This window comes from Camellia sinensis, chromosome 1 (genome assembly GCF_055761805.1).
Source record: "Camellia sinensis isolate YWXY chromosome 1, ASM5576180v1, whole genome shotgun sequence".
Taxonomy (NCBI): domain Eukaryota; kingdom Viridiplantae; phylum Streptophyta; class Magnoliopsida; order Ericales; family Theaceae; genus Camellia; species Camellia sinensis.
This window is the reverse complement of record NC_138961.1, coordinates 5,932,969-6,077,147: the sequence shown is the minus strand read 5'-3', so window position 1 is coordinate 6,077,147 and position 144,179 is coordinate 5,932,969. Positions and strand designations below refer to the sequence as shown.

General features: G+C 34.3%; 8 protein-coding genes and 1 pseudogene across 14 annotated transcripts; 4 read left to right on the top strand and 5 right to left on the bottom strand.

Annotated features, from left to right (window-relative positions):
* The first annotated feature begins 9,159 nt into the window (after window positions 1–9,159).
* Window positions 9,160–16,903, top strand: LOC114294421 (serine/threonine-protein phosphatase PP1). 3 transcript variants are annotated; one of them, XM_082871650.1, is made up of 6 exons: window positions 9,176–9,740; window positions 12,222–12,283; window positions 12,406–12,467; window positions 13,569–14,128; window positions 14,835–15,083; window positions 16,536–16,903. In XM_082871650.1, the coding sequence occupies exons 3-6, from the start codon at window positions 12,452–12,454 to the stop codon at window positions 16,557–16,559; spliced, it is 849 nt and encodes a 282-aa protein (XP_082727776.1). In that variant the 5' UTR covers window positions 9,176–9,740; window positions 12,222–12,283; window positions 12,406–12,451; the 3' UTR covers window positions 16,560–16,903. The 3 variants fall into 3 exon arrangements, with proteins under 3 accessions (XP_082727771.1, XP_082727776.1, XP_082727780.1); XM_082871654.1 differs by having other exon boundaries at window positions 9,180–9,740; window positions 12,437–12,467; XM_082871645.1 differs by lacking the exons at window positions 12,222–12,283; window positions 12,406–12,467 and having other exon boundaries at window positions 9,160–9,740.
* A 1,681-nt stretch (window positions 16,904–18,584) lies between these two features.
* Window positions 18,585–20,797, bottom strand: LOC114294397 (phosphoenolpyruvate carboxylase kinase 1). Its single transcript, XM_028238528.2, has 2 exons — window positions 19,644–20,797; window positions 18,585–19,072 (listed from the first exon to the last, which is right to left on the bottom strand). Exons 1-2 carry the CDS (start codon window positions 20,440–20,442, stop codon window positions 19,017–19,019), a joined length of 855 nt encoding a protein of 284 aa, XP_028094329.2. The 5' UTR covers window positions 20,443–20,797; the 3' UTR covers window positions 18,585–19,016.
* Window positions 20,798–25,201: 4,404 nt separating this feature from the next.
* Window positions 25,202–25,937, top strand: LOC145789418 (RGG repeats nuclear RNA binding protein A pseudogene; annotated as a pseudogene).
* A 14,963-nt stretch (window positions 25,938–40,900) lies between these two features.
* LOC114315394 (inositol phosphorylceramide glucuronosyltransferase 1) lies at window positions 40,901–59,874 on the bottom strand. 2 transcript variants are annotated; one of them, XM_082871639.1, is made up of 10 exons: window positions 59,376–59,874; window positions 58,011–58,131; window positions 48,847–49,032; window positions 44,847–45,010; window positions 43,920–44,027; window positions 43,605–43,742; window positions 43,408–43,515; window positions 42,868–43,153; window positions 42,651–42,774; window positions 40,901–41,283 (listed from the first exon to the last, which is right to left on the bottom strand). In XM_082871639.1, the coding sequence occupies exons 1-10, from the start codon at window positions 59,604–59,606 to the stop codon at window positions 41,142–41,144; spliced, it is 1,608 nt and encodes a 535-aa protein (XP_082727765.1). In that variant the 5' UTR covers window positions 59,607–59,874; the 3' UTR covers window positions 40,901–41,141. The 2 variants fall into 2 exon arrangements, with proteins under 2 accessions (XP_082727765.1, XP_082727762.1); XM_082871636.1 differs by having other exon boundaries at window positions 42,868–43,156; window positions 59,376–59,838.
* Window positions 59,875–75,148: 15,274 nt separating this feature from the next.
* Window positions 75,149–80,489, bottom strand: LOC114294390 (uncharacterized). Of its 4 annotated transcripts, none has more exons than XM_082871468.1 (3): window positions 80,347–80,489; window positions 79,022–79,861; window positions 75,149–75,535 (listed from the first exon to the last, which is right to left on the bottom strand). In XM_082871468.1, exons 1-3 carry the CDS (start codon window positions 80,396–80,398, stop codon window positions 75,387–75,389), a joined length of 1,041 nt encoding a protein of 346 aa, XP_082727594.1. In that variant the 5' UTR covers window positions 80,399–80,489; the 3' UTR covers window positions 75,149–75,386. The 4 variants fall into 4 exon arrangements, with proteins under 4 accessions (XP_082727594.1, XP_082727589.1, XP_082727597.1 ...); XM_082871463.1 differs by having other exon boundaries at window positions 75,228–75,541; XM_082871471.1 differs by having other exon boundaries at window positions 75,228–75,535; window positions 80,032–80,467.
* An 8,763-nt stretch (window positions 80,490–89,252) lies between these two features.
* Window positions 89,253–102,344, top strand: LOC114294389 (cell division cycle 5-like protein). Its single transcript, XM_028238515.2, has 4 exons — window positions 89,253–89,654; window positions 96,876–98,594; window positions 99,976–100,257; window positions 100,923–102,344. Exons 1-4 carry the CDS (start codon window positions 89,478–89,480, stop codon window positions 101,739–101,741), a joined length of 2,997 nt encoding a protein of 998 aa, XP_028094316.2. The 5' UTR covers window positions 89,253–89,477; the 3' UTR covers window positions 101,742–102,344.
* Window positions 102,345–103,924: 1,580 nt separating this feature from the next.
* Window positions 103,925–114,790, top strand: LOC114294387 (putative low-specificity L-threonine aldolase 2). The gene is made up of 12 exons (XM_028238512.2): window positions 103,925–104,234; window positions 108,348–108,510; window positions 109,279–109,332; window positions 110,676–111,134; window positions 111,478–111,589; window positions 112,515–112,565; window positions 112,758–112,829; window positions 112,951–113,083; window positions 113,193–113,251; window positions 113,795–113,895; window positions 114,096–114,162; window positions 114,511–114,790. Exons 4-12 carry the CDS (start codon window positions 110,692–110,694, stop codon window positions 114,550–114,552), a joined length of 1,080 nt encoding a protein of 359 aa, XP_028094313.2. The 5' UTR covers window positions 103,925–104,234; window positions 108,348–108,510; window positions 109,279–109,332; window positions 110,676–110,691; the 3' UTR covers window positions 114,553–114,790.
* Window positions 114,791–129,180: 14,390 nt separating this feature from the next.
* On the bottom strand, window positions 129,181–130,001 carry LOC114294413 (protein LIGHT-DEPENDENT SHORT HYPOCOTYLS 1). Its single transcript, XM_028238543.2, has one exon. The coding sequence runs from the start codon at window positions 129,999–130,001 to the stop codon at window positions 129,408–129,410; it is 594 nt and encodes a 197-aa protein (XP_028094344.1). The 3' UTR covers window positions 129,181–129,407.
* On the bottom strand, window positions 129,181–135,567 carry LOC114294408 (putative arabinose 5-phosphate isomerase). Its single transcript, XM_028238540.2, has 4 exons — window positions 134,740–135,567; window positions 132,742–132,965; window positions 130,442–132,430; window positions 129,181–130,153 (listed from the first exon to the last, which is right to left on the bottom strand). Exons 1-3 carry the CDS (start codon window positions 135,388–135,390, stop codon window positions 132,274–132,276), a joined length of 1,032 nt encoding a protein of 343 aa, XP_028094341.2. The 5' UTR covers window positions 135,391–135,567; the 3' UTR covers window positions 129,181–130,153; window positions 130,442–132,273.
* Between the last annotated feature and the right edge of the window lie 8,612 nt (window positions 135,568–144,179).

Genomic DNA, 144,179 nt, shown 5'->3' with positions numbered 1-144,179 from the left:
TTTATACAAGATTTAGTTATAACTAAAATTTCATAACACTTTTTCTTTTTATATCACGCATCCTCATATAGCAATACTATTGGTATTTTGTTATAAAAAAAAAAATGAATTACAGAATTTACACCATTGAAACAATATTGCTAAAAGAAAGCAAAAACTAAACATTTAGCTAATTAACTATTAGGGATACTATATGGCTGTGTTTGGAATATGAATTTAAATAAGGATTTGGAAATAAAAAGGTGAAAATATGAGTGAAATATGAGTTAATTTTTATTTATTTATTTTCAAATTCCTATCCAAATTTACGATCCAAATGTTAGCAGGTATTTTAATATTATAATGTGTTATTTGTTGGTTTTTCTTTTCTTTTCCTCTAAGTCTCCTGTCTTATCCAAGTCTTGGTCGTGGTCCACCAAGACTTATCCTTTTCAAGTCCACCATGCTTATCCATCCAAAGCCTTACAAGATAAGGCCTTGCAAAACTTATCCATTAAGTCTTCCTAGTTTTGGTCTTTGTCTCCTCTTGCTTATCCATTCCAAGACTTCCAGGTAAGTCACCAAGTCTTGGTCAAGTCCTTCTTTTCTTATCCACCAAGATAGACTCTCCTATATATTGAGCTTAGGTCCTATCTAGAGGGACACGAGAGGTGAAGAAGTTTTGGGTTGCTTTGTTATGTCTAATGTGAGATTATCAGGCAAATAAAAAGGGTGTGTGTTAAAGCTTTGGGTTTAACCAATTGTGCAGTATTGGTGAACCATACGACTTAGTCGGGCTGTTGTATCCTGGGGGGGACAAGTCAAGGTTTTTCTGCTGCACCGGTGTGAGGCTTTGCCTAACCGCAGAGGGCTTGAATCTCCTTAAAGAGAGCGAGTTTCCCGCGCCTCAGCCTTGATAATAAGTTATTGTAATTTTATTATTTGTATTTTCTGGTGTGTTATTTGTAATTATCACCAATAATTTTAAGGAGATTCAAATAGCAAAAGTTCATGGAGCCAGTACTGGAGAAGCCCAACGCGAATACCGGCGATCTCAACAAGCCCTTCCGGTTCAAGGGAGCTCATTTCAAGAGATGGAAAGGCAATGTGCTTTTCTACCTCAGTCTCCTCAAGATGGCTTATATCCTGACCGAGAAAAATCCGAACAAAGTCCCCATTGAAGAGATGACCGACGAGGAGTATGCTGCTCATCTTGAAAACACCGAGAAATACAACACAGATGAGTATAAATGTCGATACTATCTTTTGAATTGTCTTTCAGATCAATTTTATAATTATTATGATACTACTTACACCACTGCCAAGAAAATTTGGAAAGCCTTGCAGAACAAATATGACACTGAAGAGGCAAGCGCTAAAAAATATGCTACAAGTCATTTTTTCCGCTATTAGATGATAGATGGAAAATCAGTGGTGGAACAAGTTCAAGATTTTCAAATGTTAGTAGTTGAAGTTAGATCTGAAGGCATCAAAATTGGAGACAATCTTGTTGTAGCAAGTATTGTTGACAAACTTCCATCATCTTGGAGGGAGTTCCAGAAGTCGATGCGTCACAAGCAAAAAGAGACGTCCTTGGAGACTCTAATCACACGGATTCGAGTGGAGGAGGAAGCACGAGGACAAGATGCGCTTATGACACAAGAGCATTCCACTGCTAAGGTAAATTTAACTTCTGGAAATACTTCACCTAAAGGTCGATTTCATAAAAATAGTCACTTGAAGCCAGTTAAAAAAATTTGGAAAAATACTGGAAGGCCACAAAATAAGAATTACTCGAGGCAAAAGAAATGGAACCAAGAACCCCCTTTACAAGATCTGACAAATGTGACATGTTTTGTGTGTGGTAAAAGTGGGCATATTGCTCGAACTTGCAAATTTCGGAAACAACAGTCTCGACCACAGGCTAATGTTACCGAGGAACCATTTGTGGCTATGATCACAGATATTTTTATGGTTCAATCTGTAGAAGGGTGGTGGGCAGACTCTGGTGCCAATAGGCATGTCTGCTATGATAAAGATTGGTTCAAAGATTTCACTCCTTTTAATGAGGAGAGAATTGTTATGCTTGGTAACTCCAGTTTAACCAAGGTGCTCGGGTGTGGGGATGTTGAGCTGAATTTTACCTCTGGACGTGTGCTGGTTTTAAAAGATGTGTTGTACACACCATCCATGAGAAAAAATTTGATGTCAAGTTATTTGCTCAACAAAGTCGGTTTCAAACAGACTATTGAATCTGACCAATACGTAATCACTAAAAAAGGCATATTTGTGGGGAAAAGATATGCCTGTGATGGAATGTTTAAATTAAATGTTGAGAATAAGAAAGCACATGTTTCTGTTTACATGCTGTCTTCTATGAATTTTTGGCATGCTCGTCTATGTCATATTAATAGCCGATATGTGGGAGTCATGAGTAGTTTAGGATTAATTCCCAGACTAACAAATAAGTTTGAGAAATGTGAAATTTGCAGTCAAGCAAAAATAACTAAAAGGCCTCATAAAAATGTGGTGAGGAATACTGAATTGTTAGAATTAATTCACACTGATTTATGTGAATTTGAAGGAATTTTAACACGTGGTGGAAATAGATATTTTATCACTTTTATTGATGATTTTTTAAAATACACTTATGTATACTTGTTGAAAAATAAAAGTGATGCTTTTGAAAATTTTAAAGAATTCCTTCTTGAAGTTGAAAATCAATTTGGTAAAAAGATTAAAAGATATAGAAGTGATAGAGGCCGGGAGTATGAATCTTTTGGATTCAACTTGTTTGCTCAGTCTTTGGGAATAATCCATGAAACTACTCCACCATATTCACCTGCATCTAATGGTGTAGCAGAAAGGAAAAATAGAACTTTAACTGATTTAACAAATGCTATGCTAATTGAAGCAGGTGCTCCCTCAAATTTATGGGGAGAAGCAATTTTAACTGCATGTTATGTTATGAATAGAGTGCCACATAAAAAAACAAAAGTTACACCTTTTGAGTTGTGGAAAGGGCATAAGCCAAATTTGAGATATTTGAAGGTCTGGGGTTGCCTAGCTTTTGTTAGACTTGTGGACCCTAAAAGATCTAAATTAGGTGTGAAAGTTGCCACTTGTGCTTTTCTTGGATATGCAACAAATAGTACAGCCTATAGATTTTTTGATATTGAAAACAAAATAATTTTTGAATCAGGTGATGCAATTTTTCATGAAGAAAAATTTCCTTTTAAATCTAAAAATAGTGGGGGTCAAAATTATCAAGAAAATATTTTATCTGAAACCGGCTCCTCTACTCCTCTTTTACAAAACCAAGATACTGTAGTTTTTGAACCAAGAATGAGTAAAAGAGCCAGATTAGAAAAAGATTTTGGCCTTGACTATCATGTTTTTAATGTGGAGGAAACTCCATTAACTTTACAAGAAGCTTTGGCATCTCCTAACTTTGTTTTTTGAAACAAGGCTGTAAATGATGAGATGGAATCATTATTATCCAATAAAACTTGGGTATTAGTAGATTTACCACCAGGTTGTAAAACTATTAGTTGTAAATGGGTTTTGAGAAAAAAACTTAAGTCGGATAGAACTATTGATAAATATAAAGCAAGGCTTGTTGCAAAAGGTTTTAAACAACAAGCAAATCTTGACTTTTTTGATACATTTTCTCCGGTCACTAGAGTTACATCCATTAGATTATTAAGTGCAGTGGCTGCAATTCATGATCTAAAAATTCATCAAATGGATGTTAAGACAACTTTTTTAAATGGAGACCTGGGTGAAGAAATCTATATGGATCAACCTGAGGGTTTTGTGGAACTCGGTCAAGAAAGCAAAGTGTGCAAGCTAGTTAAATCCCTATATGGCTTAAAACAGGCCCCTAAACAGTGGCATGAAAAATTTGATTCCTGCATGATTGAGAATGACTATAAAACGAATGAATGTGATAAATGCATTTACTATAAATCTAAAAAGAATTCACATGTCATTATTAGCCTCTATGTGGATGATTTACTTATATTTGGCTCTAATTTTCATATCATCGTGGAAACTAAAAATATGCTTAGTAACCATTTTGATATGAAAGATCTTGGTGAGGCTAATTATATTTTGGGAATGAAAATTACCAAAACCTGTGATGGTATATTTCTTGATCAGTCGCATTATGTTGAGAAAATTTTGAAAAAATATAATTTTTATAACTGCAAGCATGTTCTTACTCCTTTTGATCCTCATGTGCATTTATTTCCTATTGAAAATGATGAGGATGTAATTAATCAAAAGGAATATGCTAGTATGATTGGTAGCTTGCGTTATGCAACTGACTGTACTAGACCTGACATTGCATATGCAGTTGGAGTACTTAGCAGATTTACTAGCAAGCCTGGCAGTGATCACTGGCTAGCCATTGAGCGTATTATGAAATATTTATCTGGTACCATAAAATATGACTTGTTTTATAATAAGTATCCTGCAGTACTTGAATGTTACAGTGATGCCGATTGGAATACCTTGTCAGTGATTCATTATCAACCACTGGTTACTTATTTACATTGGGCGGTGGTGCTATAAGTTGGAAATCGAAAAAACAAACCATTATTGTTAATTCAACAATGGAGGCTGAGCTTATTGCTTTAGCTACAGCTAGTGAAGAAGCAAATTGGTTAAGAGATTTGTTAAATGAAATCTCTTGTTGGGAAAAACCGATTCCACCTATATTGATTCATTGTGATAGCACCGCAGCAATTGGTCGAGTTAATAACCGTTATTATAACGGTAAATCCAGACCTATCAGAAGAAAACACAGTACTGTGAGATCTTATATGAATAATGGCATTATAAATGTGGCTTATATTAAATCTGGTGATAATCTTGCAGATCCATTAACTAAGGCCTTAGCAAGAGATAGAGTCTGGAATACATCGAGGGGGATAGGGTTGAAGCCCATTGAATATAGCAGGAGCCATGTATGAAGATACTCAACCCAGGGACCAGAGACCCTGTAACTGGGTTCAATGAGAAAAACGATCATATGATGGCCGTGAGAAATGCACCAAATTACTTTTTACCCATCCCTATGATGTAAGTGCATTTATCCTGTAACGTTGTAGAGGTTGAGTTATTAAAAAACTCTTAATGAATTTATGTAGCTCTTATTGAGTGGGGTGTCATAGTTACAGGAGCACCCTTGACAGAATTCACCTATGTGAGTGTGGTAGTGGGGCCGCTACCTATGAGATTTGGGCTAATTCTCAAACACACTCATGAATCCTGAGATCGCAGAAGGCCGTAATGTGCTAGCTTTTAAAGCTTTTGTGAACACCTGGAATATTATGTGTGTGCAATAATTATTTATTTCCCTTAAGTAGTCATAGTTCAATGCTGAGTATACTATTGGCTCTGGAGTAGATATTATTGCTTCACTAATGGAGATTCAATGCAGAGCACACCTACCGTGATGCATAATATCCTTATTTGCCTAATAATCTCAGTTTTTGTTACCTATAATATTAAAATAGGTAGGGGAATGTTAGCAGGTATTTTAATATTATAATGTGTTATTTGTTGGTTTTTCTTTTCTTTTCCTCTAAGTCTCCTGTCTTATCTAAGTTTTGGTCTTGGTCCACCAAGACTTATCCTTTTCAAGTCCACCATGCTTATCCATCCAAAGCCTTACAAGATAAGGCCTTGCAAAACTTATCCATTAAGTCTTCCTAGTCTTGGTCTTTGTCTCCTCTTGCTTATCCATTCCAAGACTTCCAGGTAAGTCACCAAGTCTTGGTCAAGTCCTTCTTTTCTTATCCACCAAGATAGACTCTCCTATATATTGAGCTTAGGTCCTATCTAGAGGGACACGAGAGGTGAAGAAGTTTTGGGTTGCTTTGTTATGTCTAATGTGAGATTATTAGGCAAATAAAAAGGGTGTGTGTGATAAAACTTTGGTTTAACCAATTGTGCAGTATTGGTGAACCATACGACTTAGTCGGGCTGTTGTATCCTGGGGCAGACAAGTCAAGGTTTTTCTGCTGCACCGGTGTGAGGCTTTGCCTAACCGTAGAGGACTTAAATCTCCTTAAAGAGAGCGAGTTTCCCGCGCCTCAGCCCTGATAATAAGTTATTGTAATTTTATTATTTGTATTTTCTAGTGTGTTATTTGTAATTATCACCAACACCAAACATAATGTAAAAATTGACTAAAAAAAGAAAAAGGACAAAGGCTATGGAGTGATTGGAATTGAGGTGGATATATGCGGAGTTTCCTCTATATAATAAACTGGGGATGTACAAAAAAAAATTACTGGAACAAGTAAATTGGTTCAGTCCAAACCAAATCATATAATATAGTTCATTTTAATTTTTTAAATGATTAAAAATCATTGGATATGATTTGATTAACGAATTAAGACTTAAAAAATCATAGTGAACTGACCGAACCGTTCCTCGTTTTTTTTCTTTTTAATTTTAATTTTAGTAAAAAGTATTGAAAAGGATAAATCAAATATTAAATTTTCAACTAAACCTACACAATTTGTGATTATGTCACACTACTAAATTTATATAAGTAATATTTCTTTATAGACACACATAAATATTGTCTTAAATTTGTTTATTTATTTTTGATAAGTAATATTATTCTAAATTCATAAAATCATTATTTACTTCTATATGTTATGCTGCAAGTAATTCAATTTCTATTGATAATTGAAAAAACACTATAATATAATTGTCCAATTGTAAAATCAAATTACGGTTCCTCCTTTGGACGATTACCACTTATAACAAGCTTTGATAAGCCTTGTAGCTCGTATATCAGTCACACTTCTTTTAAATCCAAAATGATTAAGAGACTGGAAAAAAAAATAAAAAAAATAAAGATATCTTACATTATAGATAGATCGAAAAATAAAAGTAAGAACTTTGAAAATGTTGAATTGTGTTCGCATTGGGATAAGTTGTTTTACAATGGAACCATTAAATTCTACCATAAAAATGTCAAGTAAAAAATATGCTCTTTCAGAGGATGAATCAGCTCCATAAACAAAACCCATAAATTATCACACAATTTTGAGGAAAATCGACGACTATGAAGCCCTCTTAACAACATGTTACACAATAATGAGTTGACGAAATACATTAGCAAAGCAAATGATAGTAATGACCTTGTCGACAAGTAATGTGTTTGGTTTGAATTTTTTGAATTAAATTTTTTGAAATTGAGTTTTTTAGTTTTCGTTTTTTTTTTTGTTTTTAGTGAATATTTTTAAAATTTTAAACATTTTTTTTTACTTTTTTAGATGCACCTTACTTAGATGTATCTAAAAAGTAAAAAAATTGTGAAAAAATATTTTTAAAAATTAATAAATACATAAAAATACAAAAAATATACTGAATTCTTGTATTTTTTGTATTTTTGGTATTTTGTGAGTTTTTAAAAGGTTTTTTTCATTTTTTTTTATTTTTTAGGTATATTTTTGTTAGGTATGTCTAAAAATTAAAAAAAATTGCTCAAAATATTAAAAAAATTCAATAAAAATAAAAAAAACATGAAAAATAAGAAAGTAGAATTTTTTGAAAAATATTTTTGAAAAATGATAACCAAACATGCTATGCCATTCTATTTTAAATAAAATCACTGGTTGTGTAGATCTGGTTTAGACTCGTTCAGGTTTGGGTCGCACAAGCTTGGACTGGTTGGTCTTCTTTGAGATTGGGCTTTATGTTACTGTTAAGTGTGAGCTGGGTCTTTATTTGCAACAAAAAATGGCTGGACTCAATTAATTAGTGTCCAGCTAGGGTAAATTATGAGGGCCAGACTGTTGTGGCTGTGGATGTTGTTTGGGCCCTTCTTTCGAAAATTGGGCTGGATTAGTTTTGTTTAGATGGGTTTAGATGAGCCTTTGTTTCTCCATAGAAGTAGTCTCAAACTTGTTTTATAGTCTTCCATATTAGAGCCCAAAATAGGTGATATAAAATGATGAAAAAAATAGGACAAATTACCAACACCTCTCGAGATTTGACTAAAATACAAATTTCTTCCTGAGGTTTGAGAAATTACATCCCGTCTCCTGAGATTTATATTTTCATAACAAATTGTTTCCTGTGATTTATATTTGCATAACAAATTCCCTCCTAATTTGTTATGCAAATATAACATTCAGGGGCAATTTGTAATTTCTCAAACCTCAAGGGGGAATATGAATTTTAGTCAAATCTTGAGAGGGTGTTGGTAATTTGCCCAAAAAAAAAAGTAATATATAACAGTTCTTAAAGAAGTATTATAAAGCAACAAATACAAACTAATAAAACATAAATAAAAACATCAAAATTCTTAAATAAAATTTATAATCTTAAATTTATCTTTGTCTAATATCTTCCAATCCCTACCAAATGTACATTCAATTATTTCAAATTTTAGAGTTATTTTGGTATATTAACACAGGGAACAAAATTTGTTTCTGCTGATGCTGAAGCTGTGTCTGGTTGATGGTTACTTTTGTTCATTTACCTTTTTATGTGTTTGGCTGTTTTGCTTCTGCTTTATGGCAGTCTCCTATTTGAAAAAAAAAAAAAAAGCAAAAACATAGGGAACAAATTTTGTCCAATCCAAAATGTTATTTGGGTCTTGAGCCTGCCACTATAAGTTCTATTTTAATGATCTAATTTACTCTTAGGCCTATATTGAGAAGTTATTTTTTTATTATTATTAGGCTTTTTTTTTTTGAAAAAACGCACAAAAAAAGTAAAAAAAATAATGTAATCTAAATAAGTCAATAAGTTAATAAACTAATTTTTTTTATAGGCCTAAATTCAATTTTTTTTTTTTAGATATTTCCTAAACTTTTACAAAATTATTATACTAACCGATGTACCACTTATCATATTAATCAATTGAGCCTTGCTAACAAGTGTTCATAGAATACAAATAAAAGACAAAATATATGTAAGACATAATATATTTTTTACTAATATAAATACATTTTTATTGAAATCAATAAATTTTTTAATATTTTTATATATTTTCAAGAAACTTTTTACATAGTTTTCAACATTAAATAATACATAAGAAATACTTGTTAGCATTTATCTAATTAATTTTATATTATATTTTGAATTTCTAAACTTTATAATTACACATGATATTAATTAATTAGTATAAAAAAAAAAAAGTTTGTAAAAGTTTCAATCCATTCTCCAATTTCATATTTTGAACTTCCAAAATTCAAAATCCACGAACCCCTCATTCAAAATGCGCCACCGGAGCCACCACCAGCCCTAATATGCGCACTGCGCACCCCCCCCACCCTCTCTCTCTCTCTCTACTAGGTCAGCTTCTCTCTCTCTTTCCTCCATCTTTCTCCAAAATCGGCCTCTGTGCTCGAAATCAATTTCCACTTTTTTGGGTTTTGAATCACCCGATCTCCAAGTAATGTTTCGAATTCTCTTCAATCCTCAAACCTCACCACCCATATCCACCACCACGCTTCTCTCTACTCTCTTCCCAATCATGCAATAATTAAAATCCCCTTTCTTTCTCTTTCTCACTCCTTAACCCTAATCCTTTTTCTTCAAGATTTTCCAAGAAATGGACCCATCTCTTCTCGATGACATAATCAATCGGCTTCTTGAAGTTAGAGGGAAACCCGGAAAGCAGGTGCAGCTATCGGAGTCGGAGATCAAGCAGTTGTGTGTAGTTTCTAGGGATATTTTCTTGCAACAGCCTAATCTATTGGAACTTGAAGCACCCATCAAAATTTGTGGTATTTTGCATCACACCCACTTGGTTCTTGCTGTGTTTTTGAGTTTTGAGTTTTGAGTTTTGTGTTTTGTGTTTTGGTTTAATTGCTTTAATTATTTGTACTTGGTTTTGTTTTTTTGTTGAATTTGTGCTCTTTTTAGGGACTAAATTGATGGCTTTTAGTTAATGGTTTGTGCCCTATCTGTTTTTTTTATTGGGTTTGTTATGTATGTGTGAGTTAGTTGGAAAGCTTTGTGTAGGGCATGGATTGAATTGCATATCTTTATTGAATTGTTTTTCAGTTTTGGAATTAGTTGAGAGAGTTTACCCTTTTGCAATCAACCAATATCTACGTATTGAATAACAAAAATCTATACCCATTATGTATGTGTGTAGGGCATGGATTGAATTGCATATCTTTATTGAATTGTTTTTCAGTTTTGGAATTAGTTGAGAGAGTTTACCCTTTTGCAATCAACCAATATCTATGTATTGAATAACAAAAATCTATACCCATTATGTATGTGTGAGTTAGTTTTCCAATTTGGAATACAATGAGTTCGTTTTCTTGAGTTAGTTGGAAAGTTTTGTGTAGGGCATGCATTGAAGTGCATATCTTTATTGAATTTTTTGGAATTAGTTGAGAGAGTTTACGCTTACCCTTTTGCAATATGTCTGTATTGAAGTAACAAAAATCTATACCTAGTGTTAGTGTCGGTCTTCTGGTATGTTCTAGACATTGTTCACAGTAATGAGTTGTGTTGGGTTCTTATTTTGGACATTTTGACTTTAGAATAGAAATGCACCAGCTGCTCTAACTAATTTGTCACCCCTTTCCAAGTGTGATTTCTATGTTATTTAGGGCTGTGCCTAAGGACATATCGGTTGAAGTAGCTTCTTCTTTTTGATCAATCAAAACACTTCCCATACTGTATAAGCTTCTTCCAAAGCATATGGCTTTTTGGATGAAGATGAGGGTATCTGTACTGATGGGACCTGTTCAGTTTACATAATTTTACTATTGTGAATGTTTATGTATATATGGAAGAGACTGTAAATATTTTAGATAATGTGTGAGGTGGGAGTGCTACAGTTATTTTATACTCATTCTGCTGTGCACGCAGAATCTTTATAGATTGATTATTATAATTGCTGATTATGCTCTCTCCCTTCCCTTCTCCCTTGTTCTCTCTCCTTTTTCTATTTAGGGTATTCATAGGGAAAGTGCTATTGCAAGATGTGTAGGTGTGCATGAAACTATAAATGCAATGGAATGGTCCAGACTTGTCTTTTGATACTTCCTAACTGGTTGTTTTGTTTGATCATAGAGTAGTTTTTTTTCCCAGGTTTTTTATGCACCCAATACTCCACTGTTGTGGAGCTTTATGTAGGTTATGTGTAGGATGTTGTTTATGACAATGACAAGGAAAATACACTTACCTGTGTGGCCATGTACGAAACTGGGGCTTGAACACTGAATATCCCTCTTTTAGCTGTGCAGCTGATAAATAAAAAAATAAAATCCTTCTTTTAATTGTGGCAGGGGATGCTGGTATCTGTTCATGACATTATTAAGAATAAATCTTTTGATTTCCCCCTCCTTTTTGCTTTTTCCTTTTGTCTTTTTGTACTTTTCCTTCTTCGTCTTTTTTTTTCTTTCTTTCTTTTCTCCCACATTTCTTTTCTACTAACTTCAGCTAGATGGGCTGCCTTGTCAACTAGGAAGTAGATGCCTTTATTTCAAAATATGCATCCGATATTTTTTATAGTTCATCAGTCTCTGGTGTGTGGAAGTGACCATAGCTTAAGTAATGCATCCAAAATCACTATAGTCTGCTACTATCAATATGGGTGAAGAGATGATTTTTCAAGTGTCATCCATTTGGAAAACATGCGGATATATTTCAAATATCAGAACTAACATATAATGAGTGAGATTAATTAGAGATAAATGTTGATTTTTTGTGGCTGATGTATGTTTCAAATTTCAGAACTAGCATATGTTGATGTGACCTTTATAGAGATATATAAATTTGTTTTGGCTCGTAGCCTTTTGTATATGCGGTAATTAGGTGATGTGAATGATTTTTTTGTTACTTTTGAAATCTTCATGGGATTAACTAAGTATTGTGGTTTTAAATGAATGCGAGGAATTTAACTGTTTGTCAGACTTAAGTTGATGTTTTGGAGGTGATTTTATTATATGCATGGTTGGAAGTTGACACCGCCAGCCTTGATTTTTGTGACTCATATGATATACCTGCTGTTGTTTTGGTGATTAAAATATTAATTGGAAAGGATGCCAATGAAATTTCTTTGTTCTTGGTCACTATATGGCTGTTGTCCTCCTATTGACTGCGTTAGAAAGTGTTAAGAGGTTGTGACTCATGTATGATGCATCTTTTGTCTTCTTGATTTGTGTCTTCTTTAAGTTGCCATTGTTGTTTCTAATTTCAATTATGTGGACTTTTCATGTTTTGAAATATTGAAATGCCCCTGCCAGTTGAACATAATTTTGCATTGTGAGGATAATTTGTATGGGTGTATGTGCTGGGCCAGTGGTTGGTGAGTTTTTTGTTCCTATACCTTTCCTAAAAGATATAGGAAAGATTTATCCAAAAAAATAAAAATAAAAAATAAAATTTCGAAAAGATTTCAGTTTCTTGCTTTCAATATCATTTTTGTAGCAACTGAATCTATGCTGGTGAATGATGCTAGTGCGGGGGAGACCATATGAAGCTTACGCGAGGTATCATGTTCTACCTGCGGCAAATTTTTGTTTTGGATGTTTGGTTGGTTTGGTTTGTAGTTGGCATGGTCAATTTTTTCATATTCTACAGAGGGATAAAGTTAAAAATACGTGATTAGTCACTTCTCTATGTGGTTTTTTTTCCTTGCTAGGTTAGGCGATGTGATGTTAAAAGACTCACTGTTAGATTCTGCAGGAAGGGAAAAAAAAGTTCCCAGTGTGTGCGCATGTTTTGTAGTCACTATGTTACTATAACATTGGTTTTATAAATACTACAATTAACATACAGTGAACTTGTCTTTTGCCTATGCGTTATATAATTTACTAGAGGGGTGTCTCGAGCAATGTGTATAGGCTCCTATTTTTCAAATTAGGTTATCTCACTATTTCTTGCAGTTATGTAGTGCAATTATCTTCCTTGCCACATCAGGCGTTGTGTCATAGTTTCTGCTTAGGTAATATCTGCTCAAATACCAAAAGCCTGCTGCCACAACTTTATAACTGGATAGATTTTGGAAGATGGAGTGTTTTTTTTTTAGTCTGCCGGAAACTGCTGTATTGCTTATCCATTCAATGCAATTCTTTCCATGTTTTCCTGTCTAACATGGTTTGACACAAGTCGTTTTCTTAAAATTGTGATAGGTTTTCTTCTTCTTTATTTTTTTTCCCCAGACCTTGTATTGTATGTTCTTTGCATTAAGTAAATGTAAATGTATACATTACATATGATAATATGTAACTTTTTTCCCCTCCTTATTTGCCGTTGTTCTCTTATGTAAGCTGCAGAATACATTATGTGGTTAGGTCTGTAGATCCATGATAGTTATCTATTTTTCTGGAATTTTTTTTCAGAAGAGTTGTATATGCATATTGGTTTCGTAACCATTTCTCATGTCTCGCCCGTGATTCATAGCTGGATATTAACTCTGATATCCTTGTGGTTTTTTTCTTTTTGCTATGCCTCTGCTGCTGATGAATGATGACTTACAAAATTAACATATGAAGTATCATTTTTATTACAATTTATTTGAAGCTTGTGTTCCCTAAAAAAAGAAGGTTCTTTGAATTTTTTTCTGACAGTGTACTCTGTTTATCACACAGGTGACATTCATGGTCAATATTCTGATCTTCTTAGGCTTTTTGAGTATGGCGGATTACCTCCTCAGGCCAATTACTTATTTTTGGGGGACTACGTTGATCGTGGCAAGCAAAGCCTAGAGACAATTTGCCTTCTTCTTGCATATAAGATAAAATATCCAGAAAACTTTTTCCTACTGAGGGGCAACCATGAGTGTGCTTCTATAAATCGTATATATGGATTTTATGATGAATGTAAGAGAAGATTTAATGTTAGGTTATGGAAAATATTCACAGATTGCTTTAACTGCTTACCCGTGGCAGCCCTAATTGATGAAAAGATTCTATGCATGCATGGGGGCCTTTCTCCTGATCTGCACCACTTGGATGAAATTAGAAATTTACACCGCCCAACTGATGTACCCGATTCTGGTTTGCTTTGTGATCTTCTCTGGTCTGATCCCAGTAGAGATGCTCAAGGTTGGGGAATGAATGACCGGGGAGTTTCTTATACTTTTGGCGCTGACAAGGTGACAGAGTTCCTACAAAAGCATGATTTGGATCTTGTTTGCCGTGCTCACCAGGTTTCTCTTGATACTTATGCTTATTTGGTTCATTAGAATGAAGTGGAATGGAATGATTTTTCCATCAAAATTTTCATTCTCACTTTTGGTTCACTACAAAATTAATTAAAAATACATTGCAAATGGATTCATTATTCACCATTGTAAGGGAATGATCATTCCAGTGAACCAAACACTACCTTGGTTTATTGGTATTTCTCTTTGTTTGTTCTTGAATTTATGTCTTCACTACTAATTACACGGTGGGGAATTAAACCAATGGGAGGCAATTGCATACTTTAAAAAAAAAAAAAAACATACATCGAGCCACAAGTTTAACATAATTATTGTGAACTTCCTTAAGATTTTACTTCACATGGCACTTAGTTCCCCTTTTTATCAAAAATTTGTTATTCGTATAGATGAAAAAATGTTATCTCTTTTACATTATAATATATTACTCTTCTTTAACCCTCTGTTTACATTCCATTTGCATTCGTTTTGATCATTTTAGCTTTACCAAAAGGGGAATTTATGTAATTATGCCAAACCCGTCAGTGTAATTTATCCTTCTATATATAAGTTTATATGGACATTTTGGCACCTGTCTGTCTGTTCGAGACAATCTTTGGAGTAGACCATGGAGAATATGAGTTCTAATCAATTTTAGAAAACCAAAAGTAAGATTTTTAGTTTTGTAATTTATTTTAATTTTACTAAATTGCAGGTTGTAGAGGATGGTTATGAGTTCTTTGCTAACCGACAACTTGTAACCATATTCTCGGCACCCAATTATTGTGGGGAGTTTGACAATGCTGGTGCCATGATGAGTGTCGATGAGACACTTATGTGCTCTTTCCAAATACTAAAACCTGCAGAAAAGAAATCAAAGTTCAATTTTGGAAACACTCCAGGTGTCAATTTCTTTGGCAGCACTACAACAGCTAAACCGGGAAACACTCCAACTGGTGTCAAGGTAAGCGGAGCCTTTTTCACGTCAAAAACATGAATTGATTGTTATTGTTGAACCAGTGTCAAATGATGAGCTGCTCAAGTTGTTTGTGCTGTATGCTGTCTTTTTGTTCCATTTTCAAGGTGGCATAAATTTTGAGTTCTTACATATGTAGTATTATCAGTTTACTCAAATTTTACCCTAAAATATTATTCAAAAATTCATTCCGTATTTTAGGAATCACTTTTTATCTACTTCTCTCAACAAACTCCCTATTCTTTCTCTATTCTATTAAAATAATCTTTTTAATTACTTTTAGATTTGAATATTTTTGTAATAATAAAATAATGAAAACACATCTAAATCAAACACTAGCCAGCGGCAGCAAAGCAGGGCGGTCGACCGGTTAGGCCAATTTTGGGCATTTTTCTTCTTCAGCTACGGGCATTCACAGGACATCCGGGGGGACATCTGGCCGGACAACCCTCCAGTTTTCCTGCACGCCTTCAACAAATATAATAACAATTTATCAAATATGATAGGGAGTCACTGTAGCAACACTTATATTTGGGGGGTTGGATAGGGGGGTTGGATAGGGGAACTGCTGGGGGTGTGTATTGACAAAAAAACTCCTTATTTTGGCTAAGGAGGTAATATAAGGGAAGAGATGGGGATGCTCTAATAACATTACATTACAAAAGCTTATGTATCAGTGAATTAAAAATAAGTTGTAGAGAATAATGCATAGGTTGGAGCTTGGAAGTGCTTGAAAGTTAAAGTGAGTTGGGTATGTGGAATGGATCCAAAGATATGTGAGTGGATCATATATAATCTCGACACTAATGAAGCACTAATGTTTTACGACACCCTTAATATTTGATGAAAACTTTCATCAAACATATATCTAGAGACTAGAACCAATAATAAGTAATTTAATCTATCATTTTTGTGTTTAATAACATATTTTTTATGAAATGTGTGTGCTAGATTTTGTAACTCAACTACACAATTTGGATTTTTTTTACATCAACTCTTTTTCATATAAAAATCTGTGTCTTTGTTGGTAGGTTGGGCTTGTGCCCAATTACACACTAGTCTTATACTGCATGAAAGGCTTTAGGCCTAAAATTAGGATACACTCGGGCAAATAAAAACTTCCATCAAAGAGACGCAAATGAAAGGCTTTCATAAAAATTCTCGTAGAATCAACAGTATGCAACATGGTACATGGTATAGATTACTAGTAATTTAACAATTTGATTTTGAGTATCTTTTCAAACTTTAGCTTTGCTGGTATTAGTATTGAAGTATTTCCCTTTCCAGACAATTGTTCCTATCTCACATTCAGCAGACTATAACACGTTTTTTTACATAAAATGCATGATTACCACATGTACAATTGCATCGCTTTATAGATGCATGTCTCTATTTATAATCGCTTTTGTTAACTATTGAAGTTCTTCCTCTGGCATGCAGTCATTCCTCGGTGCAAAAGTATGAGACCTTTGACTTTGGTGAAGTTGCTGCAGTCCAGTTGGGTCATTGAAGGAAGGGAGAAATTCAAGGTCCATTTAAATTTCACTATGCTCTGATGGAAATTGTGAAAATAAAAAGAAAGAATCATTAGTAACAAATGCAAATATTATTTTTGCTCTTTTTAAAGTTAGTTTGAAAAAAGAAGGGTGAACTCTCCTTCCTCTTCTTCCAACTTTGTACACTAATACCAGCTACAGATGCTGCTCTGAATCATTAGTGTGGGTTCACTATCTCCATCATATTTTTATGATATGAACAATGTCAAGACTGCATGTGCCATGTATTTCAATGTTAGATTTGCGGAGCAATTTGTGAAGAGTAAAAGAAACAACAATAGAAAGAAGAGGGTCATATTTCATGGGATCAAAAAATTTATACTCGTGACTTTTCATGAAAAGAAACAACAATAGAAAGAAGAGTGTCATATTTCATCGAATCACAAAAATTCAACTCCTACTTGACATTTCATGTGGCATGATGAGTGTCATTTTTATTTACGATGGTGATCCTACCTATCCATATAGATTATGATTGATTGTGGTATTAATTAGAGGGTTGGAGATTAGAAAACATGTTGGCCCACTTTAATTTTCAATGCGTTGGTGATGTATCCTATCATTATTCTTTTGTCATTTGTGAACTGAATTGCACTTGTTAACAGCTTTAGTGAAAAGACGAAGATACTCTTGTAGATAAGTATCCTTCTTATGCAAATCAGGGATATTTTTATCATTTTAGGGATATGGAATTCATTTTAACTCCTTTTGTTTTGTTCCATGTATGATTTATCTTCCTATTATTTAGAAATAAGCATATAATCCCTTATATTTTGGATTGTATTTCATACTTGTAAACTTTGACAAAATGATTGATAAAGAAATTATGTGGTTATTTTAAATGATAAGGAGGTAATTTGCATATGGGTCAAACCATAAGATGGTTAAGTGAAATTTACCATTCAATCATGCATTCCATTGATACATATAAGAGTGATATAAATTCAATGATAAATAACATTTTATAAATAGAAAAGTGAAAATTTTCAATTTCAATTTTATTTATTTTTCCTTTTTCATAAATTTACGTGAATGTGGTTCCTTTTTGAGCTTTTATTTTTTTGGTTGAGAAAAGCTATAAATAAATAATAAAAAAAAACACAAATAAAATCACCTCATCACTGATGCAACTATCAAACAAATAGGGTTGTTTGATGCATTTTATTTAACCTGTATATAATTTGTTTTTTTGTTTTTTGTTTTTTTTTTTAAATTTTAGGTGTATCAAATTATTTGGTACGATTTTTCCTTTTGTTAAAATTAAAATTTTTATTTTAAGCATATCCATTGAGTGGGCTCACACCCCTAATTTATTTATATTCAAGCAGAATTACAGATTTTTAATATTTTTTTTATATCTAATTATATTATATATACATATATATTATTTGTTTATATATATTTTTAATCATATCGAGTCGAGTTTAGATTAGAAAATTGATACTGACCCCGCCTCACTCTCCTTGTGAATAACTAAAATATAATTCACTCTCACCTCACATAAGTGTCAAATAAAATAAAATTTGCTCCATTCAAACAAATATGAACAGACTCTTACAAATCGGATTCAAATGACCATTCCTCTACTCGTTGAGAAATAGTAAAGATGTTTAGATGGTATGGTGATGATGTAGTGAGTGACAAAGTGTGGTGAATGTTCACCAAAATTTCATGTTTGTCGATTACAACAGCATGCATGCGTAGAGAGATCTTTGGGCCAAAAGTAAAAGAATAGTGATGTAGTCAGTGACATCATAGACTACTCTATGAAGAAGAAAACTCAAGGACGACACACACTATACACAACAGAAAGAGAATCCCCAAACCAAATGCAAGTAATGTGCCTCCATCTCCTTCAAAATCTAAATTTGCTTTTTCTTCAAGATTCCAAAAATCAAAACCCCACATCAAAATTCCCTACTAATTCCAAATATCCATCAAGATTCTTCTCTTTTGAGATATTATTCAATGCTTGTAAAATTACAAGTAGTGCTCCAAACACTATTACCAAAAATAAAACATCATTCATAATCTCTCTACTTCACCATCAACTTTCTCATACAAAAAAACACAAAGGATTTGATTTTCTCTCTCTCTCTCTCTCATATACATAGTTACCTTTATTCACCATAAAGCACAAACATGTATATTTACATATATACTCCCTCCTCAAGATTCTCTCCAAAACATGGTGAAAAAGAGGACACCTCAACTCTCCCACGGTGCAGAGTTTCATTGGACTTTCTCTTTCTTTTTGGCTCTAAATTTTCCAGGAAAAGCCATGGGATTTGTGAACCATCCATTCAAATTCGCCGGAGGTGTATGTACATCAAAGGTCGGACCAATTAGTTTTTGAAGCAAATTTTCATGTGAGATCAATCATTGATTGGGTCTGTCCTCCATTGATAATCCATGGATGTCCTGCATTCAATAAAGACGGAATAAAATGAGAATATAATTCGGACGAAACCACAAAGAAAACTATGTTCAAATATAAACGTTCTCTGTTTGGTAGCAGAGAAAGTCAACGAAAATCAGCAGAATGATGCCAAATCCTTGCTAAAACCCTTCATTTTTTAATATCTAAGTTAGACTCACTTGTACTAAATTATAGACTTACTCGAGAACAACTATAACACTAACATTTTTGTCCTATGCTATTTTTCTTCAATTTCTCAGCACCCAAACACTAAATTGGAGTTTGTCTAGCAAAATTAGAGGTAAATTGGAAATTTCAATATATAGACTAGGGTGGTTAAGCAAATCATGCTACTCGAGTCAAGCCCATTCGACATAGACTCATTATGTAAATAAATTAAATTTAAACAATTTACTACTTAGGTCGATAAGCTTTCATACACTATAAAAAATCAAACTACTCAACCTTAATACTCTATTCTCCACTCTTTCCCTTCATTTTCTCAGCAACTAAACAGACAATTACAGAGCATGCATGGATGTAAATACAGGAAATTGAAGTAGAATTACTTACTCAGAACTTGTTCTGCCGATAACCGCCTAGAAACATCCTTACATATCATCTTTCTCAACAAATCCTTCGCCTCCGACGACACCGACCTAAAAACCCTAGCCGGAAACCTCAAATTCCCCCTCATCACCGCCTCAAAAGTCTCCACCGCAGTCTCACCGTAAAACGGCGGAACACCGGCGATCATAATATACAAAATAACGCCGGCGCTCCACACATCCACCTTCTCATTATACTCCCTCCCATACAAAACCTCCGGCGCCACATAGTACGGCGTCCCAACCACCCCTCTCATCGTCCGCCTCTCACCGCCGCCGCCGCCACCAAACCACTCTGCCGATCCGAAATCCGCGAGCTTCAATTTGTTCCGCGAATCGAAAATAATGTTGTCCGGCTTTATATCTCGATGAGAAACCCCCATGCGGTGACAGTACGATATAGCGGAGATGAGAGGTTTGAAAATTGAGGCCGCTTCGGGTTCGGAGAAGGTGGTTGTGGTAGTGGTGATGCGGTGGAAGAGGTCGCCGGAGTCGCAGAGGTCGGTGATGATGTGGAGGGAGGTTTCGTCTTCGTAGATTTTGTGAAGTTGGAGAATGTTGGGATGGCCGGACAAGAGGTGGAGGATTTTGGGCTCTTTTTCGAGGCATTCAAGGTCGGTGGAGTCGGAGAGGAGGCGTTTTTCGATTGATTTGCAGGCGAAGGAGTCGCCGGAGATGGTGGAGATGCAGCGGTAGACGACGCCGAAGCGGCCACGGCCGATCTCTTCGCACAATTGGTAATCACGCTTCAATCCTTCAGACATAGCTTGCTATTTTTGTTTGAATGTGAAGAAGACAGGTTGGGTTGTTGTGTGTTTATTCTTTTTTGTTTGTTTGGTTGGTTTAAGAAGAGGAGGGAGGGGCTTAGGGAGGTTTTATAAGAGGGAAGGAAAAGGAATATTCCTAGGTGGCTATTATTTGAAAATCATAGGATACTAGTATCATAGTAAACCACGGGGTGGTGGTGCCGTGAAGAATTGTTGGTCTTCCACACATGTATATGAGCACAGCTCAATTTTTGAGAGTATCATTTATTTACTGAAATTGATTCTGCTTTATTTTATTTGTGATTTTGTCTTTTATGTTGGCTTGGTGCATTTTCCGCTGATTTCGGTGGTGCGTTTTTTCCTTGTAAATTTATAAAGCCTTGGGAATAACACATATAAAATGTGTATAAAACGCACATTATATAGGTTTCATAATAAATTTCATATTCAGATATTTAATAAAAAATTTAATAATTTTTTTAAAATTTTTAATATTACTGAGATTGAGATTGTAATGATACCTCCAAGAAATACTTTTTATTTATTTAACATAAATAAATAAGGAAAATGTTTGAGAGCCACAATTTTTGTGGCTCAAATGGTTCAAAATTGTCAAAATGACGTCGTTTTGACAATTTTGAAGTTGTTTTGTACTCAAAACAACATCGTTTTAGTAATTTCGAGTCATTTGAATCACAAAAATTATGACACTCAATCATTACTGAATAAATAAATAGTATCACAGTAAAAGCATGTTGGATGAGTGTTCTATATGGGCGGGCAACCTAAATCAACAGTCAGCTTATTGTTTTGGATGGCTTTGTTAACTTCGTTTGGAGACAAAGTGGGCCTATTCTAAAGTGACACTTATTAATCCCACTTTTGGTGAACAAATTGGGATAGTTGACTACTAATTTCATCTTAGAAAATGCATCAAACCCCCACTGGAGCGACCCCCAGGATTTCCAGTGGGGTCTGATTGGTCCAAAAAAAAATTTTTTTTTTTTTTTTTTCAAGTCTTGCGCAGCTTCCACGTGGGACTGGGGTGCTAGGGGTCTCCAGCACGGCTGTTTCATGTATTGTGAGGAAGTTATTGAAGCCTATACAAAATGTTACCCGCTCCATTTTAAAATAATAGTTTTTTAAAAAAAAAAATTAGTTTTTTATAGTGTAATTATTACATTTTAAAAATATTAATTTTCATTTTTTGAAAATATCAATTATCATAATTGTATTTTTTGTGTTATTAATGAATTTAAAAGAAGGGCAAAATAGTAAGTTTATATTATTTTATTTCTTGATTTTTGAAAAGTAAATAATATTTTAAATATTTCTTGATTTTTGAGATAATAAAAAATGGAACAAATGACTAACATTTTAGAACGAATGGAGTATTTAATGTATTTAAAATATAAGGTAAATTATATTTTTATTATGAGTTATTTATTATCATTGAATAAAAAATAATTTTATTATATTATTTATAAGGCAAATGTTGTTTTTGATCACCATGGAGCCCTTGTATTATATTCTCAAGCTCCTAGTTTTGTATAACTTTTTTTTGTTAACAATGATATTAGTGAGATGGGTAATCCACGATGTGTAACCAACTAATGTCATAAATAATATTTGCCTCTTTATCAAAAAATAAAAATAACTAAAGAATAATTTTGTATCCAACGGTGTCATATACAAATTCTTAAGATCAAACATAGAATATGTGGAGACTACATTTTATATAGAGTTAAATGGAAAAATTTCTCTTTATATCTTGTAATCAAACAAAATCTTAGAGTATTATTTCAAATCAAGCAATCGTTATTTGTTATTTTTATATTATTCCTTTCGAATAATGTTACATACGAGATGGATCCCACTATATATATATATAGTATACAATTATTTGATTAAAGTGGAATAAATAATGACATAAAATTTGAAAAATTATTTTTGAAAACAAACGAAAAATCTTTGTTCAAAAAAAAAAAAGAAAACAAACGAAAAATTATTTGGTGGTCCAAGGACATCACTCGTTAATGTCACTTATCAATCATCAAACACCATGTCTCTTATTGTTTTCTTATATAATCTAATATAAAATTGTAAACTCTACCCTTCTATCAATAATAATACTTTTAAGGCACTACATGACCATACTTGAAGATTACTAAAACAACTCAAAACAAAGACGCCCTAAGTAAGTGTAATCCCATTCGGGGAGTTGTACATAATACATTGTACAGAGGCGTGCCAAAAGTGGAAATTCATCTGATATATTAAAGTCAAGTTTGGGAAGATTAAATAAGTGTACTTTTTGACTTTTTTTATATTATGTGTAGAAAAAGTAGAGGTGATATGTTAATTGATGTGACTCAAAAAAAATAAAAAAATAAAATAAGTGTGCTTTTTTAGGTTAGGCAAACTTGACCTAAAAGTGAGAAGCGTTTCCAAATTGTACAGCTTTTCTAATGTTTGACAATTTCGATTTTTCCTCCCTTTTTGTAAGAATTTATGTATTATTGATTGATATTGATTGATTTATTACAAGATTAATTGATTAATTACAATTCCTATACAATCTATATATAGAAGAAAATGTGGTAGTAGGTGTAGTGGAGGTGATAGTGGGTTAGGTGAAGTGGAGTGTGTGGTGAAGTGGAGGTAGGTGAAGTGGAGTGTGTAGTGGAGTAGGTGAAGGTAAAGATGGGAAATTCTAACAGCCCCTCGCAAACTCAAGGAGGAGAGAAACTAACCAACTTGAGTTTGGAGAGAGTAACAAAACAAGAAAATACAGAAAAATAAAAAAGGATAGGAGACACTGTATGGTCGTGTCAGACCGTTGGTGAAGACACTGTATGGGGTGTCATAACGTTGTAGAGGACACTGTATGGTGGTGTCAGACCGATGTAGAAGACAGTTTATGGGGTCATGTCGGACCGTTGTACAAACTAACCGGAATCTATGTCGGGACAGTTTACAGAGTCTTGTCGGACCCATAAAGGAGCTAACCGGAATCAATGTCGGGACAGTTTACAGAGTCTTGTCGGACCCATAAAGGAGCTAACCGGAATCAATGTCGGGACAGTTTACAGAGTCTTGTCGGACCCATAAAGGAGCTAACCGGTATCAAATGTCGGGACAGTTTATAGAGTCTTGTCGGACCCTTGGAAAAGTGGCATCCTCAAAAGGTGTGCCCAATTGTGTCAAAAGGCGTGCCATCAAAAGGCGTGCCCAATTCATCAAAAGGTGTGCCGGACATGATGGCGAGGCACGTGGGCGCCTTGGCTTGCGTGCCCGTTTGTCGGCTGGTGGCAAGAGGCGCGCGATGCGCGTGGCTGCCTCGGCTATAAGACAGAGGCTGAGGCTAAGGCAGAGAAAAGCTGTGAAAAACCTCTGAAAAAACAAAAAACGCTTCTTCGTTTTGCTGAGAGAGATAGTTCGTAACACTCTGTTGTCTGAGAGAGAGTTCTGAGAGAGATACTCTGTAATACTCTGTGGCCCAGAAAATGGCTTCATCTTCCCGGAGTCTGCTCACTCTCTTTCCCGACCTCAATGAGTCAACAAGAGAGACAACTGGTGTGGTTGCACTGGAAACGCAACCAAGCGCCTCGGAGTTTGCTCCGTTGAACTTTCCGATGCGGTCGGTGGAGCAAAGAATGGCAGTGCAGTCGGATGTGGAGGCCAATCAGTATACTCTGAAGGCATGTGTGGAAAGCATGACGGCGGTCACAAACTTGTCGAACCGGCTGCAGAGTAGGACAAATGAGGTGCAGCATTTAAACTCCCAGCTGGCTCTGCTCCAACGCATGTATAAGGATGCGCGAGCAGAGATAAGCGTGCTAAGGGCAGAAAACAAGGAGCTGAAGCGGAAGGCCACCGTGATGTTCCGATTTGGAGGTCCGCCATATGCTGCAGTGGAGGAGTATGGGGGAGTGAACGTGCTCGGTGGACAAGGAAACACGGAGGCAACACCGTCAAGGGCTGCTCAGGACGGAGGCAAGAAGAAGAGACCGGCAGCAGAGTAGAGAAGAAAAATTCCACTTGTGGATGTGGTTTTTTTTTTTTTTTTTTTTTTTTTTTGATGTAAAATGGTGATCGGGGTGAGCCCCGACATGAATAAAAGATGGGCTGTCGTGTTTTTGATTGATTTATGTTGTTTTGTTTTTGTTTTTGATTTTGTTTTTATATATATATATATATATATAGTTTTTTTTTTTTTTTTTTTTTTTTTTTTTGTTAATAAAAATAATAATAAGAAGAATAATATGGCACATTGAACAGCATGATGGCTTAGCTTTGGTGGGTGGAGTCTGTGGGGGAAGTGCAGAAGTGGACGGTGGATGCAAAGTGAGGAGAGAGAGTGGGTGTAAAGTGATGTAAAGAAAAAATAAAATAATAAAAGAAGAAAAGTAAAACAAAAAGGGTGGTGATTTTGAAAGTGGAAAATAAAAAAAAAAAAGAAAAGAAAAGGAATCATGTAGTGGAAGAAAAAAAGAGCTGTGTATTCTGAATTGTTGCCTCAGACCCACATGGGTTGTCAAAAATAGAATAAAAAAACAAAATGCACATGGGTTGGAAAGTGAAAAAGAGAATAAAAAAAAAATGAAAAGAAATAGATAAAGTGGAGAGTGAGCTGGGTGTTCAGTTTTGTAAAAGGTCTGTTTGGCTCTTCGGAGATGGCGTTGCATTGATTGAGAGCGTCGAGAGCGAACTCGAATGGGGTAAAAGCTACGAGCTTCACGACTTTGCCGAATCGATGGAGGTCAGTCACGGAGTTCCGAACTGCCTCTGTGTTCTGACCGATTTCATCAAGACCATGGGCCAAAAACAGAGCATACCCAGAAGCAGACTCGTAGAGAAGATATAGCGCCAGTGTTGACTGCATTCAAGAGACTCAGCGGCTTCAGTGTCCTCTCTCCTCTGTTCTCTTCTCTTCTCTCTCTCGATGTATATGTGTGTATGTTTGCTTGCTTTCTCTGTCTAAGATTATCGGCGCAGCCTCCCCCGCCGAGTCGGTACGAGTCATAAAAGCGACGCGACTGGAACACGTTCTTACAGTACCTGTACAAGTTCGGGAAGACGAAGGTGGGTTTAATCGAGATCTGGCCAATAATGAAAGTACCTTCAGCAGTAACAATGGTTTCTCTGGAGGGTACAAGCCCGCAGAAGATGGAGATGCAGGGAAGCCCTTTGAAAGACGTGGATACAATGGACCACCTCGTGAGGCTCGCGGTGGTTTCCGTGGTGGTCGTCGTGGTGGTTTCAACAATAGAGAAGAAGTAGAAGGTGAACGTACTCAGAGAGTATTTGAGCGCCGTAGTGGCACCGGACGTGGGAATGAAGTCAAACGTGATGGTGGTGGTAGCAGGAATTGGGGAACTCTCACTGATGAAATTACTCCGGAGAGGGAAGAACCTTCCAAAGAAAATGAGAAGAATGTGGATGCTGAAAAACAATGGGGACAGGAAGATACTGCAGATGCCGAGGTTTGAATTGGTTGAGATCCGGCGGGCGGTCAAGGCAAGGTTGCCGCCCGCCGGAAGGCGAAAAACACCAAGATCTTTAACCTATGGCTCTGATACCATGTAAGAATTTATGTATTATTGATTGATATTGATTGATTTATTACAAGATTAATTGATTAATTACAATTCCTATACAATCTATATATAGAAGAAAATGTGGTAGTAGGTGTAGTGGAGGTGATAGTGGGTTAGGTGAAGTGGAGTGTGTGGTGAAGTGGAGTGTGTAGTGGAGTAGGTGAAGGTAAAGATGGGAAATTCTAACACTTTTTTTGGGCGGAATGAAGGGGGAGGATTCTACTATTGTTGGTGTTATTCGAACAGCTTGCCTAGTAGAAATTAAGGATTAATTATGATTTACTCCTTTCAACTACAAACAATATAGTACAAAGACTTCCTTTCAAGAGGGGTAAGAACAAACAACTTCAATAATTGATGAGTTAAAAAATATAATGATAATTGAGGAAGAAAAGTGAAATTAGTTAACTCTAAAACTAAGCCTTCGTTTGAGATATGAGTTAATTTTTTAGTTTTATGGTCATTTTAGTTTGGAGCTAAAAAGTTTGGTTCGGGATGAATTTTTTGACTTTTTTAACTTTTGTAAGAGAAAAAATGAAATAATTATAGTTTTAATATGACATTTTGTCTTATTGATTTTTTAACTCATTTTATATTTTTGTGACTATTTTAGCCCAAACCATTTATGCCAAACATAGCCTAAAAGTTACACATCGTACTAAAATATGTAATTTTTAAAAATATTATACAAAAGTAATGTAACACTTCAAGTCCTGTGACAACGCTGCACACCCATCTAACTGAGCATGTAAGGCTAAGAGTCCAATCAAATAAACTATCAGTATAAATACTCAAAATAAATCTTTAATTATCATAATGCCAAAATCTATAAATAATAAATAATCCTTATCGTATAAAATTGTCCACCAAGTCCATTAATATAATCCATTATCAAAATAATAATCCAAAGTAATTTAAAATCAAATTCCTATCTCGGCACTCCCACAAGTAAAATCTCTGCACAACTCTACTCCTCAGAATTTGAAAAAAATAGAAGGGTAAGCTAGGCAGCCTAGTAAATAATGAACTATCAATACTAGTTGGATCAAGTATACAAAAAAAATAGTTGAAAACCAATAAATGCATTTTTGCTACAATTCAATAAATGAACAATTATTTTGTAAAATGGTTTTATAATTGAAAATAAACAGTGTAGCAATACAGCTGATAAGACAATAAGATAATTCAAAATAATTTTGTTGTTCAAATCGATAGTTCAATATTCAAATGATTCAATTATTCGATTCACAAAACCCAAGTCTTCGTGATTACGGTCACTCAAACCTGTGACAAGGCCCGGGACCACACATTGGTCGGTGGTAAAGCCTCAAAAGAAACTAGTTTATGTGTCAATAAATAACTCACATTAGCTATGGTCCAAATCATAGTTAGACTAGAGTGATGTTTAAAATTCAAACAATAAACTCTTTTTAAATAAAATGTTCGATATTTTTAGAATAAATATTTGGTACAAACTTTCAAAATAGTTTCACAAAATATTCAAATAATTTTCAAAATAATATTTGATACTATTTTATACTTGATTCATATTTTATTTTAAAAGAACAAAAGGGCTATAAATGAATAATTATAATTTCAAGAGATTCGATAGGAATAAAAATGTACCAATAATGATAGAGAATTACTTACCTCAATAGCTAAATAATATTCTAAAATTAACTCCAAATACTCAACTCCACCATTTCAATTATATGAACCTAATCCGTTCAAAAAAAATTATATGAACCTAATAAATATAACTTTAAATAAATTAATATTTTTATATATTTTCTTCATACACGAGATGACCTAAATAAGTGTACTTTTTGTCTTTTTACGAAAAGATGTACAAAAAAATAAAAAAGTGATGTGATGAAAAAAAGATTAAAAAATAAAAAAATAAATTATTTTAATATTGCTAAACTTAGCCTAAATATATATACCGTGCTTTAATATCCAAGAGATACTAACCAATTTCCCTAATTTAGGCTCCGTTTGGCAAGAGCTAAACGGGGCTTTTTTGGCTATTTTAGCCACAAAAGACAAAATAGGCTATTTTAGTCACAAAAAATAAAACATCACATCCAACCCATAATCATTACATTCTTCTCTCACAAAAAAAGTCAAAAAAGCCAAAAAGCCAAAAAACCCTTCCCAAACCAAACTTTTTAGCCCAGGCTAAAATAGCCAAAAAGCCAACCCACTTCCCAAACGGAGTCTTAACCAAAACTCTTTACCCAATATACCAAACTTTATTGTCAAATCACACCCACACACGCTGCTCCACTAGTATTCGCACAGACTGCACACTACACGTTGCACAATCCACCAAAATCACAAAAACTAGGTAACGCACATACGGATGTTCTAAAATCATCGAGTGTTTTATTTGTCAATAAAAAATTTAGGCCTGGTCGGGGAGAGATTTTTTTAGTAATTTTTAAAATTTTTTTTGATTAAAATATGATATAAAAAAATTAATATATTTAAGATAATTTTTTAAATTTTTATAAAAAGATAGGCAAAACATAAGAAAAAAAAGAAAAATTTTAACTTTTTAATATAAGTTATTAACTTTTAAATTTTTTTAATAATTTTTTAATTTTTTAACTAAAAAAATTACTTACCAAATAAGAGTAACTGATGATACATCTCAATAAAAATAAGGGTCTTATGTCAATCAATGGACGTATTAGAATATCCCCAACGTGTTGAGCTCTCAATTCCTACCACAGCCTCTCTCTTGCATCGTCTGTAAAATTGTGATTATAAAATAATATGAATCCCTTTTTTTTTTTTTTTTTTTAATTTATTTATCTGCGCAGTCTCATTGCCGCAATATGTAATAACCTAATTCTCCAAAATTAAAATGTTAGTCATCTAAGTTACAAAAATTATAAAATCACCTATAACTAATTTCTTATTATTTTAATTATTATATAACTAAAACAGGGATTTCACATGCAAGAAATTATTTATTTATTTATTTATTTTTAAATATTAGTAACATGTAACAAAATTGGATAAATTAAACTTTGTCTCCCTAAAGTTTCACCTATTTCCTACTTTGGCCTATTAAGTTTGATTTTTTTTTCACTTTGATCCTTTATGTTTATAATCCTTCCCTCTTTAACCCTTCATGTTTGATTTTTCCCACTTTGATCTTTCATGTTTGTAATGCTTCTCACTTTACTCCTAGATTAACTTCCATCTAAAAAAGTAACAAAATTTGTTACATCACTAACACATCAGCTTCATATGTGATGTAAAAAATGCACTAAAGATGCAAAAAATAAAAAATAAAAAACAAAAAAAATTGAATTTTTTTTTAGTCTTTAGTGATTTTTTTTTTCAAATTTATTCATAAATATTATTATATTATAGATGCATCTAAATTAGATGCAGCTAAAAAATAAAAACAAATTTAACTAAAAAGAAAAAAAGTTTACTAAAGAAGAAAAAAAACAATTGTAAATTTTTCATTTCAGAATTGACAATACAGATATTTGAGTCAGTATATTTTCATTTTTTTACGTCTTTAGTAAACTTTTTATTTTTTTAGCTGTATCTACTCTAGATGCATCTATAATGTAATAATGTTTATGAATAAATTTGAAAAAAAAAAATCACTAAAGACTAAAAAAATTTTAATTTTTTGTTATCTATTTTTTATTTTTTGCATCTTTAATGAATTTGTTACATTACACGTGAAGCTGATGTGTTAGTGATGTGTCAAATTCTATTCAGTGTGTTTGGTTTGAGTTTTCTGGATTAAGTTTTTTGAAAACTAACATTTTTGCTTTTCGTATTTTTTTGTTTTTAGTGAATATTTTTTAAATTTTAAACATTTTTTTATTTTTTTAAATACACCTTACTTAGATGTATCTAAAAAGTAAAAAAATTATGAAAAAATATTTTAAAAAATTAATAAATACATACAAATACAAAAAATGTATTGAATTCTTGTATTTTTTTTGTATTTTTGATATTTAGTGAATATTTAAAAAAAAATTTACAATTTTTTTACTTTTTAAATGTATTTATGTTAGGTGTGTCTAAAAAGTAAAAAAATTGCTTAAAATATTTAAAAAATTCAGTAAAAATAAAAAAACACGAAAAATAAGGGGACTTTTCCCAAAATAAGTCAAAATATCAAGTTATTTTCCAAACTAGGTCTAGTTTAGACGGAATTCCCAAACTAAGCTAAAACACTATTACAAACCATACTTTCACTGTTTCTAGGCTCCTCCCGCGAAAAATTTGTGAAATAGTAAAAGCGTGATTACAAACAACGTTTTTAAGTAAAATTTGTTTTTTTTCAAAAAAACGTGATTTCTAATCACATTTTTACTGTTCATCAAAGAGTGGCTGATAATCACGTTTTGAAACAAAATGTGAAAACGTGGACCAAAACACATAGGGCTGAGCAAGGAATCTGTAAAATCCGTAATCCGATCCAGTCCAGTCCAATCCGATAGGTTTGGATTGGTTTTTTAAATCCGCGGTTCGGTTCCGGATTGAAGAATTAAAAATCCGTAGTACACGGATTGGTTCTGGATTGAACCCCACGGTTCTGGATTGGAACCGATCCGGACCGTATACAAATAGTATATATTTTTATTATACATCCTCCCCCATAGTATCTTCTCTTATTTTATATAAAATCTAAACTCAAACCTAAAACTGTATAATATTTTCTTTTATTACTTTTGTTTGTTAGTTTTTAGTTTTAATTTGTAATGGTTTAAATACTTATGGTGAAACCAGCTTTCTTATGGTTGTTTAAATTCTAGAACAATATGTTGCTATTATAGAAATAGATGTTGCTATTGTGGAACTAATATAGCGCTATGTTTATATTTTTATGAAATTAAAGTGTTATATATATATATATATATTTTTTTGTTATTTAATTATGTGAATCCGTGGTCCTAAACCGATCCAATCCATATTTAAATGGATTGGTTTGGATTAGTTCCATGATTGAAACGGATTGGATTGGTTCCAATTTTTCAAGAACCGTAGATAACGGATTGGTCTTGGTTTTACCCCAATCCGGTCCAATCCGGACCATGCTCACCCCTAAAAACACAAACCCAGCATCTTCTTTCTCTCACACACACTCTCTCTCTATCTCTCTCTCTCTCTCTCTCTCTCTCTCACATCCATATATAATTTTTAATATATATAAATTTTATTTTATAAAATTGAGACCAATATTAAATATATATAATAATAATTTATAATAGTAAATAATAATCAACTATATAATTTTTATATAATTTTAAAAAAAATAACTTTTATTGAAAAAATAATTTTTTTTTTCAATTAATTTTTTTTTTCAAATAAAAAAAATTGAAAAAAAAATTGTTAGTAAAATTTTTAAATTTTTGTTTAAAAACCAACGTAAACTTATTTTTGGGCTATGTATGGTTTGATTTTTAAACCAGCATAAGAAATGACTTATCAAAAGATTTTTAGGCTATGTATGGTTTGAAAAAAAATTAATTAAAAAAAAAATTTAGGGATAAAAAATTTAATTGGAAAAAAATGTAATTGAAAAAAAAATAATTGAAAAAATTATATATTTGAAAAAAAAATTAATTGAAAAAAATTAATTTGAAAAAAAATGAAAAAAAAATTAATTAAAAAAAATTGAAAAAAAAATTATCCCTAAACACTAAAATAAAAAAAAATTATCCCTAAACACTAAAAAAAAATTTATCCCTTAACACTAAAATTATCTGAAAAAATTTTAGGGATAAAAAAAATTTAGGGATAGTTAAATTTTTTTCCAATTAAAGTTTTTATCCCTAAATTTTGTTTTTAATTAATTTTTTTTCAAACTATACATAGCCTAAAAATCTTTTGATAAGTCATATCTTACGTTGGTTTAAAAATCAAACCATACATAGCTCAACAAATGAGTTTACATTGGTTTTTAAACAAAAATTTAAAAATTTTACTAACAAATTTTTTTTCAATTTTTTTTATTTGAAAAAAAAAATTAATTGAAAAAAAAGTTATTTTTTCAATAAAAGTTATTTTTTTTCAAAATTATATAAAAATTATATAGTTGATTATTATTTACTACTATAAATTATTATTACATATATTTAATATTGGTCTCAATTTTATAAAATAAAATTTATATATATTAAAAATTATATATGAATGTGAGTGTGTGAGCGTGAGAGAGAAAGAGAGAGAGAGAGTGAGAGTGGGAGTGAGTGTAAGTGAGTGTGTGTGTGAGAGAGAGAAAGAAGATGCTGGGTTTGTGTTTTGGTTGAAAACGTGGTTTGTAACCACGTTTTTATATTTTGTTTAAAAACGTGATTATTAGCCACTCTTTGATGAACAGTAAAAGCGTGATTCGAAGTAACGTTTTCTAAAAAAAAAAAATTTTACTTAAAAGCGTGGTTTGTAACCACGCTTTCTTAATTAAAAATATGGTTTGTAACCACGCTTTTACTATTTTACAAATTTTTCGTGGGAGGGGCCTAGAAACAGTGAAAGCGCGGTTTGTAATAACGCTTTAGCTTAATTTGTGAATTCCGTCCAAACTAGGCCTAGTTTGAAAAATAACTTGATATTTTAGCTTATTTTGGGTAAAGTCCCGAAAATAAGAAAGTAGAATTTTTTAAAAAGTATTTTTTGAAAAGTGGAAACAAGCAAGGTGATTAGTTTTTTGGATGAAATTTAGTCTAGGAATGAAGTGGGAATGATTGTAAATATGAAGGGCCAAAATAAAATAGATTACAAATATAAAGAGTCAAAATAAAAAAAAATTAAATTTAAAAGGTCAAAATGAGAAATAGATGAAACTTTAAGAGGTAGAGTGTAATTTGTCTAACAAAATATGAATGCTACGCGCCCACACTGAAATACAAGTGTCAGTCTATAGTGTACTTCACTCAATGTAGTGTCCATATGCAAACAACCTACGTGAAGGTGGAGGGTTAGGTGTCCCATTCAATTCATTGTTTTGTAGGCATCATTCATTCATTCTAAAGATAATGATAAAGTCTCTTTCAATTGCTTTCAAATATTTATATGCCTAATTAAAATTCAGCAATGATTGAGGGTTATAATTTTTGTGGTTCAAATGATTCGAATTGTTAAAATGACGTTGTTTTGAGTACAAAATTATTTCAAAATTGTCAAAACGACGTCGTTTTGACAATTTTAAGTCATTTAAGTCACAAAAATTGTGACCCTCAAACATTTTCTATTAAAATTATGCAGTTTGCTCTCCATTTTGTCTCTATTAAAGAAAAATGAATTGTCTGCCAAGTTGACAGCATTAAACTTGCTTCACGCATTAAACTCCATTTGTCCCATCTCATGTCATAGTAGTTTGTAAGAAATTAGAACTATGGATTTAACTATGGATTTTGTTCGAGTCTCTTTACTTATGTACAAACTTACTTTCCTTACATTTATTTGAGATACTTTCAACATTTTTTTTCATAATTTGATTTTAAATATCTTGTTTGAATTAATGTAATATTCATAGTATTTGAATTTATCTCATTTCAATTGACCAAAAAAAAAAAAAAAAAAAAAAAGAATAGCAATGCATTAGGCATTCATGCCAATGACGCGTAAGACCATCTTTAGTTATGTTATTTTGGATACTAAAATTAAAATTTAGGCTAAGTTTGGGGACTTAAAAAAAAGTCAAAAAGTCAAAAAGTTACTCAAAAAGTTAAAAAGTTAACACTATTCATCAAAAGTCAACAATTACAGCTGCACAATTCCCAATTCAAATTTTTCCCTACAAATTAATTTTTACAATTTTTTATTACACATTTTTCAATAAAAAGTCAAAAAGTTAACCCAAACATCTATATTTTTAACCTCAATTTTTTAGTCCAAAAAGACAAAAAATACACTTTTTTAATCTTCCCAAACTTGGCCTTAGTAATAGCTCTATCAAAATTATGTTTAATGACAAACAACAATTTACTTGTCAGTGACGAAGGAGGGCCGTGAATTTGTGCATAGTTACAATTTTTGAATTAATTTAAATTTTTTGTAAATAATAATCACAAAAAATATTTTTAAAAAAGACACTATTTATAGCGTTAAAATGAAATTTATGATGAGTTCTTAATAATAATCATGCTGTCAAGTCCACTATAGACCAGTGACAAGTTTGGTCCAATGAAAAATATTCTTAATTATTTCCCAACGGCTCATGCTTATGTCAATTTGTTTCATTTTTTAAATTTATGGATAATATATATATTACAAAAAAATTGTATTAATTAATGCAATATAATTATGTCATTCCTTACGTTTGTTTAATAGCTTGTGCCACGTGCAGGCTTGACATGCTAGGCTTACATAATATGATTAGTTTAGCAAAAATTATTTATAGCTTATTTTATTTAAAATTTAAAATTCTATCATTTAGTAGTTGTTTATTATTTTTATTTTTATTTTGGCTTAAAAAAACTAAGTTTGAGAATTTTTTCTTTTTAAGATATCATTTTCTAAACTATAAATAAGTTTTATGAGACGAGCCATCGTAGATAGTTAGATTTATATATAATGATGTTCTATTTTTACAGGGAATTTTTTTATAGTTAAACCCACATTTTATGTTCGATTGTTCAGACTTTTATCATAAGCAAGCCTAATATGACTATACGCTTAACAATAATATATATATATATATATATTTTTTTTTTAAGGTTTCGCCCAACTAATTTCCAAGTACATATAGTCTTTTTGTACCGTATATATTAATTATCAAGCCTAAAGCATGGAGGTAATCTCTAGTAGAAAACGAAAATTTTAACTAGTGATCAATGCTTTTTGAAATTTAAATCTACAATTATCAGATAATTATCCAATATAAACTTGAAGATAACAATTGATCGACACTTGAAAATTCAAATTCATGACAACTAGATAACAGAGTTGCTTGGTACATAAGTGGTCTGGCCCATACTAGCCTTGGACCACCACATGCTGCATCATACATAGTAGATGTTTCTTAATTTTTTAAGTTTTTATAAGTTAAAATAGCTCAATTGCAATGGGTGTCCATCCATGTCCTAAAATATCCAGTATTATATAGTTAAAATATCAATTCGTTAAAATAGTTTAAGATTGGAAGAGGGTAAACAAAAAAAAAAAAACAATTAAAATAGGCAATACACACAATCAATGATTGTCTTAGTGGTTAGTCCATCAACATGCCACATGTTCTTTGAGAGAGAGAGAGAGAGAGAGAGTGAGAGCTTTGTCCTTTATTTCCTTCAACTTCTATGTGTTATCATGGGGATTCAGTATAATCTCTACGATTAACATATAAATTAATGGCTAATCCGAGGTTTCAAATTATAAAATATGAACTAGGTTCAATAAGATGTATGTTGATAAGATTACTTATATTATAAAATGTATGTTGATAAGATTCTTTCTAGTGTAAGCTTTAATTATCACCTAAGAGAAGCTAAGAAACTGAAGTACTTGATTAATTCTATCAAGAACTCTAAAATAAGGAGATTATTATGTGATAAACACTAATAAACAAAGTACAAATATGAAATTATACAAAACATAATTGTATCCATTCTTTTCAAACCAAAAGGCCTAATAGCTCTTATTACTTAAAAATACTATTACTCCGTTTTAGCATGTTTTTTTGTATAAAAGTTTCATTTGCAAATCATTTTTCTTTTAATTTTAACATCCATGCACTTGAGAAATTCACAAACACAGCCAAAAGATTCCATGAAAATTCAAAAATCATATTGTACTTAATAGACTTTATTATCCCCAGTGGAAGAAAAAAAAAATTGCAACAAATTATTGTGTAGAAATTGAAAACAGACAAATCAACATGTAGAGGCTCAGCACGTATGCGCAATTCAAATATAGAGATTAGATTACAGATATCAAAAGAAATTTAAGAGTCGTATACAGATTAATTTAAAATAATACGGCTAAAATAGTTATCTAAAGTTTAAAAGATGTCTACTTAAATCCTCCCTCCAAGTATTTCTGTCCAACCAACACTAAAAATTCTTCCATCTAAAATTCATTCATCCAAGCATGGGTCCTTAGATAAATTCTTCAGTACAAAGCACACAAATAAAAAAGACGAGCTCATCATCCCTAATCTATGACCCCTTTTGGATTCATCCTCAATGTCTATCACAGGTATGCAGAGTCTCAATTTACAGAATACTATAATTATTTCAGTTTGACATCAACTTAGAAAGCAATATGGCAATTTGCAAGAATATACTTTTTTGACAAAAAAGATCCACAACATTATAGTTGCATAAATACATTATTCAAGTGGAGCCAATTCAATATTGATGGCAGAAACTGACCTTAAGAGAGTGGCAATAATAGACTTGTGTGCAATAATAGAGGCTCATGCTTCTTCATCACTTAGACAAGACTCTGTTTTTACTTCATTTGATTCCCAAACTAATGGATGAATATTGAAGACAAATTCAACTCCTACAATAATTATAGTTGAGATTGAAATGACATTTTATACAGTTTTTGAACCGGACATTTTATACAGTTACTAGAAGTTTTTTTCACATATAGAACCTCTATGTTAAGTTCAAAGAGACTGAGTACAAAATTAATCTCTACATGCATTAAAAGAAGAGAGAGCCCAAGTCTAGTATGAAATAGCCAAATAACCCCGAAACACAAAAAGATAAATAAACAAAAATAACATTGCATGAAGAGTTAATGATTAACCGATGAATGTACACAATGAAAGGAAATGAAAGAAAAGAAAATAAATATTATCTTAATAAAGGCATAACCAATATTGTGAAATCTACAAGTAAGAGATAGTAATTCAACTCAGCCGACTAGTTCAAAGCAATAATTAGATGGGTTTCTCAGTTACATAAAGAACAAATTTCACTGTTTGGTTGTCGAGAAACCCAAGGGAAGACGTTCAGAATTAAAGAAAGAAAGGTTCCAATAAACTAAAACAAATCATGATCATTCTCACAGGACTTAATATGGGTCTGCTTCAAATTTCATCAATATTTATGGTGGTTAAAGTTCTTGAGGCATAATTTGCTTTTGCATTTAAAATTGCCACAATGTGGCAATAGAAAATCTCAAAACATGGAACAATGAAGCTGACATTTTGCATTTTGAGGCCGATAAGTATATAAAAATGCACATGCACGAACACATGCACACTCACTTGGAGGGCAAAATATTCATGTGATATGTTGGCTAGTTTGAACTATGGATAAAGTTAAAAGCATTTATGATTCTGGGATAAACGATAACCTGATAACCTCCTCATCACCCACAACAAGCTGAGTGAAACACAAAAGACATTGAGAAATGAAATTCTACGGAGAGCGGCAATTACCCCAAGCAACCACACAAGAATTCCACTCCTTATCCTAGATCCCATATTCATAACAGCATGCCAAAAATAATTGCTTTCAAGAGAGAACCTCTATAACCATTTGTCAAGAAAACACAATATTATTATTTTCTACAATATAGACCCTCCCTTGTTCTTATGAAAAGAAGCAACGTCGCAATTCACCAAAATACAGTGTTTAAAAAATAAATAAATTAAAAATTAAAAATTAAAAAAGATATGGAATCGTGAAAATGTGAGGAAAGACAATATCTAGAACAAAAAACACATACATTAGTGTAAACAGGGGCGGAGGCAGCATAGGCCAAGGGGGGTCACGTGCCCCCTCAATTTTGCATTTTTTTTTTTTTTGTCATGGATAAAATGTATTCTGTTTTTTTTTTCTTAATATGTTCTTTAGCTGATGATTTATTATATTATTCACAATAAGTAATTATTTGATACTTTGATAACACTATGTAATATTATTTATGTAATAGTTTAAATCAATAGTGTAATGAATAATATTATAGATTGGATATAGTGAACTCATTATTTTCAAGTAGTTGACATACCACTTAGTGTGATTTGTGATTTTCTATGCTTTGAGCATCACGTAGGTAACGTCATATGGTACTCTAAGACTGTTTAATAATTTTCATTCAAAACACATCATTTATAAACAATGTCATCTCTTTAATATTTTTTTGTTAAATAAAAATTAAATAGATTCTCTAATAATTTGTGCGGTAAATGATGTGTTTTTATTTTTTAAAATTAAGAATTTTGATCCATAATTTTTGTGCTAAAATTGCAAAATTACATCATCATCTCACACTGAGCTATTCCACACTATTATAGAATTTTGATTTGTTCTTATTAATAATGAATATGTAATTTTTTATGTTTAAATTTATCTCATAAAATGATTATTATCTTAATGTTGCTCATGAATTTTTTTTTAAATAAAAAATTATAATTAATAAGTGTCTCTCTAATTTAATTTTCTGGCTCCGGCCACTAAGTCTAAACAATATTTTCTTTTTCCTCGTTGATTTCCAATAGTATCCAAACAAAGGGGGAAAAAAACAAATAGTGAGAAGGCAAAACTACTGTACAAGATATACTCCAAAAAATTAAGATTAGATCTCTAAATGACAAGTCAAAAGCAGAGATTATAACATAAAGCCCTCTATGATACCATCAACTGGAGCTAAAAATCTCCAACAGGGTGGGCAAGAATTGCATCAATTAGACGTTGTGCCAGAACTCTATGTTCACTGAGATGCTGGGGTAGGAGAGAATTCTAATTTAGAAAATTAGAGAAAGAATCTGCCCAATTGGGAGATCATAGTTATAGTTTAGGAAGGATATAATTTGAACAAATAAAAAAAAAAATGAAAATAAACAAAAGAGGGAGTTTTTGTCCAGAGAAACTGTAAAACAATTAAGTGAAGAGTGTTGTTATTAGTACCCCATAAATTATTTTGGACCCCCAATTTTTGGATAATTCTATTTCCACACACCAAAATATTTCACTCCACATCCTCTCTCAATACACACACCAACTAATTTTGAATGTTGTAATTTACTCAATGCATAACCGTTTTTGCCAAAAATATCCTTCTCTTTAACATTGAAACCCTAAACCAACATCCATTCTCTAGTTAGTGAAGAGCAGTTCTTCAAGCATTCTGGCAATGGCCCGGTGAAAAAAAATCTTCTTGCTGCAAAAATGAAACATGTGTATAAATTGGGACACACAAGCAAACAAATAATACATCAGCATAAAGATATTAACAAATCAATCCAAAAATTCACTCACTATGAAAAAAAAAAAAAATTTTGAATTGAAAGAATATTTACCACTAGATCCTTTGTTTTTGGATGTTTTCTCGTTGTGAATAGAATTCCTTATAGTAATGAAAATGTGCATGTATGAGATAGTCACACAAGAAACAAAATAAATAAATAAATAAATAAAGAAGAAGAAGTGAAACAGTAAAAATAGCATATTGTGAATAGCCTTTTCAACAGTGAAAACAAAACTGTAATAAAAAACTCTTGAAAACAATAGTAAAAAGCTCTTGAAAACAAATATATAAACAATGTATTAGGAAAATTCTCACTCAACTGGTTAGTGTTGAGATCAAGAGATCGCAATGAACTCAGATTTCCAAAACTGTAATAGCGACGGCAATAGCGGTGGGCGGTAGCTAGGGTTAGGGTTAAGAAATTAGAGTTTTGGTGGAGAAGAAAAGATAGTTTAGTAATTTTATTTTAGGACAAAATTGTAATAAAAAAATAAATCATTAAGTGTGTGCACAAAGATAAGTAGGTGTGGAAATAAAATTTCTCCCAATTTTTAGCATTTTTTTTATTACAATAATAACCTCAAATAAAATTACTACAAAAGACATCATTAATTTTAGGACATCCATCCCATAATTAAACCTACACACCTACTACATCATGAATTAGGCTTTATAAGAGCACCCACTTCCATTACCATCCATCCATTTTTCCCAAATTCCACCTTCAAAACCTACCCACCCTCAAAACTTTGAAAACCTTTTAACGACAATATTCCGGTAGTAATGGTGACAACTATTTGATTGCCTACATTGAACGGTCAAAACATGGAAATTTCTTAACACATTGAACGGTCAAAATTGTTAATGGTTTCAGAAGTTGTCATTTTTTCAAGTTCGGGAATACAGGTCTGGACATTACTTATTTGTTCGTGAAGATGTTCCGGAACAAATAATTAATGTTCAGGAATGCAAGCCCGAACTTGGAAATTTCTTAACACATTGAACGGTCAAAATTGTTAACGTTTGCAGAAGTTTTCATTTTTTCAAGTTCGGGAATATAGGCCCGAACATTACTTATTTGTTCGTAAACACATTCCCGAACATAGATTATTTGTTCGGGAATGCAGGCCCGAATATGGAAATTTGTTAACAGTTTAAACGGTTAAAATTCTTAACACTCGTCGAAATTTTATTTTTTCAAGTTCGATAGTTCAGTTTTGAAGAAGCAATATGGGACAGAGAGAGATAGAGAGCATACCAACTGTGACAATGATTACACCTTCTTCTTCGTGAGTTTTAAAAAGGATAGGGCTCCTTCTTCTTCGTAGGTTTTGTTAGGTTTTTTGGAAGGGAGGTTTTTTTGGAGGTGTGAGAAGTGTGTATTCAATGGGTAGAATATTTAAGAGTTATTTTGGTATTATTTGGAGGGAAAGAAATTTTAAGAGTTTCAAAATTTATAAGTGAGGATCTAAAAAAATGAAAAGTCTAAAATAATTTATGAGGAGCTAATAACACCACTCTTAAGTGAATTAGTACTTTTAGAGATTATAGAAATAAATTTTACAAATAATTTCCCATTTAGTTTGGATCAAGAAATAGCCAGAATGACATTTAAAATCATACCAGAAATGTTAATAAACAATTAATTCAGAAATAACAAATAAAATAAATTGTGGAACGTATTCTTTTCCATTAAAAGAAGAGACAATTTTGTATACAACATATCAAAGTTATCAATTGGTACTGGGAAAAGTTACAGCAGACGAAAAAGAATCAGATGTCTAAACTAACAAAATCCCCCACAATATATTACAAGTCAATCATGGGGTTACATATGTTAAGAAAATCACACATTAAAAAAATAAAAGGGAGAGGTGCCGGCTCTTCATAACTTGAGATTTAAGCCTCCAATCAGCATAAGAAACACATGCTCCTTGTCCGTGGTATGTTCTTTTCTTCGAGACCTCTCAGAAATGATCTAATCCCAAGATGTTCTGAAGCATACGTCATGAAACACGCCAAAACTAGGCCTCCCACAAACATCAAGCCTAACCTGCAAGGAAGGACAATAAAGGGAGAAAAAACGCCATCATTGACTTAATCACAAACAAAAGTTGCACAACATGGATTTTTTTAATTGCTTGCCCATCCGCGCAGGACTAAAATGTCGTACACAACACACAGGACCCGGCAGCCATACCCAAACCAACAAAGAAGAAGAAAGGAAGAAGTACAAGTAAACGAAAACTGGATATAGCATACTCCAGCCCCCAAAGCAGAAAACAAAACACACTGTGACCCCCAGAGAATTCATACAAATTTGACGCAAAATCTATGAAGAAAGATTGGTTGCTGAAAGTTGAAAACCTAAGTATCCCACTACATGCACTTAACAATGCGCAATTAGCAGCCCCTTAAAATATAGTAACACTTTAAAAAAGTCTGAAATCTCCTCAAGATAACTGAACAAGCAGAAGAATGTAGTTCTGACATTCAACTAGTACAAGCAAATTATCCCCGAACATTATTATTCCAGTCACTTAAAAAGGACAGTCATGTAGTGCTCTACTAAATTTAGCAAAGTTACAGGTTCGAATTTATAGATTTTGTGAAACAAATGAAACAGCCTCATAAGCAGAATGCACGAGAAGTAACCAACAGAAGTTCTTCGAGGTCAATAAATACAAGCTAATATAAGCAGGTTTGCTTAACAAGGGCAGAACCTGAAAGCATATAGATTTTCAAAGCATCATAAAATTCAACCTGCTCATCCCCAACACCCACACCCAAAGTGGAGGGGGCAGAGAATTTGGTTGTGTTTCCATTTTTGTTTGTTGTGTTTCCAGAAACCAAAAAATAAAAAATGAAGGGTTTTAAGAAGCCCATCATTTTCATTTTTGTGCAAAAACAGTTTCTGATACTTCAAACATATATTTTTGGTGTTTCTTAAAAAGTAGATTGTTTTTAGAAAATTTTCCCAAAGTAGTTTTCAGAAACAGTTCATTTTATTGTTTTCATTATGTTTCATATTACAAAAAAGAGAAATCCGAAAAGATGCAGGGAAATAGTATTAAAATCTTATGCTAACTGTAAGCCCAAATGAAAAATAATAGGATATAACCATATACAACTAATAAGACCAGTTAAAATGCAGATTATTAAAAGTTCTGAGATGCATGTTACAAAGATTGTATTCAAGTAAATATGAAGTTCCATAATTTTAACCAAGACCACGAAAACCTAAATGAAACCCATTGTTTTGAGTCTTTTGACTGCAACTGAAGCCACACCCACAAACACAAGTAGCAATAAAGTAAATAATGCTCCAAATCGCAACCTATAAAGAATTTCTCTTATTCAAATCAGTGACCACTTAATGCATAACAGTGATGCCACTACAAAACTAGTCATGCAAGTTACCTCAAGAACAGGGCAGTGATCCCCAGAAAACAAGGCAATGAAGGGGCAGCAACAGCCAGGAATGCCATTCCTAACCCATAATAGCATGTAGCAATGTCGCAAGAAGATACCTGCCGCTGATGGCCTAAAACACATCACCATAGAAAAGTTGAAATAATTGGCATCAATTAAGGATGACCATGTACACTAAACTTAGTCATGTGTAAACTCAACCAACCTTTCCCAGAATCATAATCAACAGATTCAAGGCGAGAAGAAACAGATCCCACTTGATATGCCTTCATCTTTCCCCACTGATAAATTAAGTGTAGATAACTTCTAAACAATAGGAAGAAGATCATGAATGTCCACTCATACATCAGAAGCATACCAGTCCATGGCATTACTTGCCGAGGGACAATCAGTAGTGCAAGTGCGAGGGATATAAAGGCAGCCACAAAACAGACAAAAACAGAAAGTCCACCCAAAAACATAGGCACCTTGGACTGCAATCCGTTTGGGAACTGCTTATGATCATAACAAAGAACTTTTAACAAACATCAAAAAAAAAATATTATGTACAAATGATTTATAAGTTTTACATAGCAATCTAGGGAGGGTTAACACCCATTTGCACCCCAAAGAAAGCATCACGATTCATAAGTAATGGCTACTCTATGAGACAGCAAATATATCTCCATATAAATTTTATTAAAAAGAAATGGAGACAAAAACATAGATAACTATCATACACTTTTCCTAGAAGTTGGAGACTAACCTGTTGATCAGAATTAACTGTAGACGAAGAAACAGCAGAATATGCAAGAATACCCCTAGACCTGAACTTGTAGTAAAGTTGCCTAACGTGATCGCAAAATGAATGGATCTGCATGAAAATCAAATGATTTCACCTCCAAAAACGCAATTATATATCTGCCAAGTGTTAAAGAATGAGATTATAAGGAAATTGCTGACCTGAAGAAAAGATCGATAGTAACAGAAAAGTAAAGTAAATAACGGGAGCAGAAAAAGAAGTTTCACTAGAATTTCATCTTTAGGATTTTTGCCACCACCAGTTCCAGGAAGGGTTTCTTCAAGATGTTCCCTAGCATTCTGCAGCATCAGCAAACAACAAATTTATATCATTAGGGGGTGGATTTGCTGCATGAATCCTCTTCAACTGCATAAAAGAATGCCAGAAGTAAAGGATTGAGTGCAGAAATTGTGTAATTGGTTGGAAAGAAAAGAAACTGCATATGAATAACTGTTATGGAGTAAAATAAAAAGTACCTGCCAGACATCAACAGGTTTTAAAAGCCAAGATGTCCACCAATCCCATGGCTTAAGAGGGCCAAGTGTATAGTGAATAACACGAAGTTCTTTCTCATCCACCATCCACTGCATGTTAATGTATAGGAACATTAGAAAGTTCAATTAACAAATTTGATGCAAATCAAAGGACACAGTCAGAGTCTCATTTTAATGACGCTATGTCATCAATCTTATATTGACTGCAGCAATTATTTTCAGACTTATGGGAACCATTTTTAGATAACAATTAGAAATACACCCATCATGATAATCAAAATATTTGAGGGTTGAAGCTCTATATTCAAACATGAACAGAAGTCAGATTTTAGCATAAGCATTCAAGATGAAGTCTTGATTGAATATCACATTGGATGATTTTTTGAAAGAAATAAAATAACATAAAATAAGACCTAAAAAAATCCAAATATATTTAATCAAACAACTTCAAAGGGAATGTCAAATTCATCCTTCACTGTTAAAGGTAAATCAGTATTACTATTATTACAAAACATAAGAAAGTTCATAAACACTATTGTCATAAAAGCAACAATGAAAGGCATCCTCTACCAGAGCTATCTCAGACAACTTCATAACTGGATTTTAATACAACCAGTGATCAAGATGAAGAAACAAAAGGTAGGTCCAGCAAATGAACCAAACTTCGATTTGATTCATGGTGTAATGGTATGGCTGCAAACCACATTGGTAGCAGTTGCGAACAACATTCAGATTTAAAAGTATAAATTTATTCAGGCAACTTTACCAAATAGTAAAGAAAGCTAATGGTAACGTTAAAGGAAAACAAAAATGCACGGTATTCAACTTTACTGAAATTACAAATATATTAGTCTAGCCGTGGTAATCAAGTACAAATAGCAGGTACTGTTTGAAGTTAAGGAATCATACCTTGTTTGCAAGCATGTAAAGGCCAACATCTGCATTATATAGAGTTGAGAGTCTCTCCATCTCAGGAACTGATCTAGAATCTAATACTTTCTGTGGCAAGTCTGGCTCAAAAACATGTGCATTAGCAAACCCTGCGTAGTAGGAGTTAAGAAACCCCTGATCTCCTGTGACATAAAAAGGATGTCAGGTTTTATTTTAAGCCACACATCTACTATGCAAAACCTCAAAACCCCATGCTCCCTACATCCTTGGTATAGAAGTAATTTTTGAATATGTTGTAATTTGTAATGACCAATTTAATTATTTAATAATAGGGTGTTAGAATTTACCTACACCTACCACCACCTACTACACCTACCACCAATTTACCCTCACCTACTCCTCACCTACTACCCAAACCCTCTCCTATATAATGAGCTACTCTGATTTGTAATATAACACAATCAATATCAATCAATCAATAATACATGAGTTTTAACATGGTATCAGAGCAAGGTTAACAACCTAATCATTCTGCTTCACTGGCGGGCGGCAGTCTCGCCTTGGCCGCCCGCCGGACCCCTACACACCGTCACGTCCGCACCATCACGTCTGCCGTTAGACCGGAAGGAAACCCCAACCCGGACAATTGACCCGACCCGACAGGAGACGGGTCAGCCTGCTCCCAGAACCCATCCCTCTCAGTCACGGGCGGTTTCCAGGACCCGGTTTCATTTCCAAACAACTCATAGGACACAATCATGCTTACCCACCTCCTGGACTCGTCCTCCGCCCACCGACGCCGCCGTGGTGGACGACCTGAGGCTCCGCTTGGCCGACGCGGAGGCGCGTCTGGAGCGAGCCAGGGCCCGAGAGGCCGATCTCAGCCGCCGTCTCGCCGAGATGAAGCGCTTCGTCTCTGTCATGGAGATCCTCGAGACCTACCTCAAGCGACGCTTTCTCCGCCGCTGACATCTCTCTCTGCTGGTACAACAATGGAGTCGTCATCATCATCATCGTCTAGAACCAAATCAAACAGACCAGCCCTTCACTGCAGCTTTCAGAGATCAACCTCTCCTTCAGGACGATTCTGCTCTTCTTCAATCTCTTCTTCCTCATCGGCTTTCAATTCCTCAATCTCTGGTTTCTCTTCTCAATCTTCCTCGTTTTTCACCCGATCCTCATCGCCAACTCGGGTCAATCTTCCCGGATCTGCTTCATCTACGCCGTCCGTGTGGTTCTCGATCGACAACCGTTCGATCTCCGTCAACCAGAAGCAGAGAAACAAGCAGTTTTCTACCCAGAAGAAGACGTGTATGTGTTCTCCTACGACGCATCCCGGCTCCTAAAAGAAAAAGCAGAACGCAGCCTAAAAGCATATTCCATTTCTATGGAATCCTCAATTTTATTATGAATTTTCCACTCAGCACTCACTTCCCTCTTTTATTTTTTTTTTTATTTAAACCACTTTTTCATAACCAGCACTCCCTTCCCTCTTTTCTTTCTTTATTTACAACCCTTTTCCACGGCAAGTGAGCCAGCTCTTTTCACATCATTTTTCATTATTATTATTTTTTTTTATTATAAGACCACATAAAAAACTAAAAAACAAAAAAAAAAAAAAAAAAAAAAAAAAAATCCCAAACCCATTGCAGGTTTTACCAAAACCGTGGTTCCATCTTTTTTTTTAATATTTCAACTCCACTTGCCATAATGATGCTGTCCATGCCTTGGATCATCTTCTTATTAACCAAGTTCCATATTTGCACAACACACCATATTTTATTCATATTGGGGATCAACCCCGATCACCATTTTACAACATCAAAAAAAAAAAAAAAAAAAAAAAAAAAAACCACACCCACAGTGGGATTTTTCTTCTCTACTCTGCTGCAGGTCTCTTCTTCTTGCCTCCGTCCTGGCCGACCCTTGACGGTGTTGCCTCCGTGCTTCCCACGCCACCGAGCACATTTAGTCCCTGCTCCTCCACTGCAGCATATGGCGGCCCTCCAAATCGGAACATCACGGTGGCCTTCCGCTTCAGCTCCTTGTTTTCTGCCCTTAGCACGCTTATCTCTGCTCGCGCATCCTTATACATGCGTTGGAGCAGAGCCAGCTGGGAGTTTAAATGCTGCACCTCATTTGTCCTACTCTGCAGCCGGTTCGACAAATTTGTGACCGCCGTCATGCTTTCCACACATGCCTTCAAAGTATACTGATTGGCCTCCACATCCGACTGCACTGCCATTCTTTGCTCCACAGACCGCATCGGAAAGTTCAACGGAGCAAACTCCGAGGCGCTTGGTTGAGGTTCCAGTGCCACCGCACCCGTTATCTCTCTTGTTGACTCATTGAGGTCGGGAAAGAGAGTGAGTAGACCTCGGGATGAGGATGCCGTATTCTGGGTAGCTGAACGGGAAGAAGAGGCCATTGTTCAGATGTTTCAGAGAAGGGTTGGATACAAAGTCTTTACCGAGTGTTTCAGAATGACAATGTTCAGAGGTTTCTCTCAGTTTTTTCTGTCTCAGCTTCTGCCTCAGCCTCAGCCTCAGCCTCCGTCTTATAGCCGAGGCAGCCACGCGCATCGCGCGCCTCTTACCACCAGCCGACAAACGGGCGCGCCAACCAAGGCACACACGTGCCTCGCCATCATGTCCGGCACATCTTTTTATGACTTGGGCTCGCCTTTTGATGGCACGCCTTTTATGGATTGGGCACGCCTTTTTATGGCACGCCTTTTTGACAAAATTGGGCACACCTTTTGAGGATGCACCATTTTCAAGGGTCCGACAAGACTCTGTAAACTGTCCCGACATTGATTCCGGTTAGCTCCTTTATGGGTCCGACAAGACTCTGTAAACTGTCCCGACATAGATTCCGGTTAGTTTCTACAAGGGTCCGACCAGACTCCGTAAACTGTCTTCTACAACGGTCCGACATGACCCCATAAACTGTCTTCTACAACGGTCCGACATGACCCCATAAACTGTCTTCTACAACGGTCCGACATGACCCCATAAACTGTCTTCTACAACGGTCCGACATGACCCCATAAACTGTCTTCTACACCGTTATGACACCCCCATACAGTGTCCTCTACAACGTTATGACACCACCATACAGTGTCCTCTACAACGTTATGACACCACCATTCAGTGTCTTCACCAATGGTCTGACACGACCATACAGTGTCTCCTATCCTTTTTTTTTATTTTTATGTATTTTCTTGTTTTGTTCCTCTCTTCAAACTCAAGTTGGTTAGTTTCTATCCTCCTTGAGTTTGCGGGGGGCTGTTAGAATTTACCTACACCTACCACCACCTACTACACCTACCACCAATTTACCCTCACCTACTCCTCACCTACTACCCAAACCCTCTCCTATATAATGAGCTACTCTGATTTGTAATATAACACAATCAATATCAATCAATCAATAATACATGAGTTTTAACATAGGATTAGCCTAATATTCTCTATGTTATGTCCAAGCGTCAGACCTTCATATACCTAAGTCTTAATATGTACCCAAGAGTTGGATATAGGTATGGGGATGCCTCATGGACACTTGTATATATATTGCATATTGTAATATTGTATAATATTATTAGATAAGATTTTGCAAATTATATAGAAATGTAATCAAAATTAAATAGGATTAAGGGAAATTAATGAATTTTTATCTTTCATCCATGTGAGAGGATAGAAATGTTGTTTTACTAGCAAATATGAGTTTCAGCTTCTTCAAACATTGTAAAAAAATTGAGGATCCAAGTGTCTAATTGGGTACTAGTGTCGGACACATGTCCCACACCTTTACCCTTGTCATATCCGGGGAATAGGGGTACTTTGGGGAAAATATAAGAGTCCATGTAACACAAAATCTACTTGACATTGTAAACATTCAGAAAGATAATACTCTTACAAATAATAGAATGCAACACTTTTACAATTAATTAATAAACAATAAATATCATATAAAAAGTGGCAGGCAACAAATATACATGAAGCAAATCTCATACCTCCAGTATAAGAAGGCAAAGTGTTTACTTTGGTCATCATGTCGTTAAAAACTGTTTGAGATGGTTCCACAACCAGGACTCCTGAATTAAGCCTCTCTGAGTGCTTTAAGTTAGCACAGAATTTCCCACATTTAAACAAATCTTCAACACTCCTTACAACTATTGTATCAGCATCAAGATACACCACTGCAACAACCAAAGAACAAAGAGAGAATAAAAGATCAACACCATTTAGAATATCATAATGACGCAAAAAAATAAAAATAAAAAAAAAATTCCTTAATTGCTACTTCAAAGAAAATTTTGCTAAGAAAATATAGGGGTGCTAAGCGCTGCTCTGGGGTGAATCAGGAGTTTGCTTTGAATTAACTGCACATTTTTCATTTTCTTTCAGATGACAACTGAACCACTAATTCATAATTTTGGAAACTCAGTTGACTGGCTCCTTCATTGTTGTAAAGGAAAAGAGAAGGAAGAGTCTTGGTTGGAAGGAACAGTGTTTTAAAAAGCTCTAGGTGCATTGAGGCGCCAAGGTCACCTGGAGGCACGTGCCTCACCAAAGCGAGGCGCAAGTTATAGAAGTTTAGCAAAATATTAATATAGCACAATTTTCAACATAAGCAAATATTTAATATATATATTATTAATTTTTTTAATAAGAAGAGAAGAGAAGAATAAAAAAAAATAATAATATATATTATTTTATTTATTTATTATATTTTTAAATAATGTGTTTCAATTAATTTTTTTATTTTATTTTACATACATGTGTTTTTTTTTTATTACTATGTATAAATATATATTATGTTTTATATATTATCTATAAGTATATTATATATTATATAATAGGTATTCTAGGTATTATATAATATTATATATATATATATATGAATCAATTATATTTTATATATTAGCTATAAGCATATTATATAATAGGTATTATATAATATTATATATATATGTAAGAAATAATGTATAGAGAAAGAGAGAGAGAATAAATTGTATGTATTATTGATTGATATATAGATATGTTACAATGATTCCTATATATAGAAGAGTAGGTGGTAGTAGGTGGTAGGTGGAGTAGGTGAAGTGGAGGTGGTAGTGGTATAGTGGGTTAGGTTTAGTGGAGTAGGTGAAGTGGAGGTGATAGTGGTGTAGTGGGTTAGGTTTAGTGGAGTAGGTGAGGTGGTAGTGGTGTAGTGGGTGGATTTTAACAGCCCCCCGCAAACTCAAGGAGGATAGGAACTAACCAACTTGAGTTTGGAGAGAGTAACAAAACAAGAAAATACATAAAAATAAAAGAGGATAAGAGACACTGTATGGTCGTGTCAGACCATTGGTGAAGACACTGGATGGTGGTGTCATAACGTTGTAGAGGACACTGTATGGGGGTGTCATAACCATGTAGAGGACACTGTATGGTGGTGTCATAACGTTGTAGAGGACACTGTATGGGGGTGTCATAACCATGTAGAGGACACTGTATGGTGGTGTCATAACGGTGTAGAGGACACTGGATGGCGGTGTCAGACCGATGTAGAAGACAGTTTATGGGGTCATGTCGGACCGTTGTAGCAGACAATGTTGTGACAGTTGTGGTGACAGTTTACGGAGTCTTGCTGGACCCTTGTAGAAACTAACCGGAATCAATGTCGGGACAGTTTACAGAGTCTTGTCGGACCCATGAAGGAGCTAACCGGAATCAATGTCGGGACAGTTTACAGAGTCTTGTCGGACCCTTGTAGAAATTAACCGGAAACAATGTCGGGACAATTTACAGAGTCTTGTCGGACCCTTGTAGAAACTAACCGGAATCTATGTCGGGACAGTTTACAGAGTCTTGTCGGACCCTTGTAGAAACTAACCGGAATCTATGTCGGGACAGTTTACAGAGTCTTGTCGGACCCTTAAAGGAGCTAACCGGAATCAATGTCGGGACAGTTTACAGAGTCTTGTCGGACCCTTAAAAAGTCGCACCCTTAAAAGGTGTGCCCAATCTTTCAAAAGGCGTGCCATCAAAAGGCGTGCCCAATCCATAAAAAGGCGTGCCATCAAAAGGCGTGCCCAATCCATAAAAAGACGTGCCATCAAAAGGCGTGCCCAATCCATAAAAAGACGTGCCATCAAAAGGCGTGCCCAATCCATAAAAAGACGTGCCATCAAAAGGCGCGCCAGACACACGGCGATGCACGTGATCGACAGTGCGCGTGTCGGCCTCTTCGTCATGTGCTATATAAATGAAGGCGGAGGCTGAGAGAACATGTGGAAATCAAACCAGTCTGAAACCTCTGAAAAACTCTTCGTGGGCTGAGAGAGATACACTGGTAACACTCTGTAAACACTCTGTAACCAACCCATCTCTGAAACACTCAGCAACCATAACATGGCCTCTTATTCCCGTCCAGCTACCCAGAACATGGCCTCCTCTTCCCGTGGTCTGCTTACGCTCTTTCCAGAACTGAACGAGTCCACAAGAGAAATAACTGGTGCGGTGGCCAGTGAACCCCAACCAAACACTTCTGGGTTTGCTCCTTTGAACTTTCCGATGCGGTCGGTGGAGCAAAAAATGGCGGTGCAAACTGATATTGAGGCCAATCAGTATACTCTGAAGTCATGTGTGGAAACCATGACGGCGGTCACAAACTTGTCGCACCGGCTGCAGAGCAGGACAAATGAAGTGCAACAGTTAAACTCCCAGCTGGCTCTGCTCCAACGCATGTATAAGGATGCGCGAGCAGAGATAAGCGTGCTAAAGACGGAAAACAAGGAGCTGAAGCGGAAGGCCACCGTGATGTTCCGTTTTGGAGGTCCACCATATGCTGCAGTGGAGGAGTATGGGGGAGTGAACGTGCTCGGTGGACAAGGAAACACGGAGGCAACACCGGCAAGGGCCGTCCAAGACGGAGGCAAGAAGAAGAGACCAGCGGAATAGGCGAGAAGAAAAATCCCACTGTTCCGATTTGTGTTGGTTGTGTTTTGTTTTGTTTTGTGTTTTTTTATTTTATTTTATTTTTTTATGGTGTAAAATGCTGATCGGGGTTGATCCCCGGCATGAAGAAATGACAAGTTTGTAAAATGTTGTTTTTTTTTTTTTGTTTTTTTTTGTTTTTTTTTTTTTTTGTTTTTGTTTTGGGAGTGTTTTGTTGAAAAAATAAAAATAAAATGAAAGAAAACAAGGGAGAAAGAAAATAGATAAAAAATATTTATAGATGGATTATATGAAAAACATCAGTGCGATTGTTTCAAAATAAAGTGGGGTATTTAAAAAAGAGGAAAAGTGATTTGGAAAAAATAAATAAAAATAAGTGATTTTTGAAATCAAATGGAGGAGAGAGAGGGACAAACCCATGTGATAAAATGGAGAGAGAGTCGGTGAGTGGGGTGCAAAAGGTGAAGGAGAAATGATGGATTGAAAATGGTTTGGGTCAAAAGTGGACACTGTTAGTGGGGAACATGAGTGCATTGATTATTTGATATAATAATAATAATAATAAAAATAAAAAGTTAGAACAGTTGGAGAGAATGAGTGGAGTATGGTAAGGGTTTCATCCAAAGCCAAAATTCCTGCAGCGAATCACTTCGCAAATCCTAGCATGAGCTTTTTCTCTTTCCAGGCTTATTCATGAATTTCCTGGTGATTTCAAGAGCCTCTGGTGGCATTGTGGCAGAGAACACCCCAACCTGGATTTTGGGTGGCAGCAACTGAGAACACCCCAACCTGGATTTTGGGTGGCAGCAACTGGAAAATATCATAGATCTGATTTTTAAAAACCTCGTGACAGCATTTCATCAGCTTCATCCAAGACAAACATTTTGATGCAAACAGGGCGAAGTGATTGTCTCCGCAACATGTCAAACACACGACCAGGAGTACCAACAACAACATGAACCCCACTGGAGAGAATGCGCTGATCTTCGCGCACACTAGTCCCTCCAACACAAGCATGAACCTTCACACTTTGCTGGGCAAGTTCAAGAGTGGGTGGAAGAACCAAAGCTTGGCACTCAACCAAGCTATAATCTAGCTGCTGCAGAATTCCAGAGCAGAATGTTGCAGTGTTTCCAGTTCCAGACTGTCTCGTCATATGAGGTGAAGAATTCTTCTCCATCAGCCTCACACATGACTACAGTTGCACAAATCTTTGTTGATTTTATTAGCGGAATAGGTTGAGGTCCGGCGGGCGGCTAAGGTGAGGTTGCCGCCCGCCGGGGAAGCGAAAATACTAGGTTTTAAACCAGCTCTGATACCATGTAAGAAATAATGTATAGAGAAAGAGAGAGAGAATAAATTGTATGTATTATTGATTGATATATAGATATGTTACAATGATTCCTATATATAGAAGAGTAGGTGGTAGTAGGTGGTAGGTGGAGTAGGTGAAGTGGAGGTGGTAGTGGTATAGTGGGTTAGGTTTAGTGGAGTAGGTGAAGTGGAGGTGATAGTGGTGTAGTGGGTTAGGTTTAGTGGAGTAGGTGAGGTGGTAGTGGTGTAGTGGGTGGATTTTAACAATATATATATGAATCAAGCAGATAAAGAGAGAGAGATAGAAGCGAGAGAGAGAGAGAGCGATCGTGAGTGAGACAGAAGCGAGAGAGAAGACAACGAGAGTTTTTTTCCACTAGAGAGAGAAGAGGAAGAGTTGTACCAGAGGAGATGAGAACAGAAGTCGAACCTTCATGTTAGAATTTACCATCACCTACCACCAATTTACCATCACCTACCACCACCTACACCTCACCTACTCCACTAAACCTAACCCACTACACCACTATCACCTCCACTTCACCTACTCCACTAAACCTAACCCACTACACCACTACCACCTCACCTACTCCACTAAACCTAACCCACTACACCACTACCACCTCCACTTCACCTACTCCACCTACCACCTACTACCACCTACTCTTCTATATATAGGAATCATTGTAACATATCAAGAAATCAATATCAATAAACATCAATCAATAATACATAAATTTTTACATGGTATCAGAGCAAGGTTAAGACCTTAGTATTTCTCGCTTCACCGGCGGGCGGCAACCTCGCCTTGGCCGCCCGCCGGACCTCAACCTATTCCGTTTATTTTCTACACATACCTTGACTTCTTCAACATTTTCTTACACCCCTCCTCCGCTATGTCGGCGGCGGCACCCGCATCATCGTCTAGCCTCTATCGCCGTTCACCTCGCCTCTCACATATCCGTGGTTGTACTCTTACTCGTCGTTGGCGTTTCTGGCGCTGCTTTTCTGCTCGTCACTGCTGTTTTTTTCCCGATTTGCTCTCTCTCTCTTAGCCATGGATTTGGGTGTGGGGTGTAGAGCTGTGGCTCTGTTGTTGGTAGCCATGTTTGCTGGCTTGAAGGTTTCAATGGCAGCAGTGTACAAGGTTGGGGACTCCGCTGGTTGAACCATCATTGGGAATATTGATTACAAGGCCTGGGCTGCTTCCAAGACGTTTCATGTTGAAGATGTCATCATTTTCGAATACAATTTTCAATGTCACGTGTTGCAAGTGCCCCACAAAGAATACCAAGCCTGCAGAAGTGTAAGACAGTAACATGCATCTTCACATACAGCTTGGGTAATGTGTAACTGTCAAAAGCACAAGCTTCTTGGACATCCCTCTCTCTCTCTCTCTCCATGGACCCAACATCATCATCAACCGCCCACTCCATGATACCAATATCAAAAAAAACAAAAAAAAAATTTCATTCCAGTTAATTTTTCTGCATTACCACACCTACCATTCGAGTTTGCCAAACACACTTGCTTTATTCATATCGGGACTCACCCCGATCACCATTTTACATCCCAAAAAAAAAAAAAAAAAAAAAACAACAAACAAACCAACAAACCAACAAAAAACAAAACACCCACACCCCCAGTGGGATTTTTCTTCTCTACTCTACTGCGGGTCTCTTCTTCTTGCTTTTCTCTTGATTGTCCCGTGACTGCCCAGCCTCCATGCTTCCTAGACCACCAATCAAGTTGCCTCCCCCCTGCTCCTCCACTGCAGCATATGGCGGACCTCCAAATCGCCACATCACGGTGGCCTTCCGCTTTAGCTCCTTATTTTCTGCTTTCAGCACACTTATCTCTGCTCGCGCATCCTTATACATGCGTTGGAGCAGAGCCAGCTGGGAGGTTAACTGCTGCACCTCATTTGTCCTACTCTGCAGCCGGTTCGACAAGTTTGTGACCGCCGTCATGCTTTCCACGCATGCCTTCAAAGTATACTGGTTGGCCTCCACATCTGACTGCACTGCCATTTTTTGCTCCACCGACCGCATCGGAAAGTTCAACGGAGCAAACACAGAGGTGTTTGGTTGAGGTTCACTGGCCACCGCACCAGTTCTCTCTCTTGTTGACTCATTGAGGTCGGGAAAGAGAGTGAGTAGACCACGGGATGAAGAGGCCATATTCTGGGTAGCTGAACGGGAAGAAGAGGCCATGTTTTTTGGGTTGCTGAGTGTTTCAGAGAAGGGTTGGTTACAGAATGTTACAGAGAACGAAGAGGTTTCAACTGGTTTGTTATGCTTCCAAGCCTCAGACTTCGCTTTGGTTTATAAAGACAGAGACGACGAGGCCGACACGCGCTCTGTCAATCACGTGCCTCGCCGTGTCTCCGGCTCACCTTTTGATGGCTCGACGCTTTCTGTCGGGCACGACTTTTGATGAAGTGGGCGCGCCTTTTGAGGGCGCAACTTTTGATGGCACGCCTTTTTATGGATTGGGCACGCCTTTTGATGGCACGCCTTTTGAAAGATTGGGCACACCTTTTGAGGGTGCGACTTTTTAGGGGTCCGACAAGACTCTGTAAACTGTCCCGACATTGATTCCGATTAGCTCCTTCAAGGGTCCGACAAGACTCTGTAAACTGTCCCGACATTGATTCCGGTTAGCTCCTTCAAGGGTCCGACAAGACTCTGTAAACTGTCCCGACATTGATTCCGGTTAGCTCCTTTATGGGTCCGACAAGACTCTGTAAACTGTCCCGACATTGATTCCGGTTAGCTCCTTCATGGGTCCGACAAGACTCTGTAAACTGTCCCGACATTGATTCCGGTTAGTTTCCACAAGGGTCCAGCAAGACTCTGTAAACTGTCACAACAACTGTCACAACATTGTCTGCTACAACGGTCCGACATGACCCCATAAACTGTCTTCTACATCGGTCTGACACCGTCATCCAGTGTCCTCTACACCGTTATGACACCACCATACAGTGTCCTCTACAACGTTATGACACCCCCATACAGTGTCCTCTACACCGTTATGACACCACCATACAGTGTCCTCTACAACGTTATGACACCCCCATACAGTGTCCTCTACAACGTTATGACACCACCATTCAGTGTCTTCACCAATGGTCTGACACGACCATACAGTGTCTCCTATCATTTTTTATTTTTATGTATTTTCTTGTTTTGTTCCTCTCTTCAAACTCAAGTTGGTTAGTTTCTATCCTCCTTGAGTTTGCGGGGGGCTGTTAGAATTTACCATCACCTACCACCAATTTACCATCACCTACCACCACCTACACCTCACCTACTCCACTAAACCTAACCCACTACACCACTATCACCTCCACTTCACCTACTCCACTAAACCTAACCCACTACACCACTACCACCTCACCTACTCCACTAAACCTAACCCACTACACCACTACCACCTCCACTTCACCTACTCCACCTACCACCTACTACCACCTACTCTTCTATATATAGGAATCATTGTAACATATCAAGAAATCAATATCAATAAACATCAATCAATAATACATAAATTTTTACACTTCATCATTGCCTTCTTCTCATTGTCTTCTTTTTCTCCACTAGGGCTTCTTTTTTTTTTTGCTCTTTTGACCCACGTTTTGATCATTTTATATTGTAAATGAGAATTTATTCCATGTGGGTATTCACACCAAAACCAAATGGGTTGTAGCAGTAGAAGAAACGCGAAGCGCCAAAAACGCACGCCTCGAGCCTCAGAAAAAAGCGCACGCCTCATCGCCTCAGCTACGCCTCCTCTATGTCGCCTCGCCTCGCCTTGAGCTTAGGCGCACTTTTCAAAACACTGGGAAGGAAATTATTTTTGTGGCATGTGGTAGCTGGCTAAAGGAGGTAGAAGAAACTGAGAAGCAAATCTCAGAACAAAAATGGGTACCTAAGCAGCTGGAAGAAGATGATTACATGTTCAGCAAAGATGCCAAAATTCCTTGCAGATGAAAAGGCTCTCACCCATCAGCACAGTGCAACAAAGGCAGCCCTGCCTGCAACTGTGCAAATGCTTTGGATGGGCACATGACACAAATGCAATTCAAACAGGCAGCACTGTTATATACATATCCAATTCTAGCTCACGAATGAAATATTGAAGATGTGTTCCTATCTATTGATCCAAACAATGCCTGAATAATAATCAAGAACTAGCATCAAGGACCATGGGACTAAGAAGTAGTATTCCATTCCATCACAAAAATTCTGAACTTAAAACTTGTGAATACATACAAGTAAAATGGTAAAAATAGCACTGTAGCCAATTTCTTTGTGGTTTATAGAGAGCTAGGTTTTGATTTTCTTTTTGAAGCCAATGAGCATCCTTATAAAGCTCAAAACCTAACTGAAAATGACAGAGGGATATATCTACTTCAGGAATTACTTTCATATTATAAAATTACTTACAAAAATAAATAATAAAAAAAAAAAGGAAGAAGAAGTTGTGGGACACAAGAAACAAAAAAGTGTCTTATTTCTCTTTTCACTAGGCAAAACAGATTGTTCATCTGAGCATAATGCAACCAATTTGCTTGGTTGATAAAAGTTATTCATTTTCTCTTGGGCCTGTGAGCACGGATATTTGTGATGTGATGGTTTGTGATTGATGAAATAGTATTTTGTAGGTTGAATGATGCTTAAATTATAGATTGAGTGGGTTTTTCATGTTGAATTAGTTATTTTTGGTTGTTTATGGATAAAAATTAACATAAATATATATTATTCGTATTTTTTTTAAAAATTGTTGTGTCTGCATCCATGTTGCTTAGCTTTAGGAAACCAAAAGAATTAGAAAAAGAGATTCCACATTTTATTTGGACTGCCCGTCCTCGATTTTCTTTGCAACTGAAGAAAGAATAAGAGAAGTATGTTACCTTTCTTGTAGCTGGTCATATTGAATATTTTTAGCTTTGTGTAGACTCCCCAGAACCTTTTTGGTCTAATTTGATTAGGATTTGCCAATAAACTAATTAGCTCCACAATCCAACCATCAGCCTGCACATATAAAAACCACCAAAACCGTGTAATGTTAATGTCTGTGTGAGAGAGAGAGAGAACTACATGAATTGAATCTATATAAATTTTTAGCCAAAACCAACTACTCAAATCATGAACCCATCAGGAATGCATTTCAAGTTCTCATCATGCTGGGTTAGATTAAGCCATACTTTGTTTCTTGCTTTTAAAAGCAAGGTTATACTTCAAAATGGCCAACAAAATTATATTTATAGAAAGCATAAGGAAATAACATAAGTTACAACTTGAAACCAGATATTATTAGAAAAAGCAACAAACCTCTCCTCAACTGATTGGCGTGAGTTTCTTATGGATTTGTTCTTATCTTAAAACCAAAATAACTTGACACAAGATTCAAAAGAAAAATTCCCTCGATTTTCTTAGCAGCGAAATAGAGAAAATAACTGGTAATTTTAATACTCTAAAGTCCACAACTTCTACCAGGTGAGCAACAACTTCATATTCATAATGTCCTCTCTGTTTGGCAAGTAAGAAAATATAGCAACAGTTCAGAATTTAAAAAAACGGATTCTCTTATTTATTACCACGAACTAACAGGGGACAATGTAAAAGAAATCAAGATCAAATTTGATTCTCTATTCTTTTTCTAAATTCATTACCATTACCAACCAAACAGAGCGAGCAGAAAATCTAGCAACACTTCAGAATTTAAAACCTTATTCTCTTATTTATTCGCACTAAACCAAAACCTGCCCACGAACTGATTGGCAACAATATAACTAAAACTATATCAAAATTGATTCTCTATATTTTTTTCCCCTAAATTGATTCTTATGGATTTGTTCTAATCTTCAAACCAGAATAACTTACCATAAGAATTTTTTTAAAAAAAAATTGCCTCAATTTTCTTAGCAGCCAAACAAAGAAAAGAACTGATAATTACTAGTATAAAGTCCACAACTTCTACCAGTTGAGCAACAACCTCACATTCTTAATCCCCTCTCTGTTTGGCAAGTAAGAAAATATAGCAATTTCAAAATTATTTATTCCCACAAATCCAAAACCTGCCCAGCAACTAATTGGGAACAATGTAAAAGAAATCAAGATCAAATTCGATTATCTATTCTTTTCCTAAATTTATTACCAACCAAAAATGTAAAGCAAAACCTGCCCACGAACAAGTTCAAAATTGATTCACTAATTTTTTTTCCCTAAAATTTTCTTAGCAACCAAACAAACAGAGGGAGCAGAAAAATTGAAACCTGGAGGAGCTTCGTGGCATAGTCCGAAACACCATCAGAGACAAGAACAACCATGTCCTTAGTAGATCCCGTGTCCCGAATCGACTTCCCGAGAACTCGAACACCCAGTAAGAACTCATCGCCGTATAGAAGAGTCACGTAAGCCTCGTTAGAAGACTGACGAACACAGATCGCATACTGAAGCAGAGTGAATAGAAGCAAAAACCCTAATCTCCAGTAATTTGGTTTCATCGCAAAGTGAACCGAATTCGAGAGAGAGGACCTTGGGAGATGAAGAGAAAGTTGAGATTTTCTCGAGAAAAAGGTGTCGAATTTGGCTCGAATTGGGAGGGTTTAGGGTTTGAAACGCATTTGAATTTGAATATTCATGTACCTTGTCTTTTTCGTTGAGGTCGTCCCTGCCGTCTCTGAAAAGTGTTCCCAACCTCCAACTGGTTTTTGGAAAAAATTACACAACCTCCCCTTCAAATTAAGAAAAATACACTACGTTCCATAAATTGGATGTAAATTACAGAACCTCCCTTCAAATTAAGGGAAAAATGGGTAAATTACACTCACCTCCCCTTGGTTTCTAACAATTATAGGGACCTCTCCAGTAGTTTCAATAATTATAGAAATCTTCCTTACTTTTTCTGACATTTCAAGATTTCCCTTCCCATTAATTTAAGCCAGACGGTGTTAACTTAGTTGTGCTTAATACCCTTTAATTGTAATTTACCTATATATTAAATTATCATTTTATTTTTCACAATTTTTTTTTTTTTTTGCATTTCCTTGACTTTGTATTTTTTTTTCCACTATAAGTTTAAAAAAAAAAAAAAAAAAAACCACTAATGAAATTAAGAAAGAATATCCATATTTCTTATTTAAATTAATTTTGAAATTTAATTTAATAAAAATAATTTAAATGAAAGAAACAAAGATGGAGATATAGATTTTAGATGTAATAAATAACAAATTATTTGAGTATTTTATTATTTTCAAATAATTTATTTCTTCAAGTAAAATTCTATTTTAATTAGAGGTAAGAAATGACAAATTTAAATAGTTTATTATTCTCAAATAATTTCCTTATCTTTCATTCCTTATCATCTAATTTTAATTTATTGTAACGTGATTAGATATTTTTTCACTGTTATATTTATTTTTTAAATTTTATTATTAAGGTGAGAAATATTGACTTTTTTTTAATGATAATTAAAATTTGAGAATAAAATAGGATTGTGAAAAGATAAAATGATAATTTTTTTATATATATTTATGAGGAAACATTATGTAATTTTTATAAGTCAAAATTTTTTATTATAAATATGAAATGTTGTTATGTTTATTTTTCTTTAAAAAAATTTTAATACACAAATATGTTTACAAAAAAAAAAAAAAATTATCTTTCGTAAGTTGCCATGGTATTGGGTGATGTAGCTAATATTGATGAAAGAGAAAAAATTGAGAAAAAAACATAGAGAAGAGAACAAATAATAATAATAATAAATTATATGGCATTGTTATTTGCTGCAGTGACACTATGAAAAATGAATGAGAAAATAAATAGAAAGAAAAATGAAAGAAATAAAATAAAGAAAATGGAAAGAGAGGGATAAGTTCTCCAAATATGTATTTTTCATACCCAAAAAAAAAAAATCAAATACCTATATATATTTTTAAATTTTTATTCAAATTCTAATTTCTCAACATAATTATTTATAAAATTGGCGGTCTTTTTAAAAATTAAAACATCTATTATACTTTGTTTCGTAATTTTCAAATGAATGATTGTATTTAATCTAGTATAAAGTTTAATGGTGATCAATTTATTAGCTCTTTTTTTTTAGATAAGGTAATGTTTGGTTTTTCTACTATATATATGCTTGTCTTAACAATTTAGAATTTTTTTTTTAATATTGTATAATTTGTTTAATATTATTAATATAATGTATGGGTCTTTATTAATTTTTTATAAAACCTCAGGGGAGGTGAATGAAATTTACTATTTGAACATATAAGGACAATCTTAAAATTTTTTACTCATAGTACATGATGTTAGCATGTCGTCATCATATTCTATTAAATAAATTAATAGAAGATTAACAGTGGGGGAATCTTAATAATAGTTTCAAAAAAAATGGTGGTTTCCATAATTATTGAAACTACATGAGAGGTCCTTATAATTGTCAGAAACTTCATGGGAAGTGAGTGTAATTTACCCAAAAAAATTGATTCCTTCTCCTTTTTAATAAGGAAAATAATATACATGCCCACTGTAGACCCATTTACAAGATCTAATGTTGTGTAAGAGCATCTCTAACGTTTAACTCTTTTTTTTATCAAATATGAATAAAACCGTCATCTGATATCGCGCGTTCTGACAGAGCAATCTGAAATTTTATAAAACCACCGATCGATCGGAAGGACGACCAGGGGATGTTCGGCCGGTCAACCGACCAATGTAATTTTTCCACAGATTTTGTAGGGAGGTGGTCAAACAAAGGAACAATCGGTCGAACATCCGGGGGTCGTCCGATGATGGTATATGTAACAACCCCCATACTGTTTACTGATTAATGACGGATTGATTACCGATAATCACCGATTACTGTTAAACGGAACTGATAATGACTGATAACTGACTGATAATTGAACTGATCAAAAGTACTGAACTGACTGACTGAAAATTGGAAACCGAATTGATTGAGTATATGTTAGTTAAATTGCATTCTATCTGTTTGATTGTATGATTATCTGTTCATGCTTATATGTTTAAACTGCTAATTGAAGGCCTTATCGACGGCCGAATTAGAAACTGATTGATGTTTAATGACCCTCGTAATTAATGTGATTTTATGGTATATTTACCTGAAAATTGATTAGGTATGATTAAATTAGATTAAATATTAATTAATCGCATAGTTCGGCTTAATTACCATCTCGCCACTTAGTGGCCACCGCCTCACACCTCATGAACCTTGTATACACTCCACGTATTTGATTAAACCATCATTTCTTCTCACATTTTGAGCCTCAACCGACCTTAGAGAGAGAGAGACTAGAGGAGTTGGTTTTCATCTTGAAATTGTTTGGAGAATTGAAGGAATTGAAGTATAGATTGCATATTTGAGCTCCTAGTCTTCTAATTCAAGCTCTAGGTAAGGATCCTATCTTCTTATTGATGCTATTGAACTAGTTCTTGCATGGTTCATGCTTCATTGTAGAACTAAGTCATGATTTGGGTCATTAATGGTGAATTGAAGCTCATTTCATGCATGCATGTTGGAATTAATGAGTTTGGAGTTGAATTCATGGTAATTGGTGCATGCATGTTCATGTTTATGTTAAATCTATGATTTCACCATGTTTTGAAAAGAATTGGCTCCTTAGAGCATCAAATTGGAGCTTTGAACTGATTTGAATTCATGCATGTTTGCATGTTCTTCCTATTCTTGAATAATGGTTTGAAATTGAGTTTGAATTAAACACCCTTGGACTTTGATTTCTCAAATTGAGCTTTAAAACATGTTATTCTATGTGTTTATAAATGTTTTCCAGAAAATGAGCCCAAGAGAATCGATTTTGATGCTTTTTGACTTGAGTTTTAGCTTGGAGGTGCAATCTGGGTTTTCCAGATTTCGCACTCCCGCTCGAGCGGGTAAATTGGCGCTCGAGCGGAGAATCCGAGCATCCTGTATCTCTGCACTGTTTTACAGTACGCTCGAGCGGAGGATTGGGCGCTCGAGCGGAATCATGTGTCTCAAGCTCGAGCGGGCGTCGAGCGGAGATTTCACCCATCCAGTACTTTTACAGTACGCTCGAGCGGGAAAAGTTTACGCTCGAGCGTGTACCTTTGTTGCATGTCCGCTCGAGCGGGGAAGCATACGCTCGAGCGTGACTCTGTTTTTCTGAAAATTCTGAACATGCTTTTGAATGTACATCTTTTCATCCTCATCCTATCCTAGGCATTCTTAGGCCTAGTTTAAGGCATCTTGTTGAGGATATAGATGTAGAACACACCAAGGCAAATGAGGGATTAAGTTATGTTATTTCCCAACCGTGTAGCTTAGTGTGTTCAATCTGTTAACTGTGTAGGGTTGGCGACTGAAGAGACACGCTCTAGCATACTGTAGCCCGAACTCTGTGAGTAACAATTGTGTAAAGATATGTTCAACTGATTATCTTTTGAATACTGAACTGAACTGTTTACTGAACTGGTATTATTTACTGAATGAATGTATGTCCTTTATTTCTGAACTATACTGTGGCATCCTTAGTACCTACTGTTTACTGTTACTGTTACTGCGACAGAATTCTCTGTCGGTTCCCTCGTGGAACCACTACTGTTTACTGACTGATGGCCATCATTACTGTTCGGTCTTTTAAGACCTACTGTCACTGTTATGCTAATGGATGTACCACATATGACTGTTTACTGTACTGAACAACTGAAATACTGATTGAATTGAACTGTTTTTCATTACTATAAGGACATTCATTCTAAACCCCTTTACGCTTTATGTTATTCACTGGGCTTTAGCTCACTGCTCATATATATATGTAGGTGTTCAGGCACCAGACCGCAGCTAGAGGCGTCAGGGTTACTCCAGTTTTGTCAAGCCAGCCTTTGTGCCTCACCGCGAGGTTCCGAGTTGCCATGCTATGGCTTTGGGGGTGTTTTGTTTGTTTCCCCCGTCTGTCTCCATACTGTTTGGATTACTGTATAGACTGACAGTTGCTAACTGTACTGTTATCAAGGGATTAGGTCCCTGTACTGTGTAACTGTAAATTTTGTACAGACTGTACTGTTTGTATATGTATGAATGCATGAAAAATCTTTTTGGCATACAGACTGTCACAGCTCATTGGACATTGTTTAATTACTGTATTGGCTTCCGCCAGGCCCTGTACTCTGTTTTACTGTATTTACTGTTAAGCAGGCCTTCGGTAATCTCGGATTACTGGCCGGTTACGGTGCTAAACCCATAGGGCCGGGTTTGGGTCGTGACAGAGTGGTATCAGAGCGATACTTAACCACGAGTTATACCGCACACACGTGTCCAAATGAGCTATAGGGTGTCCTAGAAAAGTAATTAGGGCATCTCATGAGCATGATAAGTGTGTGGTTATGTTATGACTGAATATCTGCTAATGTGTTAAACTGGTAAACCAATGACTGCTTATGTTTAAAACTGTTATAACTGCTTATAGTGAAATGGACAATGCAAATGAACCTGAGTCCTCATCTACTGAGGCAAGAATGGAAAGAATGGAAAGAATGATAGAACTGATAACTGCTAGACTTGAACAACAGAACCAACAGCCTCCTCCTCCTCCGGTACAGCCGGAACCTAACGTTAATGTGAATGATGGGGATATAATTGCTCTGACCCAGAAGTTCAGCAAAATGAAACCGCCATCCTTTCAGGGAGGCCTTGAACCGTTAAAAGCTGAAGCTTGGGTTCTGGAAACAGAGAAACTATTTGAAGTATTTCCGTGCTCAGAAGCGAATAAAGTACTGTTAGCTACCTTCACCTTACAAGAAGAAGCTAGAAGGTGGTGGATGTTGATCCGCGATACAAATGCTGTTATGACTTGGGCTCAGTTCAAGGAGTCATTCTTTGAAAAGTACTTTCCGCAGTGTGTCAGGGATAGGAAAGTAACTGAGTTTGAACAACTGAAACAGGGCACCACGTCGGTTGCCGAATATGAAACAAAATTTACTGAACTTGCCCGTTATGCACCGCACATGGTAGATACTGAGTATAAGAAGGCCAGGAAATTTGAGGGCGGCCTTAATGTTGCAATTCTTGATCGAATAAACGTTTTGAAACTACCAACTTTTGTGGGTGTTCTCGACCGGGCATTGATGGCCGAGTCAAACATCGCAGCAGTGAAACAATCCGAAACACCAACAACGGAATGGCATGGTAAAAGGCAGGGTTTCAAATTTAAGAAAGGCAAGCACAACCCGTTGAACAAAAAGCAAAACACAGGGTCAATGACTACTTCTAGTCAAGGAAACCGTACAATACCGCCCTGTTCTGAATGTGGAAAAAATCATAAAGGAGTTTGTTACAAACTATCTGGAGCCTGTTACAGGTGTGGCAAGGTGGGCCACATGGTTAAAGATTGTCCTTCCGCTCCTCAGGGCAATAGCAAAGCTGCACCAAGCGCAGCAGCATCAAATGCTCCACCAAAACCGAATCCTAAAGCTACCGGGAAAGAGCCTGTGAGGCAAGGCCGAGTGTTCGCACTAGTACCGGGAGATGTGCAGAATACCGAGACCGTTGTGTCAGGTATTCTCTCTATCTGTACTCAAAATGCATATGTATTGATTGATTCGGGGTCTACGCATTCATATGTATCGCATGCTTTCTCGCGGAAATTGAATAGACCCTTAGAACCTATGAACTATCTGCTAGCCGTATCATCACCCGTAGGGGGATCCATGACATGTGCTTATATGTACCCCGCATGTGAAATTATTGTTGGGGATATGCATCTGTTTATTGATTTACTGCCATTGAACATTGATCATTTTGATATAATATTGGGAATGGATTGGTTACAAAAATATCATGCCACTATTGACTGTGCGACCAAGCAAGTTGTTTTCCGTCCACCTGGTCTGCCTGAATTCGTGTTTAATGGGGTTGGAGTAGTACCTCCCCCGTATCTGATTTCATCTGTGAAAGCTCTAAAATTGATTAGAAAGGGCTGTAAGGGATATTTGTGTTCTGTACTGACTGTATCTACTGATGATAATGCTAATGTGAACTGTATTCCTATAGTCAGAGAATTCCCAGATGTTTTTCCAGACAATTTGCCAGGGGATTTGATTGACAGGGAGATTGAATTCACCGTGGACGTGATTCCCGGAACACAGCCAGTTTCTAAAGCTCCCTACCGAATGGCTCCAACTGAACTGAAAGAATTGAAGGCGCAATTGCAAGAACTGTTAGACAAGAAGTTTATTAGACCTAGTACCTCACCATGGGGTGCACCGGTTTTATTTGTAAAGAAGAAAGACGGCTCACTGAGACTGTGCATTGACTACCGTGAATTGAACAAGGTAACTGTAAAGAATAAATACCCATTACCGCGCATTGATGATTTATTTGATCAGTTACAGGGTGCACAAGTATTTTCCAAAATTGATCTCAGATCCGGATACCATCAGTTGAAAGTTAAATCTGATGACATTGATAAAACTGCTTTTAGAACGAGGTATGGACATTACGAATTTTTAGTTATGCCTTTTGGAGTCACGAATGCACCAGCTGCATTTATGGACCTCATGAACAGAATCTTTAAACCATACCTTGACAATTTTATTGTTGTATTTATTGATGACATATTGATTTACTCTAAGAGTATAGAAGAACATGAACATCATCTGAGACTTGCCCTACAAACCTTAAGGGAACAGAAACTGTATGCTAAACTGTCTAAATGTGAATTTTGGCTTGACCATGTTATGTTTTTGGGGCATGTTGTTAGCAAAGATGGGATTTCTGTTGATCCGCAGAAAATTGAAGCTGTAGTGAACTGGCCTAGACCAACAAATGTGACTGAAGTCCGAAGCTTTTTGGGATTGGCTGGATATTACAGAAGATTTGTCAAAGATTTCTCCAAAATTGCTCTACCATTGGCTCAGTTAACTCAGAAGGGGACATCATTTGACTGGACTGACCAAAGGGAATCTGCCTTCCAGGAGTTGAAAACTCGATTAGTGACTGCACCAGTTCTTACCCTACCTTCAGGTACGGATGGTTATACTGTATTTAGTGATGCTTCTCATAAGGGTTTGGGATGTGTTTTAATGCAGAATGAGAAGGTTATTGCTTATGCTTCCCGACAACTGAAACCACATGAAAAGAACTACCCGACCCATGATCTGGAACTTGCTGCAGTAGTATTTGCACTGAAAATCTGGCGTCACTATCTGTACGGGGTGACATGTGAAGTGTACACCGACCACAAGAGTTTAAAGTATTTCTTCACACAGAAAGAACTAAACATGAGACAGCGGAGATGGCTGGAACTGATTAAAGACTATGACCTACAGATACTGTACCATCCGGGAAAAGCCAATACCGTTGCCGATGCATTGAGCCGGAAATCGATTGGAAACTTAGCCTGTTTGCTTACAGGACAGAAAGAGTTGCTATGTGACCTTGAAAAATCTGAAATTGAAATTGTTTTGAGAGACCAAGGTGGAACCTTAGCTGCTATTTCTGCCCGACCGGCACTGATTGAAGAAATTAAAGAGAAACAACAACTGGATGACTTCTTGAAGAAGATCATCGAAGAAAGAGAATCTAAACCGAGACCGGGATTCAAATTTGAGAATAATGTACTGAAATTTCAAGAAAGACTGTGTGTACCAAATGATACTGAACTGAAAAGAAGAGTTCTGCAAGAAGGCCACAATTCGAAATTGTCTATCCATCCCGGGAATACGAAAATGTACCAAGATCTGAAACAGAATTTCTGGTGGCCGGGAATGAAGAAAGAAATTGCTGATTTTGTATCCAAATGTCTTCATTGCCAACAGGTCAAAGCTGAACATCAACGACCTGCCGGACTATTGCAACCCCTACCCATACCAGAGTGGAAATGGGAGCATATCACGATGGATTTTATCGTCGGATTGCCTCGCTCCAGAAAAGGTATGGATTCCATTTGGGTTATTGTTGATAGACTAACCAAATCTGCTCACTTCTTACCTGTCAAGACAATCTATAATGCGGACAAATTGGCTGTTATCTATATTGATGAAATTGTAAGACTGCATGGAGTGCCTGTATCTATTGTTTCTGACAGGGATTCGAAGTTTACATCGAGGTTTTGGCAAAGCCTACAGACTGCATTGGGTACTGAATTAAGACTGAGTAGTGCCTATCATCCTCAGACAGATGGCCAATCAGAAAGGACCATCCAAACTCTGGAGGATTTACTGAGAATGTGTGTCCTTGACTTTCAGGGAAACTGGGAAAGCCATTTGCCATTAGTTGAATTCGCCTACAACAACAGTTACCATTCGAGTATTGGTATGGCGCCTTTCGAGGCATTGTATGGCAGAAAATGTAGATCTCCAATTTGCTGGGCAGAAGTTGGAGATGGGCCTTTGCTTGGGCCCGAGATTATTTATGAAACAACTGAGAAAGTGAAACTGATACAGCAAAGACTGAAAACTGCACAGAGTAGACAGAAAAGTTATGCAGACGTCAGAAGACGGGACAGAGAGTATGAAGTGGGTGATCACGTTTTTGTGAAAGTGACACCAATGAAAGGCCAGACTCGTTTTGGAGTCAAAGGCAAGTTAGCGCCAAGATACGTCGGACCATACGAGATCATTGAGAAAATCAATCCGGTGGCGTATCAAGTTGCGCTTCCTCCTGAAATGGAACATATGCATAACGTCTTCCACATTTCGATGTTAAGAGATTATCTCCGGGATCCGTTCCATGTGATTGAGCCTACTCGGATAGTGTTGAGTGATGACTACACTTACGAGGAACGGCCTATACAGATTGTAAACCGACGGATCAAGAAACTGAGGAACAAAGAGATCCCGTTAGTGAAAGTTGACTGGCAAAACCACGGTGGCGTGTATGCCACTTGGGAAAGGGAAGATGACATGGCCAAACGATATCCTGAACTGTTTCCACTGAATCCTGTTTTCTTCCAGAATGAAGGTAACTCGAGTTTAGAGGACTAAACTCTTTATAAGGAGGGGAGACTGTAACAACCCCCATACTGTTTACTGATTAATGACGGATTGATTACCGATAATCACCGATTACTGTTAAACGGAACTGATAATGACTGATAACTGACTGATAATTGAACTGATCAAAAGTACTGAACTGACTGACTGAAAATTGGAAACCGAATTGATTGAGTATATGTTAGTTAAATTGCATTCTATCTGTTTGATTGTATGATTATCTGTTCATGCTTATATGTTTAAACTGCTAATTGAAGGCCTTATCGACGGCCGAATTAGAAACTGATTGATGTTTAATGACCCTCGTAATTAATGTGATTTTATGGTATAGTTACCTGAAAATTGATTAGGTATGATTAAATTAGATTAAATATTAATTAATCGCATAGTTCGGCTTAATTACCATCTCGCCACTTAGTGGCCACCGCCTCACACCTCATGAACCTTGTATACACTCCACGTATTTGATTAAACCATCATTTCTTCTCACATTTTGAGCCTCAACCGACCTTAGAGAGAGAGAGACTAGAGGAGTTGGTTTTCATCTTGAAATTGTTTGGAGAATTGAAGGAATTGAAGTATAGATTGCATATTTGAGCTCCTAGTCTTCTAATTCAAGCTCTAGGTAAGGATCCTATCTTCTTATTGATGCTATTGAACTAGTTCTTGCATGGTTCATGCTTCATTGTAGAACTAAGTCATGATTTGGGTCATTAATGGTGAATTGAAGCTCATTTCATGCATGCATGTTGGAATTAATGAGTTTGGAGTTGAATTCATGGTAATTGGTGCATGCATGTTCATGTTTATGTTAAATCTATGATTTCACCATGTTTTGAAAAGAATTGGCTCCTTAGAGCATCAAATTGGAGCTTTGAACTGATTTGAATTCATGCATGTTTGCATGTTCTTCCTATTCTTGAATAATGGTTTGAAATTGAGTTTGAATTAAACACCCTTGGACTTTGATTTCTCAAATTGAGCTTTAAAACATGTTATTCTATGTGTTTATAAATGTTTTCCAGAAAATGAGCCCAAGAGAATCGATTTTGATGCTTTTTGACTTGAGTTTTAGCTTGGAGGTGCAATCTGGGTTTTCCAGATTTCGCACTCCCGCTCGAGCGGGTAAATTGGCGCTCGAGCGGAGAATCCGAGCATCCTGTATCTCTGCACTGTTTTACAGTACGCTCGAGCGGAGGATTGGGCGCTCGAGCGGAATCATGTGTCTCAAGCTCGAGCGGGCGTCGAGCGGAGATTTCACCCATCCAGTACTTTTACAGTACGCTCGAGCGGGAAAAGTTTACGCTCGAGCGTGTACCTTTGTTGCATGTCCGCTCGAGCGGGGAAGCATACGCTCGAGCGTGACTCTGTTTTTCTGAAAATTCTGAACATGCTTTTGAATGTACATCTTTTCATCCTCATCCTATCCTAGGCATTCTTAGGCCTAGTTTAAGGCATCTTGTTGAGGATATAGATGTAGAACACACCAAGGCAAATGAGGGATTAAGTTATGTTATTTCCCAACCGTGTAGCTTAGTGTGTTCAATCTGTTAACTGTGTAGGGTTGGCGACTGAAGAGACACGCTCTAGCATACTGTAGCCCGAACTCTGTGAGTAACAATTGTGTAAAGATATGTTCAACTGATTATCTTTTGAATACTGAACTGAACTGTTTACTGAACTGGTATTATTTACTGAATGAATGTATGTCCTTTATTTCTGAACTATACTGTGGCATCCTTAGTACCTACTGTTTACTGTTACTGTTACTGCGACAGAATTCTCTGTCGGTTCCCTCGTGGAACCACTACTGTTTACTGACTGATGGCCATCATTACTGTTCGGTCTTTTAAGACCTACTGTCACTGTTATGCTAATGGATGTACCACATATGACTGTTTACTGTACTGAACAACTGAAATACTGATTGAATTGAACTGTTTTTCATTACTATAAGGACATTCATTCTAAACCCCTTTACGCTTTATGTTATTCACTGGGCTTTAGCTCACTGCTCATATATATATGTAGGTGTTCAGGCACCAGACCGCAGCTAGAGGCGTCAGGGTTACTCCAGTTTTGTCAAGCCAGCCTTTGTGCCTCACCGCGAGGTTCCGAGTTGCCATGCTATGGCTTTGGGGGTGTTTTGTTTGTTTCCCCCGTCTGTCTCCATACTGTTTGGATTACTGTATAGACTGACAGTTGCTAACTGTACTGTTATCAAGGGATTAGGTCCCTGTACTGTGTAACTGTAAATTTTGTACAGACTGTACTGTTTGTATATGTATGAATGCATGAAAAATCTTTTTGGCATACAGACTGTCACAGCTCATTGGACATTGTTTAATTACTGTATTGGCTTCCGCCAGGCCCTGTACTCTGTTTTACTGTATTTACTGTTAAGCAGGCCTTCGGTAATCTCGGATTACTGGCCGGTTACGGTGCTAAACCCATAGGGCCGGGTTTGGGTCGTGACAGTATATGCCTAGCATCTCCAGCGGCTATGAATAGTAAATTGATGAAAAGCAAACCATCCTCACTTTGATGAAAACTTTAAGATATCCTGGATTTGATATTAGTTTGATGAAAAGATTAGAGCAACAAATGTTTACTATTTTCATCAAATTTAAATTTGATGAAAGAAAAGGTGCAACGTCGGAGACGCTCTAAGAAAGATGATTATCTAATAACTAGAGAAAATATGAGAGAGAAAGTTAACTTATATTTTTGGGCAAATTACATATACCTCTCTCGAGGTTTAGCTAAATTACAGATATTCTCCTGAGGTTTCGGAAATTACATCCCACCCCCTGAGGTTTGTATTTTCATAACAAGTTGTCCCCTGAGGTTTATATTTCATAACAAATTACCCCCTAATTTCTTATGCAAATATAGCATTCAGGGGAGAATTTGTAATTTCTCAAACCTCAGGGAGGTATTTGTAATTTAGCCAAATCTCGAGGGGGTATATGTAATTTGCCCTCTATTTTTTAATTAATTGCCAATCATTGAATTTAAAAATTAGATATAACTTTTGGGCTTGAATAACAATGCTATTTTGATAAAGTGTTATTATTTCTTTAGCCACATAGATATAAAATTGGTGTTGTCAATTTTTTTTATATTGAAATATATATTTTATCTTTAATTATTCTTAAATCTGCTTACTATTTACATTAATTTAATTATTTTAGTCTTATAAAAAGAAAATTTATATAATTATACTAAATTTATAGACATTAATTTAATTGTTTTAATCTTTAAGAAATTACATTGACATAGGTTTAAGAAACAAATATCAGTTTAATGAGATTATTATTATTTTTTGGGTAAATTACATTTACCTCCCCTGAGATTTCTGACAAATACAGGGACCTCCCCTGTAGTTTGAATAATTACAGTAACCTCCCCTACTTTACCTGACAATATCAAGATTCCCCCCTGCTGTCAAAAATCACTAAACGGTGTTACTTTTTTCTTCAAAAATTACTTTATTGCCCTTCCCTTTAAAAATATTAAAAAATGTTTTTGGATTGGAGGATAAGTTTAGAGTGTTTGGAACAGTATTTTTAGATTTATTTTTTAAAAATATTAAAAAATGTTTTAAAAAAAATTATTTTTTATTTTAAATATAAAATTTTTATTTAAATATTTTATTTTATTTTGTAAATATTTTAATATTTTAATTTTAATATTTTAAACTCAAAACACAATTTCACACTCAAATCGTAACCAAATACCTCAAAACTCAATTCAAAAATTATTTTCAAACCTCATAACCAAACACATAACTCAACACTCCACACTACTTTTAAAACTCTACATTCAAATCGTAACCAAACGCATAACAAAAAAATAAAATACTTAAAAATATATTTATAAAATAAAATAAAATATTTAAAATAAAAACTATATATTTAAAATAAAAATAAAAATTTTAGAATTTTTTAATATTTAAAAAATATATTTAAAATATTAAAAAAAAATACAACACATAGATGTATGAAATATAATGCACATTAAAATAAATAAATAAATATTTAAAATATAAATATGTATCCTAAAAAAATAAATTCAAAAAATTTCAAAATTTATAACCAAACAAATTTTTTTTTTTCAAAACTCATAACTCAAAAAACGACTCTACACTCAAATCATGATTCTAAAAATAATTTTAAAAAATAAAATAAAATTTTTTTGAAATTTTTTTTCTTTTAAAATAGAGTTTTTGAAAAAGTTTGGTTTTGAGTTTTGGAAAGAGTTTTGAGTTTTGAAAAAAGTTTTGAATTGAGTTTTAAGTTTGTGTTTGATTATGAGTTTTGAAAATAATTTTTGAATTGAGTTTTGAGTAATAAAAACATGTTCCGATTTTTTTTTTTTTTAGAAACATGTTTGGTTCTCTTTTAGAATCATAATTCCAATTACAAATTTTCAAAAAAAATTTCAAAACCATAGTGTTAACCAAATACACAATTTTAATTAGAAATTTTCAAAAATCTTTTCAAAACTCATAGAATCACAATTCAAATAGAAATAATTTCTTGAATTTACTTTTTTAGGGTAAATATTTTATATTTTAAATATTTATTTATTTTAATGTGCATTATATTTCATACATCTATGTGTTGCATTTTTTTTGATATTTTAAATATATTTTTTAAATATTAAAAATTTTTAAAATTTTTATTTTTATTTTAAATATATAGTTTTATTTTAAAGATTTTATTTTATTTTATAAATATATTTTTAAATATTTTATTTTTTTGTTATGCATTTGATTATGATTTGAATGTAGAGTTTTAAAAATAGTGTGGAGTGTCGAGTTATGTGTTTGGTTATGAGGTTTGAAAATAATTTTTGAATTGAGTTTTGAGTTATGTGTTTGGTTACGATTTGAGTGTGAAATTGTGTTTTGAGTTTAAAATATTAAAATTAAAATATAAAAATATTTACAAAATAAATAAAATATTTAAATAAAAATTATATATTTAAAATAAAAAATAATTTTTTTTAAAACATTTTTTAATATTTTAAAAAAATAAATCAAAAAATACTGTTCCAAACACTCCAAACCTATCCTCCAATCCAAAAATATTTTTTAATATTTTCAAGGGATGGGCAATAAGGTAATTTTCTAAGGAAAAAGTAACACCGTTTAGTGATTTTTGACAGCAGGGGGGAATATTGATATTGTCAGGTAAAGCAGGGGAGGTTACTGTAATTATTCAAACCACAGGGAGGTCCCTATATTTGTTAGAAACCTCAGGGGAGGTAAATGTAATTTACCCTTATTTTTTTTTCTTTTCCATTACAATTGATGAGTGGGAAATAGCCAAAAAATATATTATACTTGCATCAATAAAACTCGAATTTAAGGTCTCGTTTGGGAACAGGTTAATTTAATAACTTTTTGGCTATTTGGCTAAAATATGAACTAAAAAAAACTAGTATGTTTGGGATGACTTTTTGGCTTTTTACGAAAAGATGTGCAAAAAGTAGAGAGAAATGAGAATCTTTGACTTTTTGGTATGAATTGTTAGTTTTTTGGCTAATTTAGTAATTTTTTGACTTTTTAACTAAAAAGTTCGATTGCCAAACGAGGCCTAAGTATCACGCGAATACTTCATTCACCAATACAATCCTTTACTCTAATAGTTAGCTAATTAGAGTGAATGAAAATGGTGAAATTACATTTTATTCTTAAGAAATTTGTACATTATTGTTAAATGATACAAGTACTATCACATTCTACTTCAAATGCCTTTCATTCTCGATCTAATTCAATCAAATTGCCCTTTTATTCCTTACATATTCACCTGATCATCTCCTTTCAATCTCTCCTCTGTATCATAGCAACCTTATTTGGGATCATAGAGCTTCTGCCAACTGGGGAGCTGGACAGGAAAGGCCTAAACGAGCCCAACAAGGCAGAGTACCTCACATGAAGGATTTGTAGGCCCTTCCTCAAAATGGATTTCAGCCATAGCCAGATCAGAATCCCACAAAAAAAATAATAGATTCAAATAATCAAACCCATTGTCATTAAACCAAATGAAAGTAATGGTATTCAATGATGAATGCATTCCAAAGCTTTAATAGTACCCATGCTTAATCTAGCAATAGTTTCACTGTGGCCGCAGAGAGATGAAAAATGTTATTCAAAGCAATTATTTAGTTTTGGTACAAATCAGAAGTAAATAAACACTCAAAAGCGTACACATGAGCTGTCTATGCAACTCCAACATAGTTGTTGCATTTTCTCCCAAATAGAACTGGTGTCAATGATCATCTTAGCATTGGGGTGGAGGGTAAATTCCAGGAAATGGATTTGGGAGGCAGAATCCTGCAGAGGGAGGTGGCGGGAAGACTCCTGCTGGCGGTGGTGGCGGGTAGACTTCTGCATATGGAGGTGGTGGTTGGTAGAGTGCATTTGATGGGCCTGAAACTAATATATGCATATTAATATATAATTAGTAGTCGAAGAAAATTATCAATTTATTCATACTGATCGTTAGAGTTTATGTATAGAGAAATAGAGAAAATGAATTATGTATTGATTTGTTTATTTACAATAGATACATACACTCCTTCATATATAGGAGATGGGAAGATGCTAAAGCTATACAGACACCATCATAGGAAAGGGACAGAAAGGAAAAGCAGCCGAAAGCACAATGCCACTACTGCCACTAATTATACATTAATCTAATCTATGTATATAGATTATATATATTATCTATGTAGATATATTATATGTATTAACAGCCCCCCTCAAACTCAAGGAGGATAGGTACTAACCAACTTGAGTTTGGAGAGAATAACAAAACAGGAAAGTAAACTGATAAATAAAATAAAATAGGATAGGAGACACTGTATGGTTGTGTCAAATCGTTGTTGAAGACACGGTATGGTCGTGTCACACCGTTGGAGAAGACACTGTATGGTCGTGTCGGACCGTTGTAGCAGTGTCACATCGTTGGAGAAGACACTGTATGGTCGTGTCGGACCGTTGTAGCAGATAATGTCTGGACAGTTTACGAGGTCATGCCGGACCGATGTAGAAGTTGACCGGAATCAATGTCGGGACAGTTTACGGGGTCATGCCGGACCGATGTAGATGCTGACCGGAATCAATGTCGGGACAGTTTACGGGGTCACGCCGGACCGATGTAGATGCTGACCGGAATCAATGTCGGGACAATTTACAGGGTCACGCCGGACCGATGTAGATGCTAACCGGAATCAATGTCGGGACAGTTTATGGGGTCATGCCGGACCGATGTAGAAGCTAACCGGAATCTATGTCGGGACAGTTTACGTGGTCATGCCGGACCGATGTAGAAGCTGTCCGGAATCAATGTCGGGACAGTTTATGGGGTCATGCTGGACTGTTGTAGAAGCTGACCGGAATCAATGTCGGGACAGTTTATGGGGTCATGCCGGACCGTTGTAAAAGCTGACCGGAATCAATGTCGGGACAGTTTACGGGGTCATGCCGGACCGTTGTAAAAGCTGTGGTGGTGCACCGAGGAGGCGACTTAGGGAGTGCGCCATGGGGTGGCTTGGTTGGTTCCCATGGTATATAACCATGCTTATTAGCTTGGGTGATTCGCATGGTGTGTAACCATGCTCACCATGATATATGTATAACCCCCCCTCAAACTCAAATAGGTGTGAAGATAGAAACCTATTTGAGGTTGAAACAAAGGGATTGATAAAGTGGAGCAAAAGAGCTCAATTGTATTTTTTTTTTTTTTTTTTTTTGTCGTGTGGAAAATTGTGATCGGGTTTGATCCCGGCAAGAAGAAATGACAGCTTTTTTTTTTTTTATTTTTTATTATAACTCTCTGGTGAGAACGCGACGGAAGTAGATTCCTGAGATGAATAAAACAAGGTTTGGAGTGCAAATCTATATGGTATGAATGGAAATGGAAAAGGATTAAAAATAATGTGAAAGAAAAATAAAGAAAGAAATAATAAGAAAATATTTGAAATCAAAACGAAAGAGCGGGGAAATAAGGAAAGTGGTTCACGTGGTTTCGGGGCCCACGGTTTTGTGAAAGCCAGGAATGGTGTTTGGAATATTTGTTTTGTTTTGTTTTGTTTTGTATTTTTTTTTTGTTAATAATAATAATAATAATAATAAGAATGTATTAATGGGGAAAGCATGTGCGCTGGTGGGAGCGGCTGCATATAAAAGATATGAAGGTGGGGAGGAATGGACCATAGAGAGAGTGGGTGGAATAAATTAAGGGAAATGATGGATATGATTAAAGTGGGTCTGGTGGAGAGAAAAAGGGACCAGAGAGAGAGAGGGAGTGGGTTGATTAAAAAAAATGTTTTCATCATAAAGTGCATGTGGGAGACCACGGGAAGTGAGAGTGAGAAAGTCTATTTGTGAAATCTGTTTGCCGGATTGAGAGAGTGGGTGTAAAGTGAGAGAGAGAGAGAAAGAGATTGAGTGGGTGCCCCCCATGTGCGTGGCAGAGAGAGAGACCCAGCTAGAGAGTTGCAGAGAGAGTGAGCTGTTTGTGTATGTTGCAGAGAGAGAAGAGAGAGATGGGTTTGGTGTGTGCCGTGTGTGTGCTTGTGTATGCATGTGCTGTGTGCATGGTGTAGCAGTGTACATATCAGTGTGTGTATTTTTTTTTTTTTTTTTTTTGTCAAAGCTGCCGAGAGAGAGAGGTGCCGAGAGAGTGAGAGAGCTCTGTTAGAGAGAGAGAGAGAGCTGCGTTTGGTCTTCTGTGTGTGTCGGTTTTTCAGCTTCAAAAAGATGCCTACACCGAAAGAGAGAGAGAGGTTGATGATCGGTCTGTGTATCAGTATGTGAATGGTAATGGCAGCGGTGGTGTGGTGTGTGATGGCAGCAGTGGTGCGGGGTGTGACGGCATCGGTGGTGTGGTGTGTGACAGCAACGGTGGTGTGGTGTGTGATGGCAATGGTGGCGTGTGTTGCCTCATGCGTGTGTGTGTGTTGAGTGTGTCTCGACTGTGTGTGTGTGTTGAGTGTGTGATAGGAGCTGCTGCTGTGTGTGTGTGTGCCTCAATTGATGTAGAGCTCTCGGCAGAGAGCATGTCTAGAGAGAGAAAAGGTGACCAAACAAGTTAGTAGGGAGAGAGATGGGAACATCAGTTCAGGTGAAGTCACTGTGTGGAGTATACAGAGAGAACCCACTGTGTGGCGTCGCAGTTGGTATCACGCCAACATCGGCTGTGGCCGCCGACGGTGTGCAAGGTGGCGTGGGTCGACGTTGGCCAGATCACAGCGTTGGTGGCTGTCGTGTGGGCCGACGGAGTGCTCGACGACGTGGGTAAGATCTATGTTGTAACAAAGCTGCAGCAAGAAATAGTGATGGTTCACGGCAGCAAGAAGTGTGGCAGCGGAGTGAAGGTATGTGTAGAGGTCCGGCGGGCGGCCAAGGCGAGACTGCTGCCCGCCGGTGAAGCAGAATGACTAGGTTGTTAACCTAGCTCTGATACCACGTTAGAGTTTATGTATAGAGAAATAGAGAAAATGAATTATGTATTGATTTGTTGATTTACAATAGATACACACACTCCTTCATATATAGGAGATGGGAAGATGCTAAAGCTATACAGACACCATCATAGGAAAGGGACAGAAAGGAAAAGCAGCCGAAAGCACAATGCCACTACTGCCACTAATTATACATTAATCTAATCTATGTATATAGATTATATATATTATCTATGTAGATATATTATATATATTAACACTGATAAAAAAAATGGAATAATAGAGCTATGTACGAGGGCACAACATATGGGAATTTTAACATTTAAAAAAACATTGTCATAATGGTAAAGACAAAGATAGGAAATTATCTATCCATTTTTTTTTGTGTGTGTCCGATTCAGTGTTTGGTTTCTGTATTCATAGAGTTACTATGGAAAATTAAACATACCTGGTGGATAGCAAATGGAGGCCTGAGGAGGAGGATACGGCTGTGAATGAGGTGGGTATGGCTGTGAAATGGTGGCTTGAGGAGGAGGCGGATATGGCTGTGAATAGGCATCTTGAGAAGGCGCTGGGTATGAGTATGACTGTGAAGGGGTGGCTTGAGAAGGAGGTGGGTATGGTTGAGAAGCTGCGGCTTGTGGGGGAGGCGGATATGAGGCGTACGACTGTGAAGGGGCGGCTTGAGATTGAGGAGGAGGTGGGTATGGCTGTCCAGGATAGCCTGCAGGGGGATTAAAATTTTCAGATGATTGAGTGGGAGGATAAGACGATGGCGGATACATTGCCGAATCAGGAGGATAAGTTGCGTTTGGAGATACTGTTGCAGAATTAGGAGGGTATGTTGCAGAAGGAGACATGGTGGCTGAATATGGAGGGGGTGTCACGCACGGAGACGAACCAGCATATGTCATGACAGCAGGGAAAGGAGCTGAATATGGTGGTGGGGTGGTTGTAGATGCAGAGTATGGTGGTGTTGGAGTGGCAGCTGAATATGGAGGAGGGGTTATCATGGTTGTAGATGCAGCAGAGTCGTAGGGTGCGGAGGCTGGATAGGGGGCTGAATATGGGGAGGTGGTTGTTGTCATGTTGGGTGGAGAGGAAGCAGAGTAGGGTGGGACTGCTTGGTAAGGAGCTGCCGGAAACGGTGGTGGTTGTGAGGCATTATAGGGAGGAGGAGCAACAGTGGAGATGGTTGAATTTGGTGTTGCATATGGTGTTCCTGGTGGTGCATATTTTGTTGTTGTACTAGATGAGCCCAGCTTTTCTTGTATTTTGTCCTTCACAGCTGCAATAAAAAGTAGTGATCTTCAGAAACCCATTAATGGAAAAGATTACATAATTGTGACAAATAAATAAAACTATGAGACAAAAAAAGGGAAGAGTGAATGGTTAAATTAAGTGATGAATTGATGAATGTGGCCTGAAAGGACCATGTTAATAAAGATTCATATATACCATTGACAGCTCCAGATATCGGTCCGGCCACCATGACTGCTCACTGTGTGTATATGCACAACTTGAATTAAAACATGATGATGATACCTATTATGATATAAAAGGATGGAGGAAACCTTATGAGGATTTTTTTTGTTGGTGATGTTAACAATATCCCAATAAACGAAAGAAATAAATAAAAATGTCACTAAAAATTTTGTATTACATTTTTATTTTATTTTTTTTCTGTTGGGTTAGAGGTTCAATTGTGATAATGGAGAGTTGACTTGATGTATTAGTCTTCTTGGCCTTAATAATAATATAAGTGGGCATAACCTTTGATAGACACTGCAAAATTTACGGCAACTTGCTGAAGTATGGATGGCATAGAAGACCAACACTAATACCAATTCAACGCTCATCTGGCAGAGCATGTGCAATGGAAATGAATGAGAATGATTACTGAAAGCTGGTCTACTTTATTATCTATACACAAGTGTGTATACATATATTAATTGGACCCAAATCGAAGGACACCATTGAAAATGAATAAATTTATCATCATATCATGATTGGTCTTGGTCTAGGTACATTCATAATCACAATGGAGGTGCAATTCTTCCATTCAAGTTGCATAAAGTCAACACCCAATATATGGTCAACCAAAGCCCAACTCTCTTATTTTTGTTTGCAGCTTCTTTGTTTGACTTCAAATATACTACTAATGCTTATCCAACTGGCTTGGATCAACTCCTTATTGAAACCAGGGGTTGTGGATGGATGGGTTGAGTTGGATTGAGATATTTTTCAAATCAAATTGTTTTTGGTGAGTAGATTTTTTTTCACCCACAACCAATCCATCTATCATCAAAGTCGATAAATTGAATGAACTTTATGGTGATTTCAAATCGGTGAGTTAACCTTGCAAATTTTCAATATACAAGCTAAAATAATGAAATTAGTAAAATATCTCATAACAACTACCAAAAATTTTTTTTTTTTTTAAATGTAACATGTTATATGAAAAAATGGTGCTTGAAGGCTTTGAAAGATAATATGTTTATTTTTGTCATATAATAACACTTTGGGAAATTTTTTCGTTTTCTTGTTAAAAAGACAAAACAAAATTTAGTTCTTTCAGAACTCCTCTATAATATAAAATTATGTGTGAAGGACAAAATTTGTTATTTAAATATTTTATCTAACCATTATATCCCCTATTTGTCTCTCTTTCTTTTACAGCACTCTCTCTCTCTCTCTCTCTCTCTCTCTCTCTCTCTAACAATCCCAACCCGTAATTAATTACTAATCTGTAATTGAGGGTGTTAATTAAGGCATTAAAATAAATCATGTGTTTATTGTGTATTTTGTATGCTATTTGGCTTTCTATCTGTTACTCGTAGAAATATCTATTTGGAATTCTGCTTTGATCTAAAAATTGAAAGCCTTATTGGCCTCCAAAACTGAAATTGGTTACATTAATATGTTATTCAAAAATTTTAGAATCATATGACAAATTTTATTAAAAACTAATTCAGTTTAATTAATTAGGTTGTGTTTGGTGGGCCAAATGTTCTAATTATTATACAATAGCATCATGACTATATATATGAGCCTTAAGCTCATTCTTGAGCTCAATTTACTTCATTTGAGTGTAAAAATCTGAGATTTGCATTTTAGAGAGAGAAAGGAAAAGATTGAAGAGAAATTGAAGGTTTTGTGTTGAGTTCATTAAGATTGTGTAAGAACAAGTGTGTTTGAAGACTCTAGGTAAGAATTCAACCCCCCAATTTATAAATCTAAGTTATCAACATAAATATTATGTATTTAGATGTGTAAATTGAGCTTAGAATGAAGAATTGGGTTGTAATTCATACATGCACGTATGCATAAATGTTAAGTCATCATTTTGATCATGAGCTTTATCATTCGTGTTGAATTTGGAGCATGAGATGTACATGCATGTATATTTTACCAAGTTTTGAGAGTGAATTCCATGTTCATATAATCTTAGAAGAAAATTGGGAGAAGGATTTTACATGCATGCATAAACATGAAGAGTTTTGCCATGTTGAGTTAATTTTGAGCATCTAAGTTTTTATCATAAGTTATTTGGTACATGCATGTGTAATTCATCATGTTTTAAGTTTAAATTCATGTTTTGAAAGGGATTTCCCTCATGTATGGAGCTTTTTAGCTCAAATTTGTTTAAAACCATGGTGTTAGAAAAAAAAGGGTTTATAAAACTTATATACATGAAAGTTTGAACTCAATTTTGGTGAATTCATGAGTTTTGAGCAAAAAGAGTTAGTGAAATTCATATGTTTATGTTTTGGAAAAGTTTTCGAGCTTTAAAGACAAACCATGCATGAGTTTGCCTTTGAAATTGCATTTTGGAAGCTTAAAACCTTGTTTTGAAAACCCAAAATTTTTGCAGGTCGCTCGAGCGAACATTTCAAGTATCCAGTAGTTTTACAGTTTATTACAGACCACTAGAGCGACCACTTGGTGGCTCGAGTAAACCCTTTGTATTTTGTCTGACCGCTCGAGTGAAGGAGTTATGGCTCAAGCGTATTTTTCACCCGTCCAGTACTTTTGCAAGCAGAGCAGTCCACTCGAGCAACCAAAGGTCCGCTTGAGTGACCAGGCCAATTTCAACATATTTTTGGAAGACATTCAATGTTCATATTTTTGTTCCCATCATTTTCTGAGCATATTTAGGCATGAATTCTGAGTCATTAAAGAGTAATAAGCTAAGAAATGACATGAGTAATTGAATTAGAAAATATAAGACAAACCCGAGATCCGAGAATGTGATTCACGTGTATAAGTTATGAGAATTGACTGAATAAGAAATCAATGTAAAGAAAGCTAAGTCGTAATTGCCAAGTACATGTGTAATGATAAGATATGTTTGTGTTATGCAACTTTGTGTTTGTAGGTCAATGTTCGAAGATTGATTGACTGTTTCTAGAAGCCCACTGTGAGTAACGTTATTGTAAAAATTACGAATTATGTTCCAATGTGATATGATAAGTTATGATTTCTGAATTGCAATTTATTTACGTGAACGAATGTCCTATGTTTGAAATCTATTATGGCATCCATAGATAGTCCCAAGTCATGGGAAACGACATGTTAATGCGGGGTCCATGACATATATGTGATTACGAGATCTTGTTAGCCACTTCATTGTGGTGATATGTGTTTAATCAGTATCCAGAACCGATTATTTTAGTCGGAAGATGATGTGATATGTTCTATTGAATGTACCATTATTATGTTCGGATATGAGGATGATTATGTTATGATATGTTTTATGGATATGATATGTTTGGAATTCGTTCACTAACCTCTTTACATTAATGTTATTCACTAGACTTTAGCTCACTGTGTGTATATATATGTATAAGTGAGAGTTCTAGAGATCAAGCCTGAAGACTTTTGTCTGGATCTGTGTTCTGTTGTTAGCCAACCATTGTGCCTCACGTGGAGGTTCCTGAATGCCACGTGTTAGAAACTTCGGTCATTTCTGTATATAAGACTTTGTTTGTGTTTGTTGGTTGTACTTAAAATACTATTGTTAAGTGTGTGGGTATAACGTGAGAATGACTTTTGGATACATATATAAAGTTTTAAATATTCTGTTTCATATAAGTCTGCACAACTCATTTGATGATTATATTTATGTATTAGTTTTCGCTAGCCCCTTATTTTGTGATTCTATTCCAGAGGCCAGAGGTAATCTTAGGATTACTAGCAGGTTACGACGCTAAACCTAAAGGGGTGGGTTTGGGTCGTGACACTCTCTCTCTCTTCAAATGCAAATATTACTCCGTTCAACCTCTCTTCCAGCGGTGGCACCAACTGCGACTTCACATACTCTTCCTCCTTCGCCGCAAGCTGTCGACTATCATTGAGCCTAAATTGTTGATGATTATTATGATTGTAGAGCTCAGAGATTGACGATGATTCTAAGGATGCTGAAGACGAATATCTTCATCCTAAATCCAAATTTCTCAAAGACAAAGGCACCATCACCTTCGAGAATGATATCTACACTACAAATTTCTAAAACTTCGATTAAAATTCTAACTCTTTTTAATCTTAATCACTGTTTTTCTATTTTATGAATTGATGATTTTGATTCCTCCGCTAGAAGAGGGGTTGAGCAAACAAAATTTGTTGCATTAATATGTATGTTCATAGCAGCGTCTTCGATTTGATATGTAACTTCTTCATCGTCATTAGCGTCTATATGTATATCCACATGTAGCCTTCATCCTCAATCCAATAAGTTTATCCACAATTGAGAGTTCGAGAGATTTGTACAAAATTGAGAAATCGAGAGATTGAAATGAAAAATCAATAGTTTTTTTGTTTGTTTGTTTGTTAATAGATCTAAAAGTAAAATTCGACTATAATTCGTTCATCTAATTTGTTTGAATTTTTGATTAATTGTTTGTTTGATTGTTTGTTCGATCATATACACTGTAATTTATTTATTTATTTTATGCCATATTTTTATGGCAGTAACATATTACTTTGGTAGTGTATTTTTGTGTGATTTGTTTTCTAAACTCATAGAGAAGATATGTTTCCTAATGTATTGACAGCAAAACTCTACTGTGAATTAGAGTAAAATGTTATTATAAAACAGAGTAAAATTTTACTATCTATATCAATTTTGACGTTTTTTTTTAAGAATTTCATAATCAATCTACGAGCTAGTTTCTACTCTAATCTCTTTAAATGAGAAGTTGCAAATGAATGATGGAGTAGAGAAAGTCAATGCTACGGCCTATCGAAAATTGGTTGATTCACTCAATTATCTCACTAATACAAGGCCAGACATTGTTTGCTCTATAAATCTTATTTCCAGATTCATGCATGAGCTGAGCAAGCTACACTATGTAGCAGCAAAGCGGATTCTTCAATATCTTTAGGGGACCAAGAAACTCGGCATCAGTTATGTGAAAGAAAATGACAATAAACTCATCGCTACACTAATAATGATTGGGCAGGATCATTGGATGATCGAAAGAGTACATTAGGTTGTGTATTTTGTATTGGCTCTAAAATTATCTCTTGGAGTTCCAAGAAGCAGAAGATTGTAGCTCTATCATCAGCAGAGGTAGAATATATTGCAACTATAGATGCAACTTGTGAAGCAATCTAGTTTTGAAGAATTCTCTTAAATATGGAGCACAAAGATGAAGGTTCTACTATAATTTATTGTTATAGCATGTCAGCCCTTGCAATGAACAAAAATCCAATATTCCATGGCAGGACAAAGCACATTGAACTACGACATCAAATTATTCGAGACAGTGTATAAAAATGTGAAATCCAGTTGGAGTTTGTCAACATAAAGGAGCAATTAGCAAGCATCATGACAAAAGGAGTACCAATAGACAAATTCTTATAACTTCAAGAATGCATGAAGATTACAAATTAAGTGGGGGTGTTAAAATATAAGTTGTAATCTAGAGAAATCTAGAACAATAAATAAATAATTTATGAAGATATTTATCTAGAAATATCTAGTAAATTAAAAATAAAATAATAATAACAATAATAAAATATATATACATGTATCTAGATTTTTATAGATGTATAATGATGGTGTAGGGTGATATATAGAAAAATCAGACCTCTCTAGAAGAGGATAGGTTGGTGGAGAAGCCCTATAAATAGAGCTTGATGTGCTCACATTTTGTATGTAAGAAATCTAGACTTGCAATCATTTGCATTAAACCAGTTTTATCATATTGGCACTATTATCCTACTTTTCTTTCTAAATTCCCTTCCTAGTTTGCCCAAACTCTTATCAAATATACTTTGCATCCCAACAGAAGGTGTATATGAGGTCTCTCTCTGACTTTCATACACAAGCACAAATTGCACAAATTTTTTTTCTTTCTTTTAAATTTTTTTGTAATTAGTCTCTTAAATTTGTCCCCCCAAAACACATGGTTTTATTATTTGGATTGAGAAAAGAAATTGGCAGAATTTACTTTGAGTTTGCTACAAGCGAAATTTTGATAAAAGTGTAAAAAGCCTAATTAACAAAAGAAAATCTTAACAATAATGCAGTACACCTTGATTCTATTGCCAAATTGGAGTTAAATCTTTTAAGCTCGTCTAATATAGTTAAACGTGATTCAGATTCAACCAAAAAATAATGGGACATAACCCATGGATCATCAGAATACCATAGTAGGCGACAATCAAGAGAACAATGCAGATGCAAACATAACGATCCTCGTCACAAAACAAGTTGGGTTGGTGGGATTCGAGGGTATAGTGGCAACTGCTATATTTGCAGCTCTTTACGCTTTGCCTAATCAGCATGTTGGGTATGAAAAGCTCATACTCAAAGTTGGAGATACATTGCACTGTAACATGTGGCCATCTCATTTCTTTTCGTTCATGTTGTTCATATTTGGGTTTTCATCAGGTTTTCTTGCGGCAGTGATTCCACTATGGAAAATGGTTATGGAATGATCATTTTATTTCTGAGCTCTTATGCTTGTTACTGCGACTGGATTCTATGTCATTTTTTTGTGTTATATTGAACGAGAAGTTGCCAAATTTCACCTTAGGCAACATTCCAGATTTCTTGGTGGTGTGGTTGTTTGGCTGTTCTTTGGTCTTCTAGGAAGTTGCAACATATGCTATAATATCAAAGGCCTCTGGTCAAATTGTTTCTTCATATCGTCAATAAGAATTGGAACTGGCTTTTCTCCTTTTGGAGTGAAGTTTGGTTCGGTTTAGATCCAACTGGACTAACACTGGAGTCCCCACTACAAAAAGTATAGAAAAAATGTACATGCTAACACTAGAGTCCCCATTGTAGAGGTATCCTAATTGACTAAAGGTATCACATTGTTTTCACATGGGTCTTATTGTGCTTACATAATGAAGAAGATAGCAAATGATAATGTTCGTGTTTTGAGAGAAAGAAATGCAGCTGATGATATATTGGCTAACCTTGGAAGCCTACCCCAGTCTAGATTTGGAAATTTATACTATAAACATTTGTCCTAGTCAGATATTGCTCTTCTGTCTTATTTGTTTGCTTGGTTTTGTTTCCCATGTACTGGGGGAAAACATTGCAATCTCCACTTGAAGTTCGAGTAATTTTTTTGTTTGGCAAACCTTATTGTGCACAGGGTATGTATCATATGCCATATGAAGATTTATGGTCTTAATAATGACTCATGTTAGTCTTTCGTTATTTGATGTTAAATCTGTAGTGTAACTCGTTATGACACTTTTGCAGTAGTTGGCTATGACACTTTTGTGGTCTTCTTTTGTTATCACCCAATTTTGTTTTAGTTATACCACTTTGTAGTGTTTGTTTATGAGACTTTTTTGATGTTTTTGTTATGAAATAATTTGGTTTTGTTATTAGATACAAACCATATGTGTTTTTTCAGGGATGTAGTAGTTGAGACTGTTTTTGTTTTGTGACTTTTTTTGTTTTCAGCAACGTTACAATCCCTCCAAAACAAAAATGTTGAGTATTCATTTGAGTTGGTTTTAACTGTCAATGACTAGGGCTGGCTTAAGCCTAAATTAAACAAAGTAAATGTGATGTTTTTGTAAGTAAAGTAGGCTTTTGTCGTTTTGTTAAGAATCAAAGTTATACATTAGACTTTGATAATTTCGTTAGGAGGCTTGTATGATATTTTGTTATGAACTAGTTTGATTTTAGTTAAAGTTTTCAACCATCTTCACATTTTATAGGTGTATATAATAGCATTTTTCAATATCTAATAAAGAGAAAGAGAAATTTGTATACATTATATTGAATGAGACAATTAACAATACAATAGAAGAGACTGATTTATAGGCTGAGAATGAGTAACTTATAAGAAAGTTAACTATGGTAATGCACAATATATGGCAACACAACTATATATAGCTAACACCCCTCTCAAACTCAAGGTGATAATGTAAATATCAACTTGAGCTTGGAAATAAGGCAAAAAAGCGTTTTGGAAGATGAGCCAAAAAGTTACTATCCTATTTAAGTCACATCATCTCTCTAATACATCACTTCAAACTCAATCCATACCCAACCCATATTTCATAAAAAGTTAAAAAGTGCACTTATTTAGATCATCCCAAACCATCCTTTAATGAAGATAAATATTTATTTTATAGATCTTGATGAGTGGATTCTAAAAATATTAATTTTATTAAAAATTGATATTTAAATCAAAAGTTATATCATTTTAAGTTTTTAAAATATTAAATTAGCCACTAAGAATATTTTGATAATAGTGATGTATGCTGAATTTTTCAAAAAATTATTTTTATATTTATCCTTAATATATTAAATTTTATTATGAGAAAATTCGAACCAAATTTTCCAAACACTTTTAGCACTAGGGTTTAATAAATATGTGTCTAAAGTTTGTCATATTAGTACACTACCGTACTAGTAATTATGTGGATTGAGTTAAATGAAGTTGTAAAATTATAAATTGTAAATTGCAAAAATAAATAAAAATATATATATATATATATAGAAATTGTTGCAACCAAATCAACTCACTTATTTTCATCTTATAACCCACCTAATTCAATCTGTCAATCATATCTTAAAAAAAAAAAAAAATTCAATCCGTCAATTATCTCAGATTATCTGCTCGATTAGATTGGCGGATTAAGACTTATTATAATCAAAACATAATAAACTTGTAAAAATAATTTTAGATCAATAATTTTTTTATAATAATTATTTTGAAAATATTTGACTAGTGTGTAATTCGTCCTATTCTAATTATTTTTTATTCCCCTAGTATGTAATAATTTTTTCAGTTTGAGTTTTTTGAATTAAAGTTTTTGAAAATTGAATTTTTTATTTTTAGTAAATATTTTTAAAATTTTAAGCATTTTTTTAGATACATCTTATTTAGATGTGTCTAAAAAGTAAAATATTTGTGAAAAATATTTAAAAAAATTAATAAATACACAAAAATATAAAAAATATACTAAATTTTGATTTTTTTTTTTTGTATATTTTTGGAATTTAGTGAATTTTTTAAAAATAATTTCTCAAAAATTATATTTTTTAAGTGTACTTATGTTAACTGTGTTTAAAAATTTTAAAAATTTGATAAAAATAAAAAATATAGAAAAAAGAAAATAAAATTTTTCAAAAGGTATTTTTAGAAAACTCAAGCCAAGCGGGGTGAATTTTATTTATTTATTTATTTTTTATTTTTTGTAAGTTTCTTCCTTTTATTTATTTATTTGATAAAATTTCGGTTACCTGCTTCGTTGTACATTTTTTTTCTTGCCATTTTCTCTTCTCACTTCTGTTTTCTTAACTTTGGCAAAACCCTAGGCCACCATCACCGGCATGGCAGCTGCACCACCAGCCTCTAAAAAACCCTAGAAGGAGAAGGAGAAGGAGGTCCTCCTGAGGGGGTGACAAACCAAATCAAGCGAAGATGAGGATCATGATAAAGGGTGGGGTGTGGAAAAACACTGAAGATGAGATCCTGAAAGCGGCGGTGATGAAGTATGGAAAGAACCAGTGGGCTCGCATCTCTTCCCTCCTCGTTCGCAAGTCCGCCAAGCAGTGCAAAGCTCGCTGGTACGAGTGGCTCGATCCTTCCATCAAAAAGGCATGTCTTTTCTCTCTTTCTTCTTCATTCAATTTCACTACATTACTTGTTACTTGCCAATTCTGTTGCTTGCTTGTATTCCTGCTGGGAAATTGAAGGTTTCAATGTTATTATTTCATGTTTTATAGTTCTATAAAAGTGATAAACTTTTACATAATATACTGTAATATGCATTCGCAATGCTATTGCAAAACCAATTCAAACTTCCAAATTACATGTACAACAAGATTTAGAAATATTAATATCCTATTGCTACAACAAAACTGAAAAGAGCGAGACTCTGATTTTTAGGCAATTGAGCTAAGAGAGCGATAACATAGACAGAATGAGCATCTGCCATTTTTAGGAGTATAAGGACAAATTCAATATAACAGTGATATTGATGATGCAGTATCACTAACACACAATAAACCCCACATGTGGAGGTTCAACCCCCACTTTCTGGGTGCCACATATAGATTGGAGGGTCAAGGTGAAATTATTGGATGGTGATACAGGTGACGTGGTATCACCGTTGCATTGAAGTTTTTTCCCATTTTTAGGCCATTGAGCACAGAGAGTGAGAAAATAGACAAAATTAGTCCTCACATTAGGGTTAAAAAAATTTTAAAAAAAACATGTAAACACATAAGAATCCTGTACTTCAATAAGGGTGACTCTCAACAAGGTTTTAATTAATTAATTTATTTTTTTAACAATTTCAATGATGTCAAGTTATTAAAACCTTCTAAATTTTTTACATAATATACTATTCAATCCTTAAAAAAAAGAAGAAAAGAAATCAAAGTTCAATGGGTTCAACGAGCTCTGGCCGCGGAGATAACGCTCCGTCTGGTTGATGGAAAATCATATTTGTACCTTGCTTTCATGCTCGAAAACGTATCACTGTTCTTGGACCTTTTCTAGTATGACTTGTTATTTGTTTTCTTTGTTGGTTTGGTATTTATGGGAAATGGGAGGTTTTTTGCCTATGAGACTGGAGTAATGCTCTGTTTGGTTGCTAAGATAGTGTAAAATGAAAGAAGAATCTTATGTTTGATAGAACAAAATGTCTTTTTGGTGTAGTTTACATTTTCAACGTTTTCATTTTTCCCTTTTCATTTTTTAAGACAAACAACGAAAAGAGATTGAAAACACCCATGGCTGGTGGCAAGGCTTTGGTCTTTGGGGTGTGCTCCCTCCAATGTTTAGGATCTAAACCTCTTAGGTGCTAACAATTCCTTGGGGTTATCGGACTGGGGAAAAATCTTTGAATTAATAGTGGTGTACTTACGGGAAACTTCTTGTTGAGAGCCTATGCACCTCTAGGGATTGGATTAGTCAGGCTTTGATTCGAACACCTCGGTGTCAATTAAAAAATAAAAAAATCACACCCATAGCTTCCATTTTTGTGAGAAATTAATTTTTAAAACGACTCCAAATTGTTTTCAAAAAAATGGGATTTTTTCGGAAAAGTTTCTTGGAATGCTTGGAAGTTGAAATCACCCTCGTTATTATTGTTGGACATTTGTATTGGTTTGTTAGTTGACGATTATTCCTCGATCATGAAGCACAGACACCTCTCCGATGGCTATGTATTAGTGTCCGGCACGTGTCGGACACCAACACATTAGCCTAATCTTTTTTTATTTTGTTATTTTTTGGGTTATGGTGTGCAAATAAATGAGAAACTCTTTTAAAGCAAGCATAATAGTTGTCCTTGTAAGAATAGGAGAAGGGCCCCAGATATCAGTATGAACTAAAGAAAACGGTGTAGCAGATATAGAAGTATTTTTACGGAAAGGTAAGGCTGTCATTTTGGCAAGTGTACACCCCCGACACTCGGTAAGTTGACTAGGAGAAACTTTACCCAATATACTTGATTGAGCTAAAGACCGTAAGCGGTTAGCAGAGAAATGCCCTAATCTGGAATGCCACAAATAGAAAGGACTTGACAGAGAATCTAACTGAAAAGAAGAAAAGGCAGTTGGAGAGGTAGTCATAGGCAGATGCAAGCTCTCCACCACATAGAGGTCTCCAACTCTACGGCCAGTCTCAATCTGCTGCTTGGACATTTGATCCTACACAAATCAGATAGAAGAAGAAAAGATAACATAAAAACTAGAAGTATCAAGTTAACTAATAGATAATAAATTGACAGATAATTGAGGAAATATAAGACAGATGGAATAGAGACTGCAGACATAGCAGACGGTAAGATAGACCCAATAGATATAAATAACATACCAGACCCATTAGCAGCATTGACAGTAATAGGAAAGGAAGGGGGAGTACAATTCTAAAGTAAGGAGAGATGAGGAGTCATGTGATGAGAGGCACCAGAGTCAAAAAGTCAGACAGACGAAGAGATACCTGAAAAAGACCTAAGCAAATCTGAATGAAGAGAGGAAACAATGGAGGCAGACGAAGATGGTTGGGAGGTAGACAGTGTATGCTGAAATTGACTAATCTGAGCACTCAAGGAAGCCAAGTCAGGATCAGAAGCTAGAGCAAATGCAGTAGAACCGGCGAAAGCCTGAAAAATACTTAGAGAAGAAGGGCAAAACTGGGTCTGAGACTACTGAGAATACGAGCCAGATAGACATCCTAATCCTTTCTTGGGATAGTGATACTTCCAACGGCCCCTCTGATAGCAGAAAGTACACTCATCTGAAGCAAGAAGCCCATTCTTGGGCTTTACGGAAGCTGAACCCGTCATCATCATAATGAACTAAAAAAAAAAAATAAAAAATCGTAATAAAGTGAAAGTTGATGGGGCAACTATGTAATATCAAGAAACTTGTTTGGTCCAAACAAGAATAAAAGAGAACAGTGGTCAGCCAAAGAAAAACACCCAGGTCCTCCAGACTTAGAACAAGAGAGAGAGAGATGTCACGATGTAGGTCGTGACTCTGACAGGTGTGACTGATATCAAAATTCCAGCAACTGACGAAGACGAAGTCGAAGTCGAAGAACTGATGTCGTAACTCCAACAAGAGATCAATCACTTGTGAGTCGCAAGCAGAGAACAAGAAGCATCGAGGCAACTAGCAGATGCGACGAGCAAAGAGTGACACGAGTCGCGAACCAGAGAGGACGAATCAGCGAACCAGAAAAAACCACAATTAGAGACAGTCGCGAGTGAGAGAGAAGAAGTCACGAACAGATGAGGAATCGAAGCACAACTACCATGTCGAATAGATGGGTTGACCAGAAAGAAGAGGCGAACCACGTCAGAGGGAAGTCTTTCGGCGAGAGAGACCCATACGACCCACGAAGCAAGGAGCTTCGATCGATCATGAACTAGAGAGGGAAACGACGAACTAGAAATAAGAGGTTAGGGTTTCGAATACAACTCTGATATCATGTAAGAATTCTGAAGAATTTCTGTATATTCAATTGTATTTACTGAATAAAGAATACATCACTTATATAGAACTCTAAATCCTAATCCTAAACGAATACATCATTGATATAGAATTCTAATAGATATAGAACACTAATCCTAAATAGGAAACAAGAATAAACCTAAACCAATCTTGAGTAAGAAACAACAAGAATAAACCTTAATCAATCCTAAATAGGAAACAATATTCACATAATATATAATATTATTCTCACAATTTATGGCAGGAATAAACCAGCAAACAAAGAAAGAGATCACCACGAAGTAATATTGACATAAAAATATAACAGGGAAATAGGTTGAGATCCGACGGGCGGCCAAGGCAAGGTTGTCGCCCGCCGATAAAGCGAAGAACACCGAGGACTTTAGCCTATAGTTTTGATACCATGTTAGAATAGTAGAGAGATAAAAAATAATATGTATTGTATTGAATTGTATATGATCATTGTTAGAATTCTGAAGAGGGTTCTACATATCATTTGTTGATGGCTGCACCCGTTACACTTGGGTTTATCTTATGATTTATAAGTTTGATTTCTATCAGATATACCGTACCTTTCAGTCTATGATTACTACTCAGTTTGGGTCTACAATTAAAGTGTTACGGTCTAACTTGGGTAGAGAATATTTTAAAAATGAGTTTTGTGAGTATTTGGCTAATTTGGGTACCATTTACCAAACTTTTTATACAGATACACTTGCCCAAAATGGTCAAACCGAGCGTAAACACTGTCATCTCCTTGAGACAGCTAGGTCTTTTCTTTTCTCTGCCTCAGTTCTGGCTTTATTCTAGGGAGAGGCAGTTCTTACTGCTGCTTCTTTTCTCAACCGCACGCCTACTCTCCGTCTTTCTGGTTGATCTCCTTATAAAGCTTTGTTTTCCCAAATTCCTAACTACTCCCTTCTTCGTGTGTTTGGGTTTGTCTGTTTTGTCCTTCTTCCCGCAAAGATAATTCCAAACTTAGTGTCCGGTCTGTCCTCTGTGTCTTTTTGGGTTATAGTCTTACTCAAAAAGGCTATCGATGTTACGACCCTATTTCCCGTCGTCTTTATGTCTTCCGTCATGTTTCTTTTCTCGAACGTCTACCTTACTTTCAGCTTCTTCCTCTCACCGCCCTAGTTTCCAAAGAGGATTTGGTTCATATTGATCCGTTTCCTTCTGAGGTCCCGTCTGATGAGTACATCTCCACAGTTCCGCCTGAGCTTGTTCCATCTTCTCGTCCTGCTTCACCTCTGGCTACTACTCTTCCTTCGGTTTATTCTCCTCCACTTCCGTTGTTAGTTTATTCTCGTCGCAAGGCTCCTCCTCCACTGGTTGTCTCTGCCCCTGCTGTTGATCCTCCTGTTTCTGACGACTCTGATCCTGTTGCACACCGATATCCTACTCGAGCACGTCATCTTCCGAACAGATTAGGTTGGTCTAATACATGTTTTTCTCCTTCCTATCGTACTTTTTTGTCTGCTATTTACTTTTTTTTAGAACCTCAGTTTTACAAGGAGGCTTGTCAAGATCCTCATTGGGTTCAAGATATGGAGGATGAGTTGTCTACTTTACAGAAAACTAGTACTTGGGAGTTGGTTTCTTTGCCTACTGGTAAGAATCTGGTTGATTGCAAATGGGTTTATAAAATCAATACTCATTCTGATGGTTCTCTTAAGCATTACAAAGCTCGTCTGGTTGCCAAAGGTTTTTCACAGGAGTATGGTATCGATTATGAGGAGACCTTTGCTCCTGTTGCCAAGATGACTATTGTCTGTATTTTGATCTTTGTTGCTGCTGGTCGTTCTTGGCCTCTTTATCAGATGGATGTTAAGAATGTTTTTCTTAATGGCCATCTCACTGAGGAGGTTTACATGCGTCCTTCTCTTGGCCTTCACCATTCCTCTGGACAGGTTTGTTGCCTTCAGCGTGCTCTGTATGGTCTGAAGCAGTCTCCTTGTACTTGGTATGATCGCTTTCAGACTACTGTTACTAAGCTTGGGTTTCATCCTTGTGCTCAGGACTCTGCTTTATTTCTTCTCCATACCTCTGTTGGATTTGTTGCGTTATTACTGTATGTGGATGATATGATCATCATTGGTTTTGACTCTTCTGCTATATTTGAGGTCAAGCAGCATCTTTTCCGCACCTTTGAAATGAAGGATCTGGGCCCATTGCGGTATTTTCTAGGTATTGAGGTAGCTTCTTCTCCCAAGAGTTCTCAGGCCAAGTATGCCATGCCAATAAGGTTATTCATCGTGCCGGTCTTATTGACACTAAGATTTCTGATATCCCTATTGAGCTTAATGTAAAGTTCAACACTACTGATGGTGTTTTTTTGGATGGTCCTACTTTATATCGAGAGCTCGTAGGTTGCTTAGTCTATTTGACGGTTACTCGTCCTGATGTTGCCTATGTTGCTCATATGGTTAGCCAGTTTGTCTCTGCTTCTCGCTCCACACATTGGGCTGCCTTGGTTCGAAGTCTTCGCTATCTCCAAGGTACTATCTTTCAGGGTTTACTATTGTCCTCTACTTTCTCTCTGGATTTGGTAGCTTATGCTGATTCTGATTGGGCTGGTAATGTTACTGATCGCAAGTTCACATCTGGTTTCTGTATGTTTCTTGGCGATTCCTTGATCTCTTGGAAAAGCAAGAAACAAACTGTTGTTGCTCGCTCTACTGTCAAAATTGAGTACCGTGCTATGGCTCATGCTACTGCTGAAGTTGTCTGGCTTCGTTGTCTTCTTTCTGACTTGGGCGTCCCTCAGTCTTCCTCGACCTCCCTCTATTGTGATTGCACATAACACCGTCTTTCATGAACGGACCAAGCACATTGAGATTGATTGTCACTTTGTTCGTCAGCATCTGCAATCTGACTCTATCTCGCTTCCTTTCGTCTCTTCAGCTCCGCAGCTTGTTGACTTCTTTACCAAGACTCACACCACTGCTCGGTTTCAGTTTCTTCTTGGTAAACTCTCAGTGTTTTCTGCTCAAACACCTTGAGTTTGAGCGGGGGTCTGAGAATAATATTATATATTATGTGAATATTGTTTCCTATTTAGGATTTGTTTAAGTTTATTGTTGTTGTTTCCTATTTAAGATTGGTTTAGGTTTATTCTTGTTTCCTATTTAGGATTAGTGTTCTATATCTATTAGAATTCTATATTAGTGATGTATTCGTTTAGGATTAGGATTTAGTGTTCTATATAAGTGATGTATTCTTTGTTCAGTAAATACAATTGAATATACAGAAATTCTTCATAATTCTTACAGTCCTATACCAAATTTATTTATTTTTTTAATCTTTTTCTGATATGCAAATAAATGAGCCCAATCACTTTCATAAGCCTTTGGTTTGTTTCCATGATTCTCGACTAATAAATATTCTAAGTTGTGATAAGCTATTTGTAAACTTTCTTCTGAAAGTGAAAATGAAACTGAAAGTAAAAAGAAAGAAAATCAGCGAAATATTTATTGTCCATTCCATTGCTGCATTACATTGCTACATCATCTGTATATATATACATACAATGTAAGAGCTCTAGAAAGATCTAAACTAGCTAACGTACTGCTCTAACTAACTGCTAGGTGCATGACAAAAATTAACTACTGTACTCTCTGTTGCAGCAGATCTAATTGGGTAACAGTTTCTTGAGAAAGAAGGTTGATTTTCATATAGATATTAGCTTGCTGAATTATTTCTTTTGCCTTTCTCCCATTTTGTGCAGCTATTGTGAAGGACATCAGTCAACATTTTCTGACTTTTTATTTGTCTTCTGAGTTCTGTTCTAAATTACAGTGCAAGCAATTTTTTGTAAGTGAGAAAACTAAAATTTGTTTTATATTATGTGTAGACTGAGTGGACCAGAGAGGAAGATGAGAAACTGCTTCACCTTGCTAAGCTCATGCCCACACAATGGAGAACAATTGCCCCAATTGTGGGTCGTACTCCATCTCAATGCCTTGAACGCTATGAGAAGCTCCTTGATGCAGCCTGTGCAAAGGATGAGAACTATGAAGCAGGTGATGATCCACGGAAATTGCGCCCTGGAGAGATTGATCCAAACCCAGAGTCGAAGCCTGCGCGTCCAGACCCTGTTGATATGGATGAGGATGAGAAGGAAATGCTTTCAGAAGCACGAGCTCGGTTAGCCAACACTAGGGGCAAGAAGGCAAAAAGGAAAGCCCGGGAAAAGCAGCTTGAAGAGGCCAGGAGGCTAGCTTCTTTGCAGAAAAGGAGAGAACTAAAGGCAGCTGGAATTCAAACTAGGCAAAGGAAGAGGAAAAGGAAGGGTATTGACTATAATGCTGAAATTCCCTTTGAGAAGAAGCCTCCTCCAGGCTTTTTTGATGTCGCTGATGAAGATCAACCAGTGGAACAGCTCAAGTTCCCTACCACCATTGAAGAACTTGAGGGTGAAAAAAGAACTGATAGGGAAGCAAGATTAAGGAAGCAGGATATTGCAAGGAATAAAATTGCGCAGAGGCAGGATGCCCCATCTGCAATACTGCAAGCAAACAAACTAAATGATCCAGAAGCAGTCCGGAAGAGGTCAAAACTGATGCTTCCTGCTCCGCAGATTTCAGATAATGAATTGGAGGAGATTGCGAAGATGGGTTATGCTAGTGATCTCCTTGCAGGGAGTGAGGAACTCATTGAAGGGAATGGTGCAACTCGTGCTCTACTTGCAAATTATGCTCAGACACCACGACAAGGAATGACCCCACTACGGGCCCCTCAGCGAACACCTGCAGGTAAGGGTGATGCTATTATGATGGAAGCTGAAAATCTGGCCAGGTTGAGAGAGTCTCAGACACCGTTACTTGGAGGAGAAAATCCAGAACTGCATCCTTCAGATTTTTCTGGGGTCACTCCTAAGAAAAGGGAGATCCAAACGCCAAACCCAATGTTAACTCCTTCAGCGACTCCCGGAGGTGGTGGTATGACACCAAGACTTGGCATGACTCCGTCAAGGGATTCATTTGGTCTTACTCCAAAAGGAACTCCAATTAGGGATGAGCTTCATATTAATGAGGACGTGGATATGCATGAAAGTGCAAAACTTGAGCTCCGTAGACAAGCTGATTTGAGAAGGAACTTGCGTTCTGGTTTGAGCAACCTTCCACAGCCCAAGAATGAGTACCAGATAGTTATCCAACCAGTCCCTGAAGATAATGAAGAACCAGAGGAGCATATTGAAGAAGATATGTCTGACAGGATGGCTAGAGAGAAGGCTGAGAAAGAAGCGAGGCAACAATTGTTACTTAAGAAGAGATCGAAAGTGCTGCAGAGGGAGCTCCCTAGACCTCCTGCTGCTTCATTGGAACTAATTAAAAATTCATTGACAAGAGCTGATGAAGACAAGAGCTCCTTTGTTCCCCCAACTTTGATTGAGCAGGCTGATGAAATGATAAGAAAAGAACTTCTATCCTTATTAGATCATGATAATGCAAAGTATCCACTTGACGAAAAAGCGGACAAGGATAACAAGAAAGGAGCCAAGCGGGCTGCAAACAGAAAATCTGTTTCTGTCCCCGTGATTGAAGACTTTGAAGAAAATGAACTGAAGGAGGTATGCTTTTGCTACATATCTATCTATTAATACTGTTAGTTATTCTTGTGTGTCATGAAATCTTTTTCTCTTTGTTTTCTTATGGTAGTTTAATCTTCAACCACCTTACCATATCTGTTCATATTTGCTTCATATAAAAAAAAAATTGCTTGCTGATCAGAGCTGGTCATATGTTGATGCAATCATAAAACGTCAGGATAAGTTAATTGTTTTAACTTTATGCAAGTTCTTCAAATTATAGATAAGTAGTCATGCTCCTCTCATGGTGCCATAATTTCATTATCCTAATTATGAACTTTCCATAAGGCTCTGTTTTTTAGAATGAAAAAAGTTAGTAGAAAATGGAAATACAAGAAAGTAGAGCAAATGAAAGGAAAATAAAAGCAAAAGTAAAAGTTCAACATACATATGGTTAAGTAGAAAGTTTTCAGAAAGATACAAGAAAACAATATTAGATTATTTAAATGGGAGGGAAGTTAAAAGTGGTTTTTTCTTTTTTTTTGTTTGTGTGTGTGTGTGTGTGTGTGTCTAAATTAACCTTTATATCTACATAAGAGAACAAGGTCAAAGAAATTTCATAGACATTTACTGAGTCATTGCAATTTCATCCCTAAGGAGCTTGAACAAGGTCTTCATCCCTTTGCTTTCTTGCCAATTGCTAAGAAATTTACTCAGTCAATTGCAATAATTAGCATGGAATTAGAATAATTATTTTAGTAAAACGCTTTGTGTACGTTCACAAATTCACATGGGAATTTTGGTTGTTGCCATATGCCATATTTGGTTTTTGAGTTTCATGATATGCCATTTTGTTCAATTGCTTTTACTCTGGAGATTTATCTTTAGTATTACATTTATTTCTAGTACTATACATAAAATCCAGTAGTTGAGTCTTGAAGTACGCCTTTGTATCTGACATGTTCTCGAGTCATCTTCATATCTCATTTACCATGCAGGAAGAAGTAAGCTGATTATTAAACGAGCAAACGCTGTAGGAATAATGGATGTGTGCTCGTTATATTTGCCCAAAAGTTATGGATTATGGCCTTTTATAGCAATATGATGTTCTCGTGCAAATATTTATCTATTTTTCTATTAGACTTTCCCTCATCATTGTAGTTCCAATTCTTGAAACAAACATGACCATTGTGTCTTTTCCCGATTTATGCATTACTTTTGTTTCCTGAAAGTTAGAAGATTCAGAGCTCATACTTGTTTGATCTTGAACATCAAATACGTCATTTTGTGGCATACTACTGCCTTTTGTTACTACAGTGATACACTATCATAATCTATAAACCCAAAAAAAAATAAGGGTGCCTAAATGTGTTGTTACAAGTCGAGAAATAACCTCCTCTCCTTACCTCTTGTGTTTTTGCAGGCTGGTTATTTCATTAAGGAAGAGGTTCAGTTTCTTCGCTTGGCAATGGGGCATGAGAATGAGTCAGTTGATGCGTTTGTTGAAGCACATAAAACATGTTTAAACGATATCGTGTATTTTCCTACTCGTAATGGTTATGGTCTATCCAGTGTTGCCGGAAACATGGAGAAACTTGCTGCCTTGCAGAATGAATTTGAGATTGTAAAGAAAAGGATGGATGATGATACTAAGAAGGCACAACGCCTTGAGCAGAAGATAAAACTTCTTACTAATGGTTATCAGGTATGCAGAGTTTCTTGGTTGACTGTCAATTTATCATTAATATTAGTTCTTTTTCTTTTATAACTTAAAACATAATAGCAAATTTACAACATTGAGATTGTAGTACAAGTTTACTTAATAATTTCCTTCCTTTTGTATTTAATTGGTATTTGTTGTTTTTACATCCCCAGCTAAGCAGCACATTAAGTTGTTCCTTTTGCTTGCTTTTTTATCCAGGACTTTTTTCAAAGATGAATAAGATAGAGTTCCTTTCCAATTGCCTTAAATATTTTTAAGTATTTTTAGTATGAATTTTCTTTGATCAACAAAAAGATACATGTTAAGGTTTTTATGTTTGCACAGTTAGCACAATTGACTTATTAATGCACTATTGCTTGTTGCAACTGCCACTAGTTAAGTGAATAGATCTTGAGTATGATTTGATGCAATGAACCTGTTTATATGAACCGCAAGTCATGGATGCAAGAAATGCATGGAAGAACATACATGTGTTCATGCATACACAAACAAATTCACAATTCTTGCATTTTAATGCAAGAATACTCAAAATTTACTTTATTTAATGGCATATGAATTTTTATATAACTGCAAGTCATGGATTAGTTGCTGTTTGTTTTAGATTCAAGTTGTAATGGTTCTGATAGATGGACATTGTCAATGATCAGATGCGAGCTGGGAAACTTTGGTCACAAATTGAAGCAACTTTTAAGCAGATGGACACTGCAGGAACAGAACTCGAGTGCTTTCAAGCTTTACAAAAGCAAGAGCAGCTGGCAGCATCACATAGGATCAATGTCCTCTGGGAAGAAGTTCAGAAGCAGAAGGAGCTTGAGCGAACTTTGCAGAAACGCTATGGGGATCTTGTAGCAGAGAAAGAAAGGATCCAAAGCGTCATGGATGCTTTTATAGTACAAGAAGAAATTGCAGCAAAAAATCGTGCTCTTGAGTTGGCCAATGCTGCAGCAAATGAAACTGCTGAGCCTCCAGCTGATGAAATTCCAAGCCAAGAGATTGATGCTGCTCCAGTACAAGCTAATGCAAGTCCAAAACAGGACATGGATGCTGATGGAGTGGTCGAGAATGCAACTCCAGTCGTGGATGTGAGCTCATCTGACATCATGCCCTCTGTTTCTGCTGATGATGCTACTCAGCTCAAGAGTGTGGATGAAAATCACTCTAGTGACATTCCAGATCAAAATTCTGCTGTCAAATTGAATATTAACTCTGACCTTACTGATGGAGACAAGATTAGTATGTGTGGTGACACTGTCAATGGTACTATTGGTGAGAATTTAACGAGCCCAGAAGTTGCTGGGGGGGATTTATCAGCTAAGGATCAGCAGAATACTGGGGAAGATGGAATCGAGGATAGTATCCTGACCAGGCCAGAAGACATTGTCCCAGAAACAGCTGAAGATGGTAATGCTGATGAGAACAGACAAGTTTCTATGGAGGTGGACGGTGTAAATATGCAAGATGCATAAAAAACTTTCTGTCAAAAAAGTTCGAATAAACTTTGGATGCTGATGAAAGACCCTCCTAGTGCCCTTGCTTGTTCTTGATTGTGCTGCTTGGGGCTGCTCTCTGATGCTGTTGGAATTACTGTTTGCATTCTGTTGTCTCCTTTTATTGCTGATTATTTAATGCGAGAACAAGGAGATGTATTCATCCGGTTTGTGGAATCTCTGGAAAAAGAGACAAATCTTGATAGGAAAATGGCTTGCACGCCTGAGATTTTATCCCAATGCCAACCACATTATTGGTTATTATTGGCCTTAGGTTTGCGGGGTCCTAACAGAGGATCAATGATAGCCGAGACAAGATGAGTCCGGTCTTGTTCTGCGATTTGGTCTAACAAAGCATTATTCATCTTGATATGTGTTTGGTATAAATGTCATCACATTCAGGAACTGTAATATATATGCTTTTATGGTGGTATTATTGACTTTATATGGTTGTACATAATGGCAGCTATACTGGGGGCGTAGAACCTCTATATTAGCCCACCGAGGGTAAGTCAAAGGTTTTCTTACTGAATTGGATTATTTTTTGTGATATATGGATAATCATTGTTTATATTATTCAAATTTATTTAAGTAATTGACTATCAAGTCATCTTTTAGGTAGATTCTCACAATAAGAAAATTGAATTTATTTTCATCATAAATAATAGTTTAGGAGTTTCTATTTTTGGGTTTGAATTTCGAATTAGAAGCGATACAAACTTGATTTATTGAGTAGTATTTAACCAAACTTAATTTATTGAGTAGTATTTAACCAAACATATCATTTAAACAAATTAGTTGTATTCGACCTCCATTAATCAAATAACTTTACTTTTGGATAAATTATTTTAAAAGTCATTAAAAAATAAAATTTGTAAATTAGACTTGGTATTATTTTGTATGTGATTTACATTGGCCTTGTTTGAGAGCATGTTATTTTAGTAATTTTTTTACTTTTTAGCTAAAATATGAGGTAAAAAAAATTTAGTTGTTTGGAATGACTTTTTAGCTTTTTATGAAAAGCTGTGCAAAAAATAAAAAGGAAAGGAAATCTTTGACTTTTTGGTATAAGTTGTTGACTTTTTAATTTTTTTAGTAATTTTTTAATTTTTAAGCTAAAACAGTTACTTGTCAAACGAGGTCTAAATTTTGAATTTACGCTACATATTTTATTTTTGAGGCCCTACCAAAAGAGCAAAGTAAGAGTAGAATCAAAAGGGCAAGAAGTGAGGAAAATTCTATTTTCACACACTTATCTACCTCAGGACACATAATTTCTCAGTGCACACATTTATTAATTTGGTTATGATTATTCTTTTCATTTCACACATTTTATGTTCCAATTATACCCTAATTCATATCCACGTACGTACACCACCTAAACCCTCTTTCTACACACCTTTACCCATTCGGTTAAAAGCCTTGTTTCACACACCTGATGTATGAAAATGATCCATTGAAAAAACAACGAAGAAACAATGAAATCCCTCCATTCCTATGAAAGCCCCCTTATTCTTTTCGTTTTAATTCCCTCAATTCTATGTTGCTTTAATGTTACTAAATTCCTAAATTGAAATCTATGTAGTTTAAAATCACTCTTATACTAGAAGAATTCTAGATCATCTGAATGATTGTTGCGTGGTATTCGTAAGCAGTATAAATACTATGTTTTTGGTGTCAATCATCGCTGCAATGCTTGATAAGATCAGAGTGTTTAAGTATGATAACTTGGCTTTACCAAAACAAAAGGTGAAAAGAAAAAAATAAAAGTAGTTGTAACCACTACACAGAGTAGGTGAAGAAGAAGAAAGAGATTTGAAAGAGATTTTTGATGTGCTAGACAGAAAACAACAATCTGAGTTTGAACTGCTGTATAATTTCTGATTCTTGATACAACAAGAAGATAAATCATCTTTTACATTTTAAATTAGGGAGTCTTTTTATTAAAGATGTGCATTGAGGTTTTTTTTTTTTTTTTATTTTAAAAAAAAAGATGTGTATAGAGAAGATTGGAGTATAATTTTAAATGTGTATTTTGATGTTTATTATAAACATTTTACTTTAATAAAATATAATTGTTATTAAAATAAAATTTCATTAAATACGTGCACGGTAAGTGTTGAAATTTCCCAATAAGTGACCAGCAAGAAAAAAAACAAGAAGCTTATTCATTTATTTATTTATTTATAAAATCAATCATTCGTTCGTTATGGACACTACTAGAAAAGTGACCTTTTGTTACTATATAATTGCGACCATTTTATTTCCCGTCGCAAATAACCAATTCATTCCTTTTTATTTTTTTATTTTTTTTACCCTTTTACCCGTTTTCCTTATATTTGCCCTAGTTCTAGAAAAATTCAAACACTGATCGTTCTCTCTCTCTCTCTCTCTCTCTCTCATCACAGACCTGTATAGCTCTGCTCTCTCGCTCGCTCTTTCACTCACCATTGTCGTATGAGATATCCGGCGGTATGAATCTCTCTCTCTTCCTCTCTCCCAATTTCTATCTCTCTCAATCTCTCTCTCTGCGCCTATACATACATATTTACATGTATCTGTGAAGTATGACTCAGATTGTGTGGTGTGAAGTTTAAATGTTAGTCGGCAAAGATTGGGTTGATGTTGATATAAATGTGTTTCGGTGAATTTGATTGAGGTTTTTGTGAATTGGATTTTGAAAATTGAATCTAATTGCTCAAGGTTGTGGAATTGTTTTAGATGGATTTGAGTTTGTCAATTTCTAATTTTTTTTTTTAATGTGAAATTAGTATTGTTCAATTGTTTTTTGTGTTAATCGAATTGTGCTATTCTGAGATCCGTGTTCACGTGGAATCTGAAATTTGAGTTTTATATGTATATACCTATGAAATATTCAGAAGATTCGAGTTATATTTGATTGATGGAGATGTTGATTTTATGACTCCTCTGTTTTGCTTTAGTGTTCTCTATACAGGATTGATTTTGGTCCTATGTGGCAGACTCTTTTAAAATTCACATCTGAATTTTTTTTCTCTGATATTTTTTATCACAAATATTTCTGTTTCAGCTCCATGTTTATTATTATTATTTTTTTATCACAATGCATTATTCTGATAATGCATCTTCCATATTAACTAAGAAGGCTAGTGGAAATGTTAAAAATGTTTGTTGAAGTGTATTATATGACAAAAAGTGGAGTCCAATTTTGTATGTTAAGGGTTTGTTCATGAAGTAGTTTATATGGGTGTTCCAATGGAGATGTTAAAATGTGTTGTCGTCTTAGCCTCGGCTACTTCAACTCTGCACAACCTTTTTATTTGTGGAACATTTCCACAAAGCTTAAAAATGACTAACCAAAATAAAAACTTTTAACTTCTTTGTAAATAAATTCATAATATATTGAATTTATCCTTGTTATGGAGTTTTTTACATAATCTTTCATAACCATATCAGTTCTGGCTTGTTTTCCTCTCATCCAAAGTGTCATGATTCATGAATTGAACATTAGGCACATTTGCTTTGCAGATGATTTCTTTGTTTTTTGTTATCCGAATGATCAGTCCTTTTAAATAGTTTTTAATGCTTTTCTTAAATTCAATAAGTTTTCTGGCCTTCCGCCAAAAAAGAGCAAAAGCAAGATTTACATTATTGGTATTGATGATCAATCTAAGATAGTTTTTTGCAATTTAATTCGGGTTCAACTTGGTTCCCTTCCGGTCAAATACTTAGGAGTGTCCCTTATTTCTAGTTAGCTCTCAGCTAATAATTGTAAAGGCCTCATTGATAAAATTAGTTCCTTTCCTACACTGGTAGACTTCACATTATCCAGTCTATTCTCTTCAGCAAGCTTTTTGGTCTATGCACTTTATCCTCTTCAAGTCAGTATGCTTGCATATAGAGCAATTGCTTAGGATTTTTGTGGACAGGGACCAACTCTTACCTTCATTCTAATAAATTCGCTTGAGGGACTCTTTGCTTGCCCAAAATAGAAGGAGATCTTGGCATAAGAAAGCTTCTAGATTGGAACCATGCTTATTTCCTCAGGCATATTTGGGTCATTTACTCTAAACATCATTCAACTGTGAATTCAATTAGGGGTGTAAGCGGTTTGGTTCAAGGGAAAGTTTAGTACCAAACCGAACCTTTCGGTTTTGTTGGTTGAGGAACCAAAGCAGACCACATTCTACGGTTCAGTTTTCTCGGTTTGGTGTAGAGAAGGGAACATGAGATTTTAAAAGGGTTTTATAAAAACTTGTACAATCACACATTGAGAATAAATGAAGTAAAATAGTGAAAGTTGCTCTATAAATGTCTTCCTCCCTAATTTTTATTAGAAATTGTGTATTGTTAGTCAATTATCTTCTAATGCTCAAAATTTTTAAATATAATATTTCAGTCGTTTCAGTTTGTATGAGTGTATAAAATTTTAAAACCACAACAGATCGCACGTTATGAAAAATAGATCACAAACCAAAATTTCAATTGATCTTGAGCAGTCAGTCTAGTTTCATTGGTTTTTCTTACACCCATAAATTCAATGGTGCTATAGATATCTTATTAGAGGCAAATGCTTTTGGGCTTTTACAGTCCTTTCTGACTACTCCTGGACTTGGAGAAAGATTCTTAATCTTAGATCCATTGCCAGACCTTTTGTTAAGGATATCGTTGGACCTGGCTTTTCCCTCCCTCTCTAATGCCTTCCTTTCAGCCCAATTGTTCTAGAGATGATGAGGTTCAGTGCATTATTTCCTCCTCTCTTAAATACAAAGCTACAACACTTGGGATGCTATCAAGCTTCATTCCCTTTCTGTGATTTGGCATAAGATTATTTGGTTCCCTAAGTACATTCCCAGACACGGCTTTGTTTTTGGATGGCTATTAGAGGCAGGCTTAGGACTAAGGCAGGCTCAAAGATTGGGGGGAGATAGATTCACTACTTGTCTCGTTTGTCCACAAAGACGATGAGTCTCTTTCTCATATTTCTTTAATTGTTCCTTCTCTAGAGCAATTTGGGAGCAGATTTGCTGCTTTTCTAAGGCTCAACATTCTAGGGATAATTAGATATCATGGATTGCTAACCAATTTAGTGGGAATTTTTTTTTCCATATAGTGAGGAAAATTGCTTAGGCTGCAACGGTATACTAAATCTGGCAAGAGAGAATCATGGGCTTTCAAAGGATGTCATAGGCCTACATATTTGACGAATCAGATTAATTCTGATATTAGAGTTCAATGTTCTCAGTTTGCATCTATTAAGCAATCTTACTCTAATCTGCTATTGTGTAAAAACTGGTAGATTTCTAAGAGAATTTTTGCTCCAAATTAGTCTAGCTACTTCGTGTTTTTCTTGATTTTGGTATTTGAAAGGTATGCCTTCCTTGATTTTTGTATTCTTTGTTTCTTTTAATGAAATTCTCACATACCAAAAAAAAAAATATATTCATAATAGGATGACCTTAAACTAATTTTAAGCTTTTAATTGACTTAAGTGCAATTAAATGGCCATTCACTTAAGTGTAAATTATAATAATCCCTAATAAAAATGAAATGCCCAAACAAAAACTTGAAACTCCTAATTCAATTCATTCAATTTGATATCACTCTGCATCACTACTTAGTGCCTTTATGATGATTGAATTGAAGCTTGATTAACGAGCCCACTAAGAAAAAAAACAAATGATATACATATATATATATATATATATATATATATGAATATATATATGTTTGTATACTCACCAAAATAGACCTTAGTTCACTAGTCTGCAACAGACTAATTAACCTCGTGGGCTATGAACTCATAAACATGTAAAAACACTCTTGCTTCAAGTTTTAAACCTTTCACTAAATATTTGATTCATATTTCTAGTACTCTACATAATTATGTATATTATATGATCAAAGATTTTGAAATTAGGTTTGTATTTTTTTCTCCCATGGATAAAACTATTGGACTGATTCATCTCACCTGGACTAAGATTCTAAAGCTAAAAGTTGCAATCATTCACCATGAAATGCTTATGGATTAGCTATCTCCTATAGTAGAGACTAGAGAAAAATGTGATTAGTTTTGAAATGTTCCATATGATACATGATTAGGAGTTCAACTTTCGCTGTCATTTCTTGCTATTTGGTGGAGCAATCCATGTTAGCTGAAATTCTTTTAGCTCTCATTGTTGCTGATTATTTGTTTTCATTCTAGTACTTCAAAGATCTGCTGTCAAATTATAGAAACGCTTGTACTAAATAAATTCTCAAATTTGAAATGTGTCAAACAGAAAGTGACCACTGCCCACTGGCATTTGGCACTGTGTAACAATTGACATTATTGAAGTAACAGAAAGTTGAAATGATCAACTAATTTATACTTCTAACATGGATTGTCAAATTATATGGTAACAGAAAGTTGAAGTAATAGAACAGTACATGCTTAGTTGATTCATTTCGCTGACATGATTATTTGATTCATTTCACTGTCATTTCTCATCATTCCAAATTAGTAGTAGACCCGGGAGGTACGTTCATTGCAGTGCGTTGCTCTCTTTTTATTAATGTTTTAGTAATAACTCATAATGATGTATGCTTCCCTATGAATGATGGCAGAGAGTGCTCTGGATGAGAGAAGTCATCGGAGGGCAGCACTTGAAGCATCTCTTCATGAGGTTTTATTTCAGATAATAAAATTTGTGAATGGGAAAAAAGATCACATTCCACCCATACCGAATCTTGAAGGTGTCTCCTTTCCCTATGAAATTACTGTCTCAAGGTGAGCTGTTTTATCAATGACATTGTTTTGGTGATTATTTTTCAATACAATTGTAGTTGTTTCAATATTTAGCACCTTTCTTAAAGGGTAGCTGTCATATTTCATTTTCTCTATTGAATTTTACAGGCTTCTACCTTCCTTGTTTCCTTTTCTTTTTTATTGTTATTTAATCTATTTTCATGTATTAATGTGGTTTTATTTTTAATTTTGTTTTTTCAATGCATTTGATATGTTTATGAAAAAAGAAACATTATGCTTTTGGAGTTGTTCTTTGTGTGCATGGATTTTGCATTTGTACCAACTCAAAAAGAAGAAAAAAAAAAGAAAAGGAAAATATCTTGTATTTCAGAGTACATGCAACCTGAACTTTGTTTTTGGCAGCTTATTCATTTATTTATTTATTTATTTATAAAATCAATCATTCGTTCGTTATGTTGCGTCAGTGGGTTTTGGACTCATGGACTGCTCGTTGAGAGATGTTTTTTCTGTCGGTTCAGTGTACAACCCACAAATCGATTGAAATTGAATTACGAAGATAAACAGGGTTGCATTTGCGGATTAGAATTCCAAACTTTCTTCATGTAATGGATTGTGTTTTGTTGATGTTTACAACTCTCTCTCCCCTCTCTCTCTCTCTCTCTCTCTTCCAAAGATATTAAGAATTTTCTTTTTTTGGGTTCTGCGTGTGGTTGATTTTCGTTTCTTGTTAACTGTTTTTCAACGCAACCTGTTTGATTTTGTTGAAAATTTTGTGGGTTTTGTTCGCAGTTGTCGGAAACTTCAGTGAAGGAGGCAGTGATAGTGAAGAATAGCTTGCAAGAGGTATGAGCATCTCTCTCAGGCTCAGCATTGGATTTTTAATTTCCTTAAAGATTAATTCAATAAAAAAACAACGCACAATTAGTGGAGAAAGATTGGCTATACAATTAGCTTTTGGCATAGTGGATAAAATGGTTGCTCCTGACTTGAATCCATAACCTGAATTTTTTATTTTTTATTTTTTTTTAACTGGTAACCTCAAGTTATTAGGTCAGGTTTTACCATTAAACCAATGGTCACCTTAGAGCATCTCCAATCCTTCATCATTAGATATTTCATTAAATTTGAGTAGAAGTTTGATTTGATACTATGCCCTCCAACCTTTTCATCAAATCTGGCCGGTCATCCGCCTAGCATAAATTTTCATCAAATTCATTTCAAAATTGATTGTCCAGGAGGATGTCCGGGCTGATGTTTGACCCAACAGTCACCTGAGGATGTCCGGGCGGATGTCTGACCCAACAGTCACCTACAAATTTGATAGAAGAATAAATGCTTTATTCATTTAATGAAAAAAAAAGTACTGCTTCTTTCATTTGATACCAAACTAATGAAACGGTTGGAGTACCATTTTCATCAATTTTTCATTAAATTTAAATTTGATGAAAGATCTGATGATGAAGGATTAGAGATGGTCTTAAAGATTAATTCAATATGATGTTTTAATTCATTTTTTTAGTCATTTACTTTATCTGTAATCACTTTGATCAACTTTTAATAATAGTTCTACTCTGTACACAGAAATCAAAAACAAAAACACAAAATGAAGACAAAATACACGTGTATATATATATATGAACATTGTTATCAAATTACAAATCCAATGGTGAATCCTAATGCTAAAATAGTGAATAGTGATTTGTGAATTGTGTGGAAAATAGTAAAATTTACTTTATTTAACACAATATATAATTTTTTATGTGTATATTATATATAAAAATATACACAAGTATTATTTATAAAGATATGAATGTACATATAAAAGCATGTATATCAATATAATTAATTGATCTATTTTTATATTATGCAAAAACAATGTTATATCATACATTATGCAATGAATCGCATGAATCGTAGCAAATCATAGTGAATCGCAACTGAATCGTGCGATTTACTTAATTTAAGATTCAACAACACAAATCAAATCTTCTTGGTTGAAACTCCTATCCAATCATATGAATCGAACCGTGAATAGTAAAGTTCTAATAATATGCACATGAATGAACTCGGCATTTTACAGGATTCATTAGTGGTCCCACTTTTGAAAACTGTCTATGGTTTTGTGACTGAATTCTATGTTCTTAGGCAGCTTCATTAATTTTCTTATTTGTTGGTGTATTTTCTAGTTTAAATTCAGCAAAAATGATGACCAGAACGGTGGATCTCCGCTCCGACACAGTGACCAAACCAAGTCAAGCAATGAGAGCAGCAATGGCAAATGCTGAAGTTGATGATGATGTACTAGGTTGTGACCCAACGGCCTTTTGCCTTGAAACAGAGTTGGCAACAATCACAGGCAAGGAAGCAGCCCTTTTTGTCCCTTCAGGGACTATGGGTAACCTAATCAGTGTGCTTGTTCATTGTGAGGTTAGGGGTAGTGAAGTCATTCTTGGAGACAATTCTCATATCCATATCTATGAGAATGGAGGCATTTCCACAATTGGAGGTGTACATCCAAGGACAGTGAAGAATAACAGAGATGGGACAATGGATATTGATCTCATTGAAGCTGCCATTAGAGACCCTAAATTGGAAATTTGTTACCCAACTACTAGGCTTATTTGCTTGGAAACCACGCATGCAAAGTGAGTACTTGTGTCTTCATGAATGCATTTGAAATTTTGATGGAGAATTAGAAGCATGGTTTGAATTGTTTGATCATATTCACTTCTAATAAGCTTGCCACTTAAGGCTCCATTTGGATAAGTTTTTTGTTTTTTTTAATACAAATATTATCAGTAAGACGTGAATTGATATCACAACTGAATAAGAAAGCACCTGATCTACTAAATCAATGCCTTGCTCTCCTCCACTTGGATAAATGAAGTAGATAGAAAAAGAAAAGAGGAGGTTAAGCAAGGGACCTTTTGATTGACCTGTGTCCCATATCTAATGCAATGCTTACTGGTGGTATCTTACTAAATGCAGCTGTGGTGGTAAATGCCTTCCTGTAGAGTATATAGACAAAGTTGGGGAGCTAGCAAAGAAGCATGGGCTGAAACTTCACATCGATGGTGCCCGTATATTTAATGCATCAGTTGTGAGTAAAAATATTTCCAACCTTCTAGTTGTCATTATACAGTTGTATGCTACAAATTATGGTCTTCACTGGTCAGTAAAGAGAGATATTTAGAAGAATGATTGCTTATGTCGTTAGATTTTACTGTTCTATGTTGGAACTGTTCGAGGAAACTAAGAAACCATTTTTTTTTTTTTTGAGGATGTTGAATTGAAGAAAATTTGCACTACTGAATGCATTTATGATGGCAAGGGGGAGTGCTACAATAGGTTAATATCGTGGAAACTTGACTTTTTTACTTTCTCATGGTTACCAACGCCTGCGACCTTTTTAATTTGGAGGTGTTTGAACATTTTTGTTGTTGTACATTAGCAACAAGTTTATTTGGATTGAAGTGCAGTACTTTAATGTTTGGTATCAAGAATTAACTTGCTAAAGAACTATAATCACGATAATCTAGCAGTTTGTATGTTGACTAATATTCGTGTACGTTGACTCCAGTGTTTTTAACTAAAGGGATCCAAATATTGAAGGTCTTTATTGTAGTTTGCATGGCATAGGAGGTTGAAATGGTTGTAATTGAAGTGGCCACGTTAAAGATGGAAATTTCTAAACAAGATGGGGAAATTAAATTATTTCCTTCTGTTTTTTATGTCATTGGAGGTGATTCTCATTCCATAGATAAATCTACTACCACCTTGGTAAGATTTGATACGACTGTGTTTCATGTTGTCTGCTTATGTTTTACAATTATGGTTTGAGTTAAATTTGAACAATTTCATTTCCATCCGGTGTCAAAACTTACATAATTTTTTGAGACTCAGGGGAGAGTTAGACTCATAATTCGTCCATGATTATTTTGAGTTCTGTACTTCACTATATTTATTAATAAATACATCTATGAAAGGATGCCCAAGTTTTTAACTTGATTAAATTTGTTCTCCAGGCACTTGGCATTCCCGTTCATAGGCTTGTGCAGGCTGCTGATTCAGTTTCGGTAGGGTTACATGGTGACTGACATTCTAAGTTATATATATATATATTTTGGTGTTGTGTTTTTACGACTTAGTTCTTAGTTGGACCTTTTTTTTTTTATTTGAAGCTAGCATGAAGAAAATTAAATTACATAATTGAACAAGTTATCTTCTCTATTTTGTTATATTACATTATTTCACATCATGTAATCCAGGTATGTCTATCAAAAGGATTGGGCGCTCCAGTTGGAACTGTCATTGTTGGTTCAAAAGATTTTATTACTAGGGTATTACTGATATTTTTGCAACAATTAAGAATTCTGTTTTTCTCTCATTGTAGAAACTTGATACCTATCTCTCTCTCTCTTTTTTCTTCTTCTTCTTTTTTTTTTTTTGATGGCTTTGTAGGCAAAGATTCTAAGGAAGACCTTAGGTGGTGGGATGAGACAAGTTGGAGTCCTTTGCGCTGCTGCTTTAGTTGCAGTGCAAGAGAATGTTGGAAAGCTCGAGAGTGATCACAACAATGCTAAGTTTTTAGCACGTAAATTTTTTCTCCTGTTTAATGCATTATCATATACATACAGTGGCAGACCCATTAATTCATGTGTTATTATGTTTCTCTTTTACATATTTATAAATTTGGTTTACAGAAGGACTGAATAGAATTGAAGGACTAAAAGTGGATGTCAATTCAGTGGAGACCAACATAGTAAGTAACCTGAAATTGACATATGGTAATATACAATGTAGAATAAGTAGTTTGTTTGGTTAATATATGTTTTTCCCTCTCCATTTAATCTTTCTGGGACCGAGATTAGAATTCAATTCATATTTTCTAGTTTAAACTAAGTTGGAAAGACCAACAGTGTGGCAGCAGAAATTTTCATACTCGAGCTGCACAAAATGCTCAAGTTTTAGGGATCAAATCCCATTCGAGACCTCCCAATTCCATACAGCTTCTGGGTAATAGGTTGTTGCAACATGTTTGGCTCAATTATTAGCAATGGATGTGAATCCAAATTCCCCCAAACAATAAGAGAGGAATAAAAGTCTCCAATGGCATGTGTTAGTTTTGTTTCTTAGCTAGTTGAATGATTGACTTTGGATCATTTCAATTGAATTTGTGTTCTCACAGTCTGTTTACTACATATACTTGAGGTGTTTGTTCTTTTTCTATTCAAATGTGAATCTTAACTCTCCGTTCTTAGAATATAAACAAATTCTAAATTCACTTTCCTTTTCTTATGACCAGTTATATTTTGATATTTTAGAGGGCACAAATATTACAGCCCTGAAACTCTGCAAGAATTTGGAAGAACATGGCATACTTGTGATGCCAAAGAGCTCATTCAGGTGTGTTTTACCCCAAAAACATTGTTTAAAATCCATCAACTTCCTCTTTTTTCTTAGTAAAACATGGGATAATAGATAATTTTTTTTGGATTTATACATGAACACTGTATAAATACAAAAAGTCAGTGTTAGTATTTTTTTTTTTTTTTTTTTAATTTTTTTGACAAATTTTTTTTAATGCAAGTATTATATGGTTGCAGAATTAGACTTGTCCTTCACTACCAAATTTCAGAAAGTGATGTGCAATACACCTTGTCGTGCATTCAGGTAATGAATTATCAAGCTGGTTTTCATCTTATGCTCAATTTGTTTTGACAGAACATTTTCTGAAAAATGTTTTTTTTTCATTTTCTAGGATTTAATGATGGAAAATGTAAGCCAACTAATCTTTTTTTTAGGATTAAAGGAAAACAAGTTTATCGGAAAAAAAATTTCACTTTTGAAAGTGGAAAACCTTTTCTATACTAGTCTGACCACCACCATCACCACTACCTCCAACACCCCACCACCACTACCTCCAACACCCCACCACTAATGTTTTCAGTTGAAACATATGGAGGGTTCGTGTTACTCATTAAAACTGGCACTGACATTCCTCTTATCTAAAAATTGCAGCAAGCTGTAACTGGAGTCCCGGATGAAAATGGTGGCAAGTGAGAGGAATATGAAGAATAACCATCATGTCATTTCCATCTGTAGTAAAGATGTTCAAGCTTCAATGACATTATAAATCTTCCCATCATCTCAGAAGTTTTTTTAAGTAACAATGTGTGATTCTGCATCCAACTTTAAAAACTGTTTTGTTTTTCCTGTTTGTCAAATGTTCATGTAAAATCTCATGGCTTTTAGTTTTATCATATGTTCAAAACTCAATAAAGTGGAGATTTGAGTCAAACTGAGTCACGTCATCTCTGCTATTGAATTGGTCAGCACCCAAATAAATTCAGGTTCTGTTTAGATTGAAGGATTTCAAATGAACAGATTTAAAGTTGAATTTTATAAAAATATTAGATATCAAACTATAATAGGTAGATTGAGAAACTAACAGGGAAGATAAATTAGACATAGAAGAGAAGTATTTTATTAGGACCATTTTAAAACTAGATCCCTTGCATGAATGAAGGAATTCAAATGACTAGTTTTACATTGATCATGACATGACAATACTCTCAAATTCAATATTGAAATCTATATCTCAACTATCAAATCTAAATTTGAGCTTCTCTTTTTCACCAAAACATGAATAACGCTAAATCCTTTTATTTCAATTTCATAAATCCAAACACAACTTAAGAGTGATTTGGAGACAGAAGATTCTTGGCCTATCGACCTTTGTTGTCAGACTTGATTCATAGAGATGGCATCAAGAAATGGCTCCTATCTCTGGCCAACAAACATATCAACATCTTCATTATTATTATTATTACTGATTTTTCATCAATTTAAGGACATAGTGGTTGTTAGGGTTTGTAGTGGAGGTATAATCCTTTTGATTGAGATAGGAACTGGTACAAGAACTTTGGAGGAGAGTGGGGGGGGGGGGGGGGGGGAGAAGGGAATTGCTATGAAGTTTCCTGGATTTGTTGCTTCTTTCTATTACGTCTATTATAATTTGTGTTTTGCACAAGTAAGTGCTGACTATTTATAATTCGTCTCCAAACATTTCCCACTTGCACTAGTGCCTCTCTTTAACATTCAAATTTGCTTATGAATGTACAAATTAGTAATCAAAGTAACAATTTTTTGGAACTTCATGTTTGAATCATAAATTTAGATATAAATTTAAAAAGAGAAAATGTGGATGAAATGTGAAATAGTTTCTGGATTCGTTTAACGAATCACACAACTCAAGCCCGTTTACTAATGAAGTATTGAAACATTAAATGATAATAAATTAATAAAAATGATAATCATAACATTGGTGTTAAAAGTTGTGTGACACCTGGGCTACTCTTAAAGAAGTAAACCCCAGTTCTTGATTCCCAAGAGCCTAGTGGTAATACATACTTTTTAATCCTATTAATAATAACTTTGTAGGTTTGTTTGGGGGAGAACCCAAATGCAGGAGGTTTGTTTGCTTATGCAATTGCAGTTTTAGGTAGTTTTGCCTAAAATGGAAATATTATTGTAAAGTTTGTTCCACACTTGACAAATTTGTCACTTCTCTTATGTTCCATAAATGCTTATATGTGGTCCTAATCCTAAACATTGAAGATCAAATTATTTATTTAAAATAGATTTTTTGCCTAACCTAGACTAGATCTTAGTATTTTAGTTAGTAGATTTGTTCATGACCATCTATCCATACACTTGGATGATGGGAGCCACGTTTGTGTCAAAGTATGTTTAACATGACAAATATTATATATATATATATATATTTGTGTTAGATACACTTTTTCTTTTTCTTTTTTTTAAATGTGGTGTGAAAAATAATTTTTTAGAAACATTATATGCTGTTAGTTGAGAATTTTCTTAACTTTTCATATATAGGAGAGTCAAACGCTGAGCAAATTCAAACGGTCATATTAGAATGAATTGAAATGATTCAAGTAGAAATAAATAACACTAATCATTCTTGATATTTACCCTTAGAAAAAATACAAGAAGTATTACAAATTTGATGTCTTTTTTTTTTTTTTTTTATAATAAAACTAAATGACTGAAACTAATCAAAAGAATAGGTAGACACAAGGATAAGCATAAGTGATATATAAATTTTAATGTAAACTTTATTATAATATATATATATTTTTTTCATCCATATAACTAACAAGTTATTGATAGAATGAGGCTAAAGAGATTAGTGCAATTTACTCTTTAAATAATTAGATCCCATAAGTTGGGGGTTTTGGGGGGGACTTATTTTTCTTTTTTAAGGGCCTTTTTTGATTATTTACAAAAAAAAGTACCATTCAGGTATATCTAGGCTATACAAACCTTTAAAACAAGAAAAAGAAAATGAAAGATTAGATAGAATTGGTCTTTGTATGATCATAAAAAATTGACTTATAACTTACTATGTTATCGTGAACATAAATTTGGATTACCCAAAAAAAAAAAAAAAAACTGGAAGGTAAATTATAGACACACCCTAGAAGTTAATTTAAATTATGAATTAGTCTTATAAAAATAGCTCTTTTGTTAATAAATCATCAAATTAATTAACAGTTTTAATAATGTTAAAATTTTATTTCAATTAATAATTCAGATAATTTTATTATTGTATATGAGAACAATTAAAATTTTCACTTTTACAATTAATGTCTGTTAAATAAAAAAATTTGATAAGAAGATATTTATAATTTTTTAAATTACAGGGGGTAACTCCTATTTTAAACAAATCTCAAAAAGTGTATTTGTATTTTATCCAAAAAAAAAAACACGCAAAAAAAAGTGAGTAAAAGTATAAAATATATATATATATATATATATTTTCATCGTCCAAAAAGAACAACATAAGATTATAATCTTTTGCTACATAAAAAATAACACAAGATTTTCATAAAGAGAATGGTTTGTTTCCAGTTAAAATTCTAACTTGACCAAATAGTTGAGGTCTCTAATCGGTAAGAATTGAACAGTTGAGGCCTCTAACCAGTAAGAATCATTAAATGAAAAACTCTAACCGGTAAGAGTCATTAAAAGGAATATTTTTATCGGTAAAAAATTTTGAAAAAAAATTAACTAGGTCATGTTTTTATAGATTCTTATCAATAAGAAATTTTTGTTGATAAAAAATCTTAACTGTCTAGTCTAATTGAAAGTTGAAAGCTAAATCTTTCGGGCCATTCTATTTGAATCAAGAAATTATCTCAGTACACCCAACTTAAATTTTAAAATTTCAATTCCTATTAATGTGAATTTACTAATAAGAATAACACATATTAAACCTTAAAACAAAATATTATTTTTTCCCATACTACATCCTAATCAATTATAAGTGTTCTTTCCATTAAAATCTCTTCATTTTCTTCTTCAAGTTTTAATTATTTTCTCTTCTTCTTACTCCCTCTAAAATTTCGATCCACTTCACCAAATTGACTTTGTACAACCGAACAAAATGACTATGTAAAGCTTTACGGATGCAAAATTACATACAACTCAGCTTCCAATTAGCCATTTGTCTTTCATTCTCAGATGCAGATCCAAAATTCGAAAATCAGTATCCAGTCAAAAAATTGAAAAATGAATCAGATTGTTTGGTTTTGGTTTTGGTTTTGGTTTTGGTTTCTAGAAAACACTTTTCAAAAAATTCTACTTTTTTATTTTTTGTATTTTTTTTGTTTTTAATGAATTTTTTTAACATTTTAAGCAATTTTTTTTTAATTTTTAAACACACCTAAAATAAATACACTTAAAAAGTATAATATTTGTGAAAAATATCTTTAAAAAATTCACGAAATATCAAAAATATAACCCAAAAAAAAAACAAAAATTCAGTATATTTTTCATATTTTTGTATATTTATTAATTTTTTAAAATATTTTTTCACAAATATTTTACTATTTAGATACATCTAAGTAAGGTGCATCTAAAAAAGTAAAAAAATTGCTTAAAATTTTAAAAATATTCACTAAAAACAAAAAAAATAAGAAAAATAAAAAACTCAATTTTTAAAAAATTAAATTCAAAAAACTGATTAAATGCACTGAATGATTTTCTTGGTCATATACTTGTATTATATTACAGGTTGCTCAATAATATCAAGGTTGTTCAAAGAGCATACAACCCAATTGCACTGTTTGCTTTGTCAATAGCCGCGGCCATCCTTATTATATTCCTCACGTCTCTTGTTAATTTCAACTTGGTAAAAGAAAAAAAATGTTGGTGTTATTGAATTTGATATTTGCTAAATCAAGGACGTGGTTGGTATGTTCTTACTTCGCCTTTTTTCTTTGTCTGTACCGCCTTCGTTGGTGTCGGATTCCTACATGTACATGAATAAAAAAAAAGTTTTTTAAAAATAATTTAAAATTTATTTTATTTGAGTGTACCTCAAAAGAGTATTTCGAAAAAAAATAAATAAAATAAACTGAAAATAAATTATAATCTGAAATAATTTAATAAAATATATTAAAAAATTAAACTCACTTATATATTTTTTTAGGTGTAAATAAAATTCCTCAAATCTTTCAGAGATGTGGGAACAGGAAGAGGCAAGACAACTTAAGATCACGCAATCCAAACATTGGAACCAGTACTAGGAAGTGGGGACCAATACCAAACAACATTAATCGAGGTCTATTCCTGTAAATAGCAAACCCTATCGAATCCAATTTTGGAAAATTAAAAATAAATAAAGGATATATTACAAATATACTTTTTAAAATTTACTCAAAATACAGATTATTTCTTATGATTTGAAAAATTATAAATATCTTTTATTAGAATTTTTTATTTAACAGAATTAACTCAAAAAAATAAAATTTATAATTGTTTTCTTATAAAATAATGAAATTACTTAAATTATTAATTAAAATATATTTTAAATATCATTAAAAATTATTAATTGACTTGATAATTTATTAATAAAATAAGCAATTTGTTACGAAATTAAAAACCTCAAAATAAAATATAATTTTTAAAATTATAAAAAATAATTCATATTTTAATCAAATTCCAAGAATGTATTTATAATTTATCCATCAATGGATAAAATTGTGGATATACCTAATAACTTAGCTACCATTCTCCATTATTCTCTGCTTTTGTACGGAAGATTAGAGACAATATCGTAATGCATCGGACGGCTGTAGTAGGTGCCATGTGGCGGTGAATTAACTAAGGAAGCTGCAGCGATTAAGGAGGAGGAAGGGCTGTGTCGGGCCGACAGTTGGTAGGAGAAGCCACGTGGTAAAGTTCAAATGCACGTCTTAGGTCTGGGTCCCACATAGGCACGTGTTGCCACTTGAGTGCCTTCCCACCCCCTCCGATTACGGACATCTTTTTTTAGTACGCTTCTCCATTTTTATGTACTAGAAAAATTTTAAAATATATATATATATATATATATCTTTTATGAATTAAAATTTTACAAATAAATCATATTCACTGTGTTTGGTTGTGGTTTTTTGAAAATGATTTTTTGAAAATTTTATACAACTTGTTTGGTTATTCTAAAAAATGAGTTATGTTTTCAAAAAAATAAATGAGATATGTAGGCTTTAGTAGAATAGGTACATATATATAGGTAGACTTTGAAAATGAGATAGGTAGGCTTTGAAAATGAGATAGGTAGGCTTTAGTAGAATAGGTACATATATGTATGTATATATATATATATATATATATTTAAAAAATTGAGAGAATGGCCCTGTTTGGTAGAGCTGTGGGAAAGTGCTTATAGCTTATGCCTTAACAACTTATAGCTTATAACTATGAACATAAGCTGATTTCTGACTTATAAATTAAGCTTCTCCTGCCCCACTCAAAGAATAAGCTGATTTCTGACTTACAAAAAGCTATAAGCTGCATTGTTAAGTTAAACCAAACACATCAAAATAGCTTAAATTAAGCTGAAAGCTGAAATAAGTTGAAAAAAAGCTGTACCAAACAGGGCCAATGTTTTGATGTGATTTTTTTGTATTTTTTTAATTGTTTCAATCATTAATTTAGAGGGAAATTTGAAATTGTAATGATATATTTTTTTGAAAACCAAACAAGCATTTTTTTTCAAAAAACAGTTTTCAAATCATTTTTTCAAAAAAAAATTCAAAAAACGGCAACCAAGCATAGTGATTGTAATTTATATAAATAAAAATAATTTATTTATCGCATTTATTGCCGCTTAAATCGATTGAATTTGTGCCAGTTGGATGATCCTTCAAATAATCAATCAGATGATCGATTTTACTCTCCTCTATTACAATTATCAATCTGTTATTCAGACAATCTACATAAATAAATTCAAATAATTCAAATGATATCAAATTCGGTGAATGTGATATTGTTCTTATATAAATTATTCTTGTGATTTACACTTTTTGGATGTATTAAATTTGTTACAATATGTTGTGTGTGATTTGAATGTCATGTTTGGAGTAGTTAATTACATGTCTATAATTTTATTTTATTTTTATAATTTAGAAAATTTGTGTGACAGCGTCAAGTGTAATTTTTATTTATAATTTGAGCTCATTTGAATTTTTAGTAATTTTTTATTAAAAAAATATATATAAAAAAAAATAAAGAGAATGACTTGACCATTGTAATGACTTTTGACTTTTCCATTAAAATGCTTGGTTTCCAGACATAGCCTTTATAAAATAGAAATAATTTTAAAAAATTAATTACTAATTGAAAATCAAAAGATGAGTGCTTATACCTTCTTTTTTCGATTAGTAACTTTCAACAAATTGCACCTACAGCTCTAAAAAGACTCTAAACTAAAATTAAAATAAATGGTTCGGTTAGTAAGAGTTTGATTTATTGGTATAAAGATTGTAATTTTTTTTTTTAAATCAAATTTTATGAGTTTAAATTTTCATTTTTATTTTTTGCAAATGAAGAGTCTGGATATTTTGTTGATTAATTTTTGTCATTTGTCGAGTTCAAGTTTGAGAACATAGTAATAACTTGAATTTTGTGAGAGGTTTTTAAAATCTGAAAGAGCAATCAATTCATTCAAAAAATTTATGAAAGCTAGATTATTTGTATGCTTGATCTACCCTTCCTACCAGTGGGACAAACTCTAGTGATACTTGTTTTACTTTGTGTCATTTGGATGATTACCTCATATTTATCAACACAAAAGTGTTTTCATGTTTTCCACATTTTAAAAACAATTCATACAATTCTATTGTAAGCATTTCTTAAAAATAGACTAAAATTTTAAATCACAGATTTCTTACTTAATTTTGAATATTAAATGCTAATTTTTTTCCTCTTATAATTATGTCATAGTTAAGGTGTACTGCTATGACTCCATTAATGCCACCATTACCACCACCACACCACCATTGTTATTGTATTACCACTGACATCATTACTCAAAATATCCTTAATATTATAAGAAATTATTGAGACTAAATTAACATAAGAAACAAATTACTAGAACTACAGTGTAATTTATACCCTAAAAATTAGAAGTACTTTTCTTATAATAAAAAATTAGTCGAAAGTACAATTGTTGAGGTCAATATCAAATTTGCATTCCTTTTTCCTTTAATAAGAGAAGATAATATCTTCAGCATGGTTTAAAAAAATAATATCGGGATACGCTATTCACAATATGGTCATGGATTGATCGATGTCAATATCAAAAGTTAAATATCTTAATACATGTTTACCACTATTTAAAATCATGCCCTTCACTGTCTAATTCTTCTTATTACAAACCAATTTGAGCTTGAGTTAGCCTAAACTTCTAAGATTTTGGGAGGAATATCTATCATGGATGGGGCATTGACTGCTAATGAAATAATTGATTGGTGGAAAGTGAACAAGAAGAAAGGTATAGTACTCAAACTTGACTTTGAGAAAGCATACGATTCAGTGAACTGGGTTTCTTATTTTCCTTGTTGGCAAATTTTGGATTTGGTGCTAAATGGATCAATTGGTTGAAGTGCTGTGTGACATCTGTTAGAAGCTATGTATAGGTTAATGGATCACCTATAGACGAATTCTCTCTTCAAAAGGGTCTTAGACAATGGGATCTGCTATCCCCTTTCCTATTTAACATTGTTGCTAAAAGATTAAACAATTTATTTCTAGAAAGAGCAAAAGAGATTAGTTTACTTAAATAGGTTAGTGAAAAGAAACTGATTTTATCTTTTTCATTATTCAATAATATCTCAATTACAAGTATTTATACAAGTGGGTAAACTAATTATATCTAACTAACTGTATCTAACCAACTCCTACATTTCTCTCACTACATAAGCCACTTCTCTCTAACTCATTTCTTATGCCATACACTGGTATACACCTGTGTCAAGGGAGTTGCATCTGGTGCTGCAGCTGTGGCCTTAGTTGCAGTTCTTCTGGCCTTGGCTGCAGTTCTTCTTCTTAAGACTTCAAGTTGTCACTCGAACTTGAACTTATACTCTTATCAGTTAGGGTTGGAGCAAATTAGATAAATATATCTCACCTACAGTTTGTAGATGACACCATTATTTTTTGAGGAAAAATTGGGAAAAGATTGTAACAATGAAAAGAATACTAAGGTGTTTTGAGGCTATGTCTGGGCTAAAAATTAATTTTCACAAAAATGTGGTGTGTGGGATTGATGATGATAATCTTGTTAATGAGTTTGCAACAAAATTGAATTGCATGAGTCCTAAGCTTTCCTTGAAATACTTGGGGTTGCCTCTTGGAGTAAATCCAAAGAAATTAGCAACATGGCAACCAGTAATAAAGAAGGTTAAGAAAAAATGCTCATCTTAGAAGAAGATGATGCTATCATTTGCTAGGAGATTAACTCTAATAAAGTCAGTCTTGGCTAGCTTACCTATTTACTATATGTCTATTTTTAAAATGCCTAAGGGTGTGGCAAATAAAATTAATAGGTTGCAAGCAGCTTTTCTTTGGAGAGATTCAGAAACAAAAAGAAAAGTGGATATGGTGAGTTGGGAGGTGGTATCTAAGCCCAAAAGCCATGGTGGTCTTGGTGTAAGGAATATTGCAGAAGTAAATGATTTCTTGCTCTTGAAATGATGGTAGAGATATGGGGTTGAAGATACGTCACTATGGAAAACAGATTTTATGCAGTAAATATGGCTCTTTTGGAGGTAGGTGGTTACGATTCTAGGAGGGTTCAGGTGTGGTTTCTACAGTGTGGCAGAGTATTATTAGTATTGCTTCTTTTAACTCACAATTAGTTGATTTCTTTAAGGAAAATGAAAGAACTGTGGTTGGTGATGGGATTAGAATTACAAAAAAGCTAGAGACCCTAAAGTTCTACCAAATGTCTCACATATGTATGAAACCCACATCCCACACCTATGTGAGATATTTGGTAGAACTTTTGGGATCTCTAACATTACTTTTAGAATTAAATTTTGGAGTGACAAATGGTTTAGGAATATCATCCTCAAAGACGAGTTTTCTAGATTGTTTAGTATTTCTATGGAGAATGAGGACCCTCTGAGTCAAATTAGTTTGAGAAGGCGTAATTCAAGTGATTCAGATCTAGGCTTTAGAAGACCATTGTTTGTTTGGGAAATGGAAGAGGTAGGAAGATTGTATGCTTTGTTGTTGGTGGCTCCAAGTATTAAAGAATCAGTGGAGGATTCCTTGAGGTGGACAGCATCTTCATATAGATTATTTTTTGTAACTTCAATATGGAGATGAAAGTGGAAGCAAAGGGCCTTAATTTTAGAATTTTTGAAGTTGTATGAGGTAATGTGGCCCCTTCAAGGTGAAGTTCTTATGTTGGTTAGCTTGGCTTGGTAAATTAGAACATCTGATTTCTTACAGAGAATTGGAGTTTTAAATGATAATACTAGCACTTTGTGTCTGTTTTGTAGAAATGAACCAGAGTCTCTAAACCATATTCTTTTTCACTGCCCAAAGGTTTGGTTGATCTGATCTAGTGTAATAAAGTGGTGGGATCTATGGTGGTCAATACCAGGATCAATGGTTGAGGTGTTGCAATGGTGGAATGGAGTGAAGATAAAGAAAAGGGAGAGGTAGATATGAAAGGTTATGCCTTTGATTCTGATGTAGTTTGTGTGGAAAATGATAAATGAGGTGTTGTTTAAGGGTATGATTTTGGTGGTTGATGAGATGCTTGAAGTGATCAAAACAAGAGTGGCACTGTAGGTGAAGAGCAGTTGGGAGGGTTTATTACTCAGTACATGATTTGGTGGCTAATCTTAAACAGGTCAGATACTATTTGAGATAAAGGGCTTTGATGAATTGCAGAATGATTGTTGGTGGTTATTGCTTCAGTGGTTTGGTGTTGCTCTGTTGCCGGTATGGTCTATTTTGTTAGTGTAATTGGCTTTAGATGTATTTTACTTGTTTGTTTTAGTTTTCCTGTTTTGGTTACTTCTTGGTAGTTGGTTGGTGCCTTACCAATCTCGGCATTGTACTAGCAAATGATCGAGCTCGTGTGTGGGTGTCAACCTAGTTGGAATTGACACATTGGATTATGATACTTGAGCACTAGCCTTCTTCTTTATTAATGTATACTTTGTAATACTTTTTGTGCTCATCAATAAAGACTCTTTTACTGATCAAAAGAAAAAAAAGATTTTTGAGTTTTCTAGGGCTTGATAAGTTTGTTCTTATGATGGCTTAATATTTTACGCACAAAACATCTGCTCTTTTATCTTCTTAAATCCATCATGTTCTAATTTTCCTTTTTGTTGTTTCTTCTATTGAAGTTTGGAGTAAGTGCTTTTGTCACCTTTCCTTTGTCCTTTGACACTGAATTGGTTGTGCTAGAATCAATGGCAGAGAATGCCCTCTTGTCGCAGGTGAGCAAACAATTTCTTCCTAACATCACTGAAGACGATTTTCAGCATAATTAAATTATTTTGATGGAGAGAAATCAACAGATAAAATTTTGAAGTTATGAAACGAAACACTACAACAAAAATCACTTTTCGCGACTAAATTGCAGTTTTCGTCGCTGAAAGTAGTCCAATTGGCGACTAAAATTGAATTAGTCGCCAAAATTGATCACTTTTGCCGACTAAAAGAGTTTAGTCGCCAAATATAAGGGTTTTAGCGACTAAAAGGCAGTTTAGTCGCCGAATATAGGGGTTTTAGCGACAAAAGATTTTTTAGTAGCCAAAAGTTACAGTTTTTGGCGACTAAAATAATTTAGTAGCCAAAAGTGATGGTTTTGGCGACTAAAAAACAGGTTAGTCGCTGAATGTGCTGGTTTTTGGCTACAAAAAAAAAATTAGTAGCTAAAAACTGACAATTGCCGACTAAAACAGGTTTAGTAGCCAAAAGGTGACATTTTTGGCGACTAAAAACAGATTTAGTCGCCAAAACTGCTTTATTTTTAAACGGAACTTAATTTTTTAGCGACAAAAAATAATTAGTAGCCGATAATATTTTAGTCGCCAAAAGTGGCCTAAATTTTTTTTTAATAAATCATTTATTTTTTACATTAATTATATTGAATAAAAATAATTATATTTATAAATATTGTTTTATATTAATATCGGACAATATACTATATAAATAATATATATTTCATATATATTCATGTGATGTGTAGTGGCATAGTGGAGGGAGTGTGTTGTTAAAGATTTGGAATGTTGGACGGCTGCGGTTTGAAACTCAGAAACAGCAAGAAAATGAGATTTTTTTTTTTTTTACGGAAACACCTTCGGCGACTAAAAAGTTAGTCGCCAAAAGTCTTTATTTTGGCGACTAAACGGTTTAGTCGGCGTTTGATCGAGTATTGGCGACTAAATTATTAGTCGGTAAACGTATGATTTTCAAAAGTGTAAAACACTATTGGCGACTAAATTATTGATCGCTAAAAGACCTCCTTTTTGCCGACTAAAACAGGTTTAGTCGCCGATACCTCCCGCGACCATTTATTGGCGACAAAGGCAGCGACTAAAAATTTTTGTCGGGGAAATCAAAAACTCGACTTTTAGCGACTAAAAATGGACCTTTGGCGACTAAAAATTTAGTCACCAAAGGTGATTTTTCTTGTAGTGAAATGAGAATATGTAGAGAAGAACATCTCGAGGAAATTAAATAACACCAATAAGAAAAAATGCACCTAATGAGTTGAAAGTTCAGTTTTAGTAGTTAAAGACCAATATTAAAATTTGTTTTACTAAAATTTTATAGTATTGAGTACACAAAAAGGTGATCAATGAGACGAATCCCCTAAGAGAACAAAGAAAATTCATTATCATGTATGGAAATTTTACTTTGGATATTGAAATTTGAGTGAGCTCATCAACTAATAATGGCTTCAAAATTTTAGTTTCAAGTGAATATTGTATTCAAACAATATGGAGAGAGAGAGAGAGACAGAGAGAGAGAGAGAAAGAGAGAGAAGGCTTTGAGTAATGTCAGCAAAAATAGAAAATTAAACATCAAATGATATTAAAAAAAAAAAATTAAAAATAGATAAAAACCTGTAAAATAAAAAGGTAAGTTGTTGAAAACCACATATATGTGCAAGTTACCATTAAAAGCAGTAAAGGATATGAATTCACATATAGCAAAGGACAAGAAAGCACCAAATGCAGAACATAACACTTGGTTTTTCATCGTGAGAGAAAATTATCATAATGAATATTACTTACACTTAAGTACAGTACTCTCTCTCTTCCTCTCTTCCAGTCCATTATTGAATTTTGAAATATGTTTAAATGATTTTATATGAACCTAATGAGTAGTGAAAATGATTTTTATTATTATTATTATTATTATTATTTGTAATGGTAGTTTAGATCCCAATTGACGTGGATAAAATCGAGTGGAAAAGAAATATTTATCCATCCGACTCCATTTGATGAGACTTAAGACTGTGGTTGATTTGGTTTGGTAGTTTAGATCTTAATTATAACAATGAATATGAGAGTTTTAAGTGGATGAATTTAAAATAACTTGATAAATCTAGTTATTTGATATCCTTTTATGAATTTCTTTTTGAGAAATACTATGAAACCCATATATTCTGCCAAACCTCTCACATGGGTACGACTCATACAAATTCATGTGTGTGAGTCTCATACTTATGTGAGAGGTTTGATAGAATATTTGAGATACCTAGCATAACATTTTTTTTTTTTTTAATGAAACGTGTTTCATTAATGACTCTAATTGTGATCTAATTAATGACTCTAATTAATTTCCTATATAAATGTGATCTTGTCTTCTCACATGTGAGTTTTTTTTTTTTTCTTTCTTGACAAAAAAGATTTCATTAATGCTACAAAAAGAGTATACAAGGGATACAGCTCAATGGACAATACTTGATGAATGAATAATGTTAAATCTATTCATTTGAAATCTATTCATTTAAATGTAACCTAAAGTTTTTTATTGTTTATTTGCATTTGTGTAGGTTTTGGGGTTGTTTGGAATGATCTAAATAAGTGTACTTTTTATCTTTTTATGAAAAAATGTGAAAAAAATAGAAAGGTAATGTGATAAAAAAAATAAAAAGATAAATTATTTTGATGTTGCCAAACTTAACCTTAGCTATATCATCTATATATTATGAAAAACTTAGATCTAGGTTTTGTCTTTTTCACTAGATGTAGATATTGTTAGATCATTAATGGGTCAGTACCTACTCCATAATTCACTTTTTTAAAGCTTGTCTAATGTTTTGTCCTTTTTTAGGAACATCTAATCAAAGCCCCAACACCATTTATCTGTGTTTCTACAGGAAAATTGTAATATATTAAAAAATACATATGCATTTTTTTTTAAACTACATCATAATTATTCATAATAATTTTCTAACATTTATAACAAAACTATAATACCACTTTGTAACTATTTCAATTGTAGAAATTATTATTTTTAATAGTCTCAACCTTATTTTGGGGGTTACATGGACATACATGAAGTAATGAGAGAATTAGAAAAAGAAAAAAAAAAAATGAAGTAGAAGAAGGAATTAGAAAACGGAATTGTGTCTGTCACTAGCAAACAGGAATGCCTTCCTCCTCACCTAAGAAAAAAAGAACATAGTTTGGAACTGTCTCCACTTTCATAAATCCTCCTCTAGATCATAAAATTTAACTCTTGAGATCTTTTAGGTGCAAATATCAAATATTTTTAACCATAAAACTTGTATAAGACCTCTGTGGTTATCTTCTCTTTTGCCAAGAAGTAAGAAGTAAATTCTTCAAGGAAATCAGACCGAATTCTCTGTCTTACTCTCTCTCTCTCTTATATATTTATTCTAAACCTCTTCTTTATCAGAGAGAAATTCTATAATAAAGAAAGTATTTAAAATAAAGAAAGTGTTTAAGACGGAAGGACAGAAAAGAGTGGAATAGAGGATTCTCAAACATTCTTCAACACCAAATCAAGAGATTTGGAATATGAAGATGATAACTAATGCTATGAAACTTGATTGCAAATGTTTAAAATGTAACAAATTTTCAAGTACATATTATATAGCCGTACATTATATGCATACAATGTCTATTACTATAGCCTGCCATTTGTTACTACTTCACTGGAAACTCTTCTTATATTTCTATATTTCTATTCTTGGTAGTCCCAAACCCTACTGTTTCCAATAACAGCAAACTGGAGAGATTGCATATCCACAAGTCATGGTCTTGAACAAACCTAATAAGTAAAACACAAAAAAAAAATGACCATTTCTACATGCTCTAATTGTCCATCAAAAATGGAAATTAAGCATAGAATATAGAAGATATAAAAATTCCAATATAGAACATCTAGGTCAAAGTTCTTAAATAACGGCTCATACATATACATATCTAAATTTGAAACGTCTGATGCTGGTAACCCTTATTTAAAACCATCATCTAGGTGCAATTAATAAATTCTTACATAAAAACTTACTTAAATCCATACTCCATGGTGCAGACTAGTGTACATCACTGAGTTGCAACAGGAGGTTGTTGCAGTGGTGGTACCTTCTCCTTCGACCGCTTTCGCTTCTTCTCATAACTAATCCCTCTAGATTTAGCTTGAAAATCGCGAACCTCACGCAAGAAAAGCCTCACTGCTCTTGCCCCAAACGGGTTCACCTCGGGTTTCCCACCGTGCTCTTCGTAGGCCGCTCTAAGGCGGCCTATGAGAGCATCGAGGCTTCCCCAGGCTTGCCTGAGAGGGCAAGGGCACGGTGCAGGTGGGTTAGGGACCCCAAAGAAAGGGCATGTTTGGTTATGGACTTTGGTTTTTCCAAACTGGTCGAGGTATCGAAGGAATTGAAGGACATGAGCACTAGAACACATGGAGAGTGGGAGTGGAGGCCTGTGGTTTCTCAAGTACTGCCCAAAGGTGTTCCAATCGCGGCGCTTCTGGCTCTCGTACCGGCTAGGAACAGAAGGTGAAGCTGAAGTTGATACTAGTCTTGTTGATGAAATGCTTGGGTTGCTGTTGGTGGTGGTGGTGTTGGTGGTGGTGATTATTTTTGGAATGTGGGGAATGTTGCTTGGTGGTGGTAGTGGTACTGTGAAAAAATCCATGGAAGCAAAGATCTGCGTGTGTTGGGATCTTTATCTTCTTCTTCTGGGGTCTTCTAAGCTTTTTTACTCAATCTTCATCAGAATCTGACTCTGATAGTGGTGACTCTCCTTCAGTCTTTATAAGTTCTGCAACATTCTTAGCTCAGATGGATCTAGTTGTTGAAGAAGAGAGAAAGATAGAGAGTGAGTACAAAGATGCAATGCACTAAAGAGAGTGTGTATGGCTTTCAAGATATCAATGTAATTGGACTATAACCCTTATAAAGTGAAGTGGTGAATGCTCAATGGCCTCAATGCATATAATTTGTGATGAGAGAGAGAGAGAGAGAATTCAGGTGGACAAAAAGATGTAGTGGGTGAAGAAAGATGAATATGAAACTATAGTTAAGAGAATAGAAAATAGAATGTTCCTGTTGAAGCTTGTCTAGGATGGGAAGTACCTGAGATTGAAGCATAGTGCAATCAAAGAGAGATCTTGAGAAAGTGGACTTGTTGTGATTTATGGGAAGTGCTTTAAGAGTAAACAGAAGATCAGATCATCATCTTCAGAATCAGAATTTCTTTCCAGCAAAAGGGGAAGCAACTGAAGTTATAGACTGTGCAGAGAGAGAGAGAAAGAGAGGAGTGGTCATTTCATTTCTAGGAAGAGGGCATGTTGCGAGAAAGGGAAAGGTTTTGGCATTGAGTGCAAGTGGATAGGAGAGAGACTGTAGAATTGAGGACTATGGTGACACATTTTTCAATTCACAATTATATTACGAGAAAAGTCTAGAAACATTGAAATGTTTGACAGAATAAAATACAATTTTCATATAAAATAAATTTTATTTTTTCATATAAAATGAGTTTTATTTTTTTAGTGTTGTTTGGTACCATTTATATAGTTATTTAAAAAAAAAAAAAAAATTTGATGTGAAAAGTTTATGTCAATTTATTTGGTGCAGTTTTTGTTTATAGTTCAAGAAACAAAAAAAATTTAAATAAATAAAAAAATTAATTATTTGAAAGTTAGGAAAAAATTTCAACGTATCAATTTTTACCTTGAGAAAAGTTACGCTAAACTAACATTTTATAGATCACACACTCATGTAAGAAAACTATGTAAATTCAATTTCGTGATTGATCACATTATCTATATTAAAGATAATAACATACTCATTTTTACACCAAAACATACGCCCATAAATGTGTTTATTCCGTTATCTTATCACATTTTATATAGGAAACATGTTACTATTATATTAATAACAAACATATATAATCGAATATGTCAAATTAATATAATAACAAAATATAAAATAATATGCAAAATTATTAAAATAATGTGATCATTATAATATTATTGCTATAAATTTGTCACAATCTTATCATCGCTAATTTAGTAAAGGGCGTGTAGCACACACAAGCCTAAAAAGAAAATTATTTGAAACCAAACAAATCAAAGGAAACTTCATAGCAATTCCCTATATTCATCCAAAACTGTTATTAACAAAGCTAGATTCCATGTGAAAAATTGAGGATTACTGGATTGAAAAGCATAGTTAAAAACTTATTCTGAGTTGACCTAGTGTTTGTTTGAGAGTCAGTTAAAAAGTTAGTTTATTAATTAAAAATATCAATCTTATAAAATTTAATTTGATTGATATATTTTTAATTTTTTAATGACCTTTTAAAGTTACTAAAATAAGCTTTTAAGTCTTCTTTAGCCACAGCAAGCTTATAATTTAAAAGTTTATCTTCCCCAATTTTAAAATAATTAGTTTTTTTTCAAAATTATTTAAACTATTTTTAATACATAACTAGAAGCTACAAACAATAAATAATCTTGCACAAAATCTTAATATATATATATATATATATAAAATAAGCAGTCCATTTAAAGCTAAAACAAACTACAAGTAATCCATAAAAATTGCAATAAACTAATTTTTTAGGATTGAAACCATCAAGGTCCTAACCATTACAAGTTGTCTGATTGTTGGAGTGAGCAGCATAGCCCGTAATACAAAACGTACTATTTATTTCACTTTCCTGGTTCAATAATTTTGTGTTTATCTATTTGATTAGCAAATCTTGAAGTAATAGTGTTTTCAACACAAAATTCTAAGATAGGAGGCTCAAGAAACTCATTACATCAACAAAGAAAATAATAAGTTCTTGACATTCTTCACGAGTACCGAATTAATAATCTAAAGAATAAATACACCACCTTGTAGGAGGATCTATGAAAAAATTACAAATAATCAACCATTGTATAAAATGGAGGATGGAATCACAAGCCAGCTGAGACCAATCCATGCAGTGTAACAATACCAATCAAGATGTTCTGACTATCGATGACAGGCAAGAACTGAACAGGGGATGGAGGAGATTCCATCTTCTGCATTGCTTCAACTGCCATTGCACCGGGACCAAGTGTCCTTGGGTTCCTGAAATGTCATCCAAGTTATTGGCGAAAAAAAATTTGTCATGCAGACTGACATAAAAGAATTCCATTTTCTAACTTATTCACATCTATTATTACATGTAAGTAAACATTACGATGGTTGGCGAGTTTGAACTCTCTGATTTTAGCCAACTGCCAGACAAGTCCAAACCAGACGGTCTAGAAGCATCAAATCTTGATAATCATTGGCATCAAAAATAACTTTAACAAAGTGATTTAACCCAAGTCAAATTTACAGTCTAGATATGCTATAGAACCAATATTTTCCCCTAAGATCTTAAGTGAGACAATTACCTGTTGCACATTTCTCCCACTGTGAGTTTAAAGATGCCCTCCCCACTAGCTTTCAGGGTGCGCCGCAGATCACCGTCAGTAAATGTTCCTATAAGGTGGTACTTATCATCAATAACAAGGAGGCACCCGCATCCTTTACTGGTTAGCTCTACTAGCTGATCCATTATCAAATCTCCTTCCCTGCAGACTGGAAGTTCCTCTTGCTTTTTCATAACATCCTTCACCTGCAACACACAGAATTCAGCCCAACCAACCCAAATAGTTGGAATGCAATACCCACATTTTTTCCCTATTTATTCTATTTTGTATGGGTGCGTGTGTGCACACCATCCACTAAAGTTTTTTTCTTTATATACAAAAAAAAACCACCAACTCAAAGCTTTGTCAGCATTCAATAGCAACAAAACAAGTTTCCAGTTGACTCCACCACTGGTTTAAATTGCACTTGTTCCTCTAGAAATCATTTTCCTGGGAACATGATATTAGAATTCAAATCACTTATTCCCCTTCCAGTTTAATCCATTTGTTGTAGTTGTATCAATTATGAGCCGTGAACAAAGAACACAATATCGACTATTCACAAATCCACAGAATTGGTGTTGAACAAAGATTCTATTCTAGCAAGCCTCCAAACACATTACATGCCTCAGCTCCAAATGCTCCCTAGTTCTGGCCGAGGAAAGAACAGTTTTCACACTAAAATTTACTGGAGTCCCAACTTCACATAATTTAACTGTAAACATGTACCTTGAAAATAAATGGAGAAACTTTCTTGAAAATTTGATGTAGAACCACCAGATTCACCAGTCCTGACAGATGTAACATGTGTTCACCAAGGAAAAAATTTAATTGAAAATCTTTTCAATAAACTCAAGGTATGTGGATTTTTCAATCTAACCTTGCCCATTCCATCCACTATTTAAAAATGAAGCCAGCCAATATTTTTATTTATTTATTTTTTTTTTTTGGTGGTTATGAGTTAGGGCTATTTTGGGAAGATAATTATAATCAGCTTTTTAGTTAAAAGCTGCTTATAAGCACCTTTTTTTGTGAGAGAAGAAGTGGGTTATAATCTGAAAAGTGAATTATAATCCACTTGCCAAAAGGGGCCTTATTATCATAATAAGAAATGTCCAAAAACTGATCAATTAGCATCCATCAATCAATCTACGTTATCATCGGCTATGTTGTCACCCCTTTATTGTGACGAAGAAAGGTAGAGGAAAAGCAAAGAAAAAAATAAACTGACTTTTATGTACATTAACCAAACAATTACCAATCAACATTAAACATAAATGACATGACTTCAAGTATACTCCACAGACACAAGACTCAACCTAGATGAAAATCATATTATCAACAGTAGGATAATCTAATAGTATCCATATCAACTCAACCAAGCTTTATTTGTCCTAGTTTCATACCCATGACACCCCTCAAGTAATTCAATCTCTCTCTCTCAAGAAAACCCATGCACAGAAATATCCCAAGAAAAATCATTGTAGGGCTTAGATTCACTTTAAATGTGGGCCCTATAATACCTTGGTTAAATCCGAACCACACAATAATTTTCTAGTTTTTTTTTTTTCAGCACCAATTATGTGCATATATCTTTACCTCAACCAAAATGGACAGACCCACCAGTTTGCAACACCATCAAATGATTAAAGGAAGCGTTTGATTAAGTCCTAGATCTATCAAATTTTCACCCGATCCAATCCGCAATCACACAAAAACTAGTAACAAATGCAAATTGTGAATGTATACGCGTTATATCTAGATTATGATTACTATTCTAATATTCTACCTAGATTAGGATTTACCATTCCAACCATTCCTTCCTCAATATTTAGGACTTATTGTACACCATATAAACGACCTTGTGCTTGTGTTTCGTTATGATGATTCAATATACAGATTATTCTCTTTTCTCTCTCTTCATAGAATTATATTAACACAAATAATTCTCAAATTTCAGTCAAACCAACACTATCTCACCTTGAAAATCAAGCTCTTCCCGATCCGCCCAGCTGGGTGATTCGCGGCATACTCATCCTTAGACAAATTCCTTGCACCCATCAGGGCAATTGCCACAGTGTCCCCAAAAACCATCTGAATGGCAGTTGATGTCACCGGCGCAAGATCGAACGGGCACAATTCCCTCTCCAGAGGCAAATACACATTCAAATCGCACAAATCCATCAAGCAATTCGACTCCGTGGAAGTCACAGAGATCAAGTACGCACCTTTGGCCTTGGCACACGGCACGAGCCGCAAGAGCTCGTCGGTGTTTCCGCTCTTGCTGAACATCACGAGAACATCGGAGTCGGAGAGAATGCCGATGTCGCCATGAAGGGCATCGACAGGGGAGAGAAACCCAGATCGGATTCCGACGGACACTAGGGTTTGGGAGATCTTGCGAGCTACGAAACCAGATTTTCCGACGCCGGAGAAGAAGATGGTGCCATGGGAATTCAAGAGGGTTTGAGTGAAGGCTAGGGTTTGGGAGAGATCGAGATGTTGGAAGAAGAAATTAAGGTACTTCTGCTGGGATTTGAAGAGGTTGAGAAGGTCGTTTGGGACGATTAGGGTTTGTTTGGAGGATAGAGAGAGGTCTGAAGATTGAGGAGGAGGAGAGAGAGACCCCATTGAAAATTGATTGATTGATTCTTTCTCTCTCTTCTGTGTTCTGTTATCTGTTGTTTTCTACAGAGAGAGAGAGAGAGAGAGAGAGACGTCAGGTTTTGAACGGTTTGATTCTGTTATACAGCGCGGGCGGGGACGAAGAAAGGCAGTGTTTGTTTGGTTTCCCAAACAAAACTAGGGAAAATGTTAATTGGGTAAATTACACTTTTCTCCTCTCTTTTTTCCTTTTTTTTTTCGACCACTTTTTCATTTTAAATATTAAATTTTTTTTTTATTTTTTTATTTTGACCTTTCATGTTTTAAGTTTTTCATAATTTACTTTTAAAACTAAATTTACCCAAATAAATTTTATAAGGATAAATTACACTGACACCCCTTAAGATTTCTATTTAATACAAATTCATCTCTCACGTTTAAAAAATTACATTTCCTCCCTAAAGTTTGTAATCTCATTATAAATTGCCTCTTGAATGCTTTAAAATTTTCTAAATGATCATTTGGCCTTTTCTTCTGCCATTTCTTTTTTCTACCATCATGACTACATTCTATAATTTTTTATCATTAAATTCTAATTAAACATATTTTTATTGAGTCATATACAAATATAAATTTTATATACAATTTTCAAACACAATAGTATAGCTTAATGGTGACCTTTCACCTTAAAACAAAACACTCATAAACATGATTTATATTTACAATAATATCATTATCACAATATTTTTATAATATTTTTTTGTATAGATTTTTATATATTAATAGAATTTTTCATTTTTATTTTCATCATAATTTTTATTTCACGTCTATTTACCCACATTTATTACAGTATTACCAAACACCATCATTTACATTTATTACAGTATTATTGAATTTTTGGATTTTTATATTTTTTGTATTTGGTGAATTTATAAAAAAAAATCCCAAAATAGTATATTTCTCAAGTATATATATATATATAGATTAAGTGCATCTAAAAAATAAATAAATAAAAAATTGCTTAAAATATTAAAAATTAGTAAAATACAAAAAATACAAAAAATAAAAAAAATAAAAAAAATAATAATTTTTTGTGTGAGTTAATCCAAAGAAGATGATTGTTATTTCTCTTAAAATGACATGAATAAAATATCACCATTATTTTATTATTTTATATGTATAAAAATTAAGAGACAAATATATCATTTTAATTTGAAAGTAAGTATAATTTTTCAAATGTAAAGAAAAAATCTGTATTAAATAAAAACCTTAGAGGTGCCAGTATAATTTACCCATTTTATAAACTAAAATGTTTTAATATTCATTAAATATCTAATTTTATTAAATCTTATTCGGTAATTTCTATATTCGTATTTTTTTTTTATTTATGATATTTCATTTGTCATATCAAATACATCAATAGTTTTGTGTGTTACTTTTCATATATCTAGATTTTACTTGTCATTCTTTTTTGGCTTTTTTTTTTTTTTGTTTTTTTGGTTTTTATTTATATATCTCTAATATTTTAATCAATACTCAGGTCATAAGTTTATTTTGAAAATTTAAAAGGTAAAGAATATATTCATTTTGCCTAAAAATCTATCCAAATTTTAGTACTTCAAATTTTTATTTTTTTATTTACAAAGATAGCATTAGTATGTTACAACAGTTATACTATAATTGAAATGGTTCATCGCTACTTCATCGGTTTAAACTTTTGACCTCCTCCTTATAACACTTTAAGATATAACTATTAAACTATTGGGCCAAACTGGAGCAGTTCAATCCTTGAACTTTAATGACATATACATCATATATATGGATTTTTCACTAATAAATAATATCTTAATTTAATATATTATAATATATTTCCGTCTAATTGAAATTTTCATTTGCTCTTCTTGTGTTAAAATTAAAACTATGCACAAAAAACTCTTTTAAAAATATCGTTCTTTTGTAAAAAATTATAGGATAAATTACATATACACCTTATAAAGTTTGCTTAAAATATAAATTGACTCTATAATTGGAAAAATTACAAATACTCCTTTATTAGAATTTTTAATTTAACAGAATTAATTAGAAGAAAAAAATCATAACTATTGTCTTATACAATAATAAAATTACTTAAATTATTAATTAAAATATATTTTTGATATCATTAAAAATTATTAATTGATTTAATGATTAATTAATAAAATGAGTCATTTGTTATGAAATTAGAAATCTCAATGATAAAATGCAATTTTCATAATCATAAGGGCAATTCATATTCCAAACAAAACTCTAAGAGTGTATTTGTAATCTATCCAAAATTATAAGACCAAAATGAAGCGTTTGCATATCGAATTGAATTGAATTTTTTATAAAAAAATTTCCTAGTCTAGAATTTGTTTTTTTATATATAAAACAAAAAATAAAACTTAACAGCCAAATTATTGCTGGCAAATTATTTTTACACAGAAGTCTTAATAAATGACTGACATTTTGGTCACGCAGTTGGTTTATTATTTATTTTCAAATAAATGCACAAAAATAAGCCTTGACATTTTTAATTTATTTTTTTCGTGGAAATTGGTACTACATTTTTCTAACATTCTATCCAAACAACCCTTATGCTATTCCCCTTTTTTTTTTTTTTTTTTTTTACCGACATTGCTCATCTTGCTTTATGTTGAGTCGGCAACTTTTCTCTTTAAATTTATTTAAAATACAAATTGTGTCATATAATTTTTCCACCACACTGTTTCAAGTTTTTAATTACATAATAAATAATTATTTTTTATTAATAAATTATCAAGTCAATAAATATTTTTTAATGATATTAAAAATATATTTCAATTACAATTCAATTAATTTTATTGTTATCTAAAAGAATGATTAAAATTTTTATTTTTTCTATTAATTTTGTTAAATTAAGAATTTAAAAATATATATATTTACAATTTTCAAACTATAAAGGATAATTTGTATTTTAAGTCAATTTTAAAATATATATTTATAATTTATCTTTTTTTTATATATATATATCTTCTAAAATTTTATTTTTATGTTAACTTTAGTGTCTCCATCAGTCATTGGCAAACTATATAAATTATTAAATTTACAATTTTTTATTAATTATTAATTAATGTGATATCTATCATATTATTTAAAATAAATTAATTAATTTTAAATTTTAAAATTCACCTGTTGCATGACACTTAAGCACCTTTCATAAAAAATAAAAATAAAAATTGGAGGATAAAGGCTTGTTTGAGATAATTTAAATAAGTATATTTTTTAATTTTTTACGAAAAGATATGTAAAAAAATAGAGAAATGATATGACTTAGAAAATAAAAAGATAAAACAAAACACAATTTTTCTAGTGCACCCAAAATTGAATTTGAATTGAGTTTGGAATGTTAGCTATTTTAGTAGGCTAAAATATTTGTGTTTGAGAATATGATTGGATTTTTTTGTAGTTAAATGTGATGTTTATGAGAAAAAAAAAATGAAATGATTATGGATTTAATGTGAAATTTTATTTTATTAATTATTTTAAGCTATTTTATTTTTTGTAAATTTTAACCAAAAAAAAAAAAGAAAACCCTTTGCCAAACAAGGCCATGCTTAGGTGTTAGGGCATCTCCAACGGTTCACCAAAATCATTACCAAATTTAAATTTAGTGAAAAAGGACACATTTTTTTGTCTCTAACGGTTTTATCAAAACAATATCAAATTGAGGACGCTTCAAAATTTTTACCAAACTGAGAATATCTTGCACATTTTCAGCAATTTACTGTGCATAGCCGTTGAGTGATGATCCACCGAACAACCGGCCGAATCTCCTCTCGAATGACCACCTCAAGAGAAAAATTTGTGAAAAAAATTACATTGACTAGTCGACCCCCGATGACCACCAAAGTTGACTGATCAGCTTGATCAAGAAACTCTCAATCTGCTTGTCCAAGCACTCAGTGAAAGGGATTTACACACAAAAATCAAGATAGAGCCACATATTGCTTTAATAACTAGTTTTACTCAAGAAAAGAAACCTGACAGGGCTCCTTAATTGCTGGGAAGTTGCACATCTAGATAAATGGTCACCCAAGCTAAAGGATTATAAAGCTCTTTGGGATTGTCTATGCCAGAAAGGACTTCTCAAGGAAGTACTCGAGCTTTTTGACAACATGCTGGTGGCATATCCTCACACAAGATTGAATACTTGTCATGATGTCCTTGAAAAGCTATACAGTACAGGGTTTACAAGAACTGTACATGCTTTGGTGGAGGAGTTTCGAAAACAGGGCTTTGTCTTAGATCACATTGCCAATAGCCATCTCATAAAAGGGTTTACAGTCGCTGGTCGACCGGCCAGACGTCTAGCCAGTCGTCTCCCCGGTCGACCTATGTTTTGATAACAGTATCATTGGAGTGGTTGATATTAGATAAAGGAATTTATACTTTTTTATTCAGATTTGATAAAATATTTGGTGAACTGTTGGAGATACCCTTACTAGTATAATTTATTTATTTAAAATGGACTGACTTTTAAGTATAACTATAATTTTTCAAATGTCATTGATTATTTTAATAGGAAAAAAATTGTAAATAATCATAATTTTATCCTTTTTTTTGTTATTTTATTTGTACCAAATATTTTTTTATACTACTATTTTCTACTTACGGTATACCTATTGAGAGTATCATATCCCATGTTTTATCAAATTTGAATTTGATAAAAAACGCCTCATTTTGGCACCTTCAACTCTTTCACTAGATTCATATTAAATATAAAGAAAACCAAAATTTTCATCAAATAAAGAGAGTTTGTCATCTTTTATCAAATTCAAATTGTTACCATTGAGTTGGGCATTCTCTCAGATGTCCACCTTAAGAACAACTTTAACAGTTTTTTTGTTCATGTCCGAACGATCTTCAAGGCATTCACTCGAAAGTTCTTCTAGACTGTTAGGGAAAATATGTGATTCCCCACAAGTAAATCAATCAATGAGAATAAAAACTAATGCAGAAAAATTAATCAGAAACAACACAAGAATTTTTACGTGGTTCCCTCAATGTGAGGTACGTCCATGGGATAGAAATCCAATTCTACTATCAACCAAATAAGTTCCAAATGATTACAAACGAAACACTAATGGTCTCACAAAACCATCCTTAGGTGAATTCCAAATAATCACAAATAAACAAGAGGAAATACCTCACCAAATAGATGAACCAAAATCTTCAGAACCAGAGTTGAAGAAGATCCAAAATAATACACCCAAAACAGAACCGAAAGTCGAACCAAACCAATCCACGCGCTGCTGAATTTAACCCAGTGCCTACCCACACAAATCAGCCGCAATACTTCGGAAAAGGTGTTTGTAGCCGCTGTCTACTTTTTTTTGAAGTACAAAACAACATATATATTAGATATATATATATATTATTAAATCTTGGGTTTTGTAATCAAACCCTAATTGTATCCAAATTGAATTGGGTCTCCACAAATATAATATATAAAAATATATTATACTTAAACCAAACCAAATTAAAACTCTTTTAGTAAACTAATTGGGTCCCACACTCTAATAAGGAGGTATACCCAACAATTCTCCCCTTACCGACTTAGGTGGAGAAATCAACCATACCCGCCAAAGTTTGACACTTTAAATGTTTGTCCCTCGACAAAGTCTTTGTCAACATATCTGAAATATTATCATCTGTGTGAACCTTTTCGAGTTGCAACAGTTTCGAATCTAACACATCATGAATCCAATGGTATCTCACATCAATGTGTTTCGATCTCGAATGAAAAATAGAATTTTTACTCAAGTGAATAGCACTTTGACTATCACAATAAAGCATATACTTTTCTTGCTTCAAACCCAACTCTTGTAAAAATTTCTTCAACCATAACTTTTATTTGCAAGCTTCTGTAATGGCAATAAATTCAGCTTCGGTACTTAAAAGAGCTACACATTTTTGTAATTTAGATTGTCATGCCACAGCTCTCCCTGCAAAAGTCATCAAATACCCCGAAGTAGATTTCTTAGAATTAACATCACCGGCCATGTCAGAATCCATGAACCCATCAAGCATCGGCTTACCATCCCCAGAACACAAACACACCTTCGAAGTCCCTCGAAGATATCTTAGAATCCATTTTACCGCTGCCCAATGTTGTTTACCCGGATTAGAGAGAAACCAACTCACCACACTAACAGCGTGAGCAATATCCGGCCTTGTACAAACCATGGCGTACATCAAAGAACCAACTGCTAAAGCATAAGGAACTTTCAGCATCTCTTCCTTGTCTTTCTCACTTGTAGGACATTGATTCGAACTAAGTTTGAAGTGACCCGCAAGCGGACAACCAACCGGCTTTGCTTTATTCATGTTGAACCTCTCAAGAATTTTCTCAATGTAACTTTCTTGAGACAACCAAATCAGTCCCTCTTTGCGATCACGAACAATTTTCATACCAATAATTTGTTTTGTCGGTCCCAAATCTTTCATAGCAAAAGACTTCCTCAACTCCAATTTCAACCTGTTAATCATGGTAGAATCTTGACCCACAATTAACATGTCATCAACATAAAGCAAAAGAATAATAAATTTGTCATCCGGGAAATTTTTCACAAACACATAATGGTCCAAAGTGGTTTTAGAAAAACCATTATTCATCATGAAAGAGTCAAATTTTTTATACCATTGTCGCGGGACTTGCTTGAGGCCATACAAACTTTTCTTCAATTTGTAAACAAATTTCTCTTTCCCTTTCTCCACCAAACCTTCCGGTTGCTCCATATAAATTTCTTCTTCAAGATCACCATGAAGAAATGCGGTCTTCACATCAAGTTGCTCAACTTCAAGGTTCATACTTGCAGCCATGCCAAGTACAATCCGAATAGAAGACATCTTTACAACGGTGAGAAAATCTCGTCAAAGTCAATACCTTTCTTTTGCCCAAAGCCTTTCACAACAAGACGTGCCTTGTACCTCAGATTCTTGCCATCATTCTTCAATTTGAAGACTCACTTATTTTTCAAAATTTTCCTCTCCTTAGGCAACTTCACTAAATCATAGGTGTGATTTTCAAATAAAGAATTTATCTCCTCTTCCATGGCCTTTTTCCAATCACCTTTCTTTGCATGCTCAATTGCTTCTTGATAACTCTCAAGCTCCCTTTGATCAGAAATCAGCACAAACTCATTGGGAGGATACTTTCTTGAAGGTTGCTGGTCCCTTGTAGATTTCCTCAACTCAAGTTGTGGCGACGGTTCTTGAGTTGGATGCTCTTCCTTAATTTCTAGCTCAACTTCATTAGGATTAGTTTCATCCTCTACATCTTCAATAGGTGGCTGCACATCTCCCCCATTTTCATCATCAACTGAAGATGAAGGAGATGGATCCAAGTTAATGAGATCACTAGTTTTTGGCTCCGGTTGATCACCTTTGCCAAAGTCTTCAATTGTTTGGTCTTCAAGAAACACAACATCACGGCTTCGAATGACTTTCTTGTCGACCGGATCCCACAATCTATACCCAAATTCATCACGCCCATAGCCAAGAAAAATACATTGTCTTGACTTACTATCAAGTTTGGACCTCTCATCCTTTGGAATGTGAACAAAAGCTCGGCAACCAAACACTCTCAAGTGCTCATAAGACACATCTTTGCCGGTCCAAATTTTTTCTAGAACATCACCATTCAATGGATAGGAATGAGACAAACTGATCACGTCAACCGCTGTCTTCAATGCCTCACCCCAAAAGGATCTTAGCAATTTAGCTTGTGAAAGTAAACACCTTGTTTTTTCCACAATTTTGCGGTTCATCCTTTCGGCAACGCCATTTTGTTGAGGAGTCTTCTTAACTGTCTTTTGGTACCGAATACCTTGGTTGTGACAATACTTATCAAATGACCCAATGTATTCACCACCATTGTCTAATCGGATGCACTTCAATTTCTGCCCTGTTTCTCTTTCAACCATGGCCTGAAAATGGTTAAATACTTCTAAAACTTGATCTTTAGTTTTTAGAAGAAAAGCCCAAACTTTCCTTGAATAATCATCAATGAAAGTAACAAAATAAAGTACACCATTATGTATTCTAACTTTTAAAGGACCACAAACATCCGAATGAATCAACTCCAAAACATTTTCTTTTCTAGAAGCAACATTTTTATGAAAAGAAACTCTATGTTGTTTACTCGCCAAACAATGAACACAAGTTTTAAGATGTATACCTTTCAAACCGGGTAGAAGCTCTTTCTTGAACAAAACTTGTAGCCCCTTTTCACTCATATGGCCAAGCCGCTTATGCCATAATTTGGTAGAAGTATCATCTTCAAGTGCATTGACAACACCTTTACAAATTTTTCCTTGCATCGAATAAAGTGTATGAGTTTTCTTGCACTTAGCCACCACAAAAGAACCCTTCGTGAGCTTCCATATTCCATCACCAAATTTGTTGTTGAAGCCTTCATTATTTAGTTTCCCAGTAAAGATCAAATTAAGGAGAATGTCAGGAACATGCCTCACATCTTTAAGCAACAACTTGCAGCCCAAATTTGTTTCCAAGCAAACATCACCCATGCCAATAATCTTGGACAAACCTTCATTACCCATTCGAACAAAACCAGAATTTCCTTCGGTGTAGGTAGTGAAGAAATCAACTCAAGAAGTCACATGAAAAGAAGCACCAGAATCAATCACCCAATTGCTCTCTTGGTCCACAAAATTGATACAATCATCTTCACAAACGACCATGAGATCATCGGTAGTAACTGAACAAAACCAGAATTTCCTTCGGTGTAGGTAGTA

Bases quoted from the DNA above. Each gene is read 5' to 3' on its own strand.
- LOC114294421 (XM_082871645.1), top strand. From the start codon at position 9,566: ATGGACCCATCTCTTCTCGATGACATAATCAATCGGCTTCTTGAAGTT. The intron at 9,741-13,568 runs GTATTTTGCATC...TTTATCACACAG, and splicing joins AGCACCCATCAAAATTTGTG to GTGACATTCATGGTCAATAT. The intron at 14,129-14,834 runs GTTTCTCTTGAT...ACTAAATTGCAG, and splicing joins TTGTTTGCCGTGCTCACCAG to GTTGTAGAGGATGGTTATGA.
- LOC114294397 (XM_028238528.2), bottom strand. From the start codon at position 20,442: ATGTCTGAAGGATTGAAGCGTGATTACCAATTGTGCGAAGAGATCGGC. The intron at 19,073-19,643 runs GTAAGTAATTCT...TATTGAATGCAG, and splicing joins ATCGGCAGAACAAGTTCTGA to GACATCCATGGATTATCAAT.
- LOC114315394 (XM_082871636.1), bottom strand. From the start codon at position 59,606: ATGAAACCAAATTACTGGAGATTAGGGTTTTTGCTTCTATTCACTCTG. The intron at 43,516-43,604 runs GTCAGCAATTTC...ATTTTCATGCAG, and splicing joins ACTATCGATCTTTTCTTCAG to ATCCATTCATTTTGCGATCA. The intron at 41,284-42,650 runs GTAACTTGCATG...CCTTCCTTGCAG, and splicing joins ATCACTGCCCTGTTCTTGAG to GTTAGGCTTGATGTTTGTGG.
- LOC114294390 (XM_082871463.1), bottom strand. From the start codon at position 80,398: ATGCCATCCATACTTCAGCAAGTTGCCGTAAATTTTGCAGTGTCTATC. The intron at 79,862-80,346 runs GTTATGCCCACT...TTTTTATTGCAG, and splicing joins TTTTGCAGTGTCTATCAAAG to CTGTGAAGGACAAAATACAA. The intron at 75,542-79,021 runs GTATGTTTAATT...TGCATATATTAG, and splicing joins CTCCATTTGCTATCCACCAG to TTTCAGGCCCATCAAATGCA.
- LOC114294389 (XM_028238515.2), top strand. From the start codon at position 89,478: ATGAGGATCATGATAAAGGGTGGGGTGTGGAAAAACACTGAAGATGAG. The intron at 98,595-99,975 runs GTATGCTTTTGC...GTGTTTTTGCAG, and splicing joins AAGAAAATGAACTGAAGGAG to GCTGGTTATTTCATTAAGGA. The intron at 100,258-100,922 runs GTATGCAGAGTT...GTCAATGATCAG, and splicing joins TTCTTACTAATGGTTATCAG to ATGCGAGCTGGGAAACTTTG.
- LOC114294387 (XM_028238512.2), top strand. From the start codon at position 110,692: ATGATGACCAGAACGGTGGATCTCCGCTCCGACACAGTGACCAAACCA. The intron at 112,566-112,757 runs GTAGGGTTACAT...CATGTAATCCAG, and splicing joins AGGCTGCTGATTCAGTTTCG to GTATGTCTATCAAAAGGATT. The intron at 112,830-112,950 runs GTATTACTGATA...ATGGCTTTGTAG, and splicing joins CAAAAGATTTTATTACTAGG to GCAAAGATTCTAAGGAAGAC.
- LOC114294413 (XM_028238543.2), bottom strand. From the start codon at position 130,001: ATGGATTTTTTCACAGTACCACTACCACCACCAAGCAACATTCCCCAC.
- LOC114294408 (XM_028238540.2), bottom strand. From the start codon at position 135,390: ATGGGGTCTCTCTCTCCTCCTCCTCAATCTTCAGACCTCTCTCTATCC. The intron at 132,966-134,739 runs GTGAGATAGTGT...TGTGTGTTGCAG, and splicing joins GGAAGAGCTTGATTTTCAAG to GTGAAGGATGTTATGAAAAA. The intron at 132,431-132,741 runs GTAATTGTCTCA...ATGACATTTCAG, and splicing joins GTGGGAGAAATGTGCAACAG to GAACCCAAGGACACTTGGTC.